Here is a 121,298-nt window from a genome sequence, read left to right on the forward strand (position 1 = left end):
GTTGCACACCTTGCTTTATGCTGAAAGCCAGAAACAATTCGTACTGGGTTGCACAGTTGCTTCCAATTCGCATTGAAGTGCAAGTGACCACAATAAAGCTGTAAATATGTTTAAATAAATGCTGCATTATGGGTAAAAGCATGGCAATTGAGTCTAGGGCTGTATTTAGGTCCAGTACTGATCTTGTCACATGCACAGATTGGCCTTATTTACTGCGCATGTGCCAATCACAAAGAATCAAAGGGGGATCACGCTCCACCACCCTATATGGTAAATATGGTCCTGATCGTGTCCAAAATGGTACATTGCACACACACAGTGCAGTAATTAAATGTATATTAACCCTCTGGATATCTGGTTTCCGGATATGAAATCCCATACCATACCACTATTAGCAGTATTAAAAATATATGACACCAAGAGGGGTACCTCAGTCCAATAATGGGTTATAATCTGGACACAATACTTTCATTTCATAAAATACACGTCTGTTTAACCTAAATGGGTGAAAATAGTCTCTCATGATAAAAAAAAAAAATTGATGTTCATTTTTAATAAAAACTAACCAGAAGTGATTTACAGTATATAGACTCTATTTATTCAGCTCATGTTGTACTTAGGAGTGTAATGCCCCACTGATGGAAAATAAAAAAGCTAAACCCTGCTGATAAACTGAGCTTATCTTTCCATTACACTGTTCTCTGTATATTTATTCTAACCTAAGGGCTCTGGTACACGGGGAGATTAGTCGCCCGCGGCAAAACTCCCTGCTCGCGGGCGACTAATCTCCCCGAGTTGCCTTCCCTCTGCCATCCCACCGGCGAACATGTAAGTCGCCGGCGGGATGGCAGACGCGGCGGCGCGATTTCGCGCAAATCGCCGAAAAAGACTCGCGAGGCTTTTTCGGCGATTTCCCGAAATCGCCTCGCCGCGTCTGCCATCCCGCCGGCGACTTACATGTTCGCCGGTGGGATGGCAGAGGGAAGGCAACTCGGGGAGATTAGTCGCCCGCGAGCAGGGAGTTTTGCCGCGGGCGACTAATCTCCCCGTGTACCAGAGCCCTAAGAGATGAAGGGTCTCATTTTAAAAGGGGGGTGATGCAGCTGTACCCCATTCACATTTTGTTGTCACCTCCTAATGCTGCACCAGACACATGTGCTTACTAACAACTAAGTTAACTAGTAAGAACACCATCACAGGGCCCTGTAAATATCTGACTGTGTCAGTTTACATGGAGGGCACAAAAGCACTGCATGATATGGGTTTTAAAACTAGTACAAATTGGGTAAATGTATTCCCCACATGCAAGCGTATGTGGATGTGTCGCATTGGGCAGTGCAGGCCTGGGTCGACAGGGGCCCATGAGGGCCGAGGCCCACTGAGTTTTCTCCAGGTGTCCAACCCTGGGTAAATATCATAAGAAGCACAAATGCTGCAGACCCTACCTTTGGCAGATGAAGTAAGAGTTCTGGTGACAGGTTTTGTTACTAAGCGATGTACCTCAGTTTTCCCACAGTTTATATTGTGATGCTTGTGTGTCTGATATCTAGCACTAGATACAGGCGAGCAATGGACATGAACAACTCTATGTAAATTAGACAGGTTGCCCTGGTCTTTTCTTTACCTTTAAAATCAAAAAGAAATCCATTAGCGATTATTTAAAATCATTGTTTTTAATCTGAGCATCTTAAAAAGAAAAAGAGGAGTCGGTGTAATACAGCAGCATCTCATAGGTTTACTGTAAGTTCTACGGAACTGTTGTACGCTGTTTTATTGCCCCTTTCTTGTATTAATAAATGTGTCAAGCAAACAGCACTTTTTCATTATTTGTTCAAATTTGACACACATTCTATTCACTGACTGAAACAAATGAAAGTGCAATCTGTTGGACAGCAATCTCCTCCAGCAGGGACTGACTCAACATTCATATTAGATTAAATGGATTTATCCACTGAACTGTGTCACTGGCCCAAATGTCTTTCATCACTGTGTTCTACTTTTACTATATATTTCACCTTGACATGAAAAAACATAAACATAAACTCATGTTTGTGACACTGTGTTAAATGCCTATTTTGTTTAAATTAAATTTTTATCCTCCCATTGTGAAGATTGTGTGTGGGGGGTAACTCGGGTGTGATATCTGCTGTCTGTCAAGGTTGAAATCTCTTGTGAGACAAGCTGCTCGGAATTGCCCTGTACGTCACTGCCAGTGTATTAGGCAGGGATTGATAACCGCCAGTCTGAACTGCAACTTTTACCATCCCACCAACACAGATTTGAAGCTGTAATAAAACTAAAACATTGTGTGACACATGCTAGTCACTTGAAAAATATTGTGCAGCATCAGCCTATGGACATCAAAAACTACCTTCTGGGGGGTAATCATGGACAGGGAGAGTTAGAAAGGGTAAAACAAAATACTGAACCTTTGGTGCTTAATAATGAAAAAAGCAACGGTGTGTTTTAGCAAATGCCTTTTGAGCCAAAAGCCGCTGGCAATGTCAATTTTACTCTGTGATCCTCTTTTTACTGCAGTGATAAAAGTTTTAGCTCTGGCCCCAACAAATTATATAAAAATTTTACTAACTAAACAGTCACATGAGGTGCACATTTCCAGGTATATCAAGATATTTAAAATATAAGCCAGTTACTTCCTAGAGAAAAATAAAAAGAATTTATTAGTCAATGTGATCTCATACAAAGCTTGGCAGCTGTAGACAGCTGGCACGTGACATGATCAGAGCATCAGCAGACACTTTTGCTACACAAGTCAAAGAGGGCAATGAAATGTGGCAGAGCCTGTATAATTTTGTGAAGGCACTCCAGGATTACCGGAAAAGCAAGTAAGGAAACCAGTGATATCAATAATGTTAAAGGATGACTGTCAAAACTATAAAATGCAACCAAAATATGTTAAATACATCTTTTACAGTTACAGTTTAATTTTTCCTGCTGCAGACAACTTAATCATGCTGTCCAGCTTCTTCTTTGTGAAGAGTGCGGCTTGCTAAAACTATCATGCAGTTTTAATAAAATGATGATGTTATCACAAAAACATTTGGAATATCTACAATGGGGACCATAAGATTCACTTGGAGGGTCACATCAGGTAATGACCTTGGGGAGGACAGTTTAGATTGATTTAAAATGTTTACAAAGTTCAGAAAAGTATAAGCTTCCAGGTATTATAGGGGCAAACTTACAGAAGGAGATTTTAGGCATTTTATTTTTTAGTACCCCAAACATGGGATCAGAATGACTATAATTACCCTCCACCGATCCCTAGGAGAATGACTGACAAGCTCAGGTGCTTATGCTTTTTGCCAAGTCTCATAGAGGCCAATGGTATTTTGTCCCTGCATGTTGTCGCTGTAGTTTCCTTGAATACCTGGCAAAGATTTCATTAAGAGACTCTCGGCTAAGATGCTGTCTGGGATGTGGATTACTGCCCTGCCCTGAATATAAAGATGAAAAGCTTTGTATCAGTGTGTCAGTCATTCAGAGAGATTGAGAACTGGTGGATTTAAGAGGGCAGTCAAGTTACAGTAGAAAGCTGAACGTGCCCAGATAGTAAACAGAGACTGAAGATGTGTGACCCAGATGAGTTTTTCAATCGTGGAACCTTAAAGCATGTTACAACCTTTACTGCCGGGGACACAGAGCTGCAGTTTGTCTTTTATAAAGCCATTCCTGTCAGTTATTTGTTAGGGGTATTGATAAGGTTCATTGAGCACATGATTGTGTGCACAAAAAATTAAAGGCTTTTAGTGAAATATTGATCAAATTCTTGTTTAATTTATAGTTAAGAACCATAGCATGATTTGCATGTGCCAATAATATAAATTGTTAATAATAATAATAATGATAATAATATAAATGTTTCGATATTTGACCACTAGGATACAGACATAAGGCCATAATCCCAGAATCCATTCATGTACTCCCCAGCTTCAGCCTGGCTGGCACTTGTCATAAATCACTGCAGGTAGATTCCTGTGGACAAGGAATAATGCCTGCTGCCCTAAGGAAACCCTAACAAGTTGTGCACACACAAAGACCTTACAAAAATAGTTATATAGTTGGATCCATTTCTATGAGGATCTTATTCTTTTAAAGTTCAAGATACAGTTACCTAGACTGGATAGGGTAAACAGTAACACATACATTATCTCATATATCCCCTTCAGTAAGCCACATGATACATAAGGCCAAGAGTTAAAACTCTTTTTTGATTACTCTCTAGGGGTGGAAATGTATCATAAATAGCTGGTGTGGCTGCACAGTGGGCCATTAGGGCCCATTTGGATCATGTTTGCCAAACCAGCTAATTTTGATATATGTACACCCCCAGGAAGTACTCAAAAGAGAGTTTTACTCAGTTGCATCCTTAGGGCAATGGCACTGAAAAAACTCCATTTCCTTTTTGCCCAGACAATGCATCTTAAAAACCCACAAATCATGTGCTACTTATTCAGAGTAAAGGATGTCCATACATGGGCAAAACTGCCAGTATATGGGGACCCCTGGCCCTAACTGACCGAAATCTGGCCAAAAATAGGTCAGGTGTCATAGTAACATAGTAAGTTGGGTTGAAAAAAGACATACGTCCATCAAGTTCAACCGTAATGCCTATATATAACCTGCCTAACTACTAGTTGATCCAGAGGAAGGCAAAAAACCCCATCTGAAGCCTCTCTAATTTGCCGCAGAGGGGAAAAAATTCCTTCCTGACTCCAAGATGGCAATCGGACCAGTCCCTGGATCAACTAGTACTAAGAGCTATCTCCCATAACCCTGTATTCCCTCACTTGCTAAGAATCCATCCAGCCCCTTCTTAAAGCTATATAATGTATCAGCCAGCACGACTGATTCGGGGAGGGAATTCCAGAACTTCACAGCTCTCACTGTAAAAAATCCTTTCCGAATGTTTAAATGGAACCTCCCTTCTTCTAAACGGAGTGGGTGCCCTCGTGTCCGTTGGAAGGACCTACTGGTAAATAAAACATTAGAAAGGTTATTATATGATCCCTTTATATATTTATACATAGTTATCATGTCACCTCTTAAGCGCCTCTTCTCCAGTGTAAACAGACCCAACTTGGCCAGTCTTTCTTCATAACTGAGACTTTCCATACCCTTTACAGCTTAGTTGCCCTTCTCTGGACCCTCTCTAACTCAATAATGTCCCGTTTGAGCACTGGAGACCAAAACTGAACAGCATATTCTAGATGGGGCCTTACCAGCGCTCTGTAAAGGGGAAGAATAACCCCCTCCTCCCGTGAATCTATACCCCTTTTAATACAGCTCAAAACCCTGTTTGCCCTTGCAGCTGCTGCCTGGCATTGCTTGCTACAGCCAAGTTTATTATCTACAAGGACTCCAAGGTCCTTCTCCATTATGGATTTGCCTAGTGCAGTTCCATTAAGGGTATACGGGGCTTGCATATTTTTACATCCCAGGTGCATGACCTTACATTTATCCACATTAAATCTCATCTGCCACTTAGCTGCCCAGATTGCCAGTTGGTCAAGATCCTGCTGCAGGGATGTCACATCCTGGATAGAATTGACTGGTCTGCAGAGTTTTGTGTCATCTGCAAACACTGATACATTACTCATAATACCCTCCCCTAAGTCATTTATGTCGACTGGCCAAGTTTAATATTTTAGTTGGATTTGGGACTGCATCAGCTCATTGTTGTGGTCCTACCTTCTAAGGCCAAACAATCAGATTAGCCCTATATTGCCCATGTTAGGTGGGCATATCGGGAAAAATTAGAAAAACGAACAAATCTTATAATAATCTTGTATAATACATAATAATGTATGGTCACCTTAAAAGTGTGCAAATTTTGGTCTCCTGGGCAAAAATGGTACCTGCTGTGTTGTTGTGCCGGACTCTTTAAATTCTAACATGAACCTGGTTTCTGTTTCTTTTTTGGGTGAAGAATTCTGACAAAAATAGAACATTAGCAGCACAGAGCTCTAAATTGCAATACTGCTATCATGAAACGGATATGCCCTCTTGCAAAAAAACCAACGCATTAAAAATTGAGTACTATCATTAATAATTGTTCTTATTTAGAAGTTAGGGAATATGGAGACTATTCCATTTGTCCTTGGGTTAGGGTATCTTCAAAAATATTTTCTATAAAAAAAATTATTTTACCAGATACCCAGGCCTGCATTTATATAGTTGTTTAAGCAAAGTATGCAAGCCGTAAAAATGGTATAAAGTGATGTATAGTAGTAGGCATTTTTACAAAGCTCCTTTATTGATTATGCACGTCAATTATCCCCATTTATAACTAAAAGAAGTAACCCATTACAAAGAGTGTATTGGTACAGGCCATCTCCCATAGACTCCATTATAAGCAAATAATTCTAATTTTTAAAAATGATTTCCTTTTTCTCTGTAATAATATAACAGTACCTTGTACTTGATCCCAACTAAGATATAATTAATCCTTATTGGATGCATATCAAGCCTACTGGGTTTATTTAATGTTTAAATGATTTTTAGCAGACTTAAGTTATTGAGATCCAAATTACGGAAAGATCCCTTATCCGGAAAACCCCAGGTGCCGAGCATTTTCGATAACAGGTCCTATACCTGTATGTAATTTATTATTTCTGGTGTCAAGTGTAAAAAATGTAGTGCTAGTTCCTAGTCTGATTCCAACTTGGGCACAACATGGAATGTAATAAAAAAATCTCTATTAAAGTGCTTTTATCTAGTTACTATGTCTTTTTACAAACAGGTAAACACTGCACACATGGTAGTCAGGACCAAGGAGGATGCTTAAGTTCAGGTAAACAGTCCAAGATGCGGTATTACAAGGGTTAACAATTTCCAGGAACATGTCAGTTCAGGCAGCAAACAGGGAAGTCAGGACCAGGCAAAAGGGTCAGAAACCAGAATAACAGTCCAAAAAAGTAATTTAGAGCACATCAGGAACTTGCAAGAAAAGTCCTGAGTCCCTGGCATCTATTTATTTAGATTTTTTTCCCTAATATAGGACTTTTAAGTTCCTGATGTGCTCTAAATTACTTTTTTGGACTGTTACAAAAAATCTCTTTTATGTCACATACCTATGCATTAAACCAAATTTTCGGCTGGGTGTCATAAAAGAAATATTACATTTAAAAATAGGTGTTAAAAGGAATGCAAGGGCTACAACAATATTGCATGTACTGCTTATAGACCTAAAAATAAGCATCTTTGCAATGTAATTCAATTAGAAATTTTGTACCATTTCTTTAAAGTAAACAAGTCTGGGCAGCTGAATTCACTGGCCAGCCGGCTGGTAGAGGATTCCTGTATGCAGAATCAGGAGGCAGAGAATTCAGCTGTCAGAATTGATTACTTTAAAGAAACAGTACAAAGTTTCTAATTGAAGTACATTGCAAAGATGCTTCCCCTTTAATTCCAATGGAACTGCTCATTGCACTAAATCCCCAGGGGCCTATTAATTATGCTGTGTAAAATGAAATTTGCCAAAAAAAAGTGTAAAAAGCTGCGTAAAATAAATGTAGAAGTTCGCTGTCAGAACGCCAGATTTTACGCCATTATTTTATGTAAGACCCAGAGGGAGAAAAAATGCATAAAAATTATATGTTGTTTTTTACACGGCAAAGCCTGCCGAATTTTGCCGCCATTTTTTACACAGCATAATAAATCTGCCCCCTGCTGTATTCCCTGCTACATAGTATGTTGTAGAGGTGAGGAAACCGTATGCTCATTTCTTCCATTACAGACATGAAAGACCTGATCATGCTAACATACTGTTGTTTAGGATACTTCTATTATTAAACTAATTGTAAATACTTCCTCTCAGTACAGTCTTGTCAACTGCTCTTATCTTAGAAAGTTAGACTTTCTCCTCTCTGCAAGTCTCTGGATTGCTGAATGGCATTGAGATCAGGCCTGCTTTATAACAGCTTGCTTATGATTTCATAAGGTTTACTGGTAAAAGATGAAAGTGCGAAAACAAAGGCTAGCTGTCTCTGTCTGTGTTGCCCTACCTGGGCTCAGGTCCAGCTTCATTATACACTTAGAAATCATTTATAATTAGAAGAAATCAAAGTTTAATTGTTAAAATCTGAAACTAAGCCCACTGGTTTTGATTAGGTCCACAAAAACTGGTAGACAAATGCCCATACAAGAAGAATGAGAAGAATATGACCTCTCTTTATAATGACAGATATTTGCCCTGGGTTGCTGTTACCTTTTATATTTTTTAGGATTTCCTGGCACCTACTTGGTGATTCATAAAGTCCAACAAGCATTATTTAAAATGTCTATGCATTAGTCCGTCAATACACAAGGGGCTTTGTACTATACTAAGACCTTCAGTGAGGTAACTCCATTCCCCTCTCTCATTTTGGAAGTCGCAGCAAGGGGGTAACAGGGGTAGTGTAACAGTTTCTAAAACGTACCTATTATTTTTCTGGTTATTGAGTAGCTTTGGAACTTAGGGTTGGTTATAAATGAATCAGTTCCTAACTGTAATCAGTCTAATAATTACATGCATAACTTTATGCACCACTGTATATAATAAACGAACATTTGTCACAAGGATTTTTAATAATACCCTTCATTAGCAAGCAGCTTAATAGGTTATGCTCATATATATATGTTACACTTTCCCTTAAATATACTTTGGGACATACTTATACAGCAAGCAGTATAAGGGGATAGAGCATGTTTATTGCGAACATATGGCGAGACATTTGGAAAGAGAAATTTATATTACATGATCCCTGCCTTTGGCAAAATTCATCTAAATACAGGAGAAACTAATACTTTAGATTCACAGATTTACTGCAACAAGTTCAGTATAATGATCATTGGCGCTCTGTTATCTCAAATAATATCCATCAAGTCATAATCATATCGGGGGGGGAGTAATTTTTTAATGAGTACGGTCCAGACCCATCAATTTTCACTGTAACTGGTGTACTCAACAGAAATATGAACAACCTTGTGCATGTATATAGTGTTGCCGACAATTGCCGGTGGGTTATTACTTATATTAACCATGCCTACATTATATGCTTTGCCACCCATCTTTACTTTTACATCTTCTCAAAAACACATACTTTAGCCTCTAACACCATCATTTTTTGTCCATGTTGCTGCTCACATGCTACAGGTCCACCATAGCATTATACAGGTATGGGATCGCTTATCCGGAAACCCCTTATCCAGAAAGTTTTGAATTACGGAAAGGCCATCTCCCATATGCTCCATTATAATCAAATAATTCTTAAATTTTTAAAAATGATTTCCTTTTTTCTGTAATAATAAAACAGTACCTTGTACTTGATCCCAACTGAAATATAATTAATCCTTATTGGAGGCAAAACAAGCCTATTGGATTTATTCAATATTTAAATGAATTGTAGATCCAAATTACAGAAAGATCCCTTATCCAGAAAACCCCAGGTCCCGAGCATTCTTTATAAAAGGTCCCATTCCTGTTATATCTTTTTACCTGAACAGCTGCCCACTGAGAAATCACCAGAAACCAATTCAGCTTCAGTTATAGCCAGTTTAGAGCATCCTAAATCCCATTCAGTACAGATAATTGCTTAGAACTAATGTAAACTATTGCAGACTATTTAGTTTGAGAAACAAACCTATTTTCCGCGTGAATGTGTATGTAACCAGTGAAGCAATATGCTGTGTCAGCTACCGAAGCACATACCTACCCTCCAGGAACTGCCAACAGTAAAGACTTACTCGCCAACTCCCAACATTCCAAATTAATTAAAGGGGAAGTTCAGCTTTAAATATATGCAACCATATTTTGTCTAGAAAAGGCCTGTCCAGCTAGGTTGAGCTAGAGCAGTGCTGTCCAACTGGCGGCCCGCGGGCCGCATGTGTGGCCCCCCACCTGTCTGGCTGCTTTGATGGCTTACTCTTGTGTAAGATTTAAATGGTATCAGTACTGTGATTAAGTGCCCCCCCCGCATGGTTCTCACCTCAGATTCAGGCTGTAATCCGGCTGTATTGTTTAAATATGTAATCCCCTGTGTTGTTCACACCTTTTAATCTCTGCATTGTTCAACCCCTGCAGTGTTCACACCTCAGGCTCAGGCTGTAATCACCCCCATTGTTCCCCTGTTCACACCTCAGGAGCAGTAGAAACCCACAAATAATCCCTGCATACTACAAAAAGAACATATACTGAGTGGTACTGCAATTAAAAAGTTTTTTTAATATATAGTTATTGTGCAGACTGTAGGAGCAGTGCCAGCATTGTGTCACTGTAGGCTGCCTGTGTGTGCCATACACACAGGCAGCATAGGGCAAGCAGAGTATGGCACACACGGGCAGGGTAGGGAAGGCAGAGTATGGTACACATAGGCCAAGTTTGGCACAAACCAGCCGAGAATGGCACACACAGTGAAAGTATGGCACACGTAGGCAGGGTAGGGAAGGCAGAGTATGGCACACACAGGCAGAGTAGGGCAAGCAGAGTATGGCACACAGGCCAAGTTTGGCACAGACCAGCCAAGAATGGCACACACAGTGAAAGTATGGCACGCAGGCAGGGTAGGGCAGGCAGAGTATGGCATACACAGGCAGGGTAGGGAAGGCAGAGTATGGCACACACAAAGGCAGGGTAGGGCAGGCAGAGTATTGCACACAGGCAGGGTAGGGCAGGCAGAGTAGGGCAGGCAGAGTATGGCAGGTTTTTGCTGTACTACAACCATTAATATGGGTATGGTCATGTGATAACATGGGTGTGGTTTCAAGTGGGTGCGGTTTCAAAAAGGGGAGTGGTCAAAACTGGCTTCCCTTATCGGCCCTCCACCACGTAGGTCGGAAAAATTCCGGCCCTTGGTACAACAGAAGTTGGACAGCACTGAGCTAGAGCATCAGTTACATTGTGCTCTAACACACAAGGATGGGCCTTTGCTATGTGGAAGAATTGAAGGGGAGGTGTAGTGCGACTACAACTCACTTATACTATTTTGTTTAAAAGTAATAAAAAAAAAAAAAAGGAAGCTAGAAGCTTCTTACAGCAAACAAACAGAACTGGTTCACTGTCCAAGGCAATTCCACAGGGTTAGAATACTTATAGCAGATGAGGCAGTTCAGGCAAATAATGAAGGTATGATCAGTAAAATCATCAGAAACAGCACATTGTGACACTGTGTGGAGACAGATTAGGGAATTTTAAGGTTCACCTTTTAAGGTTTCAGTCCAGATCCCATACAGTAGATATGGATCAGGAAGAAGACTATGGGGCACATTTACTAATCCACGAACGTCCGAAAAGCGTCCGAATGCGTTTTTTTCGTAATGATCGGTATTTTGCAATTTTTCCGTTAATTGACGCGACTTTTTCGTAGCCATTACGACTTGCTCATAAATTGTCGCGACTTTTTCGTAGCCATTACTACTTGCTCGTAAATTGTAGCGACTTTTTCGTAGCCGTCGTGCCGAGTACGAAAGTTTTGGATTCATTCAAGCTTCAGTATCGTGACTTTCCTTGGAGCTGCAGAGTGCCATTGAGCCCTATGGGAGACTTTCCTTGGGCCGGGTTGGAGCTGCAGAGTGCCATTGAGTCCTATGGGAGACTTTCCTTGGGCCAGGTTGGAGCTGCAGAGTGCCATTGAGCCCTGTGGGAGACTTTCCTTGGGCCAGGTTGGAGCTGCAGAGTGCCATTGAGCCCTATGGGAGACTTTCCTTGGGCCAGGTTGGAGCTGCAGAGTGCCATTGAGCCCTATGGGAGACTTTCCTTGGGCCAGGTTGGAGCTGCAGAGTGCCATTGAGCCCTATGGGAGACTTTCCTTGGGCCGGGTTGGAGCTGCAGAGTGCCATTGAGCCCTATGGGAGACTTTCCTTGGGCCGGGTTGGAGCTGCAGAGTGCCATTGAGCCCTATGGGAGACTTTCCTTGGGCCGGGTTGGAGCTGCAGAGTGCCATTGAGTCCTATGGGAGACTTTCCTTGGGCCGGGTTGGAGCTGCAGAGTGCCATTGAGCCCTATGGGAGACTTTCCTTGGGCCGGGTTGGAGCTGCAGAGTGCCATTGAGTCCTATGGGAGACTTTCCTTGGGCCGGGTTGGAGCTGCAGAGTGCCATTGAGCCCTATGGGAGACTTTCCTTGGGCCGGGTTGGAGCTGCACAGTGCCATTGAGCCCTATGGGAGACTTTCCTTGGGCCGGGTTGGTGCTGCAGAGTGCCATTGAGCCCTATGGGAGACTTTCCTTGGGCCGGGTTGGAGCTGCAGAGTGCCATTGAGCCCTATGGGAGACTTTCCTTGGGCCGGGTTGGAGCTGCAGAGTGCCATTGAGCCCTATGGGAGACTTTCCTTGGGCCAGGTTGGAGCTGCAGAGTGCCATTGAGCCCTATGGGAGACTTTCCTTGGGCCAGGTTGGAGCTGCAGAGTGCCATTGAGCCCTATGGGAGACTTTCCTTGGGCCGGGTTGGAGCTGCAGAGTGCCATTGAGTCCTATGGGAGGCTTCCAAAATCATGCAAAGTCACAAAGGTTTGCCCGCCGTTTACGAGCGCTCAATACGAAAAAGTTGCGACAATATATGAGCAAGTCATAATGGCTATGAAAAAGTCGTGACAATTTACGAGTAAATCGTAATGGCTACGAAAAAGTTGCGACAATTTACGAAAAATCGCAAAATGTTTGTTTCCAATCCGATTTTTTCCCAATCGGGATTCGGATTTGTGGATTAGTAAATCAGCCCCGATGCCTATGCAGTCCCTCCACTTAGGCAGAGCCTAGGGAAGAGATACTCCCTGCTATCAATCCTTGTTGGAACATACACTGCTTTTACTAGCTAAAGCTATCTGTTTGACCATTTCTATCATATCACTGACCAACCTCAGGGTCCCTGCTCCCCCACTTCACATCCAGCCAGTTTGCAACTGAGGCCAAAGAGGATGATCCACCCCTAACCAAACCCTATATTAAAGTGTGGCTTCAAGTCATAACATACCCCCCAACTGTCCCGCTTTTCGCGGGACAGTCCTGCTTTTTATGGCGCGTCCCGCTGTCCCGGATAGTTCCATGAATGTCCCGCATTGCGGGACATTCATGGAACTAGCCAGCACAGCAGGATAAGCTGGCTGGAGCCGGACGTTCCGGCTTCTACAGCGGCGTTGCTCGTTATGCGGCTCCTTGTACAGCGCGCAGGCCCTTTTATAAGGTTGCGCACCGTGCGTACGCGTGACGTCATTACGCACGGGGCGCAACCTTATAAAAGGGCCTGGCACCGCCGCATAAGGAGAGAAGTCATAGAAGAAGGCAGAGCGCCTGTGGGGTACTGTGTATGGGGGGGGGGCTACTATATATAGGGGGCACTGTTTATGGTTGGGCTACTGTGTATGGGGGACACTGTGTATGGGGGGGTACTGTGTATGGGGGGGCTACTGTATATGGGGGTACTGTGTATGGGGGGGCTACTGTGTATGGGGGGACTACTGTGTATGGGGGGCTACTGTGTATGGGAGGGCTACTGTGTATAGGGGGGCTACTGTGTATAGGGGGGCTACTGTGTATAGGGGGCACTGTTTATGGGGGACTACTCTGTATGGGGGTACTGTGTATGAGGGGGCTACTGTGTATAGGGGCACTGTTTATGGGGGGCTACTGTGTATGGGGGGGCTAGTGTGTATGGGGGGCTACTGTGTATGGGGGGCTACTTACATAGTTACATAGTTACATAGGGTTGAAAAAAGACCATTGTCCATCAAGTTCAACCCATCCGAGTAAACCCAGCACACAACCTATACTAACCAATCTATACACTCACATACATAAACTATATATATACAACCAGTAATACTAACTGTAGATATTAGTATCACAATAGCCTTGGATATTCTGCTTGTTCAAAAACTCATCCAGGCCCCTCTTAAAGGCATTAACAGAGTCTGCCATTACCACATCACTAGGAAGGGCATTCCACAGCCTCACTGCCCTCACCGTGAAAAACCACCTACGCTGCTTCAAATGGAAGCTCTGTTCCTCTAATCTATAGGGGTGACCTCTGGTGCGCTGATTGTTTTTATGGGAAAAAAGAACATCCCCCAACTGCCTATAATCCCCTCTAATGTACTTGTACAGAGTAATCATGTCCCCTCGCAAGCGCCTCTTTTCCAGAGAAAACAACCCCAACCTCGACAGTCTAACCTCATAGCTTAAATCTTCCATCCCCTTTACCAGTTTAGTTGCACGTCTCTGCACTCTCTCCAGCTCATTAATATCCTTCTTAAGGACTGGAGCCCAAAACTGCACTGCATACTCAAGGTGAGGCCTTACCAGGGACCTATAAAGCGGCAAAAATATGTTCTCATCCCTTGAGTCAATGCCCTTTTTTATACAAGACAGCACTTTATTTGCTGTAGTAGCCACAGAATGACACTGCCTGGAATTAGACAACTTGTGATCTACAAAAACCCCTAGATCCTTCTCCATTAAGGATGCCCCCAACACACTACCATTCAGTAGATAGTTTGCGTTTATATTATTCCTACCAAAGTGCATAACTTTGCACTTGTCAACATTGAACCTCATTTTCCAGTTTGCTGCCCAGTTTTCCAATTTTGTCAAATCGCTCTGCAAAGCGGCAGCATCCTGCATGGAACTTATAGTTTTGCACAATTTAGTGTCATCAGCAAAAATAGAAACAGTACTCTCTATGCCCACCTCCAGGTCATTAATAAACAAGTTAAAAAGCAAAGGACCAAGGACTGACCCCTGCGGTACTCCACTAACCACACTGGCCCAATTAGAAAATGTTCCATTTACCACCACTCTTTGTACTCTATCCTTCAGCCAGTTTTCTATCCAATTACAAATATTATGTTCTAGGCCAATATTCCTCAATTTGATCATTAACCTTCTGTGCGGTACTGTATCAAACGCTTTAGCAAAATCTAAGTAGATGACATCAACTGCCATTCCAGCATCAAGGTTCCTGCTCACCTCCTCATAAAAGGCAACTAAATTAGTCTGGCAAGATCTGTTACGCATAAAACCATGCTGGCACAAACTAATAGTATTGTGAACTGCAATGTATTCAACTATCCTATCCCTTATTACCCCTTCCAGAAGCTTTCCTACTACTGATGTCAGACTAACAGGCCTATAGTTTTCAGGCTGAGAACGAGATCCCTTTTTAAATAACGGCACCACATTAGCAATCCGCCAGTCTCTCGGCACCATGCCAAACCTCAACGAATCCTGAAAAATTATGTGAAGAGGCTTGGCAATCACAGCGCTCAGCTCATTTAATACCCTGGGATGAATCCCATCCGGTCCTGGACCTTTGTTTACCTTTACATGTTCAAGTCTCTTTTGAATTTCCTCCTGAGTGACCCATGCGCCAGTAGCTAAATTACTAGCACTGGGTATATTAAAAGGGAAGCCTTCATTATCTGGCTCCTCAGATGTATAGACAGATGAAAAATAAGAGTTCAAAATTTCAGCTTTTTCCCCGTTCTCATCAACCAACGTACCTCCCCGTGATAATAAAGTTCCCACCCCTTCTTGCTTCATTTTTTTACTATTCACATAATTAAAAAATAATTTTGGATTCTTTTTACTCCTAGCTGCAATATCCCTTTCCATCTCTATTTTAGCTTGCCTGATAGCTTTTTTGCATGCTTTATTTGCTTCCTTGTACCTGATGAAAGTTTCCGCTGTCCCAGCTAACTTGAATGCTTTAAAAGCACGTTTTTTATTACCAACCTCGACCTTAACTCTTTTATTCAGCCATAAGGGTTTTGCTTTGCGATGCCTCTCCTTGCTTACAAGGGGAATATACTGTTGTGTATACCTGCAAAGCAATGTTTTAAAGATGTTCCATTTTCCTTCTGTGTCTAACCCCATGAAAAGCCTTTCCCAGTTGACACATTGCAGAGATGCCCTTAAACTGCCAAAGTCTGCACGTCTAAAATTGAGCGTTTTAGTTACTCCCTTATAGAGCTGTCTCTGTAGCATTATCTCAAAGGAGACCATGTTGTGCTCACTGTTCCCCAAATGCTCACCCACACAAATGTTAGAGATAAGTTCAGTATTATTAGATATTACCACTGTATATTATTACTGTGTATAGGGGGCACTGTTTATGGGGGACTACTGTATATGGGGCTACTGTGTATGGGGGGGCACCTGTGTATGGGGGGCTAGTGTGTATGGGGGGCTACTGTGTATAGAGGGCACTGTTTATGGGGGACTACTGTGTATGGGGGTACTGTGTATAGGGGGGCTACTGTATATGGGGCTACTGTGTATGGGGGGCTAGTGTGTATGGGGGGCTAGTGTGTATGAGGGGCTACTGTGTATGGGGGGGGGCAAAACTGGTACATAGTTATAACTTATAACTGACTGCCTTCTCTCTCTATTTGTATTTTATATGTAGGAGCTGCTATATTGTTTTCCTTAGGTAGTACAGTATGAGGGTATAGCACATTTGCGTCTGATCCCGCCATTTCATCTATATAAAAGGAGTATTTTTGTTTTTAAATGGGGTGTGGTAATTGGGGTGTGGCCACAAAAGTGGGTGTGGTCAAAAAAATTTCCCTCGCTGCGCGCACGCCAATCTTTTTGTCCCTCTTTTCATTTTTCAAATGTTGAGAGGTATGTCATAAGCCCATAGGCCAATAACAGAAATATAAAAATTAAATAAATGGGTGTATACCCAGCAATTACTGAATAAGGATGTGTAGGGATTTAAAGCGATAGGGGCTATTAACCCTATCGGCCCCTACAATATGTTCCTCTTCTGAGCAACTTTTCATACAGAGTAATATAATTTGGGGATTGTTCCGCCTGCATCCCTCTCACCGTCCTACAATTATAACTAAAGTTGCAGAGACAAGGTTGGACGGAGCGATATCTATATCACACACAATCACACCTTGCGCTATATCACCTGGCTTTTTAGTTTCTACCCAAAAGCGCCGCTATGAGCCAGAGAGCCCAGGGCATCCCACCCTAAACCCGGCCCTGAAACAAGCAGCTTGAGAGGCGCAGGTTGAGCCTTTATTACGGCGAATGCAGAATACTAGCCATTTGTATACTCAGGCACAGTAACCCAAGCCCGCCGCCCTCTCACAATCACCCCATTGATGGAAAAGGACTGAAAGCGCTTGTTCGAGCGCCACACAGCCCCTATGTTCCGGAGATTGGAGGCGGGGCCTAGTCATGTGACTGTCGCGTATAAAGAGGCAGGTCCTTGAGCGTTTCATGACCGGCCGCATCTGCACAGCTGGGTCAGGGGAGGAGGCAAGAGCCAGTCCGGAACAGCACACTCCATCGCTGCAGAGAGCCCGCAGCAGCTCCGACATGGCTGCAGGTAAGGAGCCAAAGCCGGGCTTTTGAGTAGCTGCTCACTGGCGTAAGGGCCACAGCGATAACACTGCAGTGGGACCATGTCGGCTGCTTTGCCTCCTGCCGTGGGGAACTCTGTTTCAGGACACAGCGTGTGGGTCCGGCAGTACTGGGGTGGCACTGACAGCAAGGTGGCACAGGCTGCACTCGACGGCTACTTACTTATCTGGCAGAAAGTGAATGAGGCAGCTTAGCGTATATTCCTGCTCATGACACTTCTAGAGGATAGTAAGGGTACAACTTCTCCCGCTCTTGTACTACAGCTCCCAGCATTCCTCGCCAGCAGGTGCTCAGATGCTTTTCGGGTGTTCGAGTCCCCAAAAAGACGAAGAGCCGCGAAATGAACCTGTCAGAGTTTTAATGGACCATTTATACATATCTGTTACCTCCTGTGAGCTCATTACAAACGTTTTGCCACTACTAGTACTAGGGGTGGAACGAAGTCCGTTATCTAGTCAGCCTTCCCATTAATAGTGACGCCTTTAATGAGGCACTATCCTCCCCCCCCCCCCTGTCCGGCAGAAAGTGGTTCGGTCCGAGTAACAAGTACCGTCTCCGCGGGTTGGTTCCGCTGTGGGCTGTGAGTTGCCCTGTGCTGCTGAGTGCGGAGCTCCCTGTGGGGCAGTTAGAGGTCGGAGTGCCGCACTTTATTACCTACCCCTTCCCTCACATACACGGCCCCTAATTACACCCTATCGAGCAGTTTGCGGAAAGGCGCCTGGCGCAATCATTACGCTACTTTTCCACCTGTATTCATTATGATACCATTTATTTTTATTAGAAAGATCTTTGGGAACATTATTTTTCAGTTAAAGTGCAGTAAACACCTCTACACTTTTTATTTAATTTTTTTTTTTTAGCATAGGCAAAATAAATTAAATTTATGCTGAAAATATATGCTGCCTATTGAACTAAAAACATCCCTTATGTTTTTCTAAGGCCGAATAGAAGTAACGAACTCTGAAGAGACATAATGAACTCTGTATAAACAACCCCCTCCCATTCTAAATCTTTATTTGGAACTGTTTTGGCTCACTGCAGTAAGATGGTCAGGAAAAATGGAATGAAGATCTGCTGTTTCTTTGGGGCAGAGAAGTCATTTGCCCTGATAATGTAAAAAAACAAACAAAAAAAAACAAACTACAGAACAGGTTACACTTAATGTTCACAGTATTTTTATCTGATGTGACTGCGGGGGGGGGGGGGGGTGGCATTTTGTCAAGCTGCACAGGGAGGACATACTTTGTTGAATATACTCCAGTGGTGGTCTTACTGAATGGATGCTGACCTCTGCATCCATGACCTCTGCATCCATGTAGTTGTATCCTAGGATTTCCCCCCCAAAAAAACCTCATTGATGTTTACATGACCAACTTCAGTAGGCACATGAGGTCTACCATTGTTTTTTCTAATACTTGAGGCAGTCCGTCCTTCTAAATAGTGCTGGGCGGTATACCGGTAAAAACCGATCACCGGTGTTTTTTTTGAAACCGATATGTATTTTCTACATACCCCCATACCGGTGTGCTTGAATACTTCCGAGCGCGCACGTGACGGCAGCGCGCACGTGACGGCAGCGCGCACGTGACGGCAGCGCGCACGTGACGGCAGCGCGCACGTGACGGCAGCACGCACGTGACGGCAGCACGCACACTCTACAAAAGCGCCATCGCATTCAGAGTCGGATACCAATGTGAGCTGTCGGGGGTGGGGGTGCCTGGCAAGTAATTATATTTTATGTGAAGGGGATGGGGGGGTGTTATTTATGTGAAGGGGATGGGGGGGTTATACTTATGTGAAGGGGATGGGGTTGTGTTTGGGGGGGTTGTGATGGGGTGGGGTGGGGGGTTATATTTATGTGAAGGGGATGGGGGGCTGTTTGGGGTGGGTGTGGGGGGGGGTGCGGATGGGGGGGTGTTTGGGGGGGTGTGCGGATGGGGGGGTGTTTGGGGTGGGGGGTGTGTGTGCGGATGGGGGGTGTTTGGGGTGGGTTGGGGGGGGTGTGCGGATGGGGGGGTGTGTGGGGTGGGTTGGGGGGGGTGTGCGGATGGGGGGGTGTGTGGGGTGGGGGGGTGTGTGCGGATGGGGGGGTGTTTGGGGTGGGGGGGGTGCGTGCGGATGGGGGGGTTTGGGGTGGGGTGGGGACGTGCGTGCGGATGGGGGGGGGTTTGGGGTGGGGTGGGGACGTGCGTGCGGATGGGGGGGTGGGGGGGGCTGCGTGCGGATGGGGGGGTGTTTGGGGTGGTGGGGGGGGTGTGGGTGGCGGGTGTTTGGGGTGGTCACCTAATCATGCATGGGGAAAAAAAAATACCGTCAAATACCGTGATACCGATATAATTTTGAAAAATACCGTGATATAAATTTTTGGTCATACCGCCCAGCACTACTTCTAAACAATCCTAGGCTTACAATGTAAGCTTTTTATGTGGGCCATAAATGATTCTACCTACTTATTGAATTATTTTAACTTGGCAGGGATTAAGTATTGTGGGATTGTTTGTGGTCAGGTGCTAATGCTGCATATTGTGTTTCCAGGCTTTTTAGCTCCTGATGGGCCTCTATTTGTAGCTGTACTATAGGTTGGTATAGCACTAAGTGGAACAGATAAGTGAATAGTCTAGGCTGCAGTTTCAGAAGGTTAGCAGAGTATTTAAAACTTGCTTATAGCCCTAGCATGCATTCTACAGATATACAGTGTCTTAAATTTCATGCCGTGACCAGTGCAGATCCAGTTTTACTCTTTGGAAACATGCAAGACACCAGTATGAAGTATGTGTTGTACAGACCGCAGGTTTGGTTGGTTCCGTAACTTTTTTTTTTTTTTGAGGTGGGGGGGAGTTAACCCACATATTTAGGTGAATAACTGCATTAGGAAACGGTGGAATGGGCATGAGGAAAAGCTGCTTCCGCTAGTTGCATATTCCGTTTCTTAGCAGGTCCTTTTTTTTTTTTTTTTTTTTAATATTGATGTTGGCTGCCGCAGTCTATTTTTATTCTGTTGAATCTAGGATGTTGCCCGGTGCCAGTTCGCGTAACTTAGTAAGGCTTCCTATCGTGCCATGCTGTTCTTTCGAAGACTTCAGACCTAAGCAATCACACGCAGGAGGACAAAACACTTCTCTTGCTGAATGAATCGGCACCAATATTTATGGCTGCAAACAACATGAGAAATCCTGCCTTAGTGCTGAAACTTCATGTGGTAGCCTGCTTAAAAACCTGTCTCACTGCTTTTGCTTAATGGTACATTGTACTAAAACTTGTGTCATTTATTGGCAGAACTACAAACTGTAATCCCCCTGCCCCCCAAAAGATTTTTGGGTGAATGCTTTAGGGACAAGTTAACTTATATTCACTGGGGTGATGCCTGTGAACCCACATGGATATGATGGCTTGCTTTAGCCCCTGGACCAGTGCTCCTGCTTGCTGAAAAGTGCTTCCCACTGCTATCTCTGCTAAAGTCTGTGGCAGTTTGGTGTTCAAAGTATAGAGCCTGGCCCAGAGTGTAGGTTGAGCAACTGTATTCAGCGGGATGGGGGGGGTCAGGGAGTCCTTTAAAGCTGTGGGCCCATGGGGTGCCCACTGCAAATCACCCCCTGCTGCTTTGAATAAAGAGCATTTTTGGGGCTTTAACTATAGCACTAGCATGCTGCCAGGCTTTTCCCACTCAAGTCAGTGGGAGGCAATGATTTTTGTTTGGCTAAATAACTAAATCGACACTGTCCTCTTATACAGAACTCATCTGTGTTTTCTCCTTGCATAACAGATATGCATTTCAGAATATGATGGGTTTTCGTTTTATCAACACCACAAATACTTTCATAATCTCTGAAATATATAATGCTTTAACAATTGGCCCCTTAGGGCAATGGCTCCCAGGGCATTTTGTCACCTCAAAATAGCCTTCCACAGTAAACCATTGTGCATCAATGAACTGTAAAACTAGTTTAGTTTTTTGTAAATTTTTATAAATATTTCTTGCCAGCTCTGATTAATATACTATATTAAAACTCTGTATAGTAAACCCACCGATTGCTTCCTGCCTGTCAGACCTATAGAAAGTATAGTTCATAATACAGAAGCTGATTTAATACCTTCTCAGTTCTGGCTTTGAGGGGCCCCAACATATAATGACTTGCTTTAGCCTGGGGGCTGGCGCTCCTACTTCCTGCTATGGGATCTGTTATCCAGAAACCAGTTATCCAGTGGGGTCTGAATTAAGGAAAGGCAATCTCTTAGACTTCGTTTTAATCAAATTACATTTTTTAAAATTTAATTACCTTTTCCATTGTAGTGGAAGCGGAGCGTAAGCAAGCGGATCTGCTTCTCTCAGCCTGGCCGAAAAACTCAGGGCTGAGAAGCGGATATACGCTTTGTGTGTCCTTCCCCTATGGCTTCTTTCATTTCTCACCTGTAGATGTAATATGCACTTGCCAGATGATTTGTTGACCCTGCCCCCTTTTCTGGCATAGTATGTCAGATGGTGAACACTTGTCAGACTACCCAAGCAAATTTGGGCATGCATGGGTAAACTTTACTGTAGTGTTGTAGATGTCGCCTTGAATCATTAAAACTTAGTTCTGTTTAACCTGTCAAAACTCAAGACATGCCTTGTGCTTAAGGAAGTGAAAAGTTATATTGAAAAAATGTAGTGTGTGATCAAAAAAATAATTTTCCCCCCTACTTGCTGAATGTTAGACAAGTTTTATACGCAAGGATTGGCTTTCTATTGCTTAAAATTACAGCAGAGCCAACACATTTTCTAGAACTTGCCTAACTTTTTAGATGTTTGTAATCACTTGTGAAATATGTCGGTAGGACTTTACGCACGGAGTAACTATATACAGCTTGAGAGTTCATTGGGCCAGGGCAGGAGATTAAACCTGCCAAGCTGTAATGCCATCCTTTTTTTATGAAATGACTTACGTAGGTTAGCAGCTACAGCTGTCTTTATAGGCTTGACTGTGCTAAACCTCGGTAGCTTTGTCTCTAAACACTTGCAGGGAGGTATTAAACAGTGCAGGTGGCCCCAGCTTCATGTAAGAAACTTTAGGGGGATACAAATTGATAATGGGGGGGGGAGGGCAAAAAATTGTTCACCGATGAGAACAAATGTATTTTGCAGTCTAATCTTCATTAAAATGTTGTTTTTTTTTTGTTGGCAAGTTGTAATTAAATTTTTGCCACTGGTACTTTGCAATTATGTCCCACTTGGCAACTTTTTTTTTTTTTTATTCTTGTATCCATTTCTCATGCCCTACAGTTGCTGTTTGTTTCATCAAAATAAAGGACACAAATCAGGCTTGTGTTTAGTTAAGCAGGCATATGCTATAAATGCCATGGTTTGGTGCATATGACCTTGGCATTAACAGAGTTTGTAACAATGAATTTCCATCACATTGGGGAAAGGCAGGTCCAGCATGTCAACAGAATGGTCTTTAGGGATAAATTGATTACCTTTACAATAGCCATGTTACTCGCCATACTGTACTGAAGCCAGCAGCATGTTTAAGGCTTATGCCACACATGACTGATTGTAGGCCTGCAGATAAATGCTTAAATTGGCACTCATCTGTGTCTACACTCTGAGCCATTGTGTTGGCCAAGGTGCAGGCACACATAGCAGATTGACCCAGAAATGGCGACTCGTGTAATTAAGCCCAAAATCTGCTCCATGTGCCTGCACACAGGCAGACACAGAAGAGCACGGATTTAAGCAAAGACAGATTCTATGCCTGCGAGTAGGATCTGCTGTGTGGCACAAGCCTAAGTTAGTTGTGTCCATAGTATTGTGCTTAGAGCAGCTGCAGAAGACTGCAGCAACGTCTCGTCAGGCATATCTTTAAAACCTTTCTTGTGGAATGTCATGGTGATTCATTGGTCAGTTAGTTTTGCTATTTTCAGAGCTGGTGTTAGGTATGATTCAGCCAGTGCACATCTGAATTTGTTCCCTTATTTGTGTTGGTTTTCTGGTCTTACTCTTTCCACACTCAAAACACTGATCAGCCTGTGTCGGTGACCATAGGCTGTAAGCTCCAACGAGACAGAAAATTATATGAATGTATAATCTCTGTAAAGTGTGCAATAATTAAGGAAAATAGATTATGCTCATTTCTCTCTCCCTTCTATGAACAGTTTTAGTGTAATGCTGTTATTGTGGCTTTATTTGTCCTTTTGGGTGGTGGGGTGTAGGTGTAAGGCACAATAATATTGTAGGTTATAAATGGAAAGTGGAGGCAATGTCTACATTTACATGGTAGGTGTCATAATGAACTTCTGAGTCTCAAACTGCTGTTTTAGGATTGTAATATCTTACTGTGCTGGAGTAATGCATGTAAAATTAGTCATCAAATGCACTTAAACTATACAATGCATTCAAAGTGTTTAGATGGCACTTATAAAATTGCAAATGAAAATAGTTCTGGAAGTAGCATTAAATTGTATTTAAAAAAAAAAAATATGGAACCTAAGGGGCTGATTTACTAACCCACGAATCCGACCCGAATTGGAAAAGTTCCGACTTGAAAACGAACATTTTGCGACTTTTTCGTATGTTTTGCGATTTTTTTCGGATTCTGTACGAATTTTTCGTTACCAATACGATTTTTGCGTAAAAACGCGAGTTTAAAACTTAACGCTACGCAAAATGCGCAACTTTTTACGCAACTTTCGTAATGGATAGGAAAACTCGCGTTTTTACGCAAAAATCGTATTGGATCCGAAAAATTCGTAAAGAATCCGAAAAAATCGCAAAACATACGAAAAAGTCGCAAAGTACCGATCATTACGAAAAAAACGCAATCGGACTCCATTCGACCCGTTCGTGGGTAAGTAAATCAGCCCCTAAATGTTAGTCATTCATGCTTGTTATAAACTCATTTAAAAATAATGTTAATTCTTTAAAGCAATTACTTTCACTTTCATTTCAGCATTTCCATGTCACTAACCTCCTTACATTGAGTTCCCTTACATTACACTCTCTACTCACTGCATCACCTACTCCTTTCTGTTGCATACATGAGATGCTTTACTTGTCTGTTACACTGTATTTTATATCATTTCCTCTTCTTTTGTAAGTGAAGTTTATTTTGCTTCACTAAAACAATCAAATATAATCTGGAATTATTAGGGTAACCCCATTTAAATACTGAATGTAGAGGTTGGGGGAAGGAGGAATAATTCAGCTGTTTCATGGTTTGGAGGTGGCTGGCTCCAATCAATGTTTGGGGGTCTTGTTGCATGTTAGTACATGGCCAATAATACCCAGTCTGTCATTCTGAATATAGCGGTGTCTATACCAGAGTACCAGAGGCTTCAGGATGTTCCTCCCACTCAGAAATTTTCTTGGTGGTACAAACCCACCAGTCTTTTTAGAAAGAGCTTTACATTTAGATTATTTTTATTTTATTTTTTCTTTCCTACCTGGGTGCATGTAGCATTGCAACTTTCAATTTTATAAAAGACCAGCAGCTTTGTAGAGTGCATAGAGTTTCATAGTTTCAAGCATGGAATCGCAGTGAAAACTTATTGACCAATACATCTGAGCAAAAACTGATTGGGGATTTACCCCAAATACAAGAAGAAAATCTAAAATAATTGCTTACGTACCACAACTCATTTAATGACTCCTAAATCACTGATGCAGCCAATCCCCTTTCAAAGTTCCATAATTAAATGTAGGTCACATGTATGTAGGCAAGAGGTTTCAAGTTATTGCATTATAAATGTGTAGCTGTAAGGTCCAACTTCTGGTAAGTCAGTAATTTGGCATAACCTATACCAGGACTGTCTAACTTGAGGCCTATGGGCTAGATGTGGCCCCTCAAAGGGTTTTTATAGCCCCCAGTGTGTGCAAATGCTCCATAGACTACACTGTATGACATTATTTTGCATACCATGTTAGAGGACCAGATTAAATTAAAATAATCAGCCCACTGCATGTAATAAGTTGGACAACACTGATTTACACCATGAAGACAAAGCCCAACTCTGTGTAAAGGTTGATTGAAGTGAGGGGATGGAAACAAGAACATTTCACTTAATATGCCCTGGAATAGTTAAATTGCCCAATAAGAAATTGAAAGAATATGGTGCAGCTGAAAGTCTGCCAAGAATAGACTCTCCAGCTAAAGTTAGTGACTTCTACAAGGAGGCTCAGGCTAGTGAGGGAGGCCACCAAATGACCTGTGGGAACTCTGAAGGAGTTACAAACCTTTAAGGCTAAGTTTGGAGGGACACAAAGACAGCCACTGTCAATTGGATATGACCTCTCCTACAGTTTTGTCAGATGGCACCTGGAGACTGGGATTGAGCTTTTGGCACCAGACTATACTCAGTCCTTGGTGTAGGTGAAACCCTACAAAACACATCATGCTTGCTGTGACTTATGGTTGTGGCTTAATCATGCTGTTTGGGTGCTTCTATGTAGCCTGTTCTGAAAGGCTTGAGGGTAGAAAGAATGCAGCAAAATTCTGTGAAATCCCAAAGAGAACCTGATGGCAGGCAGCCCAAACCCTGAGCCTGGGAGAAACCCTATGAAGCTGGAAATACATCAGAATGGTTTAGGGCTTTTATGTTCCCCTCTTACACATGTTCCCCTGTGGTGGCTTTTTTTTTTTTTTTTATCTGCACCCAGGTGAAAACACAAGTTAACCTAGCCCATTCATTCAGATAGAGGCTGTACGGACACCCCCAATATCTCACCAGTCTGTAGAAATGTCAGTTTTGGCTTTAAGCCATCGAGTCATAAAATACTTGTTATAATTGGCAGCTCAGAGCTATTGATAGAAAAAATCAAATCTCCCAAGAATTCTGTAGCTCTGGGTTAGAAAACTGCTCAAATGACTATTCCAAGATGAATTAAACTTCCCATATGGTTGGGTTACTGGGCAAAGCACTACTGTTATCAGAGTAGCTGGCAGGGACTCTGAAACCAAGTACACTTAAAGAAGTTCAGTATATTTGTATGGGTAATGTCTGGTTCAGACCTGGGCTCTAAATAGCAATGCCTCTCTGGGTTTCTGCAGATAGAAGTGTTTTTGAAAATCCAAGGGGCCATACAGTTTAATCTGATCTTGGGCTCTGTTGCTAACTATTTAGTGTCTGTTAGCTATTTTATATATTGCCTTTGGCTGTCCTGTTGGTATCCTGAGAAGGGCTGTTCAGCCACTGGAGGGCTGCCAGTTGCCCATAACTGCTCTAATGCCATTTATGCCACGCTCGGCTTAATGAGTTGTGTAGGCTCTGCAGTACTGATGGCTGCAGTGAGAGAGGGCAGTGGCTTCATTCTGTACATCAGTCATTAGCTCCTTCATTCTCAGGCTCCGATAATGGCTCTGTTGGTAACCTGAGCTGGAAAAACCCTTTAAGATCATGTATTAGTAATGTATTACTTGCTGTCAAATGTGGGAGCCTTCTGTAAAATTGTGGCACCAGTGTGTCTTAAAACTGACTGTGTTGTGCTTATGTCACTTCTGTAGAAATGTTGGGGGAAATGGGTGTGGTGAATGTTTTCTTAATCATGGAAACTCTTGACTCCTGAAACAGTATAACAAAGCAGGAATGGGGCGGACTTCTACATTGCTTCACAAGTCAGAACCAAATGGGATTAAAAACTTTTTTGGGTGGAGATCCCTTTTGTGTTAGATCAGGGAGACGGTGTAGAGGGGTTAAATGCAGAAATGCTCATTGTACCAAAGCACTGGTTATGGATCGCCATCTTGGATTTGACTAAGGAAGCCTGGCTGTTCCACTTTTCAAGCAGATGTTTGCACTTCATATAGAACTGTGCTGCTAATGGGTTTCTGAAAGCAATGTTAACTGATATTCATCTCTGCTGTGGATAGTGCAAATAAAGTTTTTTTTAGTGGGCTAAGTGGGGAGAGTGGCCACCTTTGGCCCTCAGTCCTTAAATGTGTATAAAACAAATCTGCAACAAACTCCTAATGGGTTTTTGTTGAACTGTGCACGAATAGAAATGAGCATTTGGATGCCTTGTTGACTGAAACATCTTAAATTGCATGCAGCAAATGGTGCAAATCAGCAACTTATGAGAGCAAGCTTGTAATTAGTACAAATTGTAGTATTAACACAAGTGTCCACCAACAGTCCATTCAAAGGAAGTTATCTTATCATTGAAGCTTTAAAGAAAATGCAAGCCCTAAACAGTTAATGTAAAATTGCTCAGATGTATCATAAACTGAACACAAAGACCTTCAATTTCTGTTCTGAACCAATCCTACCTGACTGTACAGTTGGAAAGCTGACCAGCAGGTGGCACTGTTAGAAAATTCATTATGTATAACGGGGGAAACCTATAACTGCAGAAGAGGAGCACTGAGCAAATGTATTGCTGTGAAAGACCATTTATTTCAAAGCTTGGGTTTTGGATCATGGCCAAAAGATGTTGTGGCAAGACCTGAATCTAGCATTTTGTTGCATAACTAGGCATTTAAGGGGCACTTGGGTTTCCATATGTTGTTGAATACTTTTGTGTAAATAAACAGCCACTCCATGTAGAGGTATGTGGGATCCATTATTGGGCACCTGTTCTCCAGAAAGCTTCCAACAGCCTACATTTTAACCAATTTTGAGAATTTCCATTCTCCATAATAAAACAGTAGGTTGTAGTTAATCCCAACTAAAGCTACAACTGATGCTTATTAGTGTGTGTGTTTTCACAGACTTAAGGGATCCTCCTTTAGTTTGGATCTCCATACCTTATCTGGCAAACCTCCGGTCCTGAGCTTTCCATATAACTGATCGCATACCTGTGCCAGACATGTAATTGCTGATTGGTTGCTCTGGGCAACATCACCAGTAATGCTTCACTCCACATTTTACAAAGCATGATAAACCTAACTATGTAAATGCTGGGGTGCCTTCACTTCCTGGTGCTTCTGACCCCTTAAACTGCTTAGCTGGTGGCTTGCGTTTCAGGCTGGACCAACAGAGGGTCTAATATAGGTGCCCCTCATCCTAGGGGCAGAATGTTAGTACTTTGGGGGCGGGGGGAGAATGTTTGGGTGCTTTATATGCCTGAAGCGATAGTTTGCATGATCACCTTTTGACAGTTCTGAGCATTGGGTTTCCTTGTAAGAACAGACTGGGTGTGTAGGTGTACCTGTCAGCTGCAATAAAGCTCCCACCCTAATCCTGTGCATTCTCCATGCTGCTTTTAGGGAAACCAGAATGTGCACCTGCTCTAATGCCCTGGCTTATTGCATGTGACAGCTCACTGCCACCTCTTGCTATCCAAACTGGCAGACATGCATAGACTATACTGTAAAGTTTAAATGGCCTTTATTTGTATCCAGTAACCTAATCACAACCTATTTTTTACCAGTCCATGTCCTGTTACAAATGATCGTGGTGTGTCCTTATGGTTATTCCCCGAGGCCTTGTTACTGCTCACCCCTCTACCCTCAGAGGGAGAAACTAGTTCCCTGTCAGAACTACTGGCTGCCCCCCAGCAAGACTGGGCCTGCAAATCTGTGCTGAGCTGAAGGTCTGATATTTTCCCTAGAACGGATTCATAGCAGACATCCCTAGGGGAAAGTAAGGAAGATGATATAAATACCAGGGGTCTTCTGAGCAGTTTAAAACAAATGTCCACACGTTGGAGCCTTGCACTTACAGGATTTTAATCCATTTTGATGTGGGTTATGTAAACCCGAGTTACAATTCTCCTTATTCCTTTAATATTTACAAACCTGAACCTATTGTGGCAAGTCGGCATTGGGCAATAACTTGTATTCTGCTTGTACCTCTCAGAAATGGCACCTTTCCTGTTTTACTGAACACTCTGACCTTGCCTTATACTGGGAATGGTTATGACCTGAAATTATGAATACTGATGCATGTGGGACTATGGCTTCATGTTGAAATTAGCTCTGAACTCTTGCACCAAGCGAGTTTGCTCAACTTTAGAGTCTTTAGGGATTTACTTTATTTTAACAGCCAACAAAATGACATACCTCTCTTATATCCTTTCTAAGCTGGAGATGGAACCATTCTGTTGAAATCAATCACTTCCTTATCTAGCATGAAGCTCCACCCCTATACTACACTTAGCCATTTTTAAAGGGGTATTGTCATGGTTTTTATGGTAGGCTTTTTATTTCTAAATGACATTGTTTACATAGCAAATAATTCACTCTACTATTTAAAATGTTGTTCCTGAACCATCAAATGGATTTTTTAATTTTAGCTGTAATGTTGGTGTGTAGGCTCCATCTTGGTGCATTGTGCCCGAGTCTGCGCTTTCAGAAGGAGCCGGCGCTACACATTAGAACTGCTTTCGGATAACCTATGACCGGCTTCCAAAGAAGAAAAAAGACTTGGTATACTAAAGTGGGAGGAGCTTCATGCTAAATAAAGTTTAGGATTTAACTGCTAAAGTGGCTTACAATAAACTGGAACATGATCCAGAAACCAGATGTCTTAAACTATCATAAAATAAACTCAATATTTTGTCAAATAGTCCTATATGGAAAAATCAATCATTCTGGGTAATGAATCCCTTCCTGTACTGAGTGTTCTTCCTGCCACGTCACATTTCCTTCTATGACTCTATAACTACCGACTCCTTTCAAGGCACCCGGTTATATCAATTCTGTGTGTACATAATCTACAATAAACTTTATTTTCTCCCCACAAGATCAAGCTTTTGTGACCCTGGCTACAAATGACACCTATGTAAAAGGAGCGCTGGTGTTGGGATCATCTCTGCGACAACACAACACTACAAACAAGCTGGTTGTGCTTATAACTCCTCAGGTCTCAGACGCCATGAGGTAAGGGATATGATCTCAAACACTATATATTCTGTATATCTTTCGGTGTTCATTATATACATGGTCTTGTTTCCAGCCAATTATGTCTCTGTAGTGAAATCTTCTAAAGAGACTTGGGTATACCTCTGCTTGTATCTGTACAGTAGTTACATTTAAGTGTGCGTCACCACTTATGTCACTCTTGGCCATGTCCCCAAACTCTCTGGGTGACGGGTGTCTGGGAAATCAGTGGGGGGTGTATGGCTTTTTTTCAGCATAATTTTAATTCTGTAGTCTCTGGATTTTCCACAGTCCTAGTTAGTTTATTCAGTGTTCTTGGACTGTTGCTGCCAATGGCATGATTTTAAGTACATTAGGTTACGTTGTAAGCCTGACTTATTTTGTCTTTTTATATTTCTAGAAAAGTACTTGACAAAGTCTATGATGATGTTCGAGTGGTGGATGTCTTGGACAGTGGGGATTCTGCACACCTCGCTTTAATGAAACGACCTGAATTGGGAGTCACACTGACAAAAATACACTGTTGGACTCTTACAGAATATTCCAAATGCGTATTCATGGACGCAGACACCATGGTAAGACGGAACAAAGCAAATCCTATTAGAGGGAATGGTTGCTTTTAGCTCTGTGCTCCTGTGGCATTTAACTGGAGCAAGCCTTAAGGTGGCCACACACGTGGCGGTTTGGGATCTTTCGTGCGACCGCCTGTCGCACGAAAGATCGTTCAATCGGCCACTAACCGTTCAGGGCTGAAACAGGCAGATAAGGAGGTAGAAACAATAGGATTTCTACCTCCTTCTGCCGATTCAGCCCTGACTGCAGATTTTGCTCAGGCGCCTTCTATGGTGCCCGATCAAAATCTTTTAACCAGGCGATCGGCAAGTCGACCGATATCAGCAGCCTCCTGCGATATCGGTCGACTTGCCATACACGCACCGAATATCGTACAAAACAAGGTTTCGTACAATATTACCCGTGCGTGTATGGCCAGCTTTAGTGTTCGTAAATACAAGCCTTGTGGCTAGGTGCTGTGGTCAACAACCCTGTGCTGTGTAGGAATAGATGTGAAAGCTAGTGCATGCCGAACTCAAGAATGAATTGGACTTTTCAAAAAAAAATTAAAAAAAATAAAACGGAATATAGTACAAAGGGAGGGGAAACGGTTAGTATACTGTATAAGCGATCCCAAGGGCTAATGGCACATGTGATAGTTGTAGCAGTCATTACAGGTGACTGGTCCTAAACTGTGACAGGCTTCTGGTGGAGAAGCTTACTTGAACCATTTGTTGATGGCAAAGTGACAGTTAGGCAAACACTGTCCATAAAACTATTTAGAATCCTAACCTAAAAAAAAAAAAACCAAGCAGGGTATGTTTTATAAAATGTAGTGAACTTGTATGTAATGAGGTAGTTCATTGCTGTCCAACTTATTACATATCGTGGGCCAATCATTTCTCATACATTGTGTTCAAAGGCGTGATTATATTATGTCATACAGAGAAATCTATGGAGCCTTTGAGCAGTCTGGGGGCCCATAAGAACCCCTTGGAGGGCCATATCCAACCAATGGGCCTCCAGTTGGACAGCCCTAAGGTAGATAATGATTTCATAGACTTTGGATGTTGAACTGCTTGAGGTCCCACTAAGACCACTGCAGGCTAGTTTCAGGACTTCAGTCTTCTGCAAGGTCCCTTACCATTATTGCTATATTCATATTCTGGGTTTATCTGCTTTGTGTTGCTAAACACACTTGGGGCTATATTGGATTTTGGCACAGTTGCTCTAAGAGGAGCAGAGAGTTGATGACTGCATGTGAAATTATTCTTTTAGCAACTGTGCAGTTGGTCTTGCTTCAAATAAGGAGGCCAATATTTAATTTTCATTGTAGGTTTTGTGTAACATTGATGAGCTTTTTGAAAGAGAAGAGCTGTCTGCAGCACCGGACCCAGGCTGGCCTGACTGCTTCAACTCTGGAGTGTTTGTTTTTACACCATCTTTTGAAACCTACAATGATCTTCTACAGTTGGCAACACAAAAAGGCAGCTTTGATGGTCCGTATGCATTTACTTTTTATTTCATTACAGGCTTTTACAATAGCTGAAGTGTTTAGTAAATCTGGCAAAGATTCCTTGCTTGGAAGGACCAGAAAAGTGAAATGTTAACCATATAAATGAAGCTTAGAAAGTTAGGTATGATGCATTTGTTTACTTGACCAAAACCAGGCATATTTTTTTTTTTTTAAAGTGCTTTTTGCAGTTGGCCACCCCCACATGGTGTGCCAAATTGTTCAGATCGCCTAACTGGCCTCCAGAGCAATTATCTGATCACCAGAGGAACATGTGAATAGGCTGTCTGACCACTGCATATTTATCAATGCATGGGCAAGCTCTCCTTTCTCCCCCCCCCCCAAATATTTACCCGTAAAAGATGATCATTACAGCAAACATTTCTTCCCTAAAATGGCACTGATTGGCACTTATTAACATGATTTTTTGTTCACAATTCTATCATCCTGCTTTTATCATTACTGTTGGCTTACTGAGCTCACCTGGAACTAGAGAGAGAATGTATATATCTTCTCCCCCATCCCATCATATATCTACTCGGCAGCTTGTTCATAATGTAGAACTTCAAGGTTTTTCTTCCTATAAATGCATGGTACAATATTGGAATAGATTTCCTTAAATACTAGATGGCCACAGGAGTACACTTTCATTAGTGTAAGATTGTGTTGACATGCCATGACAATGTTTGCTCTATAGTTACTGCAGCCAACACTTGTGTGTTTTTTTTTTTTTTTTTTTTGTGTGGTGTTAATATAATTTACACTATAATTTAATATCTGTCTGTACTCTTTCTTATTTCAGGTGGGGACCAAGGATTGCTAAACACATTTTTTGATACTTGGGCCACAAAAGATATAAACAAGCATCTCCCCTTTGTGTACAACCTGAGCAGTGTCTCCTTGTACTCCTATCTTCCAGCATTCAAAGCGTGAGTTGTCAGTGTAGGCCTGTGGCTGAATATTGCTGTTATTTAGGTCAGCTGACAGAAGCTAGTAAATAGATTTGCAGCTGCCATTATAAATGCCTGAATTACTGTCATGGGAATCCTGTCTGCTCCCAGCTACATCAGGTTACTAGCGCTTATGCAGTTGCTAACATAAGCACTGCCATGCTTGGCTCTTGTACAAGTAGTCCTTTTAGCAGCCCTTTCCATTAAGGTTATATTTAGTTCTTGTAAAGGTGATTCACTGGGTAGTAACTTAATAGTAGAGCGCTAAATGGATAACCACTCTATTGCAGACTAGCGTCTGCTCTGCATCTTGATCTATTTTGTTTGAGACTTCCACACCTCCAACTTGCAGGAGATTTGGATCCAGTTTATTTCTGTAACATTACATGGGTTCTGTGCATTCACTGTTAGAAGTTACAAGGAAAGAAAATCTAGTAACTATATCCATAGATGGTTATATAAAGGCTAAGCTTAGTGACAACTCGCTAAGAAAATGCAGGTGGAGAAATGCAGACGGTCCCAACTGTCCTTGGCCTTTAGGCCTATGCCTCAAGGCACACAGTGGATTTCTGTGCCAAAATTCACGGTATGCATTTTGGCACCAAAATCCTGTGTGCCTGCACTGGAGCTGATGCAATAGCTCATGACACGTCTCTGCCTTTGAGTCAAAAATGAGGTGGAAGGGGGTTTAGCCTTAATATACGTCTTCTATTCTATAGAACAGGAATGTGAGACCATTTCTAAGGCTGAAGCGCTTGCATACAACACCGATCACCGTACAGCACAAACTGACTTGCCTTCTGACTTTGCTTTGCAGATTTGGAGCCAATGCTAAGGTGGTGCATTTCCTGGGGAAGGTGAAGCCTTGGAACTATACGTACGACAGTAAAACAAAAAGCGTGAGGAGTGATGTACATGATCCATCTCTCATTCACCCAGAATTCCTCAACCTCTGGTGGGACATCTACTCTACTAAGATTGTCTCTCTGCTTACACAAGAAGGAGCTGTTAAAGAAGCAACAACTGCCCTACAAGTGGTATGCGTCATATAACTTATCCTGACTGCCTGGCTCCATGAGTTCAGTTGAAAAAATAACTTCTCACACTATAGAGGCTTTAATCCATAATACAGTTATTAGTAGTAAACCCCCCTTCCCCATGTAATTACACCAAGGACTAGTGTTACTCCAAGTGATAGTGTGTAATGTAGCATTTCTGATGTAACATGATGAAATGCTGTCTCCCCCACACTGAGAAACAGTGATAGCTATACCACTGAAGGTGCCAGTTATGCTTCACAGGATGCAAGTTCTTGGCATATTACAGCTGTATTGCTTCCTTACCTCATAACTGGTTTTAAGAATATCTGACATGAGAGGGTCACCCCTAACTTCAGGTGGGGGGCCCTGCTTTTATAATCTCTGCATTATGATTCCTACAAGTGTTTGTACTTGGGGAAACAGAGTAAAAGCATTCTTATTTATCTTTACATACCAGAAGAAAATAAGATTGCATCAAATATGACCCTAGTAGAACTCCAGATAACTGCACCTTTCTAATCAATTTACCCATTTGATGTTTTTTGGGAATGGTGCAACCTTTCGTCTTTTGCTTTCTACAATTATTGAAATCTCTCTTCCCAGCACCACCCCCACCCCCCCTCAGATCTATTGGTATTTGGCTTTGTGACATAAATCTCTAGTGTTTAACTGCCCTAGAGTGACTTCTTGGCTGTGTGAAGGTGCCATGCTGTATTTCTCTAGTAGGTAAAGGTACAAACAGTACAGTAGGCTGGAATGAGACTTAATCAGTTATGATTTGCACCAGGTCTGGTGGTCCATACCTATCAACCAGTTGCTTTCATAAAAGGCTGCTGATCATTTGGTTTCAACACCTAGGGAGTAATGAGCACAAGTTTGATCTGTGACAAGCCAAAAAGCCTCCAGGGCCTAACCCAGATGGGGCGAATATGTACCTCCAGATAACTACAATATGAAGAGCAGAGGGTCTGCATAGAAGATTAATAAAGTAACAATAGCATTGTAGCCTCACGGCAAGTTATTTCTGCTTTTATATGGGGATCACAGACGTCAGAAGGAAGGCTTAAATTGCAAAGTTACTAGTATGCCATTCTATAACATTCTAAAAGTTAACTTTAAAGATGAACCACCCCTTTAATTGAGAATTTAAAAGGCCACAGCTAGAGACTTTGCTCCTCACCCAGAGTCTATTAATCGAGTGACTGCTATGAATTGTCCCTGACACCTCTCTACTTGGCTTTCCCAGTAGCAGTGAGGTTCATCATGGTTCTATATGAATGAGACTGTAGCTCTTGTAAGCTTGTTGTGAAAGTGATTGTGCATGAGCTGTAACTTCCTATTCTTGCACGGCAGTTTTCCTTCTGATGTAGGCTATCTAGATTTCCACACTTCCAACTTTTAACTGTCTTAAACTGTCCACAGCTATCGGGCTTGGTCTATACACTGGCTTTCTCTTGTCGCTTCTGTAGAGAGGTATGAAGAACTTAAAACCTTCCCTAATTGCTAAATACCGCAGTTTCATTGCAGTTCTCATCCTTATTGTTTAGGGGGTTTCTGGCCTTGTGACTCTTGTCTTCTGTACTGCTTTGCATGCACCTTTTGCATGGGAGCTATTCATTGGTTTCCTCATCTTCCTCAGACGTTAGCCAATATATAGCCATTGTGGGAGCTAGCACATCGACTTGCTTTTTTTTTTTTCTTTTTAGGAGGAGGTTAAAGAAGCAGTGGTACAGATGTCCATTTCACATTCACATTCTCCTCCATCTGCATCTTCAGAAGAACGCCGGGAAAGATGGGAACAAGGCCAGGTGGATTACATGGGCGAAGACTCGTATGAAAACATCAAAAAGAAGCTTGACTCCTATCTCCAATAGAACTTCTTCTCTTGCATAAAGAACATGTTCAAGAGCTATTCATTGTCTAGGACAGCGTTCTATCTACTGTTTACTTAATGCTAGGAGCTTTATGAAGACCATTTTTTTTTTCCCACTGTCAGTGGGAAAGTTAAAATGGGTAAACTGTTACAAACCCAGTTAATGTGCCATTTTCCCTTTTAGCTGTAGCTAGAGGGTAGAAGTGGCTCTAGGTGATATGGGATTAATAGTTTTAGATCTGGTTTGAAACTTGAAAAGTAGCCCCTAAGTGGTAATTTTAACCTCAACATGATTTGGCATTGTGCACCTTGCTTAAGCATTAGCTAATGCTCCCGCGCTGTTCCATGTGATCCATCTTGGATTGTACAGGTTGTGTAAGCAATGGCAGTTTGCTTCTCCAGGGTACCCACAGTTGTCCTTTTGTCCACATCTGCAAACTGTCAGCATGAATAAGCTGCTCCTAAATGCCAGACTCTGGGAGCTGCACCAAGTGCACTGCCAACACACCTTGGAATGCTTCTTGTTCAGTTCTGTAGCCAACAAGGCACATGTACTGTACTACATTTCTCTGAACTAACATGGCACTTCAGAAATAAACTGATCCTGATTCAGTATCTGCTGCTTGTATTCTTTGTCATCTGTGTGTAATGTTTATCAGAGCTAAAAATGGCTGTGTCCTGAGGTCTGGCATGGCCATTCACCATAGCCTAAACCATTCTAAATGCCTTTGGCAAGAAAAGAATATGGGGTGCTAGGTAATGCTAATACCTTTAGACTTATGCATGTGGTATGATCTTTGCTGGCAGGCACTCTGGAATTGCAACAATAACCATAAGATGGAACCCAAGAAGTCTAAAATACATATGCTGTATATGTGGTATTCCCTGACTGTGGCAAATTAAAGAGGATGCAGCTCATTTAAAAATAAAATCTTGGTGGAGGGATGTGGCAAAATATAAGAAATGGCTACTGCTAAGAGCTGAATCCCTTCCTCTGTTTGGCTAAAGTGAGTGATGTTGCCAGGGGAGCCAATCAGATGCATTTGATTTGGTTTTCTTACTGTTGAAATCTAATTGCCTGGGCCTTGATTGTAGCTGCTGATATCGGTCCCTTATCAGCCCGTGTAGGGGCAGAAACGATGGGCGTACCTGACCGATATCGGGCAGGTTAAAAGATTTAGTCGGATCAGGGACCACATCGGCTCGTTGATGCGGTCCCCGAACCGACTGTGCCATTGCCCCAGGGCCAAACTATCGAGTTAGCCTACATTTTCCTGATATTGCCCACCGGTAGGTGGGGATATCGGGGAAAAGATCCGCTCACTTGGCCACCTTCTGTATGGGTACCTTTTATCCTGGGATTAATTTCATCTCTACCACTTAAGATTTTTGTGGAATGTACTGTCATGGCTATCATAAGTCAAAGTGCATAAATAGCCATTCCCTCCCTTTAAGAAAACCAAGCCAATTCTCTTACAAAAGAACAGTTGTGCATGGGTAGTTAGCAGTGCTAAGGCCCTAAAATTAAATTCCACCAATTAGTATATTCAAATATAGGTATTGGGTACTACTGCTTTCACAAACACTGAGACAGGTGAGTTGTAGTTTAAATGTTGCAGGTTAGATATACTGACAATTAAGAAGTTTAATTAGTTTGTGCAGATTTGTGCTTTATGTAAATAACCTTTTTTTTTTTTTTAAGTTAAAAAAAAAAAAAAAAAAAAATGGGTGCAGAATTAAACCCCCTGGTCTTCATTTGCTAATTGAGAAATTCCTAATCATGTGATCAGCCACTCGGCCTTAACCAAGCACTGTCTGTAACTTAGAAGCAAGGAATGGGATTGGCCAACAGCCTACAATGGGCTTCATTCATTAATCTTCGTGCTCAACTGTACATTTTTATGGATGGTTTATGTTAGAAATAGAACCAACTCCAGGGAAGAACTGAGGTTTTATTTTTCCTTGATCGTTTGAGCTATAAATGGTTTATTTGTACAGCCAACACATTAGTAAGCATAAAGAATAAGGCATCTGTGCTGAATAATGTAAACTGATTCACTAATCAGAAAAAAAAAAACTTTTCCGTTGGCAGAATGGACATTAAATCACCAATACTTTATATACACTGCCAGCAATTTAACTAATGCAGGTTTTTTCAGATACACATACTGAATCCATCCTAATCATCTTTAAAGTACAAGGAAAGTTGCCTCAATAACAATATGACTGCAATGGCAATCTATGTACTTTTTTCCCTCATGTGAAAATCTAAAAGAGACGGGAACATGTGCAGTGATTCTCCCAAACCCACTACTTTCTTCCTTGCCTGCTTGTAACAGTTCCGGCAATGATGCATAGGTCACATGACCATGCACCATCACTGAAAATCCTGTCAACCAGCATAATGCCAACACTAGGGAACTTTGCGACTGGTTTCCAATGCAACACAATTTAGCTTGTCCAAGCGCATTCCGTCAGTTACCTAAGGGACATGAAGTTGCATCAACTACTAACTGGTAGAACTGAGCAGAACTTCAGGGGGCTACAGTGCCAGAACTAAGCATGCATTATAAGCAATTATGATTTAGGAGAGGGGCTTTCGTTTTTTAATTGAAGGCTGACGATGCTTATTTTACTTTCATTCTTTAATGGCACCACAGCAAAAAAGCGTTACCTTATTACTTGTTCATTTTTAGATAAATTGTGAGTGCTGCAGTTACCCTCTGCCTTAGCTAAAGGGTTTGGGGCCATGCACCTATACCCATCAACACCTTTATTGAAGCACCATGTTACCTAGCAGATTTAGTAAGGGAGGATCCCGAACAAATGAACATGTACTTATACCCATCTGTTTACTCTATAGGCCACTTGGGTTAAAGGAGACATATCCTATAAAAATTAACAATGTACCAGTGAATTATACTCCTCTAGATATAGAAGGATTGTGCTTAAAAAGTTGCGTTTTGGACTGATTTATTGAGAAATTCCACAAAAAACCCCACTAGCCCCGCCCATCTGCTCCACTTCCTGCTGGCTGAATTCTCTGGATGAGCTGGGGAGCCGGCGGCCCTCCGTACACTGCACTGTAGGATAGGAACCAATCAGCAGCTAGGCTGACCTGATAGGGAACTGAAGCCTGTCTTTGCTTGTGGGAGTTCAGGGCTGTGATTGGCTCTCCCCCCTCCTACTGTGCTTCTGGCAGGGACCGTTAGGACACGCCCACTCTCCATTTCAAACTCGGAAGGAGAAGTGAAAGGATCTATAAGGAGCTCCAATAAAGGAGCCATTGTTACAGAGAGGATTAATGTTTAGCACAAAGGGAAACCAGCACCGTATATTATTCATAATTGCCTACAAAATTAGGGTTTTCCCATTTATCCAATATGTCCCCTTTAATGCCATGAAGGATTAGCCAATGTGTGCCTATCTTAAAGGAATACCATCATGGGAAAAGTTCCCCCCAAATGCATCAGTTAATAGAGCTTCTCCAACAGAATCCTGCACTGAAACCAATTTTTTAAAAATGCTGATTTTTTTTTTTTAATTTTGAAGTTTCACTTGGGGCTAGCCATATTCTTCATTTCTCAGGGTGCCACAACCATGTGACTTGTGCTCTGATAAACTTCAGTCACACTTAGGGCTCTGGCACACGGGGGAGATTAGTCGCCCGCGATTAACTCCCTGTTCGCGGGCGACTAATCTCCCCGAGTTGCCTACCCCTGCCATCCCACCGGCCTGCCATCGCGGCGGGGCGATTTCCGGAAATCGGCGAAAAAGACTCGCGAGTCTTTTTCGGCGATTTGCGCGAAATCGCGCCGCCGCGTCTGCCATCCCGCCGGCGACTTACATGTTCGCCGGTGGGATGGCAGGGGTAGGCAACTCGGGGAGATTAGTCGCCCGCGAACAGGGAGTTAATCGCGGGCGACTAATCTCCCCCGTGTGCCAGAGCCCTTAACTGCTGAGCTGCAAGTTGGAGTGATATCACCCCCCTCCCAGCAGCCGATCAGCAGAACAATGGGAAGGGAACAAGATAGCAGCTCCCAGTAGGTATCAGAATAGCACTCAATAATAAGAAATGCAAATCTGGCTTGGGACTCCTCCAGTTACATGGGAGTAGGAGAAACAATAGGTTACCTGAAAGCAGTTCAAATCATGTTCAAGATCATGACAGTATCCCTTTAAATTTAGGGTGATGAACTTATTTCGCTTCAGTACATCTGCAATCAATCCCCCTCCTACCTAGCCACCCACACACATACACTGCATTCAATCCTGTAAAGACCAACACCCACTCTTTCCATTCCACTTTATTAGTGGGTTAAAGGCCACACACTCTGGTCACAAAATGGTTAAACACAGTGTCAACTTTTTTTTGTACAAAATAAATCTTCAGATAAAAGTAACACTGTCCCAAGTGACGAGAGCTTTATAAATCAACCAGAGTCCTTATGTCTTCAATCCGCGCTTGTTTTAACTGACTGGAACTAGATTTCTTTTTCCCAAAAGCTCCCGCAGCAAGTTCTCGCTTTTTGCTTTGAATTTTTAGCATATTTTCTTCCACTGAATTCCGTACCACAAACTGGGAATACAGAGAGACCGCATTAGGAAACAGCAATACAATTGCAAATGGTACTTTCAGCAAAGTCCAGTACCTTGGTTACGATCACTTTCTTGGTCTGGCCGAGTCTGTGGCACCGATCGAAGCATTGCTCTTCAGCAGCAGGATTCCATGCCTACAGTTACATAACAAATCCCCTAATATTAGCATGGCTGTGTCCCCGATATTTATTTGCTAATTCTATAGCTTTGGGATCGCTTATCTAGAAACCCATTATTCTAGTGTACATGCTTCTATCTGTCAGTTATTGATCAGCTCTTGTGGTTTCATATCAGACATTGCTGCTTACCTTAAGATTTTGAGCTCTGAATTGTCTTACAATAAATATTTGTGACATAATATTAGAAATAGCTGTTGATCTCCTAGAGGAGTTTGTGTTTACTTACAGGATCCATTAAAAACACTCTCGAAGCAGCGGTCAAGTTTAAACCAACCCCTCCAGCTTTCAGTGACAGGAGCATAATGGTTGGTGACTGTGCGTCTGGCCTCTGGAAGCTCTGAATTGCTTCGGTTCGCTTTTTCTGTGTCATTGAGCCGTCCAAGCGTGTAAACATGAAGCCCGACTCTCTACACACAAAAATTAGGACAGTGTAAGGTTTCTATGACAACAGTAGTCAGCACACGGAAGAAAAATTCTGACTTAGCACCAATCCACTAACAGCAGGAACCAGATTACATAACAGCTAGTGGAGATTCCAGTATTACAGAAAATTATGTGGTATTAGTTACATGAAGTCGTTGCTCCCCCTTAAATGCTGCTTGAGATTAATTTACTCCATCTGCTTTAAACACAGGTCTACACAAACTAAAAGTAGCAGTTGAATTGGGGAGCTCAGCCCTCTGCATACCCATAAGGGTATCCGGTGCAAATTACTGGAAGAACCCCACCTTGCATGTGGGTCAATATTCAACAGCAAAAAAATCCAGTAGCACACTGAAATTGCAAGCCGTGCAAAAAAGTGTTTTATTTGCAAATAAAACACTTTTTTACATGGCTTGCAATTTCAGTGTGTTACTGGATTTTTTTGCTGTTACACAAACTAAAAGGACTTGCCAATGCCTTAGCAGCTTGTGAGATATTCATCTCATGGCATCTCTATCTATATGGGATCTACATGTGTGTCTCAATGTACATTTGGTTTCCTGACTGGAGATGATAGCTTACACTCTGGAAGGGGAGCTCACTCCCAGTGCTGGCACTGAATACTGAACATGTGTCCCAGCTCACTTAATTTGCGCATGTGAGTCCAATCTAACTCCAGGTCATATAGATATTGAGGAAATAGAAAAATAGCGGAGCACCAAAAGGATAAAGATTAAAAAGTAGTCTTTATTCAGTCATTGGTGTAAAAATGCATGTGCCTTTTTTACCTTTTGGTGCTCCGCTAGTCTGGGAGTCGGTCCGCGAGTAGCACACTGGGTTATGAGCGGCAAGTGCTCCCGTGTATCATTTGTAGTTCATACAGATATTGAGTAAGCCAGCACACACACTGAGTATGACTCAGTATCACTAACATAACTGCCCACGCCACTAATGTTGTCCCCATCTGGAGTTGAAAGAAACAAATTTTATGAATAGGTGCCCTTTAAGCCCTGTTACATTTGTTCTTGTGCGTTCACAAGGAACTTTTGGGAGGTCTTGTCACAAAGAAATCTCTCCTTATAGTTGGCATATAAGAACTGACCTGTATATTATCTAAACTGATATCATACCAGCAGTCATACATATTGCATAGAAACATTTATATTCTTCTGTGGTTTAATTGTTCAGGCCAACTGCCAGAATGATCAAAACAGCAAATTAAGAGAAGCTGTGGTTCCACTTCCTTTCCATTTCAGTTACAATGATTGCAGGATTATCTGTCAATAGAACACCCTGACTTGCCACCCTACATGCCCATATCTGGGCTAGTAATGGCTAAAGGGTCTACTGGAGTTCAATGACTGCAGGAGAATCCACTGTACACTGTATCTGAGGGTAGTGTTCAATCTATATCCCCCCCCCCCATTGAAGCAAAACCCATGCTGCTGCACAAGTAGTGACCTCTTCTGTTTTGATTCAATTAGACCTAGTCAATATAGTTTGTAATATAAATTAGGATGCAGCGTCTATGGTTACAAGTAATACTTAGCAGCAAGGACTAAACATAATAAATATACTCTTACCGAAGTGCCACTTCAATCACAGATAAGAAGGAGGTGAACTGAGACACAACAATACTTTTAACTGTTGCATCCTTCCTTCTCTGATCCACCAAGGCATGCATTAGGGCATTTATCTGAAATAAAATGTAAAACAGAGATTTAGAAGCAGTGAAATTTGCAAGCAGGATGAGGGGTGGTGCCAGTTCTGCCTTCGCTTACTTTAGTACTGCACATCCAATTCTGCTCCAGCTTCTTATTTATACTGGAATCTAGGTCTTCCTGGGGACACTCGACCAACTGATCCAGCCGTAAGGAACCCCTGCACAGGGGGCATTTGGCTTCTTGCTGAACAGATAAACAGAGGTTTTCTACTTTCATGTGTAACTCTCACTTCCTTATACAGTGGAGGAAATAATTATTTGACCCCTCACTGATTTTGTAAGTTTGTCCAATGACAAAGAAATGAAAAGTCTCAGAACAGTATCATTTCAATGGTAGGTTTATTTTAACAGTGGCAGATAGCACATCAAAAGGAAAATCGAAAAAATAACTTTAAATAAAAGATAGCAACTGATTTGCATTTCATTGAGTGAAATAAGTTTTTGAACCCCTACCAACCATTAAGAGTTCTGGCTCCCACAGAGTGGTTAGACACTTCTACTCAATTAGTCAACCTCATTAAGGTCACCTGTCTTAACTAGTCACCTGTATAAAAGACACCTGTCCACAGAATCAATCAATCAAGCAGACTCCAAACTCTCCAACATGGGAAAGACCAAAGAGCTGTCCAAGGATGTCAGAGACAAAATTGTAGACCTGCACAAGGCTGGAATGGGCTACAAAACCATTAGCAAGAAGCTGGGAGAGAAGGTGACAACTGTTGGTGCGATTGTTCGAAAATGGAAGGAGCACAAAATGACCATCAATCGACCTCGCTCTGGGGCTCCACGCAAGATCTCACCTCGTGGGGTGTCAATGATTCTGAGAAAGGTGAAAAAGCATCCTAGAACTACACGGGAGGAGTTAGTTAATGACCTCAAATTAGCAGGGACCACAGTCACCAAGAAAACCATTGGAAACACATTACACCGCAATGGATTAAAATCCTGCAGGGCTCGCAAGGTCCCCCTGCTCAAGAAGGCACATGTGCAGGCCCGTCTGAAGTTTGCCAATGAACACCTGAATGATTCTGTGAGTGACTGGGAGAAGGTGCTGTGGTCTGATGAGACCAAAATAGAGCTCTTTGGCATTAACTCAACTCGCTGTGTTTGGAGGAAGAAAAATGCTGCCTATGACCCCCAAAACACCGTCCCCACCGTCAAGCATGGGGGTGGAACCATTTTGCTTTGGGGGTGTTTTTCTGCTAAGGGCACAGGACAACTTATTCGCATTAACGGGAAAATGGACGGAGCCATGTATCGTGAAATCCTGAACGACAACCTCCTTCCCTCTGCCAGGAAACTGAAAATGGGTCGTGGATGGGTGTTCCAGCACGACAATGACCCAAAACATACAGCAAAGGCAACAAAGGAGTGGCTCAAGAAGAAGCACATTAAGGTCATGGAGTGGCCTAGTCAGTCTCCGGACCTTAATCCAATAGAAAACCTATGGAGGGAGCTCAAGCTCAGAGTTGCACAGAGACAGCCTCGAAACCTTAGGGATTTAGAGATGATCTGCAAAGAGGAGTGGACCAACATTCCTCCTAAAATGTGCGCAAACTTGGTCATCAATTACAAGAAACGTTTGACCTCTGTTTTTTGTTAGAGGGTTCAAAAACTTATTTCACTCAATGAAATGCAAATCAGTTGCTATCTTTTATTTAAAGTTATTTTTTCGATTTTCCTTTAGATGTGCTATCTGCCACTGTTAAAATAAACCTACCATTGAAATGATACTGTTCTGAGACTTTTCATTTCTTTGTCATTGGACAAACTTACAAAATCAGTGAGGGGTCAAATAATTATTTCCTCCACTGTATATGAGCCTCAAAAATGTCTAGTAGTAATGTGGGGTTAAACAAAAACAAAACTCAAATAGCACCCGACGCAAAGCTGCAAAATACTGCCATTGTAGTTCCTGCACCCAACCCCTACCTGCATCTTCTTGCTCCATTCAGTACTTCTGCACCCCAGTCTGAATGGCACGCAACCCACAATGACGCTCCAAATTTCAATCTGATCCTGCCTGACACGTGTCCCAGGTCAGTGTAGTTGAAGGGGGAAACTTTTTATTCATCTCATGAAAACCCTATTGTACTCTGTGTGAAGATCTAGATCAGGGATCCCCAACCAGTGGCTCGTGAGCTACATGTTGCTTACCAACCCCTTCGATGTTGCTCTCAGTGCCCCCAAACCAGGTAGTTATTTTTGAATTCCTGACTTGTTGGCAAGTTTTGGTTGAATAAAAACAAGATTTACTACCAAATAAAGCCCCCTGTAAGCTGATGGTGTGCATAGAGGCTGCCTAATAGCCAATCTTAGCCCTCATTTGGCTCCTCCATAAACTTGTATGATGCTTGTGTTGCTCTACAAGTCTTTTTACATTTGACTGTGGCTCACGAGTAAGAAAGGTTGGGGATCCCTGATCTAGGGCTATGCTTTTTATTCAAACTTAATTAAGGGTTATCTTTCTCCATAGAGAGTTTTTGGTACAGTCATGGGACCATTATCCAGAAACCAGTAATCCAGAAAGTTCTGAATTACGGAAAGGCCATCTCCCATAGACCCCATTATAAGCAATTAAATAAGACATAAATAATGCAGACCAATTTGCTTAACCAACCAAGTTGCTTAAAATAGGCAATTCTATAGCATGCTTAACGGTGAACCACCCCTTTAATGTTAAAATAATTTTATAGTAGACTAGATAAACATGTTAATTTGAGTCCTTTAGACCAATTTGGCTGCTTAACTGCCCATGTATGGGGCCTTCCGACGGGCCTGCATGATTGATATCTGGCAGAAAATCGGTCAATTATTGATCAGACAGGCTTGATTTTCTCATCAGAGTGGGGACTGCACTGGCTCATTGATGCTGGGTCCGACGGCTCCCATACCCATCCTTTGAATTTGATTGTTTGGCCCTAGGGCCAAACGATCAAATAAGCCCAATATCGCCCACCTTAGGTAGGTATATTGGGAGACAATCTGCTCATCAAATAAGCAGATCTTAACACGTAAGGACACCTTTAAGGGCTCTGGCACACGGGGAGACTGGTCCCATACCTGTATTAGCATTTAATTTAAGCCTAATAACCATAAACATAGCACAGATACATATTTTATACCTTTAACTACTTAGCCCACAGATCTAAATACTGAATGCAACAGAGGAGTTTGGAAGACACTGGCCAGCTGATGGAATCTCAAATCTATCAAAAGAAGCCATCAACCAACAGAATCAGACCTGTTATATCCCTCAATATCATAACTGCAGTGTTGTGCAAATGGTTGCTTTTAACCACTTAAAGCTTATAACAAATAAAACAATTGCCATAGAACGAAGAATTGCGGCTCTTAGTTGACTCCCAACACCTAGTTAAACATCCGTGGTCACATATCACTAACCTTTTCATGCTGGATAACCTGACAGATACAAGGTTTGCAGAATACATGAGCACAGTAAGTAATAACTGGCATGTTTAAAGAATCCAAACATATGGCGCATTCCTCATCTGAGCCGGAGCTCAAAACCAGCTTTATCTTCTGAACGAGCTTCTCACGCACATCTCCTGGAGTGGAGTCAGCTGGGGATTTGCAAGGAAACACATGACAATGTGATGCCTTGGGTACAAAGCAAAAGCAATGCAGCAACACATCACAGTTATTCTGTAGGAGTAACTCTGCACTGCAATTCTTATAGAAGAATGCTTAGAATAATCATAAGAATCATCTGGAACCCTATAATGTAACTATTTCAGGTTGCTACAAGCTGTCATTGTACTTTAGCTCTGTTAAACTAATGATGACATATAAGTTACACTTTGGCTAGGGGCACTCAGGCATAGTATTGGCAGTGGAACACCAAAACTTGGGGCCACGTACCCAGCATATAAGAGTAGGCTGAATACGGAGTAATTAGCAAATTCCAATTTTATCAGTATCAAATCATCTGTGTAAATACATGATTGCGTTCAGTTGTCCAGAGCTTTAAGTCATAGGACATTTAGGGCTCTGGTACACGGGGAGATTAGACGCCTGCAACAAGGGAGATTTGCCGCGGACGACTAAGAGCCCTAAAGCTAATGCCACACAGGGGGTAGATCCTCAGCCTGCAGATAAGAACACAACACTGCATTCGCAAGCAGTTGTGCGCTGAATTCTACTTATTGTGCCTGCGACCAGGCTGAAGCAATGGCTCCATGTGAAGGCACAACAATCAGATTTTTGAAACAATCAGATTCTTGATTTTGTTCAGTTGAGTACTAAGAATTAGACTGAATACAAATCATCCCTAAAGTACTGCTGTTCAGGTCAATTTAGCACATACCTAATTTTCTGTAATGTCCCATGTCCTGACCAATATCAATAAGACTTCACCCGGCAAGATTTACGGGAAATTCCAAGTCCCTTTGGCATTATTTGCTGCAGGAAAGGGGCCATACTAGCCATAGTTTGTAAGGAAGGTAGAAACTGCACAACCTTGGCTCCTAACATGCTCGTAGTCCAGAATACTTCCTAAAACCCAAAACTTACTGTTCTGCTACACTCACCAGTAGTAGTAATGGAAGATAAAGCACTTGACACAAGAAAGGGGTGGCAGCAAAGCTGTCTCAGTCTCACCAGCACAGCTAAAACATCTGCATAATGTGAGAGTATGGTTCCTTCACTGACATACCTAAAGAATACAATAAATGTGTAATACATAGTAACCATAGGACAATTCCTTCCTGACTTTAAAATGGCAACTGTTTTGGTCATTCTACTTACAGGCTTTAGAAATTAATTTAGAAAAAATATTCCAACTGCCCTGTTAATGGCAAATGAACTGAATGCACTGGAGAAAGCCTTTTAGCAAAATATGACACAAAAGATTTATTGACTTTAGCAGTGTATTTGCTCCATTTGCACTTTGCAGGCTTTCCTAGGTGCCTTTCTGAGCTCTATCTAAAGTTTCCCCCTGCAATAATCTCTCCATCATTCATGGGTGGAAGTGATGTCTCCAGACAGAAGACGCAGATCAGTGCAAAGGAAGCTTTCAGCAATAAATAAAAACAAACAGCTTTTAACTATTTATGGTGCCTGGATTTGGCGGACCATACTGACAAGGTATTGTTTCAAGGTGTGGTGCACTGGGTTTAGTTCTCCTTTAAACAAAATATTTAGGGCGATTAGAAAACTTAGTATAAACAAAGTATATGAAAAGTTACCCCTATCTTTTAAATGTGTGGCAGAGTAACAAGCAATATACCAATATATGATCCTGAGTTTAAAGACAAGAACCTATCCACCACCCACAAAAATGGTAGGCACAACATAGGAAGTCTTACCTGCTAATAACAGCCTTGCCTTCGTTCTTCAGAGACTCATAGATTTGCCTTTCTTCCTCTGAAAGCTCCACATGCTGGATGAACACTTTGCGCTCTGGCAGATCCAGTACAGGCCTACCTCTGATTTTACTGGTTTTGGTTCTCCTCAGAGTTATATTTTTAATTAAAGCTTGCAATCGGCTTAAAAAGAATAAACTTTGGTCAGAGGTTGGGCAGAAGTGTCATATAAAATCACTGATGGTAACAGGCACCAGATGCAGAGAATTGCAATTATCAGGCCCATCTTTCCTAGGAGTAGAGCACCATTTGCTTTTTAATATTGGCAAGGGAGTAGTTGTGCAACATAACATGGCCTCTAGGTAAAAGGTGCAAGTGTTATAATGCTTCCCCTCTCCTGAAATGAGCCAGCAATCAAAGAAGAGAAGTTTAATTTTGCACTGGGGTAACACCATACTGATACATTTAGAGCCTGCACGGAGAAACCATGGAATGTCAAGATTCTTGCTATTTACCAAAGTAATGGGTGCAATAATGCACTGGAACAAATGCTCTGAATACATATTATAAGACTTTATATTTGCAAATGGGTAAGGGCTAATACACTGTGGAGGCAAACATCTTAATAATACCACTTTGCCTTCCCCAACTAACTAATGGTAATTATATTGCAAAAATTAGTTGTCCTACCAAAGTCCACCGTCTTCTCCAGTGGTAACAGGTCGCTGGATTGTCCGGTGCCACCACTCTCTATCGGTGAAAGGTTTTAGTTTTAAGAAACATATTAGAGACCACAAGTCCTTCAAAGAGTTCTGAATAGGAGTGCCTGTTTATTAAAATAAAAATGCATTATGCCTATTGGCAATGTTATTTAATATAAGAAATCAAAGAAGCTATTCTGTGCAAAATGACAGAAGATATGCATACCTTTGTGTAACATTCTCTTCTATTTATACCTGTAGCATTACACAGCTAGCTAACAACCATGAATATTCTCTGTGAACAAATTTCACTGTCAATGGTAAAATATAGTATCAGTGCTCCATACATTCAGAATGAGAGTTTCCATTTACTGCTCAAAGCAGTCATCTTATTTTTTTATGAAAGACAGTTACTTTGCCAGCAAGCTAAGCCTGACTCCCTGTAGCTTACATAGTAATTGCCCAAAAGGGCAATGGTCAAAATGTCCCAGAAATGTTTCTATTGGAACAAGAGAGGGTGGCGTCTGCTGTTAAAGGAACAGTAACACTAAAAAATAAAAATGTTTTAAAATAATTAAAATATAATGTACTTTTGCCCTGCACTGGTAAAAGTTGCATGTTAGCTTCAGAAAGTCTACTATAGTTAATAGAAATAGCTGCTGTGTAGCCATGGGGGCAGCCATTTAAATTGAAAAAAGGAGAAAAGGCACAGGTTACATAAGAAGATACCAGATAAACTGTGGAATCTGCTACTTATCTGTTATCTGCTTAGTAACCTGTGCCTTTTCTCCTTTTTTCAATTTAAATGGCTGCCCCCATGGCTACACAGCAAGGTATTTATATAAACTGCAGTAGTGTTTATGAAGAAAACACACAACTTTTACCAGTGCAGAGAAATAGTATATAATATATTAATTATTTTAATACACGTTCATTTTTTGGTGTTACTGTTCCTTTAAGATGTACCAGGACAAAACACTGAAGAAGGGGTTGAAAATATAATCTAGCACACGCACCCTAGGCTGTATATGCCTGACTGCACAGGCTAGGGGGAAAAACCTACTGAATAGCCCTATGGTGCAGCCCTGCCTTAAGGTGGCGAGGTCGCCAAGCGAGCAGATTGTCTCCCAATAACAGGTGGACAATATTGGGCTAATTGCTGAGGTTGCCAAGTGAGCGGATCGTCTCCTAATAATGGGTGGACGATATTGGGCTAATTCGTTCGTTTGGCCCTAGGGCAGGCATAGGCGCCGCCGGTTCGAGGACCACATCAACAAGCCCATATGGTCCCTGATCCGTAATGAAATAGCGGGCATAGGCATACATCTGGGAAACACATCAACAAGCCAATGTGGTCCCTGATCAGAGGGAAAAATTAAATCTGCCCGATCGGGATCTGCCCCATTTCAGGCCAGATGTCGGTTGGGGAGGCCAATAGATTAGCTGCCGTTATCGGTCTAAAGGACCGATATCAGCAGCTGAAATTGGCCGGTGTACCTTTGCAGTCAGGGTAACATGAGCAAGGTGAGACTGGAACAGTTAGAAAATGGAATGTTGCACCAATATTAGTCCCCCAACTCTCTGCAGCTTCTAAATAGTACTGATCATGTCACAGAACATGTCTTCAAAAGCACAAATTGACTGATAATCTAATGTAAATAAAACTGTTCCAGCTGGAACACAATTTGCCAGTTGTCAGTCAAGGATTAAACATACACCGCAGGTGCAAATGCACAATCACTCAATAAAATAGTGTTGAGACCCAAATGGCCTAATCAAACCTGCCCGATCGAGATCTCCCCGATTTCAAGCCAGATGTTGGTCAGGCAGGCCCATTGTTTGTACCTCTACATGGGCAGATAAGCTGCCCAATCGGTCTAAAGGACAGATGTAGGCAGCTAGAATCTGCCCACCTATGGCCACCTCTACTCTGACAACGGACTCACAGAGAGATCAGTAGTACTTACAGCTGACTATCAGAAGCTATCATTGTTTACTACAGGACAAATATGCTACATCACCCACAGAAGCAAAGATAACTGTTACTAGCCATTTCCAAGCTACCATTCTCCATGTGTTTAACAAAGATGTTTAATATATTGGGTCTGAGAATAAAATGTTTGTAATTGCTGAATATCATATTTATGTTACCAGTTAATATCCATCTTCTCTGGGCTTCCAGGCTAAGTACAGCTTGAGTTTGCTGTGCATTTGGATTTCGTATAGTGTGCCCTTCATCCAACACCACTCGCAGCCATTTCACTTTGTGCAGAGGGCTCTCACTCCTGCTCTAAAAGAAATAAATAAATCCCTGTTTAATGAATTTTAAATGCAAATGTAGAAAAATCTTAAGGGTTTTAGGCAAATGTGGGCTAGCCAAGCTGAGCTGAACAATGGCTAGCTTTCTTATTAACAAAAGATTTAAAGTTAAGGGGAGGAGATGCAAAAATTGTTTCTGAGAGCATCAGTGTAATTCATAATATAGTGTTTAATGAGGTGCCTTAGGCATAGGGCTTCTTTACAAGCATAAAGGTACAAAAGTAATTTCTCACTAAAGTTTCTACTCTCCCAAACACTGATAGGTTTTGTCTGGCCAGACTTTATACACAAACCCAGGGAAAGTGGCAACATACTTACTCCATAATCAGAACTTAGGACACTGTATGTGGTTACTACAACATCTTGGTCTGAAAGGACTTTAGGGTCTTTTGTACGTTCAGGACCGTAATAAATATAAATATTCAAATGCACCTCTGGTTTTATATGCTGTTCAAACTGATCCTAGAACGATAACAGGAGTTAATGAATATTAATGGCAAAAAAGGAATCAAACATCTTAGAAGTAGAGACAAGGATAGGGTGGGTTATCAGTTACCATCAGAGATTTATGCAGCAATCTATAGTTAGATAGATTGCTAGATAGATAGCTGGAGAGACACTTATTGCAATGATTTCTTATATGACCTGCAGCTGCTCAAACTGTATTTACAGCTGTGCATTAGGTTAAATGACCCCCCATTTTCAGGCCTTGAAGAGTGCTATAAACATGCCTTCGTTTTCCAAGTGGTTTATGTGAATTTTAACCCAACCAACTCTAAGGAAACAGAAAAAAAACACATTTTGCACGGCTGTCTAAATACCATCAAACAGGAGCCAGATGAAATAACCTACAGGACCCTGACGTTTGGAGTGCTAGGTTTACAATGGCTGGCCACTGCGTTGGCCCAGGTGCAGGCCAATGAAGTGGATTTTGGAGCCAAAAAGGAGATTTTGTGATACTCACCGTTAAAATCCTTTTATCTCTGGAAGTCTGTGGCACACAGGGACCATGGGTTATAGCATGTACCAGCAGGAGGCATGAAACTAGAAGAGGAAGAAGAGGACAAAACCCCTCCTCCCTTCTGCTATACCCCCCTTCACTTCCTGCCTTAACCAGTTTTGTTAACAAAGAATGATCAAGATTAACAATCAACTATTAACTATATACATGTAGGCAGAGAGAAATCTGGAGAATCCGCTTTCGGGGGGGGGGGGTGCGTTGCCCAGTGGGGAGGAAAAATGGGCACATAGAGGTAGGCATCTTTGATGTCCAGGGCCACTAGAAACTCTTTTGGGTTCATGGCTGCGATAACAGATCGTAGAGACTCCATCTTGAAGCGAGGGAATAGAATGAACGCATTGAGTTTCTTCAAGTCCAGGACGGGGCGAAAGGATTCTTCCTTTTTTGGGACAAGGAAGAGGTTGTTGTAGAAAACTCGAAATTTGTCGCTTGGGGGTAGTGGAATAATCACTCTTTTGTCTAATATGTCATGGACAATCAAAAGGAGTGCATTTTGTTTGTGGGGATCCGGAGGAAGTCGTGACATGAAGAACCGATTTTGCGGTTTTGAAGGAAATTCGAGACGATAACCTGAGGTGACTATTTTGTGTACTCATGGGTCTGTGGTAAAACTAAGCCACGGGTCTCGAAAGAGGAGAAGTCTGCCTCCGACCGCAGCAAGATCTCCATGAGGATAGTCATGCTGTTGAGGTCTTATCTGCTCTGCCAGGAGTATTTGGGACGGCCTTCAAAGCGAGGCTTGAAGGAGTTTTGGGATAAATAATCCCTAGAGGATGATGCCTTTGAAGATCGTTAGCAAAAGAAATGTCCACAAACGAAAAGAGGTATGATTATTTGGTTGTGGGAGGAGAGTGCTCTTTCCCGCGGTCGCCTGGCTGATGATCTTGTCCAATGAGATGCATCTGTGGAACGCATCGGATCCTGTTGGAGACCTCTGGGTCAACCCCTGTTGCCAGATTGAATCTGGCCGAAGAAAATTCAGATGAGTGAAGTTGATCTTGTCTCCTTGTGGGACACTAGAAAAAAATTGGTTAAGGCAAAAAGTGAAGGGGGGTATAGCAGCAGGGAGGAGGGGTTTCATCCTCTTCTTCCTCTTCTCGTGTCCTGCCTCCTGCTGGTAGATGCTATACCCCATGGTCCCTGTGTCCCACAGATGACTGTAAGAGAAATGTATACTCACCACGCTTCCATGATGAAGCTCTGCTCTGTGTGCATGCATCTGGCCTGACACAGTGACACAGTTAGGGGCATAGGGCCAGATTCTCAGCCTGTGTTTATTTTATGGTGTGGCACTAGCCTAACAAATTTAACAGTAGATATTTCATACAAGGACAGAAACCTATCCTTTAGTATATATATTTAGTATATATATATATATATATATAAAGCCATGGAATATAGGAAATACATACAATCCAGTTACTTAGAACAGATAATGGACATATTATAAGTGTTGTTCTTCGTTGTCCTTCTGGTCCAGCCTTTGAAATGGACTGTGAAACTGTGACCCCTAAGAAAGGGAAAACGTATTAGCTGAATAAAACCTGTATGGAAGTCTTAGCATTAGCACTGATAATGAGGCTAACTATGAAATCGAATAGTCACACATTGAAGTATACTGGGAAAAAGGTTACAATGAGGTCATATATTATACAAATATGGAATCCTTTACTGGTACCGACATCTCATAATATGTTCCCTCATCAAATATGGATTTAGAATACAAGCTGTACCTTTTTTGTTTTTCTTTTTCCGCACTGCAGTTGGTAACCCAAAAAGAGCATTAGCAAACAGATCATCATCATGGAGAGTGCATTCGGCAGGAGCTGTATTGCAAAATAATTTTGTATACACAAAACAATATCTAGTGAATTTACTTACTACTAATAATCTTTTGTATGATGCTAAATTTTTTATACCTACAAAAAGTTTAAGGTCAAGCATTTCCCTCTGCTCTAGATTTATTACATTTTAGCTAAGGGCTGATTATCTGATCTGCCGTGTAATAAAGGGGGTTTATCTGAAGCTGGATTCTTTATAAATGAACTTTAAAATGACTGGAAGGCATGTACTGGTTTAATGATCTAAACTGTGTAACTCTGAGCCAAGAAATTAAAATGTCAGTCCAATCTGCATGCAGCATTTGTTTGAGCGTGGAGAGAGCTGCTGCCAACACTGTACAAATAGAAGTATAAATATGTTTAACAGTGTATGCTTTGAGTATAGTCACAAAGAGCACAGTAAACATGAAGTGCTGACAGGAGATGGAGAAAAAGCCTCATCAGTAGAAAGAGGTTAAACAAGGAACTTTTGAAAACAATTTTAGCAGCCAATGAAAACACGGAATACAAAGAACTTTTAACAGAACTGCTGTTAAATAAAAGCAATAGCTTAGGTATGTTATGTGATCTGTATAATTAAGAACGACCGCTTAAACCATATACACACATAATGGCAATGGCAGACTTCAGACACTTTAAGTTCCATATTTTTTAGTAGAATGAACATGTGGTGCCAAGGTGCCCAGTGCAGCCAATGATAGACTGATTGTGTCAGCACTTGTACAAACACCACAATTTACATTGAAGCCTATCAGCGGGTGCTTTGGACAGTTAAAACACGGCATTTAAAGTATCAGAATTAGCCCCACCTGCAATTGACCTAAAGGACCATTATAAACTGACTTTTTTAATGCAGAATTGTGCTTGATACAGTAACTTTCTGTGCAATATTAGTATCTTTCTGTGCAATCTTTGAGATTTTAGTCTTTGGCTGTCTGATCGGCCATGTCTCCAGCATCATGCTAGAACACTATGGCAACACCCAGTTCTGCCTTCTCAATATTTATATTTACTAAATTTTAATAATAACATGGGCAAGTAACATTGTTTCCTTCATTTGGGCTCTTCCTTGACTGCAGATGCACAAAGCACCTTCTAAGAAGGTGCACCAGCAGTTAAAATTCTCATTTTGGACACAGTGACTGCAATCTGATTGTAAATGGTCTATTAAAATTGGCCAAAGCCTGAGCAAGAATCAGCCACAGACGCTCACCAGAAAATACTGTAGGCAGTAGTCCCAAAATATATAGTCATATACTCTGTGTTAGTTTGTCATGTGTCATGTTTGTCATGATTTCAGGGTTAAAATAAAATCTGGCATTTGAAATTAGTGTCCTCAGGCAGAAAAGAACTGACTACCTTCTCCATCTTCCCCCCCCAAACCTTTACAAAACAACATGCTCTAACATAAAGTCTGTGGTTTTCTGTATAGCTTACCATTAAAGGTTATGTAACTGCTTTATTTTTTTTTTTAATTTACCTTTTACTTTTCTTGGAAGCCAAGCTTCATCCTCTTCAGAAGCACTACTGTACGTGTATTTAGTTTTTCTGGCTTTCTGCCTGACAAGAAAACAAATGTAAAAAAAAGAAAATTTACTCTCTACTACATTTTTCCACTTTCTGTTCCAGGGAGAAGTTTCAGTATGCGTCAGTACTTGTGTATGTATGACAAACCCCATGTTCTTCTTGTTATCCTGTGTTCAACAACAATATATAATTGTGCTCAAAGAATACGATTGCTTATTTTTATTTATTTAAATTTTTAAATGATTTACCACCTGCTTGCTCTATGAACTACCTTTTAGGACGACTGCTGGATGCTTCTTGGGACAAAGTCTCACTTTCCTTTCTGCTGTCTGTAGAAAGTTCAGTTTTCTTGGCTGCTTTAGAGGGAAACAAGATGTAGAAGGATGCTAAAAATATTCTGTAGATCCACTAAGAAGCTTTAAAAAGCTCCAAATTATGCAAATGCCATTTCCCATAGTGTCCTAGCTGTACAAACTACCTCATATCTACTGTTAAATTATCTAGCATAAAGAGATGAATAAACTAAAGCAATCCTCTTGTTTAATTATGTGTGCAGTGCGCAAAGTGTGTATCAGGAAGGATTAGACTATGCATTCTTGATAGTTTATCCATCAAAAAAGGAATAGAAATTATATACTGACCTTCAGTAAGTCTATTCTAAAACTTTATTTTAAGTGCTAATGAGCTGAACAGCAAATTCTGGTACAAGTATGGGACCCCTTATCCGTAAAACCCATTATCCAGAAAGTTCAGAATTACGGAAAGACCATCTCCCATAGACTCCACAGTAATCAAATAATTCACATTTTTAAAAATTGTTTCCTTTTTTCTGTAATAATAAAACAGTACCTTGTACTTGATCCCAACTAAAATATAATTAACCCTTATTGGAGGCAAAACAATCCTATTGGGTTTAATTACTGTTTAAATAATTTTCTTAGTAGACTTAAGGTAGGAGATCCGAATTACGGAAAGACCCCTTATCCAGAAAACCCCAGGTCCCAAGCATTCTGGATAACAGGTCCCATACCTGTAGATGTGTTGTGAATGTATGTGGACAGAAGGTAGAAGTAGCCTTCCATCTGATGTACACATCCTGCAATGTCAAAGCATATCAGCTGCATTCTGGCCACAGACCATTGTGCAGAATACCTGTAGTCACTGCATATTCAGAGCACATTAAATGTACTGAAGCTCAGGAGGAATGAAGTGGACTGTCTTATTTCTAATCTAATGAGTCCCATCACCACCCTGGCAACCCCCTTGAGACCTTACCTTTAAACTGTTTTTGTGACATATTAGACTTCAGCACATCACTTTCTGCGAGTTCCTGACAATAAAATAATTGTGCACAGTTCTTAGTAAGAAACAAAACATTCTGAATTCACATTTTGAAAACAAAAATGATCATGCATGATGTGAAAGAATATTCGTTTTAAATGTTGCTGACATTAGGTAAGAAGAAAGAACAAATAAAAATAAATAAATATCAAAGAATATTTGGGGGGAGGTGCACACATGCATATGAGTTTGTATACACACAGTTGGTATGATACTGGTTAAGTATCAACAATTTAAATTGGGAAATTCTGCACAGACCGCTCATTACTGGATAAACGATAAAGGGGTGGTTCGCCTTCACGTTAACTTTTACTATGTTATAGAATGGCCTATTCTTGGCAAAGTTTCAATTCGTCTTTGATTATTTTATAGTTTTTGAATTATTTGTCTTCCTCTGTTGAGTCCTTTCAGCTTTCAAACGCTGGCCCCAACAGACAAGTGTATAGGAAGGAGCCTCAAACTTAAGGCAAAATGTGTCAGAGTTAGTTTAAAAATAACCTTTAAAGGAGAATGCAAATCAAAATGTAAAAAGCATACTGCCCAATAGTCCTCCTATTGTTTAGTAAAAACCCCACACTTTTGGCTCACCTAATCAAATATTTACTCAGTCACACTTACTTCACATTTTCTTGAATAGGCAGCCATCTCTAAAAAGGTATTCTCCCTTCCTTTCCCTCCTTGCTTCATACTGCACATGTGTTTCATTCCCTCCCCCCCTCCCCTCTGCCAGATCCGCTTCTGATTGGCTGGTGGGCATGTGTAGCTCAGAACAGGAGACAGGATCAAGTTACACACATGCTCAGAGAATAGGAAGGCTGCCGCTGGCAGCCTACAGGAAGGGAAGAGAGATTTCAGTGATGTCACTGGAGTCTTCACACTGGTGTAGGCTGCCAGCACCATATCTCAGAGAAGCAAGCAGGGATCTGGGAATTTAGATATGCAGTAAGTACTTAAAAAGAATGCCTTTAGACTTACTTTTAATTTATATTAACCTTTCATTGTCCTTTAATATAAAAATTCAGTACATAAAATACTCACTTGCTTCTTAATTTTTTTAGTTGGAAATGGCCGACCATCATAAAAGTTGGTAAGGATAAGAGCAATGACTGACAGAGTTTTACCCTACAATGACAAAAAAATCTATTTATCTATGATGATATATCATGATGAAGAAGGCAATGCAAACTAACAAAGGCAAAAAAGCCTTTGTAATTAAGTGAGCACTTTAAGAAAGCATGTTAGACACTTAAAACCTTGCACTTCTACTCTGCTTTATAGTTCCATGACTTTATAATAAGGACTACTTCTCCAACTGCTTTTTCTACTGCATTAGAATCAGATGCTGTCCAGAAGGGATTAAAAATATTGAAATCTGAAAGCACAGAAATATGACTGTCTAACAAAAGTAAACTTGCACAATCTTATTTGACATGAAATTGACTAGTACACTTATCAAGGTGACATTGCAAAGATAAGAAAATGCTATGCAAAGTAAAATAAATCCATACAAATTAGGGATGCACCGAATCCAGGATTTGGTTCAAATCCATGCCTCTGGCCGAACCGAATCCTAAAAATCACATGATTTTTTGTCATGTAACACGGATGTTGAAAATTTTTCCCATTTTCCCAGATTTAACCATCCAAAATCTAATTAGCATATGCTAATTAGGATTCAGATTTGGTTCGGTATTTGGCCGAATCCATTATGAAGGGTTCAGATGAATCCAAAAAAGTGGATTTGGTGTATTACTAATGCAACTAATGAAACTCTTTCAATATTTATCTAGTTTTAACTTGGAATAGGATCAAGTGGGATTTGAGTGATGAAATGCATACCAGGCCCATGTCATCTGCCAAAATCCCTCCTCTGACATTCTCTGGCTTTTGCTTTTCTGCAAAATTGGTCAGAGTATTGTAATATAGATGATTTCTCTCTTCCCAGAAAGGAGGCAATTCTTCAGTGTTTTCACGTGAAACCATCCAAGACAATGCTTGCTTTTGGTGAGAAAGCAGTTGTGTTCCTATGGTCTGTCAGAAAATAAAAAACACACTGAAAGAGAATCTGCTATGACAGATGATTTCACCAAAACTGTTAAGGATATATATAGAACAAAGTTTTAACACTTTAAGGGGTGAGAATATGCTGGAAATGTTTAATTAGCAAAATTAGTACAGGCAATTCCCTTTACATTACACATCTATTAGAGTGTTGATGGTGACTGGCAGCTATACAATGTACAATGTGAAGTCAGTGATAGGGATATTAAACTGTAAGCTCTATTGGGTCAGGAACAGATGTGCACAATAAATAAAACTGTGGAATATGTAGGTGCTCTATAAAGAATAATAATAAATAGCTTGAGTAAGAGTTGCCTCCTTCCTCTCAGTACTGGGCCAAGCACCCCCTCCTTCCCGCATTCCCCCACTTTGCAATAAATTTCTCTGCTGCCCTGCCACCAACAAGTCGCAACAAATAGAGTAAAGTGGGTGGAAGTAGTGGCGAGGGGCTCAGGGGGTGGAAATAGTGACAAACAGCTTGGGGAAGGAGCACAAAAAGCATAGAAGGGCTGCACTGGTGAGGAGCTATAGAAGGGCCAGAACTCAGGGTAGGCAGGCAGAAGAGGTGTGCGCCTAGCGCCTCACTACCATTGCACCCTAGACACATGCCTTTTCTGCCTATCCCTAGTTCTGGCCCTGATTTCTCTACACTCCTTCCTATACACGGCAAAAGCCACTGCTATGTCATCTTCACAGTGCCTACCTACCAGACACCTGCATTCCATTTGTTCTCTCTGAAAAGAGAAAAGCATTAAACAACAGATACCTGTAACCCGATTTGTAAATTCATTAGTGATGTTTTAAATGGCTAAATCCTTAGTGTTGGGCATAGGTGTTTTCTATGTTCTGAACTTGAGGCCTTGATGAAAATAGGTCAACAATTACCTTCTTAAAAAATTTGACAGGAAATATGGAAGAAGAAACCAAAATCTCTTTTTAAATGCTATAGCATCGATCCCTAGAGAGCCAGCCTTTATGTTTAGGGATGCACTGAATCCAGGATTCAGTGTGGTATTTGGCCAAGGTTCAACCTTTTTCAGCAGGATTCTGAACTGGCAGAATCTAACCAGTTCGTAATCTTTAAAATAATGTGCCTTTTTGTCACATAAACGCGGAAGTTGAAAACTTGTTGTGTGGTTTTTTTTTGTTACTATCCTTAACCTAATTTACATATGCAGATTTGGATTTGTTTCGGTATTCAGCTAAATCTTTCGCAAAGGATTCAGGGTTTGGCCAGATCCTAAAATAGTGGATTCAGTGCATCCCTAATTATGTTAGAGATTAATTTCTTTATTCAGGTATCAGTCTAATTGCCAGAAATAGAAGCACACTAGTAACAATCATCACAACACAGTGCAGCAAGGAAAAAGCAATTGTAGCAGATGTGCATGATGTCAGGTACTTAGATCAGACTTTAGAAACAATGCAGCAATCAGGGGGTATTTAAAAAAAGAAAAAAAACCAAATCACTAATATATTCGCCAACCAAAGTGCGGGCTTTATTAGCCCACACCTCTGGTAGAGTAAGCTATTTAGGGTGATAGAGGCCCTTTAATGTGATATGGACACTAAAAGCTACTCTTCAAAATATGAATGTACATAAAAATGTACCTATAGGTCATGTTGATCGTTTTAGGCTGATAGAGCTACTTTTGTAAGCAATTGTTACTTTAAGTTCCTAAACCTGATGGTTTTGCCAGCCTGCCTGTCCCTTTTCAACCTATCAGCTGGAGTTTTTAATGCTAACGGATTTTTGAATGTGTAATGTAAAAGCATTGGGAAAATATTTTTATTGCAAAAGTATAGAGCAAGCAAAAACAGTGTTATAATTAAAATAGTTATAGTTATTAGTATAAATAGTTGTAAAACGGGTTTAATTTCTAATGTCAGTATCTCTTTGAAGGGTATCAGAACCATCTTCTATGCAGGGTCAAAAGAAAACCATAGCATGTCTCAAGACCCCACTAAAAAAACAGGTAATTTCTTACAATTTTGCAGCAAAAGGAATAAAAGTAATCAACTTTTCTATGTCCATTAAATAACAATACAAATAAAATAATAATAATACAAACAAAAACAAGATTAAGTTACCTCTGCAGGTTCTAGCTCTTGTGTTTTGTCATCTTCCTTTAAATCTTCAAACAATTTGTCAAATTCAGTTTTTAACTAGGACAAAACAGTGTTAATGAGTAAAATTTAGCAGAAACATTTTTAATGTAATCAGTCACTTTCAGCTATATTAAATATACAGGTATTCACATATTTTCTTCTGCCAGGAAATTATTAAACAGATATTAGAAAAGTAAAACTGCAGTAAAAAAATGATCTGCAGTTTTGTGCCTTCATATGTTCATGGAACTCCTTAGTGAGTACATAATCACCTATGACAGTAGTTACTTCATATACATTTATAGCAATTTTAGAGGGTACTTTCCTAATGATTGACTTGGAAGCCATTCTTCATATAAACCAACCAATCTAGGCACTGTGGTTACAGACAAACTATTTTTGTTTCCCTTAAATATAAAGCTACTTATTCCACTGCTGCAATAACCGCAAATCTTCTTAAAAGACTGATGGAATGCTGATGGTGGAACCGTCTTCCATTCAAATTTAGCACACAACTTTAAAACCTGCATTAGTGCAGTAACCCACCCTTTTGCTTTTGTTGTGCTACCTGCAACTGGCTGAACAAAACTAATCACTGTTGGTTGCTCTAGATCATATGTGTCAAACTCACGGCCCGCGGGCCACATCCGGGATGTAATTCTATCTGGCCCGGGGGATCATTTTATTATTAGATTGGTAGCAGCTCAGCCCCCCTAGACTGCATACCACTAAATCACATTAATAAATTATTTGTTTCTTACAACCGCTTTAGTGACACGCGGTACCTGTGAACGCTTACTGATTTTACTTGCTCGTTATGACCTACTGACAGTAAGCGCTTACTGAACGCTTACTGTCAGTAGGTCATAACGAGCAAGTAAATCAGTAAGCGTTCACAGGTACCGCGTGTCACTAAAGCGGTTGTAAGAAACAAATAATTTATTAATGTGATTTAGTGGTGCGCAGTCTAGGGGGGCTGAGCTCAGTGGCTCGCACCCCCCCCCCGTGGACGTTTGGGGCTGCACTCAGGAGGACGTGCGCACCTCACCCCCCCTGTACTGCGTTGAGTGTGGTGCACATGTGGTGCGCGCCAGCTCGTTACAGTCATTTGATAGGAATTGCTTTGCAGGAGTTAGATGGGAAAGTGAATTGCTGTGGAAATGAAAGGTGTGCTCCTCTCCCTCTCCCTGTACCCCTACATTCCCCCCACCTCTGCAAGTGTGCTCTCTCTCTGTACCCCTACATTCCCCCCACCTCTGTAAGTGTACTCTCTCCCTGTACCCCTACATATCCCCCACCTCTGTAAGTGTGCTCTCTCCGTGTACCCCTACATTCCCCCCACCTCTGTAAGTGTACTCTCTCCCTGTACCCCTACATAACCCCACCTCTGTAAGTGTGCTCTCTCCCTGTACCCCTACATTCCCCCCACCTCTGTAAGTGTACTCTCTCCCTGTACCCTGTTGATAAAAAAAGATGCCAGGTGCCCAGTTCTAATAAAATTACATAAGAGCAAAGACAACTGAATTTTAGTGTGTTCAATAAATGTTTATCCTGTTCGGCCCGCGACCTAAAGTGTGTTTTGGTTTTCGGCCCCCTGTGCAATTGAGTTTGACTCCCCTGCTCTAGGTTCTTTTCCAAGTGCAAATTTAGCCAGTGTTGGCAAAAAAAAGTCCAACTACCAACAATGTACCATGTGATTAACACTCAAGTTCTGGCAGGTTCTACTTTAGCAGGGGGAAGCATTAAAGATGCTCCCATTGGATACAATGACCTGCAAGAATTTGTTTCCTTAAATTCCAGACTGACAGCCTACAAACAATGAACACCTTGAATACATGTACCAGGCACATTAGCTGTATGGTATTGCAGAAGTAACACACATATCATCACATCTCCATTATTTCTCATCATTCAATTAGGACACTTTTTACTCAACCAAGTTGAAATACTAACTTGTTCAGTAGTCATTTGCACAGCTGGAAGAATTGGAGCCCTATAACTAGGTCCAGCTCTCTCGGACTTGGACTTTGCGGATCCATGACCAAGTTGTAAGCCTTATAATACAAAACAATATATAAATCAAAAACAAATAGCAATAAAATAATAGTTTGTGTGCCTATTTATACAGTGGCAACAATGACAGTGTAAAAACTGCCCCCTACTCCAGTTGTCAGGTTGCCCAAATTATGTAGCCAGATCCAAGGAGAGGGGATTCCATGGGTTCCACAAAACTGTTTGGTTTTCTACCTTATCAAATGCTGGTTTGTCCTGTTTCTGTCTGTAGTTGCAGGTAAGGAAGGTGAGGACAAATCTGAGGTTTATAAGCAGATAAAGTGGAGGAAGGGGAAAGAACATAGATTCTCTCAATAACATGAAAATGAGGCCTCCTTTAACCTTTTTATTTGGATCTTCATTGACATAAAAGCTTTAACAGGGTTTTTCTAAATCAACGTTAGTGTCTGAACATCACTTGGGGACAGATTTATATATTATTATATATTTAAAGTGTGAAATTAGAGCTCACCGCCGAAAAATTCACCTACTCTTTATTTATTTCTATGGGATCTTAAGAAGTGTATTTATCAATGGGTGAAAGTTAAAGTTCACTCTTTGATTAATATACTATTAAAAATTCCATAGGAATGAATAGATATTGAGTGCATTTTTCTGTGGTAAGCTCTAAGTTCACACTTGATAAATCTGCCCCTTAGTCTACTCTAACAGATGACTTTTTTTAGGAATCAAATCCCCCATTTCCCACCCCTTCTTAGGAAGGCAAAGTTACTTGTTCCATGTTTAAGTCCCTCTGCTTTCCACTCTTCAACATCCAGTTTTGCTATTCTTTGTGTGTTTTTATTTTGTGCACTTTATTACATATGGGCTCCTTTATCCTAGGTATTTTTGAATTTGAGTAATTTGGGTAAACTTCCTGCATACCACAGTGAAAGTGTCTGGCTACAACCGAACAGTTTCCATGAAAGGGAACCTGTATGAGATGGATACACTCATTACAGCTTTCCTTCAGCACAACAACTGACAACTTTGTAAGTGCCAGAAAGCCTGCAAATAATTGGATTATCACAGGCACTCAGAATTTACAGGGTTAATCAACTGCTCTGCTGACAGTAAGCTGCTTTCAGTAAGAGCCTGCTGGATTTAGATGTGTTCAATACCTCCAGGTGACATTTAGTCACTGATATGTAATAAACAAATACAATTCAAATACTTAAATAGTAATTTGAGTTATTTTTGTCCAGGACCAGTAATCATTAGCAACCAATCAGCAGGTAGAATTTACTGGTCACCTGTTTGAATGCTAACATCTTATTGGTCACTACAATTTACTGCTACTGGGAAAACTTAGTGCAATTTATTACATATTTGTTATTTGAAGTTATTATTATAATAAACACATTTGTTTTAATAAAACACACCCAGACTACTGCTCGCACAATATTCTGGATTATGAATACACCAAATATTGAGACAACCTATTTGTAAATACTAACATATTTTTTTTACTAATATTTGTGAGTATGAAATCTGGTATTTATGTACAGTTTTTAATTAAAGTGTAGCCTGAACTGCACAATAATAGAATGGACAGGGATCAATAATATATTAAGCTATAAATACAAAATACAATAACATTCAATACTAAGGAGGTTATGTAATAAAAGGCACTAATGTTGTCCAGGATCAGTAACCATTAGCAACCAATCAGCAGGTAGAACTTACTAGTCACCTGTTTGAAAGCTAACATCTAATTGGTCGCTACAGTTTACTGCTACTGGGCAAACTTAGTGCCTTTTATTACATATGGGGTAAGTGAAGTAAGAAACAGTAGGAAGGAAGGAACAGTAACTAATTGCAGTATGGCATAGTTGCCATGCACTGGTACAACTGGTGTTTTTACCTCAGAAACATTACTACTATAGTTTATATAAACAAAGCTGCTGTGTAGCCATGGGGACAGCCATTCTAAAAAGAAAAGGCACAGGTTACATAGCACAGCGTTTTTCAACCGCTGTTCCGCGGCACACTAGTGTGCCGCGAGATGTTGCCTGGTGTGCTGTAGGCAGGGCCGCAATTTTTACCCTGTCATTGGTTGCGCCCCGTGTGTACGGGTGACGTCAGTACGCACGGGGCGCAACGTTATAAAAGGGCCTGTGTGCGGTCGCGTGTAGGCAAAAGTGCAGAGGCGGCGCGCGTGAGGGGAAGATGCTGCTGAAGCCGCCGAAGAGTAAAATGCTGCTGGGCACCAATGTATTAGGGGGGGCCCACGGGGCACACTGACTTATGGGGGCACTGCTGCTGGGCACCAATGTACTAGGGGGGCTGGCTCTTGGCACCAATGTACTGGGGGGCACTGCTGCTGGGCACCAATGTACTAGGGGGGCACTGCTCTTGGCACCAATGTACTAGGGGGGCACTGCTGCTGGGCACCAATGTACTAGTGGGGCACTGCTCTTGGCACCAATGTACTACGGGGGCACTGCTGCTGGGCACCAGTGTACTAGGGGGGCACTGCTCTTGGCACCAATGTACTAGGGGGGCACTGCTGCTGGGCACCAATGTACTAGGGGGGCACTGCTCTTGGCACCAATGTACTAGGGGGGCACTGCTGCTGGGCACCAGTGTACTAGGGGGGCACTGCTGCTGGGCACAGAGTTAAATTTTTTAACATTTTCTAATGGTGGTGTGCCTCGTGATTTTTTTCATGAAACAAGTGTGCCTTTGCCCAAAAAAGGTTGAAAAACACTGACATAGCAGATAACAGATAAAACACAATTGTATTTTATAGGGCTTATCTGTTCTCTGCTATGTAACCTGTGCCCTTTTCCAGCTTAAATGGCTGCCCCCATGGATACACAGCAGCTTTTTTATTTCATATAAACTATAGTAGTGTTTCTGAAGCAAATACACAACTTTTACCAGTGCAGGGCAACAGTACATTATATTTTAATTACTTTAAAACACTTTTTTAGTGTTACTGTTCCTTAAAGAGACAAGAGGATGAATGTCTCTGCCCCATGCAGTTTACAATATAAGCAGGTAAGTAACTGACACAAAGAGAACAAATTTACAGTGGCTTACGGCAGGTGTAGGGAACCTATGGCTCGGGAGCCAGATGTGGCTCTTTTGATGGCTGCATCTGGCTCGCTGTCAAATCTTTAATAAAAAAAAATAACGGGGGCGTGGCCTGCGTTTGCCAGATAGAAGACGTGTTCTAAGCCTTGGAACACGTCTTCTATCCACCAAACGCAGGCCACGCCCTCCTCCACATCGCATCCGCTTCCGGCATCCTTAGGACCCACCATACCTTAACCCGCAGCATCCACGGGCAAACATATTGTATGGCTCTCACGGAATTACATTTTAAAATATGTAGTGTTCATGGCTCGCTCAGCCAAAAAGGTTCCCGACCCCTGGGCTAAGGCATTGGAATCCAAGTACCAACGTTAGGTCAGATGTCATGTTAGTGATTAAAGAAGAGTGAATCTGTCCCATTTAGCCGAAAAATCTGGGAAACTGTGGAAGAATTTGCAAAATGCATTAAAGTCAACAGGCATTTTCTCACACCTTTTTTTTTTTACGCAAAATAAATTTAAGTCATGGGTGTTTCTCTTAAATTTTTTTTCTCACGCCAAATGCATTGAAGTGAATGAGCAATTTTTCTTGAGTCTTTTGGGGGGAACATTTTTGCAGTGGAATTTTGCCATGGTTCACTTACGGTAAAAAGTGGAATTTCACCAAAAATCCATGCCTAGTGAAAAAAATTACTCATCACTCATCAGTGGTCCAAGAGCTGGTCTTTAATTTTAGCTCTGAAGAGACTGAAGGAGGAGTAAAGGAGGCCATACACCATAAGATATGCTCATTTAGAAGGTCGCCAAATGAGTGGATCTTGCCACTGATATTGGAGTAAATAAAACATGTGGCCCAACAGCCAGAAAATTAAACTTGCCCAATTCACATCTGGCCAATTATAGGGAAGATATCGTTGAGATAGGCCTGTTGGGGGTCCCCATATATGGGTAGATAAGCTGCTAAATCACTCTGAAGGCCCCAAATCTGTAGCTGAAATCTGCCCCTGTACATTAATGGAATTTCAAAGGTAAGGAGAAGCAAGATAGACAGGTTTAAGATGGGAAACAGCAAAGTAGGTGAGTGGTGTGACCAGACGGTGACTCTGAGAAGAAAAAATATAAGAAGAAAAAATCTTTCCCTATTCAGAATTATCTATTTTAAATGTAAATGCCTTATAAAGGTGTAGTTGAACTATAACAAAGATTGAACAAAAAGGCAAATCTCACAAGGTCTTTTTAATTATCTGTCTGAAAATCTAATGTGTTTTTCCACCAAAATCTGCTATGTGAAACAGTGTAATTTAGAAATAGAAAGTACACCATAAAAATCATGTCAGTATCCCTTTAAATACAGGTAAGTGGATAGAATAAGTAACACACTTGGGGTTATGTAATAAAATGCACTAAGTTTGCCCAGAAGCAGTAACCCATAGCAACAAATCAGCAGATAGAATTTACTGGTCACCTGTTTGAAAGCAAACATCTTATTGGATTTACTGCTACTGGGCAAACTTATATTACATATCGGGGAAAACAATGGTGGAGATATCCCAGAGAAAAACTCCCTAGGGATACCACCTAGCTGGAGGAGTCAGGACACCTAAGACTGTGGTCTCAAACATACCTTCCCTATATCTCAATGATAAGGCTAATTACTATATAAACAGAGGATATTTAAGAAGGATTCTTAGAAATATAAAATGTGGAATAACCAGCTAAAAAGCCAAATGCACACACACAGATGTCTACTGTTGCCCTAATTTTAACCTCAGCGTCTGGTTAAAGCTTGAATATATTAAAAAGAGATTTAAAAGTTTTAGAAAATGCATGATGCATGTTTTGCCAAAACACTATCAAAGAAACAAATGGATTTTCATTTCAATGGAAATTTCATAAATGTGGGGTCATGACATGATTTAATGTAATAATAATAAAATGATTCTTATTATTACTATTATAAATAAAGATATGATGATCAGGAAGCCAGCTATTTCCTTAGCATTTACCAATACTCACTGTTTGGAATGGGGCCAAGTCTGAAGCCATATTTCATCATGTGATCTAAAACCGCCTGTTTATTTTCTGCTCTTCCCCAAAAGCTCAAATTTACAGGCATTGTAAAGGCATTTTGAGCACCGTAGGGAACCACCCTAAAACAACCAATAAAAAAAACCAAAACACAACATTCTATGATTACTGCTTTAAGGCCATGGCCATAAGCCAAATATAAACAGAAAGCTGCATGATAATATTACCCCGACATAGGGGAGGTTATTTTCAGAAAGAGTAATTCTTATGTTGTATATTTTACCAAAATCTGAAGAAACTCTGAAATGACATAAATTAATAAAGTGAATCCAGTATTTAGTTTAGTATTCAGACAAGTTCTCCAGTTTGGAATTTCAGCAGCTATCTGGCTTCTAGGGTCTAATATAACTTAGCAACTAGGCAGTGACTTGAATAAGAGACTGAAATATGAATCATAGGTGGCTTGTATAGAAAGAGAAGAATTACAAATTAATTATGACAATAAAATTGTAGCCTAACAGTGCAAAAGTTTTTTAGCTGCCGCCAGTAACCACTATTTGAAAGATGAAAACAGGCAGAAGAGGAAGCAAATAATTCAGAATCTATGAAAAATAAAAAATGAAGACAAACTAAAAAGTTGCTAAGAATAGGCCATGCTATCACATGCTAAAATTAAAAATCTTTGAAAACTTTGAACTCAGATTTAAATATGCAAATTAAAGTTCATATGCAACAGATTCCCTGGCATTATTTTCACTTAACTCTGATTCAAGCACTCACCCTTCAATTTTTGCCATTTTCTGGTCCAAGATATGGGCCAACGCCGCAGCCAGTTCTTTCTTGATGTGGCCAACTTGCTCTCCATTGACATTATTAACTTTAACTGCATTTCTGTCATATTGATTGTTGGGCTCCCTTTGGAGGGCAACCATTTCATTATTATTAACCTGAAATAATAATGTGTTATTAAAAAAACATAGGTGATGCAGTCAAAAACACAAATTAGTATCTGTGTACATAGGGCTCCAACTTTTGGGCATGAGAAATACCCAAAATCATGCTTGCCACCTCACTGATTGCCATAGCCAGTACAAGCCTGAAAAGCTAATGCAAACTTGGCAGGAGAACATTTTGTTCTTAGAGGTTTTTTTTCTTTTTTTACAATAATATGCCTAAACCCCACTTAAAAAAAAGTATATATCTGCCTTGTAGTGTGGAAGTTTCCATAAAAGTAAGAAGGGGTAGAGTCAGGAGCTTCACATGTGCCATCAGCTTGTTCACAAAAAGATGACTTCCAGAAGGGGGCTAGGAGAGTATGACTAGTGTCTTACATAGACAAAATCATGTGCAAACATTATATCTATTACAGCATCACAGGGTGTACAACACTTAGGAAGGAAGCAATGCAAGATTGCAAGCTCTACTGGGCAGGGACCTCCTTCCTACTGTGTCTCATACCACAAGGCATTTAATCTCTCTGCATTTATACCTTTTTATTGTATTTATTATAACACTTGTCCTCCCTGTGTGTAATTGTGTATATTGTAAGATTGTACAGCGCTGCGTATCCTTATAGCGCTTTATAAATTAAGTTACATGCATACATACAAATGCAGAACCACTGCACATTTTAATTAATACAAATGCTCTAACAAAGTGTCCTTAATAACCGTTCTAGTTCAATATTAAATATTGCAAGGCTGATATATTCACATAGGCACTAAACTGCACTAGTGCAGTCTTCACTGATTGGTTACACTGCACTGGTACAATCGAGCACCTATTTTGTTTAATCCGCCCATGAATGTTTTCACTTACAAGAATTTAATGAAACAGATGCAAATTCGCATATCTATTATAAAAGTTTAACTATGGCAAAAGCAATAGGCATCAGGATTAGTTCCATCTACCACCTTACATCAGACAAGCTCCCACTCCAACTATATTCCCAAACAATCTTAAGGTAATGGTATATTTTACCGGTGTAGAAAATGCAGGTTCGGCCCCCCTTGTGCCATGTGTGTGATACTCCTTCTGCTCAAGCTATTTCATATGGCAACTGTACCCTTGCTTCTATAGCCAGCAATAAAGGTGCCAAACTAATGGATACCACACAAGGCCTATTAATGTTTATGGCCATCTTTGCTATCAGGATTGAAAATCCTCCAAGATTACTGACCCTACATGTTTGGGTAGTATGGTCAAAATCAGTAAGCCGGCCTGACAAAATCTGACTGAAAACCTCAGTTCAGTTGCCATGTCTCAAAGACCAAAGCACACAATACGGTTATTGCTATATTTTTATTATAGTCCTACAGACACAGGTAAACATCTCCCCTCCCTCAATACACCAACTTATATATATCCAAAAGGGTGGCACTCTGCTTTAATTTTATACCTGGGTGCACGGTAAAGCCATAATAAACAGTCCAAAAAAGACCAGCAACCCTGGGATTTGTGTACATCAAAAAAAAGTGTGTGTGTGTGTGTGTGTGTGTGTGTATATATATTTTTTTTTTTTTTAATTTATGATTTTTAGGTACCTTTTTTTACTCGGCTGAATAAATTAATGTCGTTAAGGGGGTATACTTTGCCTTGCTAATATTTAGAAAATTGCCACCAAAAACAAAACACACACACAAAACTATGAAACATAAAAACATCAGATTTTATTCAAATGTTACTTTATTTTCAAAGATGTAGATTTACTAAACAAACTGTAAGGCTAATGTCACAGAGGGGTGGAAAAAACCTACGGCTCCCACTGATTTCAGTGGGAGCTGCACAGCAGTGAACGTGTGAACCAAAAATGTCCTCCACTTCTGTACAGTTGCTACTGAAGTTAATGGGAGTCACTGGAGTTACATCACTGGATGTAACTGATCCTCCAATAGAGAAAAGCTGTGCGTGACATTAACCTAAAAGTGGCTTAAAATATTTTTGAAGCATTTTCAATCTCTGGTGTTCCTGGCTCTTTTACACATTTCTTACAAGGGATAGGTCAGTAGCCAAGAGATTTATTTTGGGTTGATCTGCAGACGTATACACAAATCCATGGATTAAATACACTCTCTGTCATGTGCATTGTAATCTACAATATATGCTTCATTTGGGTAATGGTACATTAATTACTGTACTTTATTAAGCAGGAAATTGCACTCCCCTCTGGGTCAAATGTGAATTGCAGTGGGTAAATATTTTCAACTGTGTATCATTTTCACGCAATTCAAATGTTTTACCCTTGGCAAATCAAGTTTGTGCAATTGGGAAGGTATTTTTGGGCCATTTGTAGTCCATGGAGAGCATAATTTTCTGTGAACAGCAGCACCCCATTAACCTAATAGGTCTTGCTTTTAGATAACATTATAGTATCCTTTACTCTTGAACACTTACTACTCCACTGTAATAGCGCAAGCCAACCACATTTCCCCTCAACATTCCAAATAAGATTGCAGAATCAAAATCTTCCTGTGAATCTGCCAATGAAGAGGTATCTTCACCCGAAAGGTCATCTTCTTCAAGATGGAAAAATATATTTGAAGAAGAAAACTGCGAGTGGTTTGCTGTTCTTCCATACCGTGCCAACTGCAAAAAATTCCAACTAGAGCTTCTGTTGGAATAAAGAATTGTTATAAGAGTAATAAAATAGTAATGACATAAACTAACAGTTAATTAACTTATCCAGAAACAAAAAGCATGCATGAAAAATGTTTTGGTGAAAAATTCTCTCTCCATCGTCAAGAAACAGATAAGGTAAAGGAACAGATGGAAGAAGGCAAACAGGATAAACAAAAACAGAAGAACAAGCAAAACAGTACAAAAACAAAGATCAAAGAGCCATTACAAATCAGCATTGTTAGAACTATGTCACACTTGGAGTTTTCACTGCTAGCTGAATAACACTGGTTGAGAAAATTCCAATGTGGTCTTAAAGAATAAGTAAACCTTTTTTTTTTTTTTTTGTTCTACCAGTAAAATTACTCCAAACAGCCTCCATAATTACCTACCTTTGTCCCAGCTTTCTCTCTGACCTGGTTCCTCACTCAGAAGGTGTTTGTTTTTCTTTGCTTCCTTGTGCAGAGTGAAGCCCCGCCCCCACTTCCTGTTCAGTTCTCTCTTAAATTTGACAACCTGTTGTCCAAGTGGAGTGCCTTCTGGGCATGCCTGGAGGAAGCAGGAGCCAGTCTGTGCATTAGCAGGGTTTTTTTTGTTTTTGATGAGAGACCTGAACAGGAAGTGGGGGCAGGGCTTCTCGCTGCACAAGGAAGCAAAGAAAAACAAACACCTTCTGAGTGAGGAACCAGGTCAGAGAGAATGCTGGGACAAAAGTAGGTAATTCTGGAGGCTGTTTAGAGTAATTTTACTTATAGAAAAAAAAATGTTTACTTATTCTTTAACTGCCATGTCTGCAAGTAAAGACATTAATGGCATCTGCCACAGACAGGCAAGCAAGGGGTATTAATCAGTAGCACCAGGCAGCACCGCCAGCAACACCAACCCCTTGCTTATTTAACTAGGTAGCACCTGTATAAATATTTCAGCTGAGCAAACACAATATTTAATAAGACTTATAAGAACAGATAACTACAAACTAAAAAGTTGGAAATAACAGATAGAACACAAAATATTTTTTATACATATAGGGGCCCATTTATCAAAGTCTGAATTTTGGACTTCTAAAAATACGATACAAAAAATTTGGATGAAATCGGATATTTTCTGATGTTCGCTAAAAGTATGAAAACTTCGGATCGTGGTCGTACATATTGGTCGTACATATTGTGGCATGAGCTGAAAGTTACGAAATTTTCGTATCTGACTTTCCTTTGGCCATCCAACCTGGCCAAAGGAAAGTCACAATACTGAAGCTTGAATGAATCCGAAAATTTTGTGACAAATATGATTTTGTCGGACAAATTGTCGCAAAGCATAAAAAAAGTCGCGGAAAATACACACAAAAATACAATTTTTTTCTATTCGTACCCAATCGTACATTGATAAACGGGACCCTAATTGTATTTATTAGCAACAAACATCCATTTTATATAACAGTTCCATTCTGTGCTTACGTAGAACACCATGAATGGCATGCAACCCATGCTTATCTTCCTAACTACTATTTTCTATAAATCTCTTTAGTTATCTACCATATCATGTGCCCTATAGCTCAATTACAGATTTAATGGCTGCACCAATGAATTTACTGCTTCTTCTAAAAACTGTAGCAGTAAAGTCATATTCTACTTTCTGCTAAACCAAATAACGAGCTGCTTCTTATCTCAAAGCCTAACAAAGTCTGAAGCAGGGAAAATACCAGCAGGTTACTAAAAATATAATAATATGTGACTTTATATTAAGTTTCATCATTTATTCTGTTCAGTAGGATAGGAAAAAAAGAAGTGTCTGTGTAGAACTATTGTTTTGAAAACGTTCTACAAGATAGAACACAGCAATTGCTGGTACAGACTGCAATACTTTAAGATGGAGACTGGGCCTTGAAAAACACTGTTTTCTTCACAGAGAAAGCGGGCGCCGCTGTTTGAGTAATTGAGCTTGTTACCTCATAAAGTTCCGGGACATTTCTGTGGAGCTGCAAGCGCGTTACTGTCTCCCTGAGAACTACAGCTGCGCATTCCTCTCATCCACTCCAAAACGCGCAGCACCCACTTACGGCTACAAAAACTATAGATTTGGCGCCCCTTTGCCAGAGAGTCTCTTCCGGGATTGCATACACTGAAAAGCTCGTACTCCGCGGTATGTCAGCGTGTTTGAATGTCCAGCACAATAATGGGGAATTTGCAATGGAGCGGTCACATGTTATTATCACATGACCGTGACGTCAGGAAGGTCCCTTCAGAGGATAGGAACTAGCCGCTACCCAGTAGCACGTCTGCGTGTTTGAATGTACAAGGATGGGGCATGCGCAGTGGAGCGGTCACATGGTATTACCACATGACCGTGACGTCAGGAAGGTCCCTTCAGAGGGTAGGAACTAGCTGCTCCGGATAGGAGGGAAATAGCTGCTCCCGTAATGTCAGTGTGGCTGCGGGGCAGTGCTTGTGTAGGGTTTCATCAACGACAAGGACAGTAAAGTAAGGTTTGTGTGACTGTGTGCAGTCGTTATTACATGTAAAAAGGCGTTTCCTTTCCATTGTTATTTTATTTATAATGTGCAAGCATAGTTAGATATTACTGGGCCCCTCGCAAAACTGCGTAGGGTTCTCTGAGACCCCTATACCTCCTGCCCCCACCCCCAGCAGTCGCATTGTGTGCTTCCTCTGTAATTATTTTTTTAATTTTAGTTTTATTTTTTTTTTTTTAAATATTGTATGCAACCATTGTATATCAGCTATAATTGGAGGGTTGCAATTGGTCACATGCCTCTGCCACTTATGTAATAGTTGGTGTTGTCCTGTATTTACTGTAGCTCTAATGTCTGCTTTGTATTGTTCTATATACAAGTAACCACTTCATGGTCAGTCTGAAAGCTCACTATTAGCAGGGATAAAGATGTTTACCTGAAGATTGGCTAATCATTTGTACTCATCAACTGTGACTTACAGATTTCCAACAGGTTAGGAAACATAAGCAACAACAGAAGATCATGCGGCTGTACAACTGCCACCCTTTCGGATCCCAGCGGATTGTGCCGACTATGCAGGCGCCGGATTTGTTCTGCTGTGGCCGAGATAGTGTATTTGTCACTTCTGCTGGAGGGTGCAAAGTGGAGGTATTTACTGTGTGCCAAGACCTTTGTCAACGTTTGTGCAGCTTTAGCACCCTAGGAAAAGTTCTACATATGGCCTACAATGACGTTGGTAAGAGAAGCGTAATGACATTTTTAAAAGCATTCTGGGGATTCTGGTCGTTAAAGATATTAGATAAAAATATATCTGGTTCTTGTTAAAAGGTGCTTTGGTTAATTTTTTTTGTTTTTATGTTTTTCTTCATTGTACTGTGTACACAGATAATTTACTCCTTTTTACGCTATTCTTCTTGCACTTAATGTAGTCTATACTGTGCAAGGAAAAGACAAGAGAAAATGTCCAATGTATAATGAATAATAATGAATCATGGTAGACAGGGCATGCACCAAAAACTCCTTAACTGCCTGGGTGCGAAGTGTGGATATCAAAATATAATTAAAAGAATAGGCCCAGCACCCACAGGACTTAATAGTAAAAAAATGTAATCCTTTATTTGTGTGAAATCAACGTTTTGGTCCCAACACCAGGACCTTTCTTTGACCACTCCCCTTTTAAACCACGCCTACTTCAAACCACACCCATTTTATCACAATGGTGGTAGAGCAGCAAAAACCCAAATGCATGGTCCTCACTGCAGGGATATTAACCGTCATTCATTTGTGAAAGAATTATATTATGTCATATTAAGACATACCCTTAAATCCAAATGCCTCCTCCTCCCCTGTGTAAAGCACAGTAACCCCCAGCACATAATTACACTATTACTTAGGGACCATTTATTGGCAATTTCCGACTGCTAATAAACTCGCAGAACAAACCCCTGCCAGGTTCACCTCCCACAGGCAGCATAAGGCAGGCAGAGTATGGCACACGCAGGCAGTACTCTGCCTGCCCTATGCTGCCAGTGTGTGCCATACTCTGCCTGTCCTATGCACCATACTCTGCCTGCCCTTCCCTGCCTGTGTGTGCCATACTCTGCCTGCCCTATGCTGCCTGTGTGTGCCATACTCTACCTGCCCTACCCTGCCTGTGTGTGCCATATTCTGCCTGCCCTATGCTGCCTGTGTGTGCCATACTCTACCTGCCCTACCCTGCCTGTGTGTGCCATACTCTGCCTGCCCATAGCTGCCTGTGTGTTATGCTCTGCCTGCCTTACCCTGCCTATGTGTGCCATACCCTCCCTGCCCTATGCTGCCTGTGTGTGTCATATTCTGCTTCCCTATGCTGCCTGTGTGTGCCATACTCTGCCTGCCCTACCCTGTCTGTGTGTGCCATACTCTGCCTGTCCTACCCTGCCTATGTGTGCCATGCCCTCCCTGCCCTATGCGCCAATGTGCCATACACACATACAGCATAGTCCAGGCAGTACATACAATGTCAGAGGTGTGAACAGGTGAACAATGTGGGTGATTACAGCCTGAGCCTAAGGTGTGAACACTGCAGGGGTGAACAATGCAAGGATTAAAAGGCGTGAACAGTACAGGGGATTACATTTTTAAACAATACAGGGGGATTACAGCCTGAATCTGAGGTGAGAACCATGCAGGGGGCCAGTTAATCACAGTACTGATACCATTTAAAGCTTACACAAAGGTAAGCCATCAAAGCAGCCAGACAGATAGGGGGCCACACAGAGGGGGGGGTCGCGGGCCGCCAGTTGGTCAGCACTGCATTAAAAAAAAATCATCAAGGTGGCTGCAATTCCTGGTTTCCCACTGCAAGCTGTGTCTATAGCAACAGCACACTTGCGCCTAAAGAATCACAAGCTGGCATCATTTTTAATGGCAAGCAAGGGAAATTTTCAAACCCCCACTCTGAAAAGTACAGTGGAGTTGTGGTACAAATTCCCCATCATGGGTAAAACATGGTAAAATGCATGCAAAATTGCACTTGTGTTTGTTTATAAGTCCTATACACAATAGGTAAAACAAATGCTCAGCATTAGGCCTATATCAGACATTAACTATTTTTAACCTATGGCAGACACTATAAAAGCCTTTCAAGATATGTCTTTTTAAAAAAAATAACCTTTTTTTTAGCTAGAGTTTAAAGTGGACCTGTCACCCAGACATAAAAAGCTGTATAATAAAAGTCCTTTTCAAATTAAACATGAAACTCAAATTCATTTTTATATTGACACATCAAAACCCATTATAAAGGCCTTTAAAAATCCCAGCTGTCAATCATATATTGCTTGCCCCACCTCTATGCCTTAGGCATAGAGGCGGGGCAGACAATAACTTTAGCTTTCCATTCAGCACTTCCTAGATGCCACTGCACATCTCACTTTTCCCCTCCCTCCTCATCATCTAATTGTGTAGCCAGTGCATGGGTATGGGCATCTGGTCCCCCATTCTGGCACATACACAAGATTTTGGCATGATACAAAGTTTGCCTTCATAACAGTGTCCACAAAATGGCAGCTGCCTGCTTGCTGTGATTGAGTAATTCCAAGACAGAAAGAAACAAGTTTTATATTATTTATATAGAGTAAGTAAAGTTTATTTTGCTCAACTAAGAATATAGAAAATAATTTGGATTTATTTGTTAGGGTGACAGGTCCCCTTTAAAGGGGACATATAGGATAAATGGGAAAACCCTAATTTTGTAGGCAATTATGAATAATATAAGGTGCTGGTTTCCCTTTGGGCTAAACATTAATCCTCTCTGTAACAATGGCCCCTTTATTTGAGCTCCCTATAGATCCTAACACTTCTCCGTCCGAGTTTGAAATGGAGAGTGGGCGTGTCCTAACGGTCCCTGCCAGAAGCACAGTAGGAGGGGGAGAGCCTATCACAGCCCTGCACTCCCACAAGCAAAGACAGGCTTCAGTTCCCTATCAGGTCAGCCTAGCTGCTGATTGGTTCCTATCCTACAGTGCAGGTTACTGAGGGCCGTCGGCTCCCCAGCTCATCCAGAAAATTCAGCCAGCAGGAAGTGAAACGGATGGGCGGGGCTAGTGGGGTTTTGGGCGATTTCTCAATAAATCCGTCCAAAACACAACTTTTTTAGCACAATCCTTCTATATCTAGAGGAGTACAATTCCCTGGTACATTGTTAATTTTTATAGGAAATGTCTCCTTTAAATTCGTTCTGCCTAAAGTGCTTTACCTAGCACTTATTCATTTGTAAAAAGCACTCCAATATTGAGTTTAATTTTAGGACAATGAGCGAAAAGGCATAAAGGGAGAGACAAAAATTCAGAAATGTCACATGTTGCATGTTTGTAAGGATTATTGGATATTTCAAATATGTGTATTGTTGTTAGCAGTAAATGTTGTTTACTAGCAACCCTCAAATAGGGCCTTAAACCTAAGGGTAATGGCACATGGTACTGGTTTTTATAATTCACTGTTGTGATCTTCTCTGTACAAATGCATTACACTTGTTTATTTTAGGTGACTATTTGGTAACTATTGAAGAAAAAAATAACATCTCATCCCTCCGGGCTTATGTGAACTGGAGATGTGCTTCCAATGAAAATCCCCGTGTGAGTGTGCGAATGGTTGGATTCAAAATGAAATCTCCACATATAGGTTCCTCAAAGGATCAGATGGAAATTATTGAAATGCCTCTCTCAGAGCCTCCGCTCTGCATTGCTTGTTGCCCTTTACAAGGAGACCTTCTTGTAGGATGCAAGAGCAAATTAATCATCTTTCATTTAAAGTACATTTCCATCCAGGACTCACTAATTCTTGATTTTGATTGTGCGCTCATACTGCACATAACTGGGATTTGCCCTGTTCAGGCTTCATTTTGTGCTGGATATATTGGTATTATGAGTGACCTAGAAGTCTTAGTAATGAAGGTTGTATCCACATTATCAGAAACCCAGTTAACTACACATCAGGATATGAGTGAAGTGGAAGCATTTCAGGAAAAAGGTAAAAAGGAAAATAAATGTTTTAAGAAGATTTTTGTGGTTTTATTTTAACTTTATTTTATTCAAGAATTATCTGTATAGGTTGCAGTACGCCATTAAATACATTATGAAAGAGATTAACAAAAGGGCTGATAGAGAAAATAACAATGTATGAAAGACAAATGGAGTGATTTATGTACATGAATCTGACTTTTTAATCCAGTGTTCCCCCTGCAGTGTAAAGCTGGCCATACACGCACTGATAATATCGTCCAAAACCTCGTTTCGTACGATATTCGGTGCATGTATGGCAAGGCTGCTGATATCAGTCGACTTGCCGATCGGCCAGGTTAAAAGATTTTGATCGGGCGCCATAGAAGGTGCATGAGCAAAATCTTCCGTCAGGGCTGAATCGGCAGGAGGTAGAAATACTATTGTTTCTACCTCCTTATCTGCCGTTTCAGCCCTGAACGTTAGTGGCGGATTTAACGATCTTTCGGACGACCGATGGTCGCATGAAAGATAGCAAATCGCCACGTGTGTGGCCACCTTAAGAGCTGTGGCACTGAAGGGGTGATCTTGCGTGTTTAGACAGGATCAAAATGCTTAAAATCGCATTCCATTCACTTCTACAGCAACCACCTGCAAGCTCAGGTCAACTTACATGTCAGACAGTTTCTGCTTTTAAAGTGGCAGTCAATGGTTTCATGAGACAAGTACACCCACTCATGCAGGCAATTGGTGTAGAACTCAAGGAAGGTGTACGGATTTAAGCCCTTGAGGGTGACACAGACTCCCTGTGTGTTATTTACAATATACATTTATATAAATTTATATTCATGTATGCTGGGTGTCAGTTGAAGTAGAAAGATTTAAACTTTATAAGTGAGTGGCTTCTTATAATCCATGTTGTTTTTGTTGCCCTTAGTACTGTACAGGTATTAAATTCATTATCCAGAAAGCACTAAATTACAGGAAGATCATCTCCCATAGACTCCATTTTAACCAAATAATTAACATTTTTAAAATGATTTTCTTTTTCTCTGTAAAAATAAACATTATAACATTATCTTGTACTTGATCCCAACTAATATATATTTAATCCTTATTGGAGGCAAAACAATCCTTTGGGGTTTATTTCCTGTATAAATGATTGTTTAGTAGACTTAAGATATGGAGATCCAAGTTACAGAAAGACCCCTTATCTGGAAAACCCCAGGTCCCAAACATTATGGATAATAGGTCCCATACCTGTAGTAATATAAGGGGTGCTTCACTTTTATGTTAACCTTATTCCTAGCAAGTTTTCAATAGGTCTTCATTATTTATTTCATAGAATTATTTGCCTTCATCTACTAGCACTTTCAAACTTTTAAATTGGGATACTGACCTTTAACCCATAGCACAGTTCCTGTGTGTGATTATTAATAGATATGCTTGCCGAGGCAGATTTATCAACACTTTGATTTTTGAGGCTTTAGCGGTATTTGAAACCATGAATAAACTCATTTCCACTAAAGCCGCAAATGTCTATTCATTTATTAAAAGAGTCCTATTAAAAAAGCACAAAATTAAAATGTCGAACAAAAAGAACATGTAAATTTAGAATTTGCTGTGTTTTTTTTTTAAAAGAAAATACAACCATTAGTAAATCTGCCCCATAGAGACTACTTTGTTGTAACTAGTTATTCTTATCCTCTTAATAGATAATCTCTCCACTTCAGCATCCCAACTTCCAGAGTCTTGTGACTTTGTCATATGCCAAAGACCCATGGAACTTATAAGTGAAGAGTGTAAAATGTGTGGCATAGGGGTAAGCCCAGAAGATTGTACTCAAGTATGCCACTTGCTGTACAGGTAATGGATAATTAACTGTTAAGGGGAATTAAATGCCGTGAAAAAAAAGCACCAGGCCAGGAAAAATGAATTAATGCAGAGTTGGCATCTTGAATTAATTTCCTAAACACTAGTGCAGACTCACTGTAGATTGTCACTTGTGCAGACAGGCAAGATCCAAAAAAAGGTCTCTCCTCTGCTCAATTGTTAGTCAAAGGCTTTTTAGCCAGTGCATATTTTCTTGTATGTATGTACTTTTTATCTAGGAATGTACCTACTTTGTAAAGCAGCCCTTAAAGTGTTTAAAGTATAGAATAATATATATATATATATATATATGTATTGTATATGTATGTATATATATATATATATATGACATAGATCTAATCTATTTTTGTGTGTTATCCTCATTTAGGCGATTTGCCCCTGACTTTACTGAAGGCATCCATGTAGAAAACACAAGGCTGCATTCTCTGCAACTATTGCCAATGTATAAAACAGGTACCATACTTAATTATCTATTAACTTGTTTTTACATTCATTCAGTATTGTGTCCATAGAAAAAATAAATACCACTATCGCATATCAACCATTATTGTTTTCCCTCACAGATCCCAGGCTTATTCTCATACCTATTATACAGATTTTTTACAGTTAATTCATTGCAACATGCTCCATTTTATTGGGAGATTGTCCAGTGCATTTCAATATACCAATAAAGCATGCACTTCATGAGCTTGTTTCACTGTGTCATTTGCTTGCACTTTCTGTAGGACCTAAACCAAGCAGCAATTAGCTGCAAAAATTATTGGCTTTTATAATAGGAGGGTGTTTTTTTACTCCTTTTTTCTTTATAGCTTACATTTAAAATGAGCCCTGCCTTAAAAATTTGTTTATATAGTTACTAGAGATATATCTGAAGGCAGGCAGAATGGTCATGAATTGCTTTTCTGATTGGTTTCTTTTATCTTGATACAGGAATTTCTTTTGCTACAGATCCCAAAAGTGCAACTCCCCAAAAAGAGGTTCTGGTGATGTTTTGTTTCTTCTCCATGCCCCATACTGGTTTTCTGTACAGTATTGGGAGCACTGTTAAACTACTCTCTTTATATCAGTATCCAGAGACATCCCAGCAGGCAGTTCTAACGCCACAGTTCCTACATGTTATTACAAGGTTGGTAACTTGCCACCCAACAACTGGTGTGGATTATTTCTAAGGATTGTGGGAGACTTTATTTTTATCTGCTGACATTAGCATTGCATACCTGGAATAAGTGTCAGGGAGCAAACAGAATGTTCTAGAATTTTCTATTCACTGCATGTTCACATAAAGTGTGATGTTAACACTGAAGCCCAGTGCTCATCTATACGTTTATGTAAATATACAAAATGTATAAGGAAAGTCTATTTTTTCTAACCAGAATCAATAACCCACAATTTAATGTCAAACTATGCTAAATGTCATAGTTGCCAAAATGTTAGGCACCGCCAGTGATTGTATTTACCAGGATATCCCAGGCTGGTGCTCCTGTTAGCAAAAAACTGCACCAGCATGGGGTACATGCAGATGAGCAATCCTCTTCCATCTTCTTTCTTCACACCGGCTGCGCATGCACAGTAGAGTGATAAGCCGAACTTAACAAAAAATTTGGCTTTTTGACTCCACTGAGCATGCGTGGGGCCCAGGATCACAGCGAAAGTAGAAGAAAGGAAGAGGATCACTTGCCTGCATGTACTCCAGGATGGTGCAGTTTTCTGCTAATAGTGCATCAGCCCAGGGTGTCTGGTAAGTGATCTTTCTTTGGGGTGCCTAACATTTGGAACCCCCCAATGAGTTTAACTTTCCTTCTCCTTTAATTCATAGGGCCAGCAGGTGTTGGCATATATGGATATAAATGGAATGTTCAATAACTGTTAAATTTCAAAGTCACAAATGTGCTATTTATTTATTTATTTTTAAACACTTGTGTATGGCTTACACAAGCCACAGACTGGCACCATACATACTTGTGTTTTGCTTCACAGAGGTAGGATAATATCCTAAAAAGTCATTGCACATTCCACATACACAGAAGGAAACAATATTATTCTGTATATCCCTTTCTTTGGATCAGAATTCAAGCTTTTTAAATAAATACTTTTTTTTTTTTTTTTTTTTTTAGTTTTGCTGAGCACATTTTGAGTAATAAACAAATGCCTCCCGAAGTGTGGGACAGCATAACGCTGGATTGACAAGGTGACAGAAATCGCAAAAGCCTCTAATATTGGTCATCTTGTCGAGCGGGCGGGACAGACAATTTTGAACGGATGCTGTTGAAGGCATCCGAGCAAAGGCTGCGAGATGAATCGTCAGATAGGGGTAGAATTCTTATTGTTTCTACCTCCATATCTGACAATTCAGCCCTGAACGTTAGTGGGAGGTATAAGGGCAATTATAGTAAGATTTAGGGAAAAAGCTTATCTGCTTCCCTAGTTATTTTCTCTTAATATTTTCACTCCCACAGAAATAATCTGCAGTGTTTCACAGTAAGATGCAGTGCAGCAGCAGTAAGGGAGGAAGACCCCTACATAGATACAACTATGAAGGTATGTACACATTGGCATTGTTTAAAGTCAATAAGCTGATATAATAGTTAACTAGAGTGGTTTAACTGCAACAGGACAATGGCAGTGCAAAGTTCGCTTAAAGGAGAAGGAAAGGCTAATAAAGAGTTAATCTCAAAATGCAGGCTTACCTTCAGTTGTCTCAATAGTGCCCTTAAGTCTCCCCATATATCTCCAGTTCAGATGATCAGAAGCAAAACAGGAAAAAAAAAACGCTGAGCTGGGTAGAAAGATTCCCATAATGCATCGCTCTTTTCCAGGACTTGGAGACTTACTATTAAAGGCAGCGCATGCGCACAAGCAGGCGCGCTCCCCCTAGCGTCTGGTTATGAGACGCTATTTGCTATTAGAAGCAGCAGCTGGGGCCATTACAGGACGCAGCCGGCAGGTGCAGGGGCGGAGAGGCAAGCGAGGAGAGGAGCGGGGACGAGAGGACGCAGGTACAGGGAGGGGGAGAGGTGAGCAGGGGTGAGGAACGGTGTCGGCTGGCGGTGCTGGGGCGGAGAGGCGAGCGGGACAAGAGGACACAGGTGCAGGGAGGGGAGCGGTGAGGACTGACAGGTGTCGGCTGACAGGTGCTGGGGCGGAGAGGCAAGCGAGGAGAGGAGCAGGGATGAGAGGACGCAGGGAGCGGTGAGGAACGGTGACGGCTGACAGGTGCTGGGGGGGAGAGGCAAGCGGGGAGGCTAGTGGAGCGCCATGTTTAAAACATGGCGGCGCAGACAAGGAGAAATAGTGTGTACTTCGGGAGGACCGTACTGGGCAAAGGAGCATTTTTAGAAGAAATGATTTCAGCATTCAGGTAGGGGCAGGGGCCCTCTATTACATACTAAAAAATGAGTAAAACCCTTTCCTTCTCCTTTAAAGCATTCTAGTTATACAGGTATAGCATCTATTAGCATTTTAAGCTTACAACATGCTGGACTGTTGATGTTTTCGGTTAACAGGTTTCCAGCCAATAGATTCCAAACTTTGACTACAAGGGACTCTATATTTAATGCAGTTTTTTTTTTAGTCTTGCCCACCAGTGTCAATGGATGTTTGCACTTTAAGGATGCAGCTTTTTATAGGACTCAAAGCTATAGCTCACTTTAAAAACTATTTAATCATCCTGACGAAAACAAATATGGAAGCCACAGAGGAAAGGAGGGTATCTACTTCCCAAAGGCAAAGGTAAGTTGGTGGATTTACTGGGTTATTTATGTTAAATTGGTGTTTTAGTAGAATTAAGCTATTCAGAGATAATTTTCTATTAATCTTTAATTTTATGTGGTTTTGAGGTATTTAGATTTTTATTAAGCAGGTCTTCAGTTTGGAATTTCAGCAGCTGTCTGGTTGCAGGGGCCCAAATTATGCTAGCAACCAGTTGTTTAAATGAGAGACTGGAATATGAATAGGAGTGGGCCTGGATATAACGATAAGTAATAAAAAGTACCAGTAGCAATAACATTGTAGCCTCACAGAACATTAGATTTTTGGCTGCTGGGGTCCGTAACCCCCATTTGAGTTGGAAGAGAAAAACAAGTAATGCAAAAAATACAAGAAATAAAAGCGTAAAACTATTTGAAAAGGAGCTAAGAATTGATCATTCCATAACTTACTAATAGTAAACTGAAAGGTGAACTATCCGTTTACAACAGAATGATAGCTTATTTTTTTTTAAGCTTTAGGATTGCAAACTTTGGCATCACTGACCACAGAACCAGGCACAGTTGATGTACATTTAATCACTGTTAATAAGTGTCAGCTCTCACCCATGACCCTTCCTCTCTTTTAGGCCTGCTACCTGTAATAGCTTTTGGTGTTTTATTTATTAAAAATTGGCTTAACACTCTCATATGTCTTTTCCTGCTCTCTCTGATTTCACAGTATAGAATTATAACGTTTAATATGGACATAATTCTTCCATAGGAGTATCGTTCCACTAAAATGTTGTCTGCAAGCATTCTGCAACTTTATTTTCAGATGTTAAGCATACTAGGAAATGTAACAGCAAGCATGAAACATTGCTGCTTTAAAAATCATCAAAACTTTTCCCCAGCTCTCCAGGACCACTCAATTCAAAGGGATCCTCCAATGAGAATCCTGCCTGATCTTGGGACTGTTTGAACGCTTTCATGTTCTTTTAAATGTGCTCATGTCTAGGCACAATAAACAATATCTGTCCTCCAGATGTTTGATTACAGTGCAGTTTTGGCAAGTCAAACACACACACAGTTATTTCCTTATATGAGATGACAGCAGGAAGGCTGATAAAGCCTCAGTAGACAGGCTTGTCACTAAAACATGTTCTTGCATCTGATACTAAAGGTGGCCATACACAGGCAGATTTCAGCTGCCGATTCAAAGCTTTTAGACTGATTCAGTAGCATCCCAGATGGGCGTACCAAAAAAATGCATTGATCTCTATTGGGAAGGTTGGTTTTTCTGTTAACGGGACTGCGTCGGCTCTTTGATGCGCCTATGCCCACCATTTTAATTCAATCCAAATTTAATTAAAAATTTCGATCGATATCGATCAACTCTTTTGGCATCAAACAAGCGGATCTTCTACCGCTATATACACTTAAGGTGTGCGATATTGAGCTATTTCAATCACAGTGTGTATGGCCACCTTAAGTTTGGGCCACCCATTTTGGATAGATGGGAAATGCATTGCAAAATTTTGGTGCTTGCACCCTTTATACATTATTCTGTCATATACCAACAAAGGGTTCTGGTTTACTTTTATTCATTTGGTAAATTCAGTTAACAAAGATTAATGTAATACTGATTCCTTTCAGATCTAAAAAGCCTGTTAAAAATAAGACCGCTCAAGATGCAGAACCTAACTGGAATTTGTATGTTGTGAGCACCACTCCAACGGTTCAACTCTACAAGGAAATGGTATGCATTACCAGAAATGTATCCGTGATATATAAATCTAGTGATCATTTGAAATAAAGAATGAAAAGACTAAACACTCTGGGGCATATTTAGTACTTGGTCCCAAATAGTACTTCTCCAACACACACAATCATTTTTTGCATGTATGTCCCATTTATATGGACTAGAACCATTTATACACATGAGGTAAGGATACATTTAATGATTGTTGGTCCATAGGAGGTTGGAACTAAAACTGTATTAAAAAAATGCAAATCTCTGTTGTCGCAGGTGACTAATCTTCCCAATATGAAATCCCACCGGTGAAATTGTAAATCGCTGGTGGGATGGCATACGCGGCCTCGAGAGGAAACTTTTGCGATTGCGACGCCGTGTATGCCATCCCACCAGCGATTTACATTCTCGGTGGTGGGATATCATATCAGGGAGATTAGTCGCCCGCGACAACGGAGATTTGTCGCGGGCGACTAATCTCAGCATATGCCACAGACCTTAGAGTGCTCTATACTTGTATGCATTGTTTGAATTGCTTTGTGTGTTACATATTTGATCACTCTGTCACTAGGTAGAGTACAGCAAAAGATATGAGACTGCGAAAACCCAAGGCAGCATTCATCTTCTAAATGAAGCGCATTTACTAGTGAGAGCAGCTCTAATGGACCCAAACCTGGAGGAATCACTAGCAAAAACTGAGCTAGTAGCTGCATTCAAGGAAAGCTGTGCCCACTTAGGTGACTGGTTCAGCAGGTATGCATTTACATTGGGAATTATTATACCATTAGTACTGTCAGACTGGGGTTAAGATATGCTTTACAGCAAACATCTTCCTGTCTTAGCAAAGAGAGATCTTACAGCAGCCTTTGATCATTGCTTTAGTTTAGTATGTAGGAAAACATCAAATTCTTTAAAGGAAAGTCAGATTTACTCAGGATCTCAGCATCTGATATCTTCCACCAGCACTAGCACAGTGCAGTATATTCTCTTCATCCTTTGCACTGGTCCAGGACCATGTGTAATATAGTAAATTTACTGACTTCACTATGGTGCATATGCTGGCACCGGACTGTAATAAGAATCCGGGGGAAATAAAGTAAAATCAGAAGTACAGGGCTCACAGCAAAAGTGGTGTCTGTGGGTAGTGATTATTTTTGCTTACGGATACCTAATAACGCCTCTCAGGGAATTGTCCTTTATTAACACAAATGACTAGAGCTAACATGACGTTAGCAACTGTTTATATCCAGAACCTTAAACTTTATCTGTATTATAATTTTAATATTATATATAGTTGGTGTATATGAATGTTTGTGTGTAGTATAAAGATAGAAATACAAGCTCAACAATAATTTTAGATAGTGTGTGTGTTTTGTAAATTGTAATAATCATTTAGTAATATTTCCATTTTTCCGGTGTTAAGGTTGGGCACAAAGCATTCTCACCTTGCTCTTCCATACTACAAGATGTCTTGCTTATCCATATCTGACATCATAAATAGAGTTGTAGGCATGGAAATGCTTCCTGGCTATGGCAGAGGATTTCTTTTTTACCTCAAGCATGTTCTGTTTGAAGAGCAGGATGAACAGCTGAGTGAGGTATGTTTTTTCCTCTTCCACTGAAGCCACTCTGTAGTCAAAAGTTAACAATAATGCACTAGGTAATACATTAATGTATATTAAATGTACTGTATAGTAAATATAGGAAATTGTATAAAATTCAGATGCATCAAATACTATTTAAATTATATTAAATACTATATTATATACTATATTAAATATATATACTATAGTATATATATACTATATTAAATACTAATATTAAAAATGCATTAAAGGGAACCTGTCACCTTAAGAAATAATTCTAAATTGTTTTTTATTGTGTTTGTCAAGCAAAATATACTTTACTTACACTATATAAATTATTCAAATCTTATTTTCAGCATTGGAATTTACAATTGCAGAAAGTAGGCAGGGGCCATTTTGTGGTGTTTTGTTATCAAAGTAGGCATTGCATCTATATAAAATCTTGTTTCTGTGCCAATATGAGGAGACCTGATGCCCATATCCATGCACTGGTTACAAAATCACATGGTTAGGAGGGAGGGGGAATGTGAGGAGTGCAGCAACATCTAAGAAGTTCTGAATTCAAAGTGAAAGTAACTGTCTGCCCTGCCTCTATGCCTTAGGCATAGAGGTGGGGCATGCAATATATGATTGACAGCTGAGATTTTTAAATGCCTTTATAATGGGTATGGATGTGGTAATAAATGAATGATTTTGGGTTTCATGTTTAATTTGAAAAGGGCTTTTATTATACAGCTTTTCATGTCTGGGTGACAGGTCCACTTTAATGCATTAAATTAGGTATATTCCCATTCATTACTCTAGAATGTCCTTGATGTTGATATATGTTTTCAGTGCCCTTACTTGAAGGGGATGTTCTCCTTTTTTCGAATAAATCTTCATTAAAAAAATAAATTAATAATCTTCTGCCAAGATAGACCTGTGCCAGTATAGATGCTGAAGATATAGTTTACTGCTCATGCTCTTCTTGCCTTTGAAGAATCAAAAGGGTTACATAGTAGCTGAGACTGGAAACAATCAAATGCAGCCTTTTAGCCAAGTAAATCCTACATAACTTGTATTTGATACGGAGACGGGCAAAATAACTTCATCTGAGTTTTAAGAAAGGTCTATGTAAATACAGCCTAAACGCTTATGAACTGCTGCTCTGAGTCCTTAGTGAAAAGAAACACCACATTTCTTTCCCTCTATTCTTTCCTTCTATCATTCTCTCAACAAAATCCTTCAGGGCGCAGCAGGAGCCTACTCAGTTTGCTCTTCTCTCCCCTTCCCATCTCCTCCCCCACCCTCCCTACTCTGTTGTAATCTGAGCCCTGAGCATAGAGATGCAGGCAAGGAAGTTATGTCAAAGCAAGCTAAAATGGCAGCTGCTATATTAAACAAACAGAGGGAGCTTCTATGGCTGTTTACTCTGGTATGATAAGCATTCTATTCTGCAGAATAAATATAGTGTTCTAGCTTGCACCATTCTGACTAATCTATTGGCAGTAAAATGCCTTTACTTTAAAATGCTTTACTTCTCCTTTTAAGGGCTGTGTCACACGGGGAGATTAGTCGCACAAATCTCCCTTGTCGCGGGTGACTAATCTCCACGAATTTCCTCTCCTCATGGCGCCGCGTATGCCATCCCACCGGCGATTTACATTTTACTAATCTCCCTGTGTACCGCAGCCCTAAGAGATGCCCTGATGACATCTGCAAATATCTACTGTTATTGGGATTTAAAGGCAAAATCATTTATGTTTGAAAATTTAATTCTTTTTAACAGCCATATTATTTTCCTAGGCAGTCGCTGTAAAAGTAATAGAAATATTTAATGCCGTGGACAAAGCCCAACTGCCCCATGTTTTGTGTAGTCCTTGTCTTGCACATGTGTGTCCCACAAAGGCAATGGTCTACTTGCAGAACTTGCAACCTTCAGCCTTAGTGTCACTGATAAAGGCAAACATGGCACGGAGAATGAATGATCTGGACACCTGCAAAAACGAGATCCAGCATCATTCAGAGGTAAGGCACTTTCTTCTCACAGTCCCTTTACTTGAACAATGCAGTGCATTGCACAATATCAGACATTACTCATTATTCCAGTAGTTAATTATATTATAATTATATAAAAGCTCTAAATTATGGAAAAGTCACCTCATATAGAATTTTAAGAATATATATATATATATATATATATATATATATATATATATATATATATATATATATATATATATATATATATATATATATAAATCTCAAAGTAAGTGTGTTCTAAAAATATTCTCTCTAGACTGATGTTCTACATTGCTTCCCTGCAGATGATGTTACTGTGTGCCTTTATGGATGAGCCAAGGCTGCTGATGAATCACAAAGGCAAAGAGGTCATACCAACAGCTTTGGCTTTCTACTTTAAAGACACTGTTCCTGGCTTACTTGTGGCTTCTTTAGTGGCTTTGCATGAAAACAACAAAATTAGCCTAACAGAAGCAGAGTTATTCTTCCAGGTAATCATTTGTTTTTGTATTATATTGTTGTTTTTCTAGGGAAGTTCTCTCATATACACTAAATATAATGTGTGAATTTCTCTTTGACCTTCTCTGTATTGGAGGGGAAAAAATTCCTGTGTTGCTTTTGACACCCCTATTGGAAGCATAAGATGGGGTTGCCAACAGCGATGTTTAATACAGAACACTTGACTAGGATAGATTTCAAAGCAGCCACGTCATTTTATTAAGGTGCCATCCCTTATCACAGGTTATTGTTGGTATCCAAAGCCTTGGGACTCCGCATGGAAAATCTCAAGGTACCAGGCATTTATGTTACGTTTGCTTTTTGCCTAGTTTTTGCCTAGTTGATGTCTTATAACAGCGCTGTCCAACTTCTGTGGTACCGAGGGCCGGAATTTTCTGGCCAACGCGGTAGAGGGCCGATAATGGAAGCCAGTTTGGCCACTCCCCCTTTTTAAACCACACCCACTTAAAACCACACCCATGTTATCACAAGCGCTTTTAAGACTATGCCCACATTAATGGTTATAGCGCAGCAAAACCCCAAATGGATGGTGCTCACTGTAGGGATATCACCCTTCATTCATATGTGAAAGAATTATATTATGCCATATTAAGACACAACCTTAAATCCCTATGCCTTCTCTTCCCCTATGGATAGCACAGCAACCCCAAGCACATAATTACACATCTTAGGGACCATATAATGACTATTTTCAAATGCTATCAAACTCCCAGAACAAACCCCTGCCAGGTTCACCTCCCACAGGCAGCATAGGGCAGGCAGAGTATGGCACACACAGGCAGCATAGGGCAGGCAGAGTATGGCACACACAGGCAGCATAGGGCAGGCAGAGTATGGCACACACAGGCAGCATAGGGCAGGCAGAGTATGGCACACACAGGCAGCATAGGGCAGGTAGAGTATGGCACACACAGGCAGGGTAGGGCAGGCAGAGTATGGCACACACAGGCAAAATAGGGCAGACAGAGTATGGGACACGCAGGCAGAGTATGGCACATACTCTGCCTGCCCTACCCTGCCTGTGTGAGCCATACTCTGCCTGCCCTACCCTGTCTATGTGTGCCATACTCTGCCTGCCCTACCCTGCCTGTGTGTGCCATACTCTGCCTGCCCTACCCTGCCTGTGTGTGCCTTACTCTGCCTGCCCTACCCTGCCTGTGTGTGCCATACTCTGCCTGCCCTACCCTGCCTGTGTGTGCCATACTCTGCCTGCCCTACCTTGCCTGTGTGTGCCATACTCTGCCTGCCCTACCCTGCCTGTGTGTATGGCACACACAGACAGCATACACTGACATAATGATGGCACTGCTCCTACAGTCTGAGGTGTGAACAGGGGAACAATGTGGGTGATTAGAGCCTGAGGTGTGAACACTGCAGGGGGTGAACAATGCAAGGATTAAAAGGTGTGAACAGTACAGGGGATTACATATTTAAACAATACAGGGGCATTACAGCCTGAATATGAGGTGTGAACCATGCAGGGGGCCATTTAATCTCAGTACTGATACCATTTAAAGCTTCCACAAAGGTAAATCATCAAAGCAGCTAGACAGCTGGGGGGCCACACAGAGGGGGGTCGCGGGCCGCCAGTTGGACAGCCCTGTCTTATAAGATTCACTTTGTATGTTTAGGCTTATTCAATTGCTTACTGAGTGGATTATAATAACTGCTGAATAAATATCTGGCCCTAATTGGACCGCATGCAGCCAGTAGAAATTTAGCAGGAATACCTTTGTATAGAGAGATACACAGTAGCACTTAGCATAGATATTCCCCTGTGGGAAGTGGCAGCATGATGATACTGCCAATCCACACTCACCAGCACACCCTGGCCATTCCACTCTGTTCCACCTGGTGCACAGTATTTAGAGAGACGTCGGCACTCTCCACCACGATCCAAATAGCACAAAATACCGGCACAACAGGATTTGTTTTAGCGGGATAAACCCTGCTGATTTTAATAGTAGCAAACCATGTAACGTTTTGGGGGCACGCCCCTTCGTCAGATGTCGTGGGCACGACGAAGGGGCGTGCCCACGAAACGTTACATGGTTTGCTACTATTAAAATCAGCAGGGTTTATCCCGCTATAACAAATCCTGTTGTGCCAGTATTTTGTGCTATTTGGAGCATGATGATACTGGCCTTCATCACCCCCGATGTAACCATTTTTTTGTGTTTAATTTTATTAGGCACTTTGTGAGAAGATGGATGATGAAGATAACGTTCCTCAGATGCTTGTTGATTTTTGGGAAGCACGTCTTTCTGCCTACCCCCCTGAATCTGTATTACAGGATATTCTGTTCAAACTGACCTCATATTACGTATGGAGAATCTGCAGGCCCCACCATTTATGTGTCAAGCCTCTGAGGAGCCCTGAAGATTTGGTAAAAATGATCCTTCTATGTCATTTGCTTATGTCCTATCAACACAAACATTTAGGGATGGCCAGGTCAACCTTTAATATATTTACCCCCTTGCTAATGATTAATAGCACAGTGTTAAGAGCTGAACTTTTGGTGCATTATTTTTATTATTTGAAAAAATATTATCAAATCACAAAACATTTGCTCCTCTCATTTTAACAGCATTTTATCTGCTGATATGTGCATGCCTAGTATTTGGTTTAACTATAATATGTCAATCATTTGTTTCCAGAGAAATTCCTGCAGTCATTTTGGATTAATCAGCCCTTGGATCTCAAAGATGGTGTCTAAGGAATCTGCACTTTGCAATCATTGTGGAGAATTCCTAAAATTACAGGTGTGTATCATTGTTGATCAAGTAAGCTTTGATTCCATTTTAATTGTGTTTATTTTTTATTGATACTTTCCTCTTTGAAAGCATGTTGAAAGCATGTTTTGCCTGTAGCATGAGCTATGATATCTGTTGGTCACAGATAAGAATTGTGAGTTCTAGAATGACAGGCATTCTTGCAGTTGTCTCTCTCTCTTCTAAAGTGTAGTTTAACTGACAGTTAACTTTAATTGTGATGCAGACAGTGGTATTCTTTGCTCTTGGTCATAATTTAATGATTTGCTTAGAATATGTACATTTATAACCTACCAATAACATACTAAAAAGTGAACATCCCCTTACTGAACCTACTTTAAAATGATGTGGAGTGTGGGTTTGTTTCCTTACCTTCCAGTACACAGTACTGGAAAGTAATCTCAACATACATAGCATAAGGCCATTGATCTACTGGGGTTGGGCTCTCCAAAAATTTGACTTTTAGGAAAGTTAGATTTTTCTGCACTAATATTGTGGTGAGATTGCCTATATTTTATGCCAAAAAATGTTACCCCACCAAGACCTAATGACTGAATTATGTGACTAAGATGCTCCCTGTGGAACATAGTTTGACCTACTTGGAGGGTGACCCAAGTAGAGTACAGTTCTTGTTCTTGCACTTTGTTATTGCTGTACCCCCTTTCTCTTCTGTACCCCACCACTTTTTTTTTTGAAAACTAGTAAAAATGAGACCCGTTAAAAAACAAAACAAAAAAAAATGGATATCCCCTTTAATATGGCTTTATCACAAAAAGATATGTTCAAATAATACCAACAACCCCAAAGTTATTAAAAAAAAAAATAAAATAGTGTGTTAACCCCTTATATTATATAGTATTTCTAATTATAGTGCCTGGTTTATGCACTTTCTCTTCTTAATGGTCCCACTGTGGCCATCAAGTTTAACACCTTTAGTTTGTAGGAAAACTTATTTTACTCATGTTTTTTCTTTCTATCCAAGTCCCTTCTCAGCGGTCCATCCATGGATGTTAAATTATTCCTGCCATTTCTAAAGCTTATACCAGAAGACAGCAACTCCTCTCTCAGTATTCATATTCTGTGTGCAACACGCCTGATGCAGTATGAGAAGTCAATAGATAAGCTTCTGGATTGCTGCCCTGAAGCTATAATCGCATATGCAAAGCATGAAGTAAAAGAAGGAAGTCAGGTATGTGTGAGGGTTTTCCTGGTATAATTATTTGTACTGTATATGAGGGCCTAATATCTCGGTATCATATAAATGAATGGCTGGGGACAAAAATCAGGAAGATATTCTGATAATTCTGTTGCTGTACAGCAGGCCTATTTAATTTTGATAGTTGAGAGCAATAGATACATGCCAACAATGTTGATAATTGTTTATTTATTCAATGGGATAGACCATTTGGTGGAATAAGCTGCTTCCTGAACTCTGCAATCGAATCCGATCCAGCCAAAGCAATAATGAAGTCTTCATCTCGTCCTTAAAAGGTCTGTTGTTCTTTCATTGTTCTGATGTTATGATTGTTAGATTTGTGTGCTAAGAAAAGAGAAATTACTGTAAATGCTTATAAAAGCATTGCCAGTATCGATTAATGTGACAGAAGCAATAGACGTAAGCAGAAAGCACCAGAAGACACTTCCTGCATAAGTAAATAGTAATAGCTTTTGCATTCATGTTCAGCACTCACCCGAACAGAAGAGGGCAGTCCTGTTACAAATTCATCATATCAGCTGTGTAAAAAAAAAAAAAAACGGGAGGCAAACCTAGTCTAGTTCAAATGTCTTGGTGCAGCTATGCATACTGCTGTTTTTAAGGCAATTTGCCCATTACAGGGCTTTATTTCATTAATGGGGAAGTTCATGTTATAAAATATAGAATATGTGTAGTTAGTTATTAGCGTAAGTTACACTGTGTAACTAAATAAAAGAATGTGCAATTATAACATTACTCTACAGGTCTGTATTACAATCTGCTTTTACCATTCCAAACTGTACAAATCATAAGACTGAAATGTACTTCCTTATTAGTGAAGGAGATCTTTAATTACATTGCCAGACTGCCCAGCATGGCAGCCCCCTGCATGCCTCCCTTTTATAGCAGACAATATAGACCAGTGCTGTCCAACTTCTGTTGTACCGAGGGCCGGAATTTTTCCGACCTACGTGGTGGAGGGCCGATAATGGAAGCCAGTTTTGACCACTCCCCTTTTTGAAACCGCACCCACTTGAAACCACACCCATGTTATCACATGACCATACCCATATTAATGGTTGTAGTACAGCAAAAACCTGCCATACTCTGCCTGCCCTACCCTGCCTGTGTGTGCCATACTCTGCCTTCCCTACCCTGTCTGTGTGCCATACTTTCACTGTGTTTGCCATTCTTGGCTGGTTTGTGCCATACTTGGCCTGTGTGTGCTATACTCTGCCTGTGTGTGCCATACTCTGCCTGCCCTACCCTGCCTGTGTGTGCCATACTCTGCCTTCCCTACCCTGCCTGTGTGTGCCATACTCTGCTTGCCCTATGATGCCTGTGTGTAAGGCACACACAGGCAGCCTACAGTGACACAATGCTGGCACTGCTCCTACAGTCTGCACTGTATATTAAAAAACTATATATTAAAAAACCTTTTAATTGAAGTACCACCTCAGTATATGTTCTTTTTGTAGTGTGCAGGGATTATTTGTGGGTTTCTACTGCTCCTGAGGTGTGAACAGGGGAACAATGGGAGTGATTACAGCCTGAGCCTGAGGTGTGAACACTGCAGGGGGTGAACAATGCAGAGATTAAAAGGTGTGAACAACACAGGGGATTACATATTTAAACAATACAGCCTGATTACAGCCTGAATCTGAGGTGAGAACCATGCAGGGGGCCAGTTAATCTCAGTACTGATACCATTTAAAGCTTACACAAGAGTAAGCCATCAAAGCAGCCAGACAGGTGGGGGGCCACACAGAGCCGCGGGCCGCCAGTTGGACAGCACTGATATAGACTGTACTTTATTTTCTCCACTGTCTGCTTGGGGGACACAGGAACAGTGGGGTATAGCTGGTACTACTAGGAGGCAGGACACAACAATACAAAGAAGAACTAGCTCCTCCTCCTCTGGCTATACCCCCAGCAGGCGGAGCCCAGTTCAGTTTTAGTTGTGTCCTCAGGAGGTTAGGACGTGTTTATATTTCTTACATTCTAACCCAACCCCCGTGAGGCAGTGTGGCGTGCTTCCACTAGGGTTACTACGTTCCCAATTCGCTGCATCGGGCCCTGCCCTTCGCCCCATCCTGGCCACGGCCTGGGTCAGCCGAGCGGTTCAGTCATGGTCAGACTCCCTTTTGCAGGCAATCCTCTCCGGGGCTTCACGCCAAGAACTGTCTCAATGGGCCTCCCAGATCAAGGAAGCTAATGAGTACATCTGCGAGGCCTCACTGGACGCATCCTGTGTCCCCTCAAGCAGACAGTGGAGAAAAGGAGATTTTGTGTACTCACCGTTAAATCTCTTTCTCTCCAGTCGCTTGGGGGACACAGGATTTCCACACCCTGGATAGAGACCTAGCAGAACTTCAGACATGATCACTAATGTTTTCCCTTATGGTAACAGTTACTAGTTTATAAATGGTTTCAAGTTACATTACACGTCTGTTTTTTCTTTGGTACTAAACTGAACTGGGCTCCGCCTGCTGGGGGTATAGCCAGAGGAGGAGGAGCTAGTTCTTCTTTGTATTGTTGTGTCCTGCCTCCTAGTGGTACCAGCTATACCCCACTGTTCCTGTGTCCCCCAAGTGACTGGAGAGAAAGAGATTTAACGGTGAGTACACAAAATCTCCTTTTTGGTGTTGTCATGTGTTAGTGAACCCTCATTATTGCTGCTGTTCTTTTTAGACACCCTGGAGATAATGGCTATGGAGCTTGATACCAAAGACTTTCTTAATGCACTTCCCGACGATGGAACAGCAGCGTTTTTCCTGCCTTATCTTCTAAACCAAAGCAAAAAGAAGCTGACCTTTTAAATGTTTTATTTTATTTGTTTATTTGTATTTATTTTAGAAAGCACCTGTTTTATAACCTTAATATATTATTACTATGCACATTACTAAAACCATGATTCTGTATGAGGCAAATCAGCTGAGGAGGCAGAGGTATAAAGTAAATATTACAACTTCTCTTTATGTCCATGTGTTTTATTTCAGTAGCACTAGTTCAGTGGTTTAAGCTCTGTGATCGGTGTATTGCTTATATCTAAAGTTATAAGAAGTTATCAGAAAATGGCAATTATTTATTTAATTGCCCTTACAGTGGCCTCTGGATTTTTTTTTATAATATTGAATTGATTTTCAACCAAGGGATGTCAGCAGTTATCTGTTTGCTATAATCTATTTACCCTAGCATCCAGGCTGTGGTTTGAATGAGAGACTGAAAGATGAACCCACATTGTTGGTGCTCACTGCAGGGATATCACCCTTCATTCATATTTGAAAGAAGTTTATTAAGTAATAAAATGCCACATTCTTAAATCCATATGCCTTCTCCTTCCCTATGGATAGGACAGCAACCCCAAGCACATAATTACACACCTGAGGTGTGAACAATGCAGGGGGGGCAGTTAATCTCAGCCAGACAGGTGGGGGGCAACTTGCGCTCGACATTTATTTTATGGGTTTTTTTGGCTGCTGGGGGTCAGTGAAAGCTGGTGCGATTCAGAGGAGGGGGTAAATTATTCCAAAACATATATATGAATTATTCATAAACTATAAGACTAGTTGTTAAGTTAAAAAATTGGGCATTCTATATCCTCTAGTTTGTGTGTTTTTTAAATGTAATAGGGGCCTTTAGATTGTAAGCTTCAGAGCCTGATGTTAATGGATAAAGGGCTACATAGTATTTCAATACTATATAAACAAAAAAAGTTACCTAAAAAACAGCAGGACAAGATTCAACACAAAACAGACTGTAATAATATTCAACTATGCAGAAATATAAAGGGTCAATTGGAAAACATTAAACAATCTGCAGGGAAAATTTTGCAACCTTATGCTTCAGTGAAACACAACTGATTTGTTTTTATTGAGAACTGAGATGATTGAAACGGACCATTCACGGAAGTGTTCTTTATCAGTTCTTTTACAGGTCTTTCTTCCATCTTTCCAACACCAGGATCCAGGGCCTCAGCTTACTGTTTTATAAACTTTGTGAAAATAGATTGAGATTGTTTTTCTGCATAAGAAAAAGGATTGGTGAGATCAGTAAAATTATTATTGCCCTATTTACACTAGCCTTTAGAAAGCAGAGGGAATGCACAAAGTTTTGTTATGGCAGTGTTACTATATAGCTGCACCAGCTGTGGGGCATTGTAGAACCTGCTTGGCAATAAAGCCAAAATAACCAAATTACAAAGGGAAAACCCATCCTACCGATCTTTCTGTTCTGATCTAAAGAACCCTTTTCTCTGCATTAGGGTTCATGCAAGCGTCTTTAATTGCATTGCCTCATGGTAGCTTTTTTTTTTTTTTTTATTGTGTGCGTTTTCACCATACGTGAATGTAGGAATTAACTGACCCCATTGTTCTCTATAGGGATTGAATCAACAGGAGCACACAAACACTGAACATTAATGAAATGTGGTAGCATTTCATCAGCATTCAGTGTGCTCCCAATGGTGCAGTCCCCATAGAGAAGAATGGGGTCAGTTAACTCTGTGTTCCTGTGCGGTGGTTTGTTGTGTGCAAAACATATGTGGTCAAGGATCTAAAGGAGAACTAAAGGCACCATTAACCCCTTCAATACTGCCCTGTTTGTGATACATGTGCACTGCATAATCATCTTTTGCGCCTAGACTTTTTTTGGAGCCAAGTCTGGATCAGCTTCAGCTGCCCATGTTCAGTGTTGGAGATCACTTGCAAGGGAAGATTGTGGAGAAAGCTGGCACCTGGCAACCCAACCCCCATCCCCCCACCCGGTCTAATCTTCTTTTCCTGCATAGATAGCAAATATAGAGCAGAGTTGCTGTTTGGGAGAGGAGTGGTAGCCTTCCAAGGCCCCTAATTTTTATTCATGTCTTGTTCTCCATAGTGTTTGCTCTTTAAATGAGAACACAATTCCCAAATTTCATTGGAAATCCTTACTTTCTAATACAGTGTAGAGCACCTCCATCCCAGCATGGATATGGTCTGTCACATGACAGTGCAGTAACCAGGTGCCAGGAACTCGTGCTATCATTTCAACTGTTTTAAATGTCCCAGGAAACAGATCATACACATCTGAATGAAATGTCGCTCCTCTCTGAAAAATAAATCATTATAATGGTAAAAACATTCAGTCATTCTTTTAGTTATCCAGCCAAGACACATTAGGGGTTATGTAATAAAAGGCACTAAGTTTGCCCAGTGTCAGCAACCCATAGCAACCATTCAGAAGGTAGCATTTACTGGTCCCTTGTTTAAAACCAAATCGCATGCATGCTGAATTTTTCAGCAAGTGTGCTCCTTATAGGAGCAACATTTACATGCAGCTAGGTGGCATTCCACCCCTAAATTTATGCCTAAGGGAGTCTAAGGGGGATGACCTACCCATAATTCGGAGCTTTCAGAATAATGGGGTTCCATATAACTGATTCCATACTTGTGTTATTTGTGATTGTATCCGATTCTTACCATACTGTTTATTTAATCAATGGTAATTAAGAGTGTTTTCATGAAAGGTAGTTATTAGTGATAAGCTGTCCTGTATCGCTTTGTCAAAAAATGTGAGAAACTACAAAGAAATAGCGTAACGGTGAAAAATATGCAAAACGCGGGTACCGAGCGTTATGCACATCACTTTTTTGTGCAGCCGCACCCTTTGTAACGCACACTTTTTTGCCATGGCAGAATTTCGCTGTGAATCAATGCCTGCCGAAAAAAATCGCTTATTACTAGTAGTCAAAAGTAATGAGCACATTTTTTTCAGCAGGCATGAATTTGCGGCAACATTTTAGAAAAATTTCCGTCCTATACGCATGTGAAAAAAACACAGCAAAACACCCTCCCCATTCAATTCAATGTATTTGTAGTGAGAAAAAGCTTGAGAAAAAATGGCCATTGACTTCAATGTATTCTGTGCACAAACCACCGAAAAAAAAAACACCAACTGACTTCAATGCATGTTTCGTGCAGAAATTAGGGATTAACCAAATCCACTATTTTGGAATTTGCCCGAATTCTGCACAAAAGATTTGGCCAAATTCCAAACCAAATCTGAATCCTTATTTGCTTATGCAAAAAAGGTCACAAAGGGGGTTAAAGCCAAAAAAACATTTTTCAACTTCCATGTTCATGTGATGAAAAGTCACATGATGTTCAGGATTCGGAATCAATTTGGCCATGCCCTTGGATTAGACAGAACCCAAATTCTCCTGATAAAGGTGCATCCCTATTAATCAGCCATTTATTTTAATGGATTTTACAAATTGTTTGCTGTTTTGCAAATTTTTCAGCAAAGCAAAATGGGACAGATTGTTTCATAACTATTAGTCAATACTGCTTGGCTTCAGTGGTGCAACTGAATTAACCCTGTAACAGATGAGTAACGCAGCATGGGAGATTGCTGCTGTCACTTAGGCTCATGTCACATGGGGAGATTAGTTGCCCACAGTTAAATATAGGCTACTGTGGGTAACAAATCCCCACCAAAATTCTTTCCCACTGGCAATAAAGTAAATCACTTGTGGGAAAGCATATGCAACAGTTTGTTTTTCAAGGTTATCTCATGAAAATGAATAACTGCATATTCTTTCCCACCAGCATTTTGGGGAGGTTTGCTGCCCATGGTAGCCCAGATTTAACTGCGGCTGAATAATCTCCCTGAGAGCCTCATGGGGTTAAAGCAACTGATCTGCTAAATCAAGGCTACAAGTGAGAGCAAACATTCAGCATACCTAGGTGCTATTTAGATGTCTATAGAGGCATGCATATCTGATACACAGGCAACAATTAGATTCAGGTAACGATGATATATTACAGTTATTTAAATACACTGAATAGATATAAATATCAGTGATTCAGAAAAATAAATATCTAGACACAATCAGCGCTTGATTGATCCCCTTCAGATATATTAACTAGCAGTTCACCTCTGAGTACTGAGTATAACTGTTGTTTATACACTCTAAGCTTTATGTTCTCAGTAGCGTGTAACACAGCAAATCAAATGCTCACCACATATGTAAAGCTGTGTGCATGAATGTGCATGGTATGTATGTCAGCTTCATTGCCCAGTCCAATAAGGTGCCAGTAGATTTTATCTCCAACATGCATAGTGAGGCCTTCTAAGTTGGCATACAGCTTTCCATTTATGCCTGCAATAAAATAAAATATAATTTTAAAATGACCCTTCCAAGTTCTTAATTGCCAATATCATGTCGATAAAAATTACACTGTTAAAAAAAGATATTCCCATTTGAGAAGATCCCAACATGCAGTATTCCAAACTAAAAGCATTTTTTGTGTTCCATTCAAGTGGAAGAGTGGGAGTGCACAATAATGGAGTGAAGGGGGAGGCTCACCTGCCTTCAGAATGTTATAGTATGGCCAGTTCATTTTAATTTTCTAGTTTTTCAATTATTTGCCTTCCTCTTCTGCTGATTTCCAGCTTTCAAATGGGGGGTCATTGACCCCAGCAAACAAAAAGCCGTGGCCTTAAGGCAGGTGCTCATTTTCAAATTTCTGGTAAGGAGGCAAGTTTTGGTTGCATAAAAACCTAACAGAGCCTTCTGTAGACTGCCAGTCCAAATAGGGACTATTAAGTAGTCAATTGTCACTCTTATTGGCACCCCCAGAAACCTTTCATGCTTGTGTTGCTCCCCAACACTTTTTTCATTTAAATGTGGCTCACAGCTATAAAGGGTTGGGGATCCCTGCCCAAAGGGCTAGTTAACCAAACAGACATCATTGATGCAGTTTCATGAGCAATTGAACCATATAAGTAAAACAGAGGGTCATTACAGTCAGTGGCCCAAGTCTATAGGACTTTACAAGTCAGGTCACCTGTGGGGGCCCAGGAAAAAAACTTAACAGGGGGTCCAGCAAAGTTATGGCACAGGTGAATGACCCCTAATCATTTTTAAACCCAGTGAAAGTGTGCATCATTAATAATCCCCAGCGCATCCCCTATTCTTCTTGACTCCAATGCATTGACCTTGGGCAGTGCCTGGACTAGACTGTCCTGGTCCATTAGTAGGGATATAAATGGTACTCTGCAGATAACCAGTGTTGGTAAATGGGTCATTAAGTAAACCATGATTCAGATATTTTGCCTAATTTCATGATATAGTAGGAAGGAGGTTCATACCATGCATTTTATTGCTTTCAATGAAATCTTCATCTTCTTTTTGAACTTGATCTGGATGCAAAGAATAGGTTTTGATATTCTCATCCAAATACCATGACTCGTTCTCATCGAAAATCAGGAAAAGAAGAGCAAACCTCTTTGGTTTGCTGAGCATGTCCAATGGCAACAACGATCTCTTACAGATCACAAGAGGGCCAATTAATCCACTGTATGTGTCCTGACAATAAAATAAAGTTTATACATTCAATTGGTTAAATAAGAATACTGAAAAAGAAGTAAGAGGTTTAGCCGCTAACACATAGGCCCATTTATCAAAGCTCAAATTTTTATGGTTTTTGAATCAACAATGAACTAATTTTCTCTAAAACCAGGAATTCCAAGTGATTTATTAAAACAGTCTTTTAAAAAAAAAAAAAGCACAAATAGTGATGGGCAAAATGTTTTGCCAGGCATGGAATTCGCGGCAAATTTCCATGTTTCGCCATTGGCTGATTTTTTTTCGAAACAGGTGGAAAAATTTGCTGCGGAAAAATTCGCCCCCATCAAAAGAATTGTCGCGGGTGACAATTTTTTTTGATGAGCAACATTTTCGCCGCAAATTTTACAGCTTAGCGAAACGGGACAAATTCGCTCATCACTGTTGCATAATTGAAAGAGTAAAAAAAACACGAGACACCTCTAAAACCACAAAGAAAACATTAGCCAGTTGAAAAAGGACAGCTGCCATTGACTTCTACATGACCTCGACAGCTTTTAGATGGCGTATTTTTACTTACAGATTTGTTGCAGTTTTTACTCATAATGGCGATAAAAATCTTCTTTTTTTCAACAAAAAAAATCCTTTTTAAGTAAGTACTAACTGTAAAAAAAAAAAACCATGACCTTTAGTAAAAGGGACCCTTACAGTGTGATTCACGCACTATAGGATCAAAGTATCTAGTGCCAAGTTGTGCTGCCATGTGCAAATAATCCTGACTTCTTTGGTGGGAAAATACTGACCGCAACATGCTGCGTTCCACCTACATTCAGCTCTTACGTGCGCCGGTGTGAGTACAACCACATTAAGAATAATGGGGTGCATTTGTCCCCGTGCCCCCCTGCAGTGGAACACAAGAGAACCCAAACGCAGGAGAGCACAGATAAAAATGCTTGTTAGTACGAGCCCTTAAGGTGGCCATACACGCACCGATATTATCGTACGAAACCTCGTTTCGTACGATAATCGGTGCGTGTATGGCATGTCGGCGAGTCGACCGATATCGCAGGAAGCTGCTGATATCGGACGACTCGCCGATCGGACCAGTTTGAAAATTTTGATCGGGCGCCATAGAAGGCGCCTGACCAAAATTCTCCCTTCAGAGCTGAATCGGCAGAAGGAGGTAAAAATCCTATTGTTTCTACCTCCTTACCTGCCGATTCAGCCCTGAATGGTGTGTGGCGGATCTTACGATGTTTCGTGCGACCGATGGTCATACAAAACATCGTCAGATCGCCACGTGTATGGCCACCTTTAAAGACCCATCAGAGGACAAGTTACATTTAAAGGGGATAAGTAATGGAATATCAGTTGCAAGAAATTGTTCAGTGATCTAATCAAGGTTGCATGACAGAAGCTAATGTTCAGTTGTATGTATTTAATATAATTTCAGTATCAATAAAAAGCGCCCCAAAAAAATGAGATGTCCACATGTAGCAGCTTTGCAAAAGAAACCTTTTTTCTCCTTCCAATGATCAGTTATTTCCTTTATCTCTTAGACAGAGCATAGACCTTTAACAAAGCAACAATGGACTCTGTTACAAGCATGGGATCAGTTTTTTCCATGTTTTTCCCTCCTTCCTCTCCACTTTCTCAGCAGAGGATCCTTTACAAAAACACTATTTACGGTGATCTATTCACCCTCATATACATAATACAAATCCTGAGTTTGGTCAACAATGATATTTCTCAGCTTTCCACACTAGGTAGAGCTATATAAAGGCTGCTTTTTCCTTCTGTACACTGTACGCTCTTTAACATCCACATTGGATCTTCCTCAGTGATCATGTTCTTTCTCTGTTCCTTAAATGATAATTTAACACAAACTATGTGCTTATCTGGTCCCAGGGTTCATAGCAGATGCAGATTGGTATTTGGAAGCAAGGTTCTGTCAGGATAGGGTGGCTTTAAGCGCTCATGTCTGTCTTTTTTATTGTACATAGCATAAATGCTTTTGTCTGCCAGTGAGGAAGACACAGACCATGCTCATTAGCTCCTGAAGCCAATGAGCTTTTATTTAAAGTATCAGATTCCCAACTTTTTGCCCAGTCACCATTAACTCCCTTATTATTATTCCATTATCAAAGTCTTACATCCAGTTAGGGCCACATGTTCCCATTAATCGTATTCTCTCTCACTCTTTACATTATATGCATTGAAGCAGAACAAGCAAAAGCTCCTGTGTATTCTACAAAATTATTACTATGTAATGACAGTGTCCTGTTAATGTTATTATAAGAATTCACCTTCAGTAATTCAATAAAATTACCTTAACTTGATCCACTGTTGAGTAATAAGCCCAAGTTACACAGTTTACATCTTCATGATAGCCAGGTCCAGACCTTTCTGGAATTTTCCAGATGTAAGTTTGTGTTTGCCCTGCAAATGTGCAAATTAAATATGTATGATCCAATCACAATTCATTTGTTAAAATGTTCATTGATTTGTTATAACCACAATTCAGACATTAGATGCATTAAATAGATAGCTCTGTAGTACGGGAAGGCCATTTTCCATAGACGCCATTTTCCATAGACTCCATTTTAATTAAATAATTCACATTTTTAAAAATAATGTCATTTTCTCTGTAATAATAAAACAGTACCTTGTACTTGATCGCAGCTAAGATATGATGAATCCTTATTGGTGACAAAACAATCCTATTCGATTTATTTAATGTTTAAATGATTTTAGTAGGTTTAAGGTATGTTGATCTAAATTACGGGAAGGCCCCTTATTTGGAAACCTCCAGGCCCTGAGCATTCTAGATAATAGATCCTAAAGCTGTAATTTCATCAGCCTCCCCTGCTATATAAAACATATATGCTTCCAATAAGATACTTAGCAAACAATTCAAGGGTCCCTGCAGTGGCGGAACTCCGCTGAGATTTATTTAGAAATCATTAGGATAATGATCCAGTCCCAGAAAAGCGCTCACACCTATTATTCCTGATATTTCCTGTCCAAGTAAATGGGAGCTGAAATACAGTAGGTATATAGCAAATACAGTAGGCAAAGCATATTTCTAAAATTGTCATTACCAGGCTCTGTTTGCACAACCGGACCATCTGTTTTTACTCCGTGAGCATAGATTGAATATGGCCTGCTGGCCATGTTCTTAAACACGATTTTAACTTTTTCATGAGTTCTTGCAATTAAAAGTGGGCCTGTGAAAGAAAAGGAATTAGTGGCTTTATTCCCTTGCAGAAAAGAACCAAAATAACATTAGATTACATTTATATTAAAGGAGAAGGAAAGGCTAAGTCACTTGGGGGTGACAAAATGTTAGGCACCCCCAAATCGCTAACCTTTTACCCCGGGCTGGTGCCCCTGTTAGGAGAAAACCGCACAAGCGGAGTGAAGAGCCAAACTTTAACAAAAAACAGAAGGAAGAGGAAACACTCGCTACAAGTACCCCTTGCTGGTGCGGTTTCCTCCTAACAGGGGCACTAGCCTGGGGTAAAAGGTAAGCAATTAAAGTCACTTGGGGGTGCACCCCCAAAGTGACTTAGCCTTTCCTTCTCCTTTAAAAATATATTCCAAAATTATATTAAAATATTCTAAATGGCCCTCAAATGAACAAGGTGTAATGCAATAGTAAGCTTACCTGTTGCAGTATTTGCAACTCAGATATACTTATCACTGAGATAGATTCCTAGTATGTAAAGTGAAATAGTAAAGCCAAGTTATAAAGCCTCTTGCACTCTTGCGTAAGGCATCACAGAACAAAATACAAAATTGCTTCCACTTAATCTCTACTGATAACATTTACTTTCAAATATACACTCTTCTCTATACTGTACTCTGTACTAGAGGGCTTGTTTACTATTCTTGGGGTAGGGTGCAATGTTTTTCTAGAGTGTTCTAGAGTGCAAAGACCTGCACCTTTCCTATGAATACAGCACTAGCAAAGTTATAGGGATCCATGTACTTACCGCCTACCTATGGGCACTTGCACAGTCTATGGTAGTTACTATATGAGCAGTAATCAAGGCATGTGTTAATTACCTTTGTGTGTTATGATTATTAACACAACTGACTTGTACTAAATGAATCCCTAATGCGGTTTCTGGTGCTGCAAACATTACTGTTTCAGAAATGGGCCAATGCACACCTGGACTGATGCCAGCAAAACACTATGGAACCTGTATGCAATTTACCAACTTGGAAACAAATGTATTTACTAGGCAAATTGAATGCATGGTTTGCCCCAAATTACAGGAAATAATGTGGAAATTTTGCAATTGCTTTGTAAAGGAGCCCTATCAGTGGTCAGATTCTGGTTTATGTGATCCAGGCTCCAGGAGCCATCAGGTAAGTATTAGTAGTAACTGATAAGATATTCTAAAAAAATGTCTCCAAATTCAGTTCCAGCTTTTTCCCATAGACTTCAATAGAGATTTAATGTAATAAACAGCAAAATACGTTTTTCTGAATTAAATAGCATCTCAAATTGCACCTCGCCAAATAAACTTTTTCTTACTGAATTGAATCTGGCCCAATATTGGTAGCAATGGTTAAGAACTGCTCAGCATAAGCAGAAAACCTCTCTTTATTATGACTGCCTACAATTCATCCTCCTTACCTAAAAGGGGCTCGCAGACAGCCTTCACGGTCAGGACATGAAGAATATTCCATCCTAGTTCTGACCACTAAGCGGTTATTCTGTGGGTACTCGTAATATATTACAAACTGATAAGTCAGTTTGAAGTAGTATTTCTATGTCAGTCTGAAATAGTATTTCTTTGTGATACTCTTTAATACCCTGGCATATACAGTACTAACATTGAACAGTGGATAGTAAAATAATGGAATCTTTACACCATACCCAGTAACCCATAGTAACTAATCTGCAATTAAAATGTATTGGTCATTATTTTAAAAGAAACTTCTGATTGGTTGCTCTTGGCTGCTAGACCTGATGCAAACTTTCCTACTTTCATTACATTAACCCCATAAATAGAATCTAGTCATTGGCATGAAGAATACATTAGACATTCAGAAGACATTAGAACATAATGAAATTAATATAGCCAATATTTGTCTATATCAAGGCAGTCATGTCTACAGAAAACCATGAATAATGTTAATGCAATTTACCTAGAATCCCCAAATGCTTTTCCTCTTCATTCCTTTCTTTGCGTTTTGTAAAGGTGCGGTCAGTGTACTGCCGGTAAACTGCTTTCTTGTATGTTGAACCAATAAACTTTTCGCCTTTGTTTAAAAATGCATCTCCGGGGCTTAAAAAGGGGGAGAAATTTTTTTTTTCCTGCTTATTATTTTTTTTTAATTTAATTTATAAATGAAATATGCAAATTACATGATTAGATGGCTCCTTCATAGCCAGATTGACATTGTTTCCACACCCCCCAACAAGTTTTAAGAATTTGGGGGATTAGTCTTTGCAAGTGAAGCAGCCAATTCCTCATTTCATTTATTTATTTATTTTTTTCTTAATGTATGCTTAAAAATACTTGTAGTATTTCTATGCCCTAAAGGAAGAATCTTTCCCCTCTGATTTGTAATCTTTATATACAGTGGTGTGAAAAACTATTTGCCCCCTTCCTGATTTCTTATTCTTTTGCATGTTTGTCACACTTAAATGTTTCTGCTCATCAAAAACCGTTAACTATTAGTCAAAGATAACATAATTGAACACAAAATGCAGTTTTTAAATGAAGGTTTACGTTATTAAGGGAGAAAAAAAACTCCAAATCTACATGGCCCTGTGTGAAAAAGTAACTTATCACACCTGAGTTCAATTTCTGTAGTCACCCCCAGGCCTGATTACTGCCACACCTGTTTCAATCAAGAAATCACTTAAATAGGAGCTACCTGACACAGAGAAGTAGACCAAAAGCCCCTCAAAAGCTAGACATCATGCCAAGATCCAAAGAAATTCAGGAACAAATGAGAACAAAAGTAATTGAGATCTATCAGTCTGGTAAAGGTTATAAAGCCATTTCTAAAGCTTTGGGACTCCAGCGAACCACAGTAAGAGCCATTATCCACAAATGGCAAAAACATGGAACAGTGGTGAACCTTCCCAGGAGTGGCCGGCCGACCAAAATTACCATAAGAGCGCAGAGACAACTCATCCGAGAGGCCACAAAAGACCCCAGGACAACATCTAAAGAACTGCAGGCCTCACTTGCCTCAATTAAGGTCAGTGTTCACGACTCCACCATAAGAAAGAGACTGGGCAAAAACGGCCTGCATGGCAGATTTCCAAGGCGCAAACCACTTTTAAGCAAAAAGAACATTAAGGCTCATCTCAATTTTGCTAAAAAACATCTCAATGATTGCCAAGACTTTTGGGAAAATACCTTGTGGACCGACGAGACAAAAGTTGAACTTTTTGGAAGGTGCGTGTCCCGTTACATCTGGCGTAAAAGTAACACAGCATTTCAAAAAAAGAACATCATACCAACAGTAAAATATGGTGGTGGTAGTGTGATGGTCTGGGGTTGTTTTGCTGCTTCAGGACCTGGAAGGCTTGCTGTGATAGATGGAACCATGAATTCTACTGTCTACCAAAAAATCCTGAAGGAGAATGTCTGGCCATCTGTTCGTCAACTCAAGCTGAAGCGATCTTGGGTGCTGCAGCAGGACAATGACCCAAAACACACCAGCAAATCCACCTCTGAATGGCTGAAGAAAAACAAAATGAAGACTTTGGAGTGGCCTAGTCAAAGTCCTGACCTGAATCCTATTGAGATGTTGTGGTATGACCTTAAAAAGGCGGTTCATGCTAGAAAACCCTCAAATAAAGCTGAATTACAACAATTCTGCAAAGATGAGTGGGCCAAAATTCCTCCAGAGCGCTGTAAAAGACTCGTTGCAAGTTATCGCAAACGCTTGATTGCAGTTATTGCTGCTAAGGGTGGCCCAACCAGTTATTAGGTTCAGGGGGCAATTACTTTTTCACACAGGGCCATGTAGGTTTGGATTTTTTTTCTCCCTAAATAATAAAAACCCTCATTTAAAAACTGCATTTTGTGTTTACTTGTGTTATCTTTGACTAATAGTTAAATGTGTTTGATGATCAGAAACATTTTGTGTGACAAACATGCAAAAGAATAAGAAATCAGGAAGGGGGCAAATAGTTTTTCACACCACTGTACCTTTTAATTCCTATTTAATTCCTTACATCTGAATTAAGCTAAATAGGTATTTCCTTATTGCTTTTAAAGATTTGAAAATAATGTACCCTAGCAGGTGTGTAGGTTCCTGGCCTACTCATTACCTTTCACCATGATGAATGTGTCTTTCATGTTCCCAAGTCCGGTTTGGAGAATAGTCCCATTCTATTTCTTCTGCTGCAATGTAATATGTGTTGGTACGGAATAATAAACTGAAAGATTGCTTGCCACAAGATTTAACCCTGTAGTGCTGTCTCATACCGGCAGTGTAATGGTCGGTGGTCATGCACTCAACATTGAAAACCCCTGTTGAAAATAGATATTGTTTTCTACAGTGTTATTAGTTCCATAGTTTCATAACCACAATCACTTATTATTGTATTACTGTAACATACCAACATGAAAGGAATTGCATCCCATCTTTCTTATAAGAATAAGAATAATACAACTTACCTTCATTATCTGGGTTCATCATAACACTATAAGAGATATGGGGGAAGAGGCTGGCTGTATCGGCCCTTGTATAATGAGTTACTATAGTGTTGCCAGAAAAATGAATTCCATGCATATCAACCTCATTCCCCAGGCCCATCAAATGCCACAGAACCGTGTCTCCTGCACACATATCAAGCCCAGGTTGGTTTCCATACATGTATCCGTTAATTGCTATGAGGTGAGAGGAGAAAACAATGTTTTTGTAAATGATTTTCAAAAAAACTCCCATACAGCTTCATGGCTATATGGGCCCATAATCCTTGGGAAAGATAATCTGTTCATATACATATAAATTAATTAAATTGTGCATTATTCTGGAACCCTAAATACTCTTGGACCTCCCTGCACCAGTTTATTACTGTATTATAGTTATGCTTAAATATTGTAATGCATTGTACTGTTCATCCACAAATATATTGTATTACCTGTTTAGATACAAATGTGGTAATTACCACGTAAAAGCTTTGAACTCTGCACCCCCTTTAATCAATGAAACCCATTACATTTAATTGTGACTTCACTGTTACTGTTGATTTTTAACTTAGTGAAATTATGAAGCTAATACTTACAGTGCATCATATTGGACTCTTGGAAATCTGGATCTTCTTTGTTGACATTGGCAGGGGTGCCTGTAAACTGCTGAATGTTTTCATCCAAGTACCAACTCTCATTTTCATCAAATACTGTTGGCAGCAAGAAGTAATTGTGGGCTATTCCTCTCTAGAAAGAGAAAATGTAAAGTAATTGATTGCTGAATACTTTCAATTATTTCTAGTCAAAATGTTGGGATTTCCTAAATAGAAAATGTTGCCGTTTCATTGGTGAGTAAACTAAGCTGCAATACTGAGAGCAATACAGTGTATAAAGAGCATGTCTTGATGCAGTCTCTTCCATTATTTTACATTATTGACCTTGTATTTGCTAATTAGAGTAGCTGTCTTGTATTCCTGCAGTAAGTTCTGACATAGACACTTTGCTCCTTTATGAGATGCTGCAGAGCACATTGGGGGTTTAGGACGTATCAGAGTTGTTATGTTAGAAGCATTAAGAGTGTCACTCTTGATATTTAAAATACAAACACATATACTCGCACTTCTTCACATACAAGTAAGATGGAAGGCCAAAAGTAGCTCAGATGCAATACTTTTTTTCTTTTGGAGCTAAAATCTTGAGCAATTTTTGTTTTGTATTTTTATAAGTGGAATGGAAATGTCAGCCAACTCTTTTCGCTTCTGATCTAGACCCAGTGACCCTAAAGCAAGCACAAACTTGATTAAAGATAGCCATACCATGGCTGATATAAGTTGATGACTGTGTCTTTCCAGACTGAATTGGTGGGGCAATGTATGATGCCCACCAACTGGCTTGCTTATCAATATCTGCCTGAAAATCCTGTTAGCTGAGGACCGCATTGATGCATTGAAACACTCTGACAGGTCTTTGCAGTTTTTGCTGATCACTCTCAAGATTTTAAATACATACACATACAGTATATTCACATACCTTTACAGATTTGTAAGATGGAAAGGCCAAACATAGCTCAGGTGCAATAATTACTTTTCCTTTATAAGTGGAATGGAAAAGTCAACTATCTTTGCATTTGATCCAGACTCAGTGACCCTAAAGGAAGCACTAACTTGATTTAATCTAGCCATACAATGTCTGATATAAGTTGCTGACTGTGTCCCTCCAGACTAAGTTGGCAGCTATTGGCCCATATATGGTGCCCACCAACTGGCCTGCCGACCCATATCTGGCTGAAAATCATATGGGTTAATTTATATACTTCTTTTCTGACAGGTCTCCATAGGCTTCGCTGTTATGACTATGGGACTAAATCAGTCAAGATTGCAGAGTGTATGGCCAACATTGTTGACCAACATTGTGCTGTGTCTATTTAGTCTATACATCAGGACACACAATGCACATTGGTTAAGATAGAGAGAGTGTAACCAGATATGTGCAGCACAAAAAACACAACATCTACTTTACTTTATCTCCATGGAAACATTTATGGGATGTTGGCAACGTGAACTGTCTGGGTATTTAAAATTACCTGCATCAAGTTTTAAGTGGCTAATTTTTACACAATGACATTTTATTGTTAAACAAGCCTATTTACCTGGTGGTTGTTTGCATCAATACTTTTGCAGATAAGCAGAGGGCCTACAAGGCCAGAATTAGTGTCTTTGATAGCATCCACAGACGAGAAGTACAGCCATACCAAACAATTTAAATTTTGATTAGTGGAACCCACAGCACTTGACACTTCCCATTCATAGGTAAATGTATCCCCAGGGGCCACATGAGAGCCAGGTGAAGGATCATCTAAAATGGTAGCAACAATAGTTATAAAGGCAGTTAATTAGTCAGAACTAAAATGAAAATGAAAAGTTTTTTTTTTTTTTTTAAAGGAGATGATAGTTCTCAATGGGATTAATAGATCTCACTGGTCTAATATTCTATAATGCCTTTAGAAACTAAAAATTGGAAAGTCATTATTATGCTTTATATTTGAGTCATATAATCCAATGAACTACAAGATGCACTCCAACTGTGACCCATTCAAAATAAGCTCTGGCATTTTGAGCCCCCCCATCAGCCCAATAAACAGTGACTGTCTATGGCATCTTAGAGCAGCCCCTCTGGCATTTGCCAGACCCCACAAATTACTTAGTCCTTAATCAATTCTGGCAGCTTAACTGGGGTGGCAATCTTATAGAAAAGTCAACCCCCCACCCAGTACTATACAAATGTAATAAAAGGAACTAAAGATTTATATAATAATAAAGGGCAAAGAGACAACACTAAAACGCTTCTAAAACATGTCATACACCCCTTTTGCTTATGCTCTGATTGACAAACTGCAAAATGCTTTTTACTGTGATTCATTAAAATTTGAAATAACACATCCACAGAATCCATACACAGATGTAAATGGTTTGTGTATAAGTGGCCTCTCTGTGTTTTCGTTTTTTTTATTAAGTAACTTACTGTAAATAATCTATATCTGGTAAAGTTATATACCGTTAGTAAGATTTCCAGTTCTGTAGGAAGCACCTTCCATGTTTTTGCTGTAGCTCACCCCATGAGCTTGGATACTGTATGGTCGACTTGCTTTGTTCTTAAATGTAACCTTCATGGAATCTCCTACTTGCGCTATCATGACAGGACCTAGTGTTGGGAAGATGCAAAGATGACAGTTCTGTTGTGTTATCCCCACATAACACAAGTGAAACATTTCGAAAATAGAATGCAATCAAATATTTAATCCCTTCTTGCTTTAGAAATAGACCCATTGTGAAAATTAAATCCAATATGTAAGTGCTGAATTAATGATTTATATGGAACTTCTGCTGAGAATATATTTAGAAAAGAAAATCTTCCTATTAAGACTAACTGCAAGGCATTGTAAAGCCGAAATGTGACTGTATTAATATAAGCTGGAATAGTTGCAGTCATAATGATACCTCTTCTCCATTTAACCCCTACTAGATATTTTGTCACTCTAAATTTGAGATATTTGAGAAGAAATAAAATGTAAAAATTGTTTCTACCCATAATGGCATGCAAAATGCCTGTAGTTATGCTAGATTTGTTATTCCACAAATAAGCCATAAGAACTTCTGTAGAAGAGGATGCAAACATGAATTACCCAGGATCCCAAGGTGTTCTTCATCTTTAGATCGCTGTTTCCTTGTTGTGAAAGTTGCATCTGTGTATTCCACATAAACAGCTTTTGTATAGGTCCCTCCAATCCTTACTTCATTTCGTTGAAAAAAGATTGCGGATTCACTATCAAGATATTAGGAAGCAGGGAAATATTTATTGGTAATAAATGCAACTGCCTGATAATGTGCTGTGCTAACCATCAGCAGCCATCTTCTAGAATTTTTCTTTTTTAACATTATCTGATAACCTCAGGTAAAAATACTAGCAGAGTGTTGCTATACTCAATGATATGGGATATAAAAGCTCATTTATATAGATATTTCATTTTTATTGTGTAACCATATAGTAGCTGCAGGGGTTGTGAATGTTGTAAGCTCTTGGACCTAAAGGGCCATGTAGGGATAAATAGAAGAACAATAAACTGCAACTTGAAGTGGCCAATTCACACCCTCATGACTAGAACGTGTAGGTTATAGGTAAATAGTGGGAATTGCATTAAGAAACTTATGCATGGAATTTTGCAAATCAGTCCATAGGCTAATAGCTATGTATGGCCTGACCTTCTCCACAAACAATATACAATTCTTTTATAAATAAAAGTGCCTTAGTGCTACCTACGTATCAGGGTGATCTATTTTCTGTCCTGTAAACTGGTTGGTGTCCGTTGGAGCATAATTCCACATTGCTTCTTCTGCAGCAATGAAATAGCGTCTTTCACGTCCTATCCTACTGCTTTCTCTCTCTTGAGCTTGTGCTGGGCAACTCTTCACTTCATAAATTGCTTGCATGCCACCTAGAGGACAGAATCATACTGAGTACCCTATACATTTCCACCTCTGGAACCATACTTTTGTGTAAAGTATTTATGGGCAATACCTCTATCTGTTTTGTAGTCACCATAAAACAAGGATACCAGATGATGGGGACACCCTTATAAAATCAATTACAAGAGCAGGCTACCAACATCCATTTGTTGGAAGTGCCACTGATTTTTTAAAATGATCAGAGAATGACCTGGTAACCTTAGAATGACTACTTGCCCACAAGATATTTTTTCTGTTTAAGAAACCCTAATATGTATTATTTCTTTGTATGCATTTGACCATATAGCAATGTAATGTTTCCATTTTATCTAGCACTCACTTAGTAATATAAATAGTAAGTACAATTTTGCAACAATGCTTTAGCCAGTAAAACCCAGTTAGAGTCTCAAAATGTAATCATTCTTGCACTTGCAAACTCACAGGCACACTACAACATTCAAATACATTGTGTTAATGCTATTAAATAATGCATATGTGCACACTCAAGTGTCTAGTGCCACCAACCTGTATAGGGCATGGACTGACAATACCGATCCAATGTTATATTCATAAAGATATTCCTGGCTGGCTTTAACAGACTCATATGGGTTGCAACTTGGTCTTGCTAAATGGGTACAGAAGGTACTGTTGATGAAGACTTTTAGGCTTTTTAAGTTTCCTATCTGGTATTTACTAAAACTATTAGCCCCATAAAACAGCAAATGATCTTCTAGGATATGGTTCTAGCTGACCTAGATTTTTTGTTCTGGTATAGATATTTCCTGTAAAGGATTGTACTTTTTATCATGGTGCTACATGCTTTGGCCTACCACTGCCTATCTTTGGGAGTTGGTATGTAATTGTTTAACAATTAAAATTTGTGCCTTGTAGTTGAAAATACAAAAATGAAAATGCTAAATGAAATATACTGATATATTACAATATGTGAAGTTCTGATGCTTAATAAAGAGGTGAAGATCTCTTTAAGAATTAAAATGAATGGTGTAATGTATACCTGCTAAGTGGTCATTGACCTGGCAGGTGAGGAGCCATTTCCCAGGGTTCTTTGTAACCATGTGACCTTCAATCATTGTTGCAGGGAAGAGGCTCAGGGTATCAACACGATACATTTGGAATGTTAGAACCTGTCCATGAAAGTATGCTGAATGGATATCGGCTTCATTCCCCATACCAAACAAGTACCAGTGAATATGTTCTCCTTCGCACATTGACAGACCAGGAAGGTTTCCAAACATGTATCCATTAATAGCTGAAAAAGGAAAAGTAATCTGAATTTAATAAAGGAAATAGTTTCCATACATTGTAATTATCTTCTCACTTCCCAAATAGTCAGTTAACAACCAGCTCAAATCAAATGCAGTCTGCTTAACCTATCTTTGCTTACAATAGTTGCTATATAGAAATTACATTCCTTTCAACCAGCTTGCTGAAAGGTCCCTACATCCTTAGATAAATGAGGATCAGTTCTAAAATACATTAAATCAGTCATGTATTGTACACTAAAATCCAAGTGAAGCATTAGCCTGGCTACATCCTCCTCATCCTCTAGAGCTAAGGGTAAAGACACAGCTACTTGTCATAGCTACTAAATGGCAGAAAATACCCTGCCATAGACAATACTGAGAATTGCCTCTGCTAAAAGACATGAAGAGACAATCATTAGTAAATGATCAGCATTGTCTATTTCTGTAGCCGTGACAAGTAGCTGCTACTAGTAGCTCTGTGTGTCTTCATCCTTAAGCTCACGTGCAACATGCCTTCTAACTTAAGGAACCACACTTCTATCTTGGATGGCAGTTAGCCTTTGGATCACAGATATATTCTTCTAGATGAAAAGTAGAAGTGACCTTACAGTGCATTTTATTGCTCTCCTGGAAATCAGTATCATTTTTATCCACTGAGGATGGTTCAGTGCAAAAGGTATTGATATTTTCGTCCAGGTACCAACTCAGATTTTCATCAATCACGGAAAACATCAAGACAAACTCTTTGTATTTGTGCTGCTCTACAGCATTTATACTTCCTAGTGAGAAGGAAAAGAAAGCTCATTGAATGGCTAATACCCCATTAGTCCTTCAAATATTTATTTAAAATTAGTTTGTTAACTAGGTGGCTTAATGATTATGCAGTAAGTCTTGTTCTGTATGTGCTATCTGCTGCAACTAGGCACAGTCTGCCTACTCATCCAAGAGTTCCTACAGCATTAATGCACATAAAGACTCAGGCTCAGACATCATTTTGACATACGGACATCATTTGACTAAAAGCACCAGAAATTATGACATTTTGGCACCAAAACTTCCCAGCATAATTGTGTCTAATTTGTTTCAGAGTGCGCTGATAATTTGTCAGATGCTCTTGACTCTATTACACTGGAATGTTCGGGGAAATGTCACATTGTGGGTAAAAATGTGCTGGCTTGCTCCATAAAATTGTGATTTGTCCACTGCGCTTAAATAAGTTACAGTATGTGTGAACTATGTGTGAGTGGGTTCCCTCTGTTTTCCATAAGTTTTGTTTCTTATTTGCAGTGGAAGGGATTTCTATTGTTCCACTCAAATGGATTACTTACCCTTTTTACAAATGATCAAGGGTCCTATAAGACCGGAAGAAACATCCTTTGGACCATCAATATGTGAATGGTAGATCCTTGTTATACAGTCCTCATCTTGAACAGTTGGACCCTGTTCGCTGACTGCTTCCCACCTGTATGTATAGGATTGACCTGGCTCTATTGCATCATCTTTGTGCCCACTGGAAGCATTATCAGGGTACAAAGCACCTGCAAAAATCAAATGAGTTAAAACTAGTTCCCATAGTGTATCCCTGTGGGTATATTTGGCAGAAGCGGTGGGCACATATAGACATGTTTCCTGTACTTGTATGTAAAGAATTGTAATCAAAACAAAATACTGAGGTTACTGTTTAGCTTTCCAAAGGTAAGGGGGCTTGGAAGGAAGCAGACTAGATGCAGTGCAACATTTGGGAAAAGGCTGCAAAAACTGACCTAGAATGTTATTGAGCTCTGACATTTAATTTGTCCTGCAGAGTTACACAAGGAATGTATCACTGTCAGCAGGATTTAGGGATACTGGGCCACATTTATTTAAGATAGAATGGATAGTTAACACAAGTCCTGTTCAAAGGCTATAAAAGAGATTTTATGAGCTATAATGGGAGCTACCATTATATATTACATTAAACCATGTCCATTGTCCATAGGAACAGTAAAGCGTTTATGGGAATAGTGCTGCGTAGATTGAGTGTTATCATGTTAAGCAATAAAACCTGAAAAATAGACTGCTGATACAGCAATTCTTGGGGTTTATGACCAAGAAACCTTTGTGGCTGTGGGTTTTGTTTTTCATTATCAGAATAGGACGACCACAAATGAACTGGCTAAATGACCAAGAAGAGTTGAAATCACCTGGAAGTGATGAGAAGCTGTTAGTTGGTTTGCATTTCTTTTGCAAGATAATTCACTGTAATTAACATTCCATGATAGATAGATGCATTACAATACTTAGTTCATTTTGCCAACTTTTGAAAACAAAAACATTTGAATATAAAAAAAACAAAAGGAAAAAGCCAGACTTTGGTTGATTTATACAACTAACAATAACATTACATTCATCAAAACCCAAATGTTACTGATTTACCTTCATTTTCCTTTGTGTACTGTACTCCATGCGGATGGATACTGTATGGTCTAGAGGCAAAGTTTTTAAGGTGAACAATAATTATGTCTCCGATCTCAGCTTTTAATATTGGACCCAGATGTCCCAGCCACTGAGGTTTCTTTATTTCCTTACTGTAAGAGTCATCAGAGTACTGCAGGTAAACAGCTTTCTTATAGACTCTTCCAATTCTGTCAGGACCACCCACTAGAAAGGTTTGTGCATCTCTGGAAAGAAAACAAACTTTTTTTCATTATGGTAAAGAAGGAATAATAAAATGGTCTGTACCAACACACTGTCATGACATGTGGCTTCTTAGCTTAGGTGGAAGAAAAATGAAAGGAAGATGTTAATGGCTGCCGTATATTTACAGGAATACTGTCACGGGAAAACCATGTATTTTTCGGTTAATAGAGCTTCTCCAGCAGAATCCTGCACTGAATCAGGTTTTCAAAAGAGCTAACAGATTTATTTATATATAATAATTTTATAATTATACATGGCGCTAGCCATATTCTTCATTTCCCAGGGTGCCACAGCCATGTGACTTGTGCTCTTGTAAACTTCAGTCACACTTTACTGCTGAGCTGCAAGTTGGAGTGATATCAACCCCCTCCCAGCAGCCGATCAGCAGAACAATGGGAAGGGAGCAAGATAGCAGCTCCCAGTAGATATCAGAATAGCACTCAGTATTGAGATATTCAAGTCCGGTTTGTGACTCCTCCAGTTACATGGCAGTAGGAGAAACAATAGGTTACCTGAAAGCAGTTTTAATGTGTAGTGCTGGCTCCTTCTGAAAGCTCAGACTCAGGCACAATGCACTGAGATGCTGCCTACACACCAATATTACAGCTAAAAAATACATTTGTTGGTTCAAGAATAACATTTTAAATGGTAGAGTGAATTATTTGCCATGTAAACAGTGTAACTGAGAAATATACCATAAAAATCAGTATCCCTTTAAACTAACACTGCAGTTTCTTTATTCCACTGTAGACTGTATTGGTTCCCCTAAAAAATCACAATCTCTGTTTTACCAGAGGGTTTTGCAAAAATAAAGCTGGCCATACACGCACCGATAATACCTTAAGAAACCTTGTTTTGTACGATATTCGGTGTGTGTATGGCAAGTTGGCGAGTCGACCGATATCAAAGATCTACTGATACTTGTCTCTACATGTGTTTTAGCAAAGGCAGTTCTCAGTATTGTATATGGTGGGGTATTTTCTGGAGTTCAGTAGCCTTAAAAACGTATCTGCTACTAGTAGCCCAGTGTGCCTTCACCCTTAGGGTGAAGACACACAGAGCTACTAGTAGCAGCTACTTGTCACGGCTACTAAATGCCTGAAAATACCCCGCCATATACAATACTGAAAATTGCCTATGCTAAAAGACACGTAGAGACAAGTATCAGTAAATGATCAGCATTGTCTGTTTTAGTAGCTCTGACAAGTAGCTGCTACTAGTAGTCTTCACCCAGATTAGAAAGTTGAAACAAAAAAGACGCTGCATGATCAGAGATTCCTGACGTGTGTGGGTTTTTAAATATAGGGAATGAACAACAGTAGAAAAAGCAGAGGAATAATTCAGAATATGATGATTCCCTGTAGCTTTGGCTGCCTTTGAATATAAACTATATAAGACTGTCTAAGTAGAGTGTGCAGCCTGAAATCCAATTAATCTTTCTAATTTTTAACTCTTTATACATTTTCTAATTGTAATAGTTTTGAGGGTAGAAGTAAGAGGAAGACCCCTGCATCACAGGAATGTATAAATGAATAGGGGAAAGCTTCTCCAGAAACTAGGAAAGAGCTGCAAATGAGTTGAGTGAGTTAGAGATGGAGCAAGGACAGAGTTTTCACAGCCTGTATACAAGACAAGGTCAAAGGACTACTTCACAGGTGCAAATGAATAAAAGAAAGAAAAGAGTGGGGTTTAGGAATTGTCAAAACATATAATGCTTAATTACTAATTAGTATTACTTACTCATCATCCTTTATGGATGTTCCAGATATAATATTATTGCCACTGGGTGCATAATCCCAGTTAGTTTCTCTAATGCCAATATAAAATATTCTTTCTTCAGCTGCAGCAAAGCCAAGATGTAGAAGACACAGCAGGCACAGAGCAGTGACTTTCATTTTTTAGACAAAGAATCTCCAGGATTTACCCAGAAATGTAACTTCTGCCTCCTTAAATAGATGGTCCTCACTGCTGCCTTGGCGGTACAATCAGTATATTCCAGCAGGAGTTTCATAACACAATCCTACCCACTGCCTTAAGTAAACAATGGTTCCTGTAAAAGCCACAGACAAAAATCACATTATTTTGCAATGTTATAATGGGAAAGGTTAAGTTTGTTTCTTCCAAACGGTTATGAAAGGACTGTGGACCAAGGGAATAAACTAAATATTTAAATTTGCAGAACAAAATTAATAAATATTCATAAAAGCTACAGTGTATTTCTCAGATTAGAAACTTTTAGTCTACAGTCAATAAGCCAAATCTCCAGAATAGATACAATTGTTATCAAAGAAAATTGGAGTCCAGGTAGAGTCACAGTCACAGTAAAGACATCTCTCAGACACTTATGTTTCTCTAATTTCTAATTTTATTTTGTCCCCTGTCCCTTGTTTTAAGATCTGCCTTTACTAAACCCCTGAATGATTCTATAACTGCCCAGAGCACATCCTGGATGAGCCACAGCATGCCTTGAATGCTCAGCTATGGAAACCCCTGACAAACTTTTCACTGCATCATTACCT

The 121,298-nt window shown here is 40.4% G+C and overlaps 4 protein-coding genes across 11 annotated transcripts; 2 read left to right on the top strand and 2 right to left on the bottom strand.

The window, feature by feature from the left end:
- Window positions 1-17,208: 17,208 nt before the first annotated feature.
- gyg1 (glycogenin 1) lies at window positions 17,209-36,702 on the top strand. 2 transcript variants are annotated; one of them, XM_031901607.1, is made up of 8 exons: window positions 17,209-17,333; window positions 30,024-30,159; window positions 30,560-30,734; window positions 32,048-32,210; window positions 33,027-33,153; window positions 33,992-34,211; window positions 35,637-35,687; window positions 35,921-36,702. In XM_031901607.1, the coding sequence occupies exons 1-8, from the start codon at window positions 17,225-17,227 to the stop codon at window positions 36,086-36,088; spliced, it is 1,149 nt and encodes a 382-aa protein (XP_031757467.1). In that variant the 5' UTR covers window positions 17,209-17,224; the 3' UTR covers window positions 36,089-36,702. The 2 variants fall into 2 exon arrangements, with proteins under 2 accessions (XP_031757467.1, NP_989270.1); NM_203939.1 differs by lacking the exon at window positions 35,637-35,687 and having other exon boundaries at window positions 17,244-17,333.
- Window positions 36,703-40,378: 3,676 nt separating this feature from the next.
- On the bottom strand, window positions 40,379-74,269 carry hltf (helicase-like transcription factor). Of its 5 annotated transcripts, none has more exons than XM_002937336.4 (24): window positions 73,934-74,269; window positions 71,767-71,983; window positions 69,154-69,320; window positions 68,362-68,495; window positions 63,209-63,309; window positions 61,238-61,312; window positions 58,925-59,116; window positions 58,124-58,207; window positions 57,020-57,074; window positions 56,016-56,097; window positions 55,698-55,777; window positions 54,110-54,202; window positions 53,789-53,886; window positions 51,674-51,817; window positions 51,188-51,326; window positions 49,026-49,161; window positions 48,339-48,518; window positions 47,562-47,686; window positions 46,417-46,595; window positions 43,070-43,195; window positions 42,872-42,984; window positions 41,092-41,272; window positions 40,740-40,820; window positions 40,379-40,666 (listed from the first exon to the last, which is right to left on the bottom strand). In XM_002937336.4, exons 1-24 carry the CDS (start codon window positions 73,951-73,953, stop codon window positions 40,514-40,516), a joined length of 2,955 nt encoding a protein of 984 aa, XP_002937382.2. In that variant the 5' UTR covers window positions 73,954-74,269; the 3' UTR covers window positions 40,379-40,513. The 5 variants fall into 5 exon arrangements, 4 of the variants coding, with proteins under 4 accessions (XP_002937382.2, XP_004914419.1, XP_017949929.1 ...); XM_004914362.3 differs by having other exon boundaries at window positions 56,016-56,100; XM_018094440.1 differs by lacking the exon at window positions 58,925-59,116 and having other exon boundaries at window positions 56,016-56,100.
- A 66-nt stretch (window positions 74,270-74,335) lies between these two features.
- hps3 (HPS3, biogenesis of lysosomal organelles complex 2 subunit 1) lies at window positions 74,336-97,306 on the top strand. 3 transcript variants are annotated; one of them, XM_002937330.4, is made up of 18 exons: window positions 74,336-74,470; window positions 74,937-75,191; window positions 78,479-78,964; window positions 80,649-80,799; window positions 81,194-81,279; window positions 81,757-81,952; window positions 83,283-83,364; window positions 84,398-84,555; window positions 86,166-86,268; window positions 86,834-87,015; window positions 87,686-87,860; window positions 89,634-89,855; window positions 90,155-90,340; window positions 92,560-92,754; window positions 93,026-93,130; window positions 94,122-94,328; window positions 94,540-94,630; window positions 97,026-97,306. In XM_002937330.4, exons 2-18 carry the CDS (start codon window positions 74,978-74,980, stop codon window positions 97,151-97,153), a joined length of 2,967 nt encoding a protein of 988 aa, XP_002937376.2. In that variant the 5' UTR covers window positions 74,336-74,470; window positions 74,937-74,977; the 3' UTR covers window positions 97,154-97,306. The 3 variants fall into 3 exon arrangements, with proteins under 3 accessions (XP_002937376.2, XP_012818776.1, XP_031758321.1); XM_012963322.3 differs by having other exon boundaries at window positions 74,347-74,465; XM_031902461.1 differs by lacking the exon at window positions 78,479-78,964 and having other exon boundaries at window positions 74,348-74,470.
- cp (ceruloplasmin (ferroxidase)) lies at window positions 97,155-120,780 on the bottom strand. The gene is made up of 19 exons (XM_002937329.4): window positions 120,520-120,780; window positions 118,516-118,760; window positions 117,429-117,638; window positions 116,709-116,879; window positions 115,851-116,105; window positions 114,651-114,825; window positions 114,016-114,155; window positions 113,388-113,534; window positions 112,483-112,688; window positions 110,930-111,080; window positions 110,319-110,531; window positions 109,970-110,171; window positions 107,824-107,963; window positions 105,765-105,890; window positions 104,993-105,102; window positions 102,468-102,684; window positions 101,336-101,475; window positions 99,266-99,422; window positions 97,155-98,357 (listed from the first exon to the last, which is right to left on the bottom strand). Exons 1-19 carry the CDS (start codon window positions 120,672-120,674, stop codon window positions 98,314-98,316), a joined length of 3,204 nt encoding a protein of 1,067 aa, XP_002937375.1. The 5' UTR covers window positions 120,675-120,780; the 3' UTR covers window positions 97,155-98,313.
- Between the last annotated feature and the right edge of the window lie 518 nt (window positions 120,781-121,298).

This window comes from Xenopus tropicalis, chromosome 5 (assembly GCF_000004195.4).
Source record: "Xenopus tropicalis strain Nigerian chromosome 5, UCB_Xtro_10.0, whole genome shotgun sequence".
Taxonomy (NCBI): Eukaryota; Metazoa; Chordata; class Amphibia; order Anura; family Pipidae; genus Xenopus; species Xenopus tropicalis.

Bases quoted from the DNA above. Each gene is read 5' to 3' on its own strand.
- cp (XM_002937329.4), bottom strand. From the start codon at position 120,674: ATGAAAGTCACTGCTCTGTGCCTGCTGTGTCTTCTACATCTTGGCTTT. The intron at 110,532-110,929 runs GTAAGTATTAGC...CTCACCTCATAG, and splicing joins AGAGTCCAATATGATGCACT to CAATTAACGGATACATGTAT. The intron at 110,172-110,318 runs GTAAGTTGTATT...TATTTTCAACAG, and splicing joins GATGAACCCAGATAATGAAG to GGGTTTTCAATGTTGAGTGC.
- hltf (XM_004914362.3), bottom strand. From the start codon at position 73,953: ATGTCCCGGAACTTTATGAG. The intron at 69,321-71,766 runs GTAAGTGTTCAA...TTATTATTTCAG, and splicing joins TGCGCTATTACAGTGGAGTA to GTTAATAATAATGAAATGGT. The intron at 41,273-42,871 runs GTAAGAGTATAT...TTTTGTGTGTAG, and splicing joins GTGATTGAAGTGGCACTTCG to AGAGTCGGGCTTCATGTTTA.
- gyg1 (XM_031901607.1), top strand. From the start codon at position 17,225: ATGACCGGCCGCATCTGCACAGCTGGGTCAGGGGAGGAGGCAAGAGCC. The intron at 34,212-35,636 runs GTATGCGTCATA...AACTGTCCACAG, and splicing joins CAACAACTGCCCTACAAGTG to CTATCGGGCTTGGTCTATAC. The intron at 35,688-35,920 runs GTATGAAGAACT...TTTTCTTTTTAG, and splicing joins CTTGTCGCTTCTGTAGAGAG to GAGGAGGTTAAAGAAGCAGT.
- hps3 (XM_002937330.4), top strand. From the start codon at position 74,978: ATGCGGCTGTACAACTGCCACCCTTTCGGATCCCAGCGGATTGTGCCG. The intron at 81,280-81,756 runs GTACCATACTTA...ATCTTGATACAG, and splicing joins ATTGCCAATGTATAAAACAG to GAATTTCTTTTGCTACAGAT. The intron at 92,755-93,025 runs GTAAAAATGATC...ATTTGTTTCCAG, and splicing joins TGAGGAGCCCTGAAGATTTG to AGAAATTCCTGCAGTCATTT.